Source organism: Phyllostomus discolor, chromosome 1, assembly GCF_004126475.2.
Source record: "Phyllostomus discolor isolate MPI-MPIP mPhyDis1 chromosome 1, mPhyDis1.pri.v3, whole genome shotgun sequence".
NCBI lineage: Eukaryota > Metazoa > Chordata > Mammalia > Chiroptera > Phyllostomidae > Phyllostomus > Phyllostomus discolor.
This window is the reverse complement of record NC_040903.2, coordinates 116,812,737-116,941,032: the sequence shown is the minus strand read 5'-3', so window position 1 is coordinate 116,941,032 and position 128,296 is coordinate 116,812,737. Positions and strand designations below refer to the sequence as shown.

Below are 128,296 nucleotides of genomic sequence, written 5' to 3'. Positions count from 1 at the left end.
ACTATTCACAAGATCTATTTCAGGTAAAGACCAAATTTGAAAAAGGTTAAAACTTAAACACTCTTAGAAAATAATGTAGAAGAACATCTCTTTACTTCAGTCTAGGAAAGGCTTTCTTTAAAAAGATTCAGAAAACTACATTAAAAATGAGATATTCTGTTGGTCAACAGGCACCATAGAAAGTGAAATAATCCTAAAACAAGATACTTGTAACAGGTGTAACTGAAGGACCAATATCCAAAACACATACAGAATTTCTAAAAATCAGTAAAAAAGCACAGACTACCTCAAAGAAAAAAAACTGGACAACCAACTTAAACAGAGTATAAGAAAAAATTCAATGACTGTGAAAAGATGCAGAACTTCACTAGCTATTATGGAAATGCAAATTAAAATCATGGGATACTACATACCTTCAGATTGGCAGCAACTAGAGTCTGACAATACCCAATATTGAGAAAGTAAAGCAATAGGAACTGTAATACATTGTGTTGGTGGAAGTGTAAATTGAAATGATTTTGATAAACACTTTGCTATTATCAAATTTAATATATGCATACCTTGCAACCCAGCAATTCCATTCCTAGGAATCCTAGAGAAACATTTGCATACTTGCAAACATGAAACGAGTACAAGAGCACTCACCACCAAATTGTTTGTTTAACAACAAGAAGTTGAAATCAATTCAAATGTCCATCAAAACTAGAATGAGTAAACTGTCATATAATCACGCAATGAAATACTTTACCAAAATGAAATCTAATGAACTATTATGGCTAACTACAACAATCTGGAAGTATTTTAACAAATGCTGAACTAAATTTTTGAAATCACATAAAATGCTCATATGAAGCTTAAAAAACAGGGAAAACTAAACTATATTGTTTAAAAATATATAGCCTGGAATTTTAAGTTATGAAGCAAAGAAAATGATAGTCACAAGGGTCAGGATAATAGCTACCTCCACAGTGGAGGATATGCTGACAAGGGCAAGGGGATAGTCAGGTAAGGGGGAGGCAATTCTGGTTTGTTGGCCTAGAGAACACAAATAATCATAATTTTCTTTAAACTGCAGATTTTATTCACTATCCTGTATATATGAGTAAAAAAGAAAAGTAAAACTGCATATGATTGTTATGATAATTTAATGCAATAAAGTAACATATGTAGCCTGGTACATAGTGTGCATTTTTTTTAAAAAAGCTACTATTATTACATAAATGTTTTGTATTTTCCAAAGTGTCCACCACAACATGTTGCTCATGATAAATGACCAAATATTTTGTTCAATAAATGAAACAAATTCCTTTCAATCACTGGAGTCAAAGGCAATTTAGATCTGAATGGTTAGGTTCCCAACCTCCAGTTTCCATTTCACAAGCCCAGAGCTTGAATTCCTTATATCCTAACAGGTAACCTTCCTTCTCCCATTAGTATTCCTGATTTATTACTCCTAACACTCATACTATACATCTTATCTGCCTTACTAGATTGTAAGTAGCCGTCCAATGAATGCTTGGAATCCTATATAATCTGAGCCAGTTAAGGTAGTAAAGATGAAAAAGAAAAGCTACAGTTAAGGAGAGAGGAAGCTGTGGGGCAAGGGGTGGGGGGAAGCAGTGAGAACAGAATTTGAGATACCCTTGCATGAAAACACCCAAGTCATTAAGTTTTTATTTCCAATAATTCTAGGATCCAGGAAGCCCAGGGAGAGACTATAGGTAAATCATGTGCTGATGCTCTGACACTGGTACATAAAATAATTAAAATAGATTAACATTCACTGATATCAATCACCTAATATTTAGGGGCAAAAAAAGTGTGCCTATGTCCCAAAATACATCTACTTCTCCTGAGATTCTCTTACCAAAAAAAAACAACATCAAAAAACACAACAACTAAGTTCCTTCAGACTATAATATAAGTCTCTCTGGCACAAATCAACTCATTCTCAATTACTTGAAGAAGAAATTTTATTTTTTAATTAATTTATTCAATATGTATTACTTATTCATAGTTCAAAAGATTAAACACAAATATATATCAGATCCAAACCATTAGTGAAATCATAGCATATCAACACAACAGAATATCATGCCTCCATAAAAAAGAATGAGAAAAATATGTATGTACCAAGATCTCCATGTACCAATATGGAGTACTACCCAGAATACAGTTAAGTGAAAAAGAAAAAAGAGTGAGAGAGAGGAGGCACAAAAAAGCATATACAGTATGTTACCTTTGGTGAATGAAAGGAGTATACACACATAAATATACATCTTATTTTTAAAAGAAAAATACTGGAGTGACTGATCAGAAACTTACAAAAATCCTCATATATAGGGAAGTAAGGAGGAAACAGGGTAGAAGGGATGGGGATGAAAATGAGATTTTTACATATACCTTTTCATTTGGTTTGTTCTTTTGAACACTATTTTATATATTTAATGGGTAACATTAAATCAAAAAACAGGGGAAGCAAACCCTAAAATGAAAATGAATGGACCTACCTATGTATCAAATTGCTAAAAATCACACTGAAAAAATTATTAACTTTTTTTAAACGACTGTATTTATTTATGTTTAGACAGAGAGGAAAGGAGGGAGAAAGAGAGAGAGAGAAACATGGATGTGCGAGACAAACATCAATTGGTTACCTCTCACACAGGCACGTGCCCTGACAATGAATCAAACCAGCAACCTTTTTCTTTGTAGGAGGACACTCAACCAACTGAGCCAGGCCGGTCAGAGTTATTAAATAACTTTTGAATACAGGAATAACAATAAGTATATCTTTAGTGGCATACATTCTAAATGCAAAAAAAATCTCAAATTCCACTGAGTAGTTTTATTTATTTTGAAACTACTTTAGGTAAACCAAAAAAAATAGCAATATTAATAAAAACTAAGATTTTCAATGTAAAGGAGAGTAAACTAAAGTAACTAAAAAAAAGATAATGAGACCTGCAATGTTAAATTTGATTTAAAATTATCAATATGATCTCATGCTTTCTTCCCCCTCCTAAAAGGCATAAAAGCCAATGACAGCTCCTTAACAAGGAACACACTTAGCATCCAGATATTAATTTCTAAATATCATCTTCTACTATAAGGAAGCAGAACTCAGTGGTGAAATCACTGATTCCTCTAAAGTTGCAAATGTCATGGTGAGCCAAGATATCTTGTATGCAAAAGTAAGGAAATCACTTAAATACTAATAATGGGTTTGTGCAGAAAGAACTTAGGAGACAGCTTGACGGGGCTCCCAATGCCCTAATTTGAGACAATTTAAGCATCAAAAGGAGCAATGTCTATAACTACTTGTAATATTATACAACATAAAAATCTGAGACCATAAAAAACTCAATTGTCATCACTGTAGATGACTATTAGACCAACTCCTCACTATGAAAATTAGACAGAAAAGAATTAAGCATTTACTATCTGCCCCTTTCGGAGAAACTGCAAGTTCACTCCCAGCTGATAAAGGCTGTAAAGCTCTTATTAATTGAAAAATTATAGCTAATAAATGTAAATGAATTATAGAGTTAGGAAAATCACCATTTTTTCTACCTACGGTTAAACAAATGATTTGCCTAAGGCTTAATAAAGGATGTTACAATTATTAGGTAAAAAATACTGAAGAATAGAACGGTACCAAAGTATGGTAACAAAGTACCACCTCCACAGATTACTGTACTTGATGAATATAGGAAGAAAAAAAGTATGCTTTTACAATGTAAGATATAACAAACACCACCTTAAACCTCATAAAAAATCACTACTAGTGACATTATATGCCTCCCATAGTATGTAACATGAAATATAACATCACCTATGAAGTATTCTTGCCAAAACTTTTTAACATGGATCTAATCAAGCCTTTAAAACAGGGGTGTCAAACTCATTTTCAGTGAGGGCCACATCAGCCTCGTGGGTGCCTTCGAAGGCCGAAATAATTTCAGGACTGTATAAATGTAACTACTCCTTAACCGTTAAGGAGTTAAAATTACATTCAGTCCTTTGAAGGCAACCGTGAGGCTGATGTGGCCCCCGGTGAAAATGAGATTGACACCCCTGCTTTAAAATATAACTTCCAAGCCCTGGCTGGCGTAGCTCAGTGGATTGAGCATCGGCTGCAAACCAAGTGTCACAGGTTCGATTCCCAGTCAGGGCACATGCCTAGGTTGCAGGCCACGCCCCCCAGCAACTGCACATTGATGTTTCTCTCTCTCTCTCTCTCTCTCTCTCTCTCTATCTCCCTCCCTTCCCTCTCTAAAAATAAATAAATAAAATCTTTAAAAATATATATATATATAACTTCCAGTTTACAGGACATACAGAGAACAGAGGAACAAGTTAAACAAAAGCACAAAGAAACAGGTAACTCTTAGAAAACTCGTATTGTACAAGATCTGGCCTTGCAAACTAAATTTCAATATCCTAAGAAAGGGGGGGTAGAGAAAGGAACTTTTGTTTGATTAAAAGAAACTAAAATCATAATCAAATGCCATGCCAAATCTTGACTGAATCCTGGTTTTAAAAAATCATTTTATGGTACAATTAGGAATATTTAAATATAGAATATATATGAAATGTTATTAGGAAATTATTGTTATTTTTCTTAGATATTAATAATGGCACTGCAGTGCTATATAGAATATCTATTTTCTTAGGCATCACATGCTAAAGTATTTTGAGGTAAATATCAGAATATTTGAAACTTTCCAAAAAAAGGCTCATGGGAGGCTGGGTGAAAAAAGTGAAGGGATTTTAAAAAAAGTTTCCTCCTGGCCAGTGTGGCTGAGTTGGCTGGGCATACCCACAAAGCGAAAAGCGGCTAGTTTGATTCCTAACCAGGGCAACGTGCCTGGATTGCAGGCCAGATCCCCAGTTGGGGACATTCAAGAAGCAACCAATAGACATTTCTCTCTCACACAGATGTTTCTCTCCCTTGCTTTCTCCCTCCTTTCCCCTCTCTCTAAAAATAAAGAAATACAATTTTTAAAAAATAATAAATTTTTTTAAAAGACTCAGTAAAAGTATATCACACACATACCTAGAGACCCATAAAGATACGGATAGCATACTGTTAACTTTTTTTTTTAAAGATTTTATTTATTTATTTTTAGAGAGGGAAGGGAGGGAGGGAGGGAGAAGAGGGAAAGAGAGAGAAACATCAATGTGTGGTTGCTGAGGGTTATGGCCTGCAACCCAGGAATGTACCCTGGCTGGGAATCGAACCTGGGACACTTTGGTTCCCAGCCCGCGCTCAATCCACTGAGCTACGCCAGCCAGGGCTCATACTGTTAACTTTTGAACCCAGGGAGCAAATATAGCAATATTCTTTGGGCTATTCAATGAACCTTTTAACATTTTCTAAGTTTTTTAATTATAAAACAGCAGGGGGTTGGCAGAAAGAGAATTAAAAGAAAGTAGATCTGCAAAAGTATGTAAGAAAAAAAAATATGGGCTAAAAATCATTTATAAACACATATCCACACAGACATCTGAAGACCTTTCAACCTTGTATTTAAAAAAAGGGGGGGGGGGTTACTCAGCCAACTATCACCTGATCAATATAAGTAAACAGATTTCAAACAAATACTTAACACACTACAAACAGCAATAGCACTACAATCTATCAATGATTTAAGGAATGTTTGTCATTAGCAAACAGAACACTTTGTTAGGATATCTCACACTGAATCAAAATACATTCTGACATCCATTCATATTATATACTAAGGCATTAAAAAAAGTATTTCTTTGAAATTTTTTATATTGAAAAATGTCTTTACACTTGAAAGAGAGCTAGCAGATGATCCATCTAAAATTTACTTTTGTTTGCAACAAACCTTGATTAGCCATTTATTCTAAATGTCATACAATGAAATTCTTTAAATTCTTTTAAGAGTTTTATTTTTATTTATTTTTTGAGAGCAGGGAAGGGAGGGAGAAAGAGAGAGAGAGAAACATCAATGTGTGGTTGCCTCTCACATGCCCCCTACTGGGGACTTGGCCTACAACCCAGGCATGTGCCCTGACTGGGAATGGAACCAGCAATCCTTTGGTTCACAGGCCAGTGCTCAATCCACTAAGCCACACCAGCAAGGGCAAATTTTTGAAATTCATGATCTCATATTTACACATACCAAGAAATACATATATTCAAGGAGAAAAAAGGAGACATGTTGAATAACAACTATGTGCTTGGTACTTTACATAAAGTGCTTTAATCATTATCTTGCAAGGTAAATATTCTCATTTGAGAGATGAACATTCTTGACATTAGAAATGTTAAGTGACTTGCCCACAAATGACAACTCATAAACGAGGCTGGAAATTAAATCAAGGTCTATTGGAAATCCAGGTGTGAAAGTCCGTATGATTTCCAATTAACTGGCCTTAATAATTTTAATATTTATAGACAGAAAACCCCATCTAAGGAAAAAGTATATTCAAAAGAATACATTCACAGTCAAAAAGCTATAAAATCTTAAAGTTTAAGAAAAACCAGAAGAGTAAAGTACAGCATAGGGAAAAGAGTCAATAATACTGTCATAACTATGTAGGGTGCCAGGTGGGAACACTTTGTGAAGTATAAGACTGTTTAACCAGTATGCTGTACATCTGATACTAATACAAAATAATATTGAAAGTAAACTATAACCGAAAATTTTTAATTTAAATTAAAAAAATTAAAACAGAAAAAGAAAAAGTACATGCTAAAATTATTGCTAGTTGCAAAAAGAACAATTCTTAGCAGGCCAGCTGTCTGTCTACGACATAGGATAGTTAGTCTTTTCCTCACCGTACATGTAAAATTACACTCCAGTTGCCCGCTGGATGACCCCACTGCCAAAATATGCTACCAACATAATTCATATTAAAACCCAGAAGCCAACCACCATTTGGAAAGTGCTTTACTTGTTTTCTATATTCATCTCATGCATATTCTCCAGTCAAAATTAATAAGCTATTTTCAGCAAATATCCTTTGATCATATTCTTTTCTGACACTTGAAAATATTAAAATAAGAAAATCTACTTAAATAACAGGCATTTACTGAATATTAGAATGTCAGTATTACATCATTTTAAATTTGTCTATTGCATAAAAATATACCAAAATTACATTTCTATAACATAATATAAATTATGTAGATTCTTTTTTTTAAGGTTTATTTATTTATTTTTAGAGAGAGGAAGGGAGAAAGAAAGAGGAGAGAAACATCAACGTGTGGTTGCCTCTCACGCACCCCCTACTGGGGACTTGGCGTGCAACCCAGGCAGGTGCCCTGACTGGGAATTGAACTGACAACCCTTTGGTTTGCAGGCTGGCCAGCCAGGGCATGTAGGTTCTTTCCATAAGATCAAAATTACAATACCTATGTCTTTTGTATGTCTAAAAATACATACAAAATATGTAGAGAAATCTTTATTAGTTTTCTCAATTAAAATTAAATCCTCTTTGAACTGGATTAATGACTAAAAGAGGGCATGAGGTGGCTTATACAGTTGTAATACTCGTCTTTTCTTTTAATTTTAATATTTCATTTTAGAGAACAGGAAAGGGAGGGAGAAAGAGAGGGAGAGAAATATCAATGGAGAGACAAACATCAACTGGTTGCCTGCCATATGCACCCAGAGAGGGGACTGACCTGCAACCCAGGCATGTGTCCCAACTAGGAATGGAATCAGCAGGACTGACCCCACAACCCAAGCATGTGCCCTTACTGGGAATCAAACCAGGGACCTTTGGTTTGCAGGATGATGCCCAATCCAGTGAGCCACACTGATCAGGGCTATTCTGTATCTTGAGGTGGCTGTTGGTTACACTGGTGTGTTCGTTCGCTTGGTAAAAATTCACTGAGCTGTACATTTATGATCTGTATACTTTTACGTGTAATTATAAAAAGCTTATATGTATTTTAAACCTTCCGTCTAAAAATCTGCTTAATTATATTGCACTGATACCAAAGAAGTTAAAGATGGTGAAGAAAATCAAGTAATTAGGAATTTCATTAGAGAGCTATGACAGAAGCAAGCACTGTGTACAGGAGCCCACAGGAATGGCACCTAACTTAACATGGTAGTGGTAAAAAAAAGCTTCCTAAAGAAACACTTGAACTGAGGCCTAAAGTTCAGACAGGAGTTAAGCAAACAAAGAAAGAGGGAAAAGAAAGACAGGAAAGAGAACAGAGAGTGAAAAGAAAGGAGAGAAGAAGCCTACATTCGTTAAGAGTGAACAAAGTATTTAAGGAAGACAGCCAAAGAAGGAAAGTCCTGGGAATTAAGAGTCAGATCGTTAAGGTTGTTATATACATGCCATGCTACAGTTTAAGCTTCATCCTGAAAGCAATAAAAAAACATTGACAACCTTTCAACTGGACAGGACATAATTAAATTTGTTTTTCTACTATAAATTCAATTATGGTGCCTGCGTGCTTGCAACCCCATTTTGTGAGAAATTAGCCTGTACACTGCCCCATGCTTTTCCTCATTATCATCCTGCTCCACTCCCATATGTGCAAATAAACACACAGCCAACACTAAATGGCCAGGAGTAGTCACATGACAAAGTATACACACTTGGTAGCAGTCCATGAGAAAAGAAGCTAAGCCAGAGACTGTTTCTTGGGAATTCAGACCAGATAATCCTAGGGAGAAGAAAGAAGTTAACAACAGGAGCTCAAGTTTAAAAAAAAAAATAGCAACCAGGACGCAAGATGCTAGCATGGAAGAGACACAGTAGTTATAAGGAGGTAGGAATTAGGAATAAATGGGAGTTATGGGATTGGGGGGGGGGGGGCAGCACTGGAATAGAGAGAAAAATATAGTCCAAAAAGAAATAGGAAGGATAGCGAAGATAAATTAACAGTAAATAGAGCAAAGAGTCAAATCTGTTTCTAGTTTTATTTATTAAGCTCCTATTCATCTTGAGACCAAGTTCTTTAACTTACCCTGGGTTCCCTCGTTTCCTGGGCTTCATTTCAATAAGCACTCCACTACTTAAAGTAACCTGAGTCTCTTCTTTGCAACTGAAAGAGCCTAAAAAAGCATTTTAGAATACTTTGGTAGCAATGCAGAGAATGAACTGCAGAAGAGAGAAGGCAAGACAACCACTTAGAAAGCTTTACAGAAGTCCAACAGATATTTTGGGTTAAATAAAATAGAGACAAGTATAGCAATTAGGAATTGATATGAAATATCACCTGGGAGAATGTGCAGGACTTAGTGACATTGGTAGTGAAAGACAATTCCCAGGTTCCTGAAGGCTTCATAAGGAAAGAGTGATACTGTTCATAAAGACAGGAAATCAAAAAGAAAAAATTTGTAGCACTTTGTCTCCCTCTTGCCCACTTTTTTGGGGGAGAAAAGAGGCAGAGAACAGTTTTATACTGTACATGTGCAAAGTGCTGTGAACTGTGGATCCAAGTGGAGATGTCCATTAGCAGTGATTTACAGGGGTCTAGAGTAGAGGCAAGAGCTCTAAACCACAGTTCTAGACTTAGGAATAATGCATTAAGTTGGTGTTACGATTTTGAAACATGACGGAAAACTCTTTGACTAATATTTAAATTAAATTAACATAACTAAAAATCATGCAAACTAAAAACTTAATCATCTTGACAAATGACATCTCAAACCTCCTGCACTTCTCTGAAAGCCAAACAAACTTCTGTAACAGTATAATCCTAATGATCAGGAAAGATGGAGTTTATAATACTAATTCCTAGTGAGGTTTTCTTTTTCTAAAAATCTAGTTTCACCCTGGCTGGCATAGCTCAGTGGATTGAGCGCAGGCTGGGAACCAAAGTATCCCAGGTTTGATTCCCAGCCAGGGTACATGCCTGGGTTGCAGGCCATAACCCCCAGGAACCGCACATTGATGTCTCGATGTCTCTCTGTCTCTGTCTCTCTCTCTCTCTCTCTCTCTCTCTCTCTCTCTCTCTCTCTCCCTCCCTTCCCTCCCTAAAAATAAATAAATAAAATCTTTAAAAAAAGAAAAACTTCTCAAAACAATTTAAAAAAAATCTAGTTTCATGAAAAGATGCTCAATGTCACTAATCTTCAGAGAAATGCAAATTAAAACTACAATAAGATATCACCTCACACCTATCAGAATGGCTATCAGCAATAAATCAGCAGACAACAGTTGGTGAGAAAGTGGATAAAAGGGAACCCTCCTGCACTGTTGGTAGAGATACAGACTGGCACAGCCACAAGGTAAAACAATATGGAGGGCCCTCAGAAAAATGTAAATGGAACTGCCTTATGACCCAGCAATTCCACTTCTGGGTACATATATCCGAAGAAACCCAAAACACTCGTTTGAAAAGCTCTATACCCCACTATGTTCAATGCAGTGTTATTTACCATAGCCAAGATGTGGATAATATGTGGCAGTACATATACACAATGGAATATTACTTCACCATAAAAAAGAATGAAATCTTACCATTGTAACAGGATGGATAGACCTAGAAAGTACTATGCTAAGTGAAATGCGTCAGAGAAAGACAAACACCATATGATGTCACTTATATGTGGAATCTAAATAGCAAAATAAACAAACAAAACAAAAACAGACTCATAGATACAGAGAACAAACTGATGGTTGCCAGCGGGGAGAGAGGTTGGGAGGATGACTGAAAAGGGTGAAGGGATTAAGAAGTTCAAATAGGTAATTACAAAACAGTCAAGGAGATGTGAAACACAGCATAGGGAATAAAGTCAGTAATATTGTAATAACTATGTATGGTGCCAGATGGGTACTTGACTTATCGGGGGATCACTTTGTAAATGATAAGATTGTCTGAATGTCAACTTAAATTGAAAAATAAAATTTTAAAAATAAATTAAATGTAAAAAGTCTACTTAAAAATAAATTTATAAATTAAGAGAAAGAAATCTAAGCTTACTCCATTTTCCTCATGAATTGTATACCGCTAATGTTAGTGAAAGGGGAAAAAGCATTAGTAAGTCACATGTTAGGCAGTGAACTTCACTACTGATATTTAAACTATAACAAGACTTCTTTAAAAAAACTTAATCACATAATTTACTACTTAGATATTCAACTTTACCTGTACTGTAAATATTGGGTTTCCATCCTACAATCTTTTCTCCTCTCATTTATACCCTTTGCCCCCAAAACCTATTACTGTGCACTCAGAACTTGATAAAATAAAATGCTTAACCCACAAATCCAGCTAACCTACCGGCCATCTACATCTGACTAAAGTATAATCACTCAAACCCAACATGACACAAATTGAATTCCTCTTTCTTGACAAAAATAAAACTTCTACTCCTTCATATTGATCTCCTCCACCCCAGTGTAAAGCACAAGCTAGAACCTAGATCTTATCTTCAAGGAACCCTCTCCCTAATCCCAAACCCACTGAAATCATCAAGTCTTGTCTACTCTTAATACCCTAATCCAGACCCACTATCATCATTTGTCTGGACTGCCCTCCTGATATTCCTGACTTCAGCCTTGATCTACACTTCAATCCACCCTCTTCACTGCAGCCAGTGACCTCTTAAAAGTACAATTCTGATCATTTCAGTCCCCAACTTTAAACCTTTTAATGACTTATTTGATAAATATTGTAATCACTATCAAAGCTAGTCACTCCATGGAAGTTCAGCAGATCAATGACATTTACTTTAGTTACATCTTTTTTGTAGGTTCAGCACAAAGAAACATCAGAAAATGTTTTCAAATCCTGAAATAGACTTAAAGCATACATATCACAGCTGATACGTTTAAAAGTAAAGCGTGCAGCACTGTTTGTAAAAGCAAAAAACAGAAACTACCTCAAGACCACCAAAATGGAACACTACCCTCCAGCCAGTAAATAAGGCACTACCATATGTAATGTTGAATGACCAATAGGATCTATTATTAACTAGGGATAAAAAGCTATAATCAGAGTGTACAGTATGTTTTAGTGTTTTAAGAATAAAAACATGTAGGCTTATATATGCTAGAAATATCACAGGAAGGGCACACACCAATATGGAAGTAGTGATTGTCTCTAAAGGGTGAAAGTGGGTGGCTGGAGGATAAAAAGAAACTTTTTACTGCATAGTCTTTTGACCCCTTTGACATTTATATTATGTCTAGTTATTACCTATAGTTTTAAATATAATTTTTCCTCTCTTCAGTTCCACACAAAATAAAAATTTTAAATGTACTGACTACTAAAACCTCTTTATACTTCATTCTTGTAACAATGTTAAAATTACGCACTGTTCATTTGGTGTAACATTACCTTTCCCTATTGACAGCTCAGGAGTTCAACAACCATTTTATTCAATATTTTACTGCTGAGAAGGCTATTGGTGAACACCGGTGAACACTGCATGATAATCGTACTTGCTCCTTGGAAAAGCAAGACAGCAGCACCAAGTAGCATAAATTTACTAAACTGACAGTAAATCTTTAGGAATTAAAGAAAGCTACAAACTTATTTTTCCAGCAAATTCAAAAACAACAAATCAAAAAAAATAGTCTCCAGCCTCCTTCAAAAGCAGTGCAAAAGACCTGTAAAATTTGCAAGAGGAAGCTACTACATGGAGACACAGTTACATCCACTTCGTGGTATGTGATTTAATCCTTATAGAGGTCCCTAAAATATCAGACCTGGACAATATCGCACGTTCTACAGAAGACACAGGATGAGAAGCAGGCTGTGTGACCTTATAACAGCACACACCCTCTGCCCTGGACTTCCACATTCTTCCCTCTGCCTGCCTTCCATAGCCACCAGACTAAACCCTTCAAACGTGGGTGTCAGTTGGTCCCCTTAAAGCCAACTGGGGAGAATACACCAGTAGGATAAGCAAACATCCCCTCACCATTTCACGGCAAAGAAAGAAGACACCTTTCAACCGAAGAATCACGACCAAGAAAAAAGATTTCAAGATCTGCCTAAGCAGAGGGCTGTGGGAGAGGAGTGGGGAAGGGGAGTGTGTAAAGTGCCTAAGGAGAGGCTGACACCAGATCTGCTGGGAGGTAAGAGCATCACGAAAGAGACCATCTGAAAGCACAGTTGGCTAGGTAAAGAGCTAGTTGGCTTGGGAGTGAGCTACCTCGGAAGGGGAGATCCTCTGCGAAAGAGAGGGGACAGCAATGGATCTGCCTTGGAGATAAAGGGTCGCAATGGGTTAGGGGCAGCCGTTACTGGGTCTCAGAGGAACTGTGATCCAGTAAGCTCACGGGAGAATGTAACGTAGTCTGGAGGCTCCATTAACAGTCCTAAAAGTCGGAGGAGGGTTCTAAGGGGGTGTGCTGGGGTGGGGAGGGGGGGGTCCATGACAACGGCCCCGGAGGCTGGAAGGCCGAAATGGTGTCTGGCCAATGGAGATACGATGGGTGGGGTCTACTGGGGACCCGGAGAAGTGATCCGGAGTCTGGGAGGCTCCAGGGCAGCCCCGTTCGCGGGGCGTCTCCGCTTGGGCGGAGCCGGGCGGCCGGGCAAGAGCCCGAAAGCGAGACTGAGACGTGGGCCGGGCCGGACGGCGGGGCCGCTGGGCGGCTAGGGCGGGTCTTACCTCGGGCTTCGCCGCGGTGGCCACCACAGCCCCTACTCTCTGGCGGAAGCCGCCTCCCACCGTCAGCCCCAGGGTGAGACCGGAGGAGAGAGTAGAGGCCAAGGCCAGCGAGGGTCGGACTGTTCCGCGAGGGTGGGCCCAGCTGCCTCAGGGTCCGGGAGAGCGGACGCCGCGCATCCCCCGCCCTGTCAGAGAGACTCCGCCCGGCCCGAACAGGCACATCCCCCGCCGCACCCCGCCCAGAAAGCACGCGTTGGACCTCTGCCTCCACCGCTGCAGCCGCCTCTGCCGGTGTCGCAGATGCCTACACCACCAACCCTCAAGGTCCCGGTTGGACTCTGAGCAGCTATCATCTACCGTCGCTGGGTCCTTAGTCTGCTCCCGGCCCGCGCGCCCCCGACCCCGCGCACGCGGCCCCGCCCCGCGCGACTCTGGCGGCAGAGGAGCAGGCGCGCGCGCACTTACCTCCCACGCCCCCTACCGCCAGCGGGAGTCCGCCCGCCTGCACGTGATGCTCCCAGAGAGTAGAGTATGCGCTTGCGCGGACACACCCCATTCCGTCCGCCCCAAGAGCCCCGCCCAAACTTTTTTCCTCACCTTACGGCAGAGCTGGGAGCTCTGCCTTAGATTCTCCCTTTACTGAGCAGTAATGTCGCAAGGTTGGGATCGAAAACTCAAGGTTTGCGACCATAGCTCTCGCTTTCCGGCCGATACAGAGGTTCCTGAAGGCTGGTGGAGGTGGTGGGGCACCACGCAGGTAAGAAACTGTCCCCCTGCGGACTTCGGTTTGTAGGTCAGTGTATCCCGACAGAGAACCGTTTCGCTGCCCACTCAGAGCTAGGGTATCCATGCCCCCTTCCCAATTCTGACGCACGGTTCTCAGCGCGGCCCTTCTTAGTCCCCGCCCCTTTCCACAACACGCCCCTTCTCCCCTCCTCTCCCCGCCCCCGATCTGCATTTCTTAGTCCTCTTTTGCATTGATTCTTCCGAGTTTTCACTGAGCATTTTCCATGTCTTGTATTGCAGAAAGTCAGAAACGAATGAAATAGCCTCAGCTTCCTGAAATGCTGTGTAATGTGGAAGACGATGAGAGAATCCGCAGTGGTAGTAAAGTAAAATTATAATAGAAAAAAAAGCACAGGATACTCATAGAAAGGAGGCCATCAATAGTGTAGAAGGACACGAGGAAACCCTTTCCAGGGCGACTTTTAACGTGTTCGAGCCACTCCTAACGTGTTAGAAAGATAGTGAGCAATAGCTGGTCAAAGAAATAGAAGAGAAAAGGAGAAAAAGTGACAGGCACAAAAGCATATGATAGTACTGGTCCGGAACAGTAAAAAGAGGAATAGCTCGTGGAAGATATACTGGTGCAGCCTACACTTTAAGGAAGTATCGTTGTAAAGGGTGAAAAGGATGAAGACTGAGCATATGGGCTGCAAGTATATTTTCTTTAAAGATAGGAGACTTAGTGTACCATGAAACCAGGAAGTGGAGAGTTCATGAGTTGAGGGTGTCTTAATTTAGAGGATCAAGAACACTAATGGAACTCAGCCTTGTAGCGTATTACAATCACCTAGGAAGCTTTAAAAAATAAAATCAGGCCTTCGCCAAGTAACTCAGTGGATTAGAGCATTGTCCCCATTCTCCAGGGTTGTGAATTCGATCCCAGGAAGCAACCAGTGAATGCATGAGTAAGTGGAACAGCAAACTGATGTTTCACTGTCTCTTAAATCAATTTTTTAAATAAAATAAAAAATAAAATAAATGTTGTTACTCCACCCAAAACCAATTAAACAAATTCGGGGGTCCATTCATCAGTGTTCTCTCCTGAGGTGACTAATGCCGAGGGTTGAGAACCACTAAGCTAGAGAAAAGGAAAGGATGGGGAGTAGGGAAGAACAGGAAGTGATGGAATTGGCCCTGTGACATTAGAATGGGAGTCATTTGATGAGAGAGAGTTGAGGATACAGTCAGAAGCTTCAATAGTAATGAAAGTGTAGAATAACTGCTCTAGGAATGGAAGAAGCAGCACTTCCTGCCTTTCCCTTCAGCACAGTTCCATAGCTTAATTTTAATCAGGTCCTCTTGGTTACAACTTTCCTCTCCCTTTCCCTTCTATTCAGGATGTATTAGCTGGGGATCCAGCCTTAGAGCTCAAGAACATCCTCATTTTTATCCCTAAAAAAGTCAGAGCTGAGCCAGTTTATGAAGTGCAAAGGCTAACTTGGCTCCCCTGGAGACAACTACACACAGTGCCTTGCTAATTTTACATTTCACCAATTGTTAAAGTTAGGAATGAGATATAAAGATAGTGAAGGCCCTGGCCAGTACGGCTCAATTGGTTGGAGCATATTCCTGTAAACCAAAAGGTTACAGGTTGGATCCCTGGTCAGAGCACATACCTAGGTTGCAATTCAGTTCCCCATCAGAGCACATTTGGGGGGAGGGGGGCAACCAACTGATGTTTCTCTCTCACATCAGTGTTTTTCTCCCTCTTTCTCTCCCTTCTACTAAAATCAATAAACATATTTTTTATATTTTTAAAAGATATTTCAGATACAGCCCCACTAGGATTTTATAGTAATAGGGAAAACAAACCTTTAAAAGAAGAATTCACTTGACTGGCAGAGAAAGGATGTAAAGGCAAAGCCCAAGCCAGTGCAGGGCTACTGTCTACTAACTAGGGTTAATCCAAAAACCTGTCTTTCAGCCTGCAGATAAGAGAGTCACTGTCATATGGTGTGACTAGAGCATAGTATGGTGAAAAGGGGTGGGGCAGAGATAAAAATGATAAAGTGTAGCCTTGAGTCCCATGCTGAAACATTTACTTTATATACTATAATTAATTAATAGGTATAAATAACAAAGATAAGAAGAAAATAACCTCTTTCATGCCATGGACCCTTTGACAGCCTGACCTGTGGCCCCTATCTCTGAATGTTTTTAATGTATAAAATAAAATACATGGAAATGAATGAAACCAATTTTTTCAAAATTTCAAAAATATTAAAACAAGCACGTGATAAGGTTACATATGTTCCTCCTTTGTGCAATAAATACCATCTGGCAGCAGGTTTAATTGTGTAATTCCAAAATAATGATGAGTATCAATTATATTTTGAGGTACCTGCAATAACTTTAATATGATATGAAAATATCCTATTTTCTATTGGTGACAGAAGACAAAAGGACTAATGATATTCTGGATTATTGCCTATATTTATTGAGGAAAATGCCAAATTGCAGCTAGAGATTATTGAAAATAAGAATAAAATTTCATTTCCCAATCTAAGTCCGTGGACCTCTTAAATTCTAGCCACATCCTGACCCATGGATCCTAGATTTATAAAAAGCTCATTCTACCTGGCTGGCGTAGCTCAGTGGATTAAGCATGGGCTGCAAACCAAAGCATCACAGGTTCGATTCCCAGTCAGGGCACATGCCTGGGTTGCAGGCCATGGCCCCCAGCAACCGCACATTGATGTTTCTCTCTCTCTTTCTCCCTCCCTCCCTTCCCTCTCTAGAAATAAATACATATTTTTTTTAAAAAGCTCACTCTAATGATTTTAAGCAAGAGCGTAATAGATCAAATCATTGTTTCAGAGAGGTACTAGAGCAGTGTTCATTTCCCAACCTCTCTGTTAGAGCTGAAGTTGGAAACGGGCTATTTTCTTCTCCTCCAATACTTTAGGGTCCACAATTGCCTAATCAGTTAGGCCTGCTGGAAGACTGAGCTTGTAGCTATCTATGTATTGATAGGAGCACTACTAGGAAGTAAATTGGGAAAAGTATGTTGGCGCTATTTTGGGGGAAATCATTGAATGCCAAGCTATACTCTGTACTTGCTTTGGCAGATAATGGATAGGTGTGAAAATTTCAGGAGTAGATTAATGTAATTAAATGTCTGTGTGAAAAGTTAATCTAGCAGTAATGTGTATACAGCTTAAATCATCAGAAGATAGGTATGAAGAGACTATACCGCTAAATAAATAATTAAGTGATTTTTGAGGCTAAATTTTATTATAAAGAGATCTCAAGAGTCTGCTAAATTACTTTATTTCCTCTGAGTGACTAGCTAGTCTAAAGAAACATAGATTGAAATGAATAGCATACTGTTCAACAGGAATGTGTACCAGTGTGAAGGTCAGTTAACATTTTACATGATCAAGAAGCTGTTCTATTCTTTTGAGTTATAAAATGACAATGTTGGCACTTCTGATAAGCAGGGGCTTTAGTACATATATCGGTTCCCAGATGTTGCTAAGGCTTCCTTGATTAAGTTTAATCTATACCTGCAGATCCTACATTTCTAACTTGTTAAGGTCAAGACTTCTTTCCTTGACAATCCCTTAAACCTCCTAGATGAATACTAGCAAACAAAAAAGAAATTCCTCAAGGCCCAGATAACCTATCTCTTTGGAAACTGATGAATACCAGATTATATATATATAAAACGTACTGCCCAAATCCCAGCTAGTCCCCAAATTGTGCACTTTTTAAAACATTAATCAACAAATTCAATTTGGAATCCAAGTATTATTAAACCATATGAGTAATGTAAAGTTACTTAACTTTCTGAACCAGACTCTCTGAGAGACTACTTTCTTCAGCATTACTGGCCTATACTTTCTTTCTGTCCATCTTACTACTAGAGATCATGTGAGTAGTGTTATGGTTCAATATAGGGGTGTGGTCATTTATCTGTTCCCTTTTGTGGGGGAAGGGGAAGAATGGGTCTATCCTAAAACAGAATGCTTGAAATTTATGAGGGTTATAAGAATTTTTATTACAGGAAATCTCTAAAAGTCTCTCTTGCTTCCGATTAAGTAGCTATCCCTTCACACATTCATCTGCTATGAAAGCACTAGAACACAGTCCTGATACTAAAAATTGTCCTGGTTATAGTTATTATCTTTGAACATCTGTAAGTTGAAAAACCTTAGACCTGCCTTCCCTAAGAGCCAACTAATAAATACTCTCTCAGGGTAGTGTGATAGGCTAAATTCCATCAAAACAATAGCTTGGGGATTTCTGACATTTGGCTCTAATTTTCTCACTACTGCTTATTGCAACAACTTGACACTTTAGCAGCTAAAATAAGTAGTTGCTGGAAATTTATAGCCTGACTTAATGTATAGTATAATTCAGACTTGGTCAGATAACTCACAAGTGTTCATGTTAATTAACATTTAAAGAAATATTGCAAGATAGAAAATTCTATATATCATAAGTGGGTCCCTGTTTTTCTATCAGCACACTACAGTAAAACAAATTCATTATTTCTTTAATTCATTCACTAAATATTTATTGAGCCCCACTGTGTTCCAAGCACATTTTTAAAATTCTTTAATTAGGACTTTGTAATAATTTACCTCTTAACTATCTGAAAAAGTAATATACCAGGCTTTGAAATCTACAAGACAAAAAAATATTAAAAGATGATGGCTTTTTCATATTCTTTAAATCTGTGTTTGCCTGTAGCTAATATATGCTGAATACAGTGATTGTTTATGCAATCTGGCACTTTATAACTTCAGCTCATCCACAACTTGTCAGCTTTTACTTCTTACTATATATACTAAAACACAATTCTGGTAACTTTATTAAATATTATCTTAGACCTGTCATTAAATTGAATGGCCTCCACATATACTGCCTTTACAACCCCGGTCATTTCAATTTTGCAATTGTGTGAAATCATTTCTCAGAAACTTTTAAGCAAACAAGTTCAGTTTAAGAAAAGGCTGGTGTTAACACCAAGTTTCCAGTAGGCAAAAAGAGAAAATGTCACACGATTATACATAGAACCCTTGAAATCGCATTGGTAGACTGAAAATAAAGTTGTCTTTATGGTCAATGACACCTTAGCCATTGATAGCTATGCCTAGTAACAGAGCAATAAATGAAGTCTTGGGACTAGAAGAAATCCTAAAAGTTTACCTAGTGTGTCTCTCAAGGCCCAGGCAAGACAAAATGGAATCTAGGGCAATAGAGTTACCAGGCATCATCATCATACCAAGTAGTTTTTTTACTTTGAGAGCCGAATTCCTCTATTTGTAAAAGATTGATGATAAAGGAATACTGTTCAAATTTATAAATAACTTACAAAATTAAGAAATCTGTATAACAATTTCATGTTTTTAGGAGTGTTTCGAAATGTATTTCAATTCTGTATTTTTTTTCTAGAAAAAATTCATTAAAACTTCTCCATTTTGTCAAGCACTGAAGATAAAAAAATAAGTAATATCTAACCTCTGCCTTCTCTTAAAGGGATTTATAATATAAATTGAGGTAATTTTCACATGTCTGTTCATACAAATCACTGAATGAATGACTTAGGGTACATTAAAAGGAAATTTTTAATCGGAGAAAATTAAAACAAACAACAGGATTGAACTTCCTGAAAATGTTCCTGTTTATGCTGCTATGAAAGCAAATTTGGTCTCCATTGTAAGTGATGCTTTTTGTGAAATTGCAGATAAAATCATACTTAAAAGTAGGACATAATTTAATTTTAGTAAACATCAGATTATTTTTAGACCTTTGTGTTGAAGATTTATAGAAGAGAGGTTAGAACAGAAGTGAGACCAATGAACTGAAGAAACAGACATTTTAGGACAGTGTAAGAGTGGAAGGCGACTATTTCTGTCCAATTTTCCCAACACCATTTATTGTATAGACTGTCTTTACCCCATTGTATATTTTTGCCTCCTTTGTCAGATTTTAATTGATCATGTAGACAAGAGTTTCTACATGATCAATTATTCTAGGCTCATTATTCTGTTCTATTGATCGATATGTTGGTTTTTTTATGCCATGCTGTTTTAATTACTATAGCCTTGTAGCATAGTTTGATATCAGGTAGCATGATACCTCCAACTTTATTCTTCTTTCTTAAGATTTCTGGAGCTATTCAAGGTCTTTTGTGGGTCCGTATAAATTTTTGGATTATTCTAGTTCTGTGAAATATGCCATTGGTGTTTTGACAGGAATTGCATTGAATGTGTAGATTGATTTGGGTAGTTTGGACATTTTGATGATGTTAATTCTTTCTGTCCATAAACAAGGTATATGCTTCTATTTATTTGTATCTTCAATTTCTTTCTTCAGCATCTTATAATTTTCCAGTACAAGAATAAAATTTTTATCATTTGTCACAGCATAAACAGATCTAGAAGGTATTATGCTAAGTGAAATAAGTCAGTCAGAGAAAGGCAAATACTATAAGATTTTACTTATATGCAGAATCCAAAGAACAAAATAAATGAACAAACAAAATTGAAACAGACACAGAGAGTGAACTGGTGCTTGTCAGTGGGAAAAGGGGGTTGGGGGACTGGGTTAAAGAGGTAAAGGGATTAAAAAATACACATTGATAGTTACAAAATAGTCATGGGGATGCAAAGTACAGCATAGGAAATATAGTTAATAACATTGCAATAACTATGTGTAGTACCAGGTGGATACTGGAAATACTGGGAGGAACACTTTGTAAAGTATATGATTGTCTAACCACTATGCCATACACCTGAAACTAATAAAAAATTATACTGAAGGTAAACTGTAAAAAAAAAAGTGGGAGGTGGTATATCTAATTTTTTTCTAACTAGAAATACCTATTTATTAGATATGTGCTCATTATTAAAAGAAGGGCGAGGAAGCAGACAGTATCAAAACAGAACAAAAAAGTTAAGTTTAAATAATCCTTTTAAAGAAAACTCTAAACATTGGATTGCTATCGTTGATTATTTTTATGTATATTTTCCTTATACAAAGGTTATGGTATAACCTTTTTATAACATATTATGAGCATTTCCTATGTCAATAAAATTACATTGTGGGCTGCGATAGGAGTAAAAGATAGAAAATTGTACTTCAACATCAATTAAAACAAAATTTTAAAAAATAAAATAAATAAAATTATATCTACAACATTGTTTTTTTTTAATCCTCACCCAAGGATATATTAATTGATTCCAAAGTGAGAGGGAGAAACATAAATGGGAGAGAAATATCAATCAGTTGCCTCCCAGTTTGTTGCCTTTCATAAGCACCCCAACTGGGAACTAAACCCACAGCCTGGGTATGTGCCCCTACCAGGAATGGAGCAAATGTCCTTTCAGTTTATAAGATGATGCTCCAGCCAACTGAGCCACGCTGGCCAGGGCTACAACATTATTTTTAATGGTTAAAAAATATTCCATTGTATAGGAACCCTATTTTTCAAATTTACCAGCCCCCTTATGAACTTCCAGATCATTTTCAGTTTTTCTATTATAAATATTGTAGTGAACATTCTTGTTAAATTTTTGCACACATCTTTAACATTTCTTTTAATATGAATTCTTAAAGTGTAATACCTACATATACACATTTCCTAAGAATTAAAATATAATAGAAAATTACTCTTCCAAAAGCTCCCATTTGTTTACACTCCTTTCAACAATGAGAATGCCCATTTTCCCACAGTCTGTCAGTAATGCTGGTTATTATCAGTTTTCCTCATCTTTGCTAATTTGATAGGTGAAAATCGAAATCTTACTTTAACTTGCATTTCTTTGATTCCTAGTTACGTGTTGAGTATCTTTCCATCTGTCTATTGGTCAGTTGTATAAGTGTATTAAGCTTTATTTTCTTTTAATAATATTGTTTCATTTTTTTACATTTAAATTTTACTATAGGTAAAACATAGTAATTTGATAAAAGGTATGAGATAGACTTCTTTTATTTTTAAATCAAATGATTAACAAGTTACTCCACTTCCATCAAATGACACAGCAAGTATATCTCGAACTTCACACAGACAGTAAGGTGCTGATGGATATTCTACAAAAAAACAAAAGCAAAAAGTGTTTCATGGTCAAATGAGTTTGGGGGGAAAATTAGACCATAAAAAGTTAAATTTCTTTATTGCAGAACTTCTTCCAGTTTTTAATATGATTGTATGCATTAAGGATCTCCAATAAGGGGGACTTCCAGCCAAGATGGAGGCATAGGTAGACACACTGTGCCTCCTCGCACAACCAAAAGAAGGACAACAACAATTTAGAAACAAAAAACAACCAGAACTGACAGAAAATCAAACTGTATGGAAGTCTGACAACCAAGGAGTTAAAAAAGAAACATTCATCCAGATAAGTATGAGCGGCGGAGTCGGGCAGCCAGGTAGAGAGGACTCACGGCAAAGTGGCGGCTGGCAGACCCCAGGCACACAGGCGGCAGCGGGCAGAGCCAGCGAGGCAATGGATTGTGGAGGGGCATGGCACACAAGGCAGCTGGCGGACTGAGTGGTCCCATATTCGCGAGCAGGTAAAACTGGGGAGTGAGATAGACCACATACAACCCAGAGTCCCAGCATGGGGAATAAAAGCCTCAAAACACCAATTGAAAACATCTGTGGGGGTTGAGGTCCCAGGAGAGACTCCCAGCCTCACTGGAGTGTTGGTTGGAGAGACCCACAGAGTCCTAGAATGTACACAAACCCACCCACCCAGGAATTAGCAACAGAAGGGCCCAGCTTGCTTGGGGGAAGCAGGGGAAGGAACTGAAATCCAGCAGAGAGCGGAGCAAGTGCCCTTGTTCCTTCTCAGACCCCTGCCCCATATACAGCATTACAACGCAGTGACATAGGACGGTTCCCCGCCCTAGTGAACACCTAAGGCTCTGCCCCTCACTACGTAACAGGTGAATCAAGACAAAAAAAAAATGGCCCAAATGAAAGAATAGATCAAAGCTCCAGAAAAAAATACAACTAAGTGACCAAGAGAGAGCCAACCTATCAGATGCACAGTTCAAAGCACTGGTGATCAGGATGCTCACAGAATTGGTGAGTTTGTTCGCAAATTAGATGAAAAAAATGAAGACTACACTAAGTGAAATAAAGGAAAATGTACAGGGAACCAATAGTGATGGGAAGGAAACTGGGACTCAAATCAATGGAGTGGACCAGAAGGAAGAAAGAGAACCAAACAGAAAAAGAAGAAACAAACAAGAATTCCAAAAAATGAGGAGAGGCTTAGCAACCTCCAGGACATCTTTAAATGTTCCAACATCCAAATTATAGGGGTACCAAAAAAGAGAAGAGGAAGAACAACAAGTGGAAAAGTTATCTGAACAAATAATAAAGGAGAACTTCCCCATTCTGGCAAAGGAAATAGACTACAGGAAGTCCAGGAAGCTCAGAGAGTCCCAAAGAAGTTGGACCCAAGGAGGAACACACCAAGGCACATCATAATTACTTTAGCCAAGATTAAAATGAAGGAGAGAATCCTAGAAGCAGCAAGAGATAAGGAGGCAGTTACCTACAAAGCAGGTCCCACCAGACTGTCAGCTGATTTCTCAAAAGAGACCTTGCAGGCAAGAAGGGGCTGGAAAGAAGTATTCAAAGTCATGAAAGGCAAGGACCTACATCCAAGATTACTCTATCCAGCAAAGCTTTCATTTAGAATGGAAGGGCAGATAAAGTGCTTCTCAGATAAGGTCAAGTTAAAGGAGTTCATCATGACCAAGCTCTTATTATATGAAATGTTAAAGGGACTTATCTAAGAAAAAGAAGATAAAAAACATGTACAGTAAAATGACAGCAACCACATGTAAATCAAAAACAAAAACAAACTAAGCATACAACTAGAACAGGAACAGACCACAGAAGTGGAGATCACATGGAAGGTTAGCAACAGGGGAGTGGGAGGAGGAAAGAGGGGAAAAGATACAGAGAATAAGTAGCATAGATGATAAGTAGAAAATAGGGGGAGGGTAAGAATAGTATGGGAAATGTAGAAGCTAAAGAACTTATAAGTATGACATACGGACATGAACTAAAGGGGGAAATGTGGGTGTGAGGGGGTGTGTAGGGTGAAGGAGGGAAAATGGGACAACTAACAGTGTAATCAATAAACTATATTAAAAAAAGAAAATAAAATTAGCATGTTAAAAAAAAAATCCAATAAGGAGTTTTAAGATATAGCATTTCCCTAACTTACTTAACCATGTAATCTTTTTATTCCTTTCAAGTCATACCTATGAAATCCTGTGGAACTATGCTTTTCAGAATAGTAGGCACTAGCCACATATGGCTATTTAAATTTAAGTTTAATTCAAATTAAATTAAATATTCAGCTCCTCAGTCAAACTAGCCACATTCCGCATGCTCAATAGTCTCATGTGGCTAATGGCTACTGCTTCAACGTTGCAGTTGAAAAACACGTCCATCATTGCAGAAAGTTCTGTTGGACAGCACTGCTATAGAACATAGTATTCATTGAAAACATGGAATAATCCATAATTTCCTCCCTTGATTTGTAATGTCTCCATCATCATATTTAAAATTTCTAATAATGCATGGGTTTTTCTGCTCTAGTATCACATGGCTAGTTGTGAGTTAAGCTTTAGCATCTTTATTTTGAGAGCAGAATGAATTCTGCATGAAGTAGGAAGCTAAACTAGAAGTGGATAGTTAAAGGCCCGTACACTTTTGAGTCTCTGTAAATATAAATATTTTCCTGTGGAATTTGATTTATATCATGTTGATATCCATACTCCATTACTCTCATTCATTTATTCTACAATTATTATTGAGTATCTGCCCATCCACCTCTGTTTTGGATCCAGAGACTAGAATAGTAAACAGAGGTAAGTGGTGGCATCTTATTTTGGCTGGTCACAAGAGATCTCTGGATAAGTAGCATTTAAACTAAAATCTACCCAACAGAAAGAACCAGCCACTCCAAATGTTGCCAGCCGAAGTAATATACCAGCTCTCAGGAGGTGTTGCTGGTGGAAGTAGGTAGGGTTCTTCCACAGAGTCAGAAGAAAAACATTTCAGGGTCCCACGAATAGCAGGATGAGGTGTAGCAATGAGATTTATTGGAGCAAAAACAAAGGACTGCCCCCAGGTGCCCATGTCTCATCCACTACTAAGTGGCTTAGTTCTGTCTTGCTTCAAGAAGAAGTCCTAGGCCTGGTGAGCGTAAGTGCCTATTAGCAGGGTCAGGATCCAGAGCTGTGATGCCATCACCCTTGGGCACTAGTAGTCCACATAGTCTCTGCTCCTGGCTGTGCTCTGGCCAGTTCTGCACTGCTGCACCCAGGCCCAAGCTTAGACCTGCTCTGCTGCTGACCCACATGACTGCGAGCCCACATGGCTGCTTCAGAGAGAGACTGCACGAACAATGAACAAATGCACAAACAAACCCATGCTACTAAAATGGGCCTTTGTTAACTTTATATCTCCTTAGGTTTGGGAAAAGACGGCTTTCTTTCTTTCAAACTAACCACTCCCCCAATCCTTTGCAGTGTTGTGCTGGGTCCTCCCACTATCAAATCTGGTCTTTTTCAGGTGTTCCAGGCTAGACTCTGCCTCTTTAGGTTGTCATTTTGGGCTCCTACTATGCACTCCTCAAAGTTTTGCCTCTATCATCATGGTTTCTGTTGCACATGCGCCCAGCAGATGAATTTCCCTTTACTGTTTATTCCCTCCCCCACCCACCTCCAGTAATCCTGCTACTGGCAGTTGTCTCCTGGGGAGATTAGAAGGCTGATTTTCTTCTGCTCACTCAGGGATTGCTTGGGAATTAAGTCCTTTGGCCAAAGATGCAGTGGTTCCTTGAGGAGTCTGTGAATGGTGCAACTTCCTAGTGTATTAGACTTAATGTTTGAATCCATTTGCTCTCTTCTCTGATTAAATAACTAGCTGGCTACCTATGTTAACATTTTCCCCAGTAAGAATCCTGAGCCCTTGTAATCTTATAAGGGTAAATGATGGAGTTCTCATTTTCTGTAACTTTTTTCTCCTGTCAAAGGCTGTAGTCTTATCTACACCCAGGCCCTGAGATTATTGCTATCTAACCAAAGGAAGAAAGGAGAAAAGTGAAGGGGAACCTACCACAAGGGAGAGGGTTCTGTAAAGTCTGGGGCAGTCTGCTGTTGTCCTTGGAAGGCAGCATGAATGATGTCTAGAGAATGGCACTGTTGGACCAAGTTGGCATCCTTATTGTGTCCTAGAGGTGACAGATTTGACAAGGTTAAAAAGGCGTAGTCCACAATGGAGAAAGAGAATTATAGCAAGTAAAGGTCTGATGAAAGGTAAGAACCAGGTAATAGAGGGAGAGACCAACTTTATAGTATTCAAAATTAAGTTGGGGGGGTGGGCATCCATGAACAAATGTGTATCACACCTGTATAAAGCCCTTTTGTTTACCATACTTCATTCAATTAGGCTAAGGGGAACATTCTGATATCTTTCTGAATGCTCTCCTTTCTGTCTGAATCTGTGGGTAAGGAAAGAGGGTCAGAGATTCCTCTGAGTCATTTGTTTCCCAAAAGACAATTTATTTTTTAATATATTTTATTAATTATGCTATTACAGTTTTACCATTTTTTTTCTCCTCTTTATTCCTATCTACTCTGAAAATCCCTTCTGCCAGCATTCCCCCTCTTGGTTCATGTCCATGGGTCATACATATAACGTTTCTTTGGCTTCTACATTTCCAATACTATTCTTCACCTTCCCCTGTCCTTTTTTCTACCTATCATTTATGTTTCTTGTTCCCTGTACCTTTTCCACCATTCCTCCCAGCTCCACACTCCCTGCTGATAACCTATATGTGATATCCATTTGTGATTCCGTTCTAGTTGTTGCTTAGTTCGTTTTGTTTTGTTTTTTCAGGTTTAGTTGTTAATAGTTGTGAGTTTATTGTCATTTTACTGTTCCATCACTTTTGAATCATCTTCTTTTTCTTCGATAGTCCCTTTAATGTTTCATATAATAAGGGCTTGGTGATGATGCAAATCCTTTAACTTGACCTTATCTAGAAGCACTTTATCTGCCTTTTCCATTCTAATAGAACTTTGCTGGATAGTCATCTTGGGTGTACATACTTGCCTTTCATGAGTTGGAATATTTCTTTCCAGCCCCTTTTACCTCAAAGGTTCTTCTTTTGAAAGAAATCAGCTGACTGATCTTACAGGCATTCCTTTGTAGGTTACCTCTCCTTTTCCTCTTGCTGCTTTTTAGATTCTCCTTATCTTTAATCTTGGGTAATGTAACTATGATGTGCCTTGATGTGTGCTTCCTTGGGTCCAATTTCTTTGGGACTCTCTGAGCTTCTGGGACTTCCGGGAAGTCTATCCTTTGCCACATTAGGGAAGTTCTCCTTCATTGTTTTCAAAATAAGTTTTCAATTTTTCACTCTACCTCTTCTGGCTGCCCCCCCGCCCTCCATGATTTGGATGTTGGAATGTTTACAAGGTGTCCTGAAGTTCCTAAGCCTCTCCTCATTTTTTTGAATTCTTGTTTCTTCATTCTGGTCTGGTTGAATGTTATTTCTTCCTTCTGGTCCAAACCGTTTGATTGGAGTTCCACTTTCCTTCTCGGCTCAACTGTGTGTTCCCTGTACATTTCCTGTATTCACTTTTCATAGACTGCACTTTTTCCTCTATTTTGTGACCATACTTAAACATTTCTGTAAGCATCCTGATTACCATTGTTTTGAACTCTCCATCTGATAGATTGGCTATCTCTTCATCACTTCATTGTATTTTTTCTGGAGCTTTAATCTGTTCTTTCATTTCGGCCACTTTTTTGTGTCAGCACACCTGTTACATTGTAAGGGACGGAGCCTTAAGTATTTGCCAGGGTGGGGCAACCCACTTGGCTGCATGGTGGCACTGTATGTAGGGGAAGGGTCCAAGGAGGAGCAGCTGTTTGCTCAGCTCTCAGCTAGGTTTCAGTCACTCTTCTGCTACCCATAAGCGAATTGGGCCCTTTTGGCGCTGATTCCTGGGTGGGTGGGTTTGTGACATTCCAGCACCCTCTGGGTTTCTTCAGGGGACTCTCCTGTGAGGCTGGGAATTTCTCCCACTGCTGCCTCATTGCCTGTAGGTTCTTTCAGTCAGAGGTTTTGAGGCTTTCTTTCCCATGCTGGGACCCTGGGTTGTGTGGTCTGTCTCACTCCCCAGTTGTTCTTCCCAGTCTATCGGCACACAAATGTAGGACCAACCACTCCTCCAGCTGCCTCCTTGCAACTCCTTGGTTGTCAGACTTCCATAGAGTTCAATTTTCTGGTAGTTCTGGTTGTTTTTTGTTTCTAAACTTGTTGTCCTTCATTTGGTTGTGCAAGGAGGCATGGTGTATCTACCTATGCCTCCATCTTGGCCAGAAGTTCCCAATAGACAATTTAAAATCTATATCCCCAAAGCAGTTTCAATGTGGCAGAACTTTGGTCCCTTCAGTCCCGCCTTTTAAATAATAATATTTTATATTCCAGGATTAAAACCAATAGACCACTCCCTGCTTTATCAACTTATCAGTGTAGTCCTGACAAGAAGTCAGTTTAGCCAAAACACTGAGTCTCATTTCAGGAGGGAGCAATGCAGATTGGCTTCCGAAGTGAGGCCTATACTGTGTAAACAAGCAATCAAGTATTTAATAAGGGGTACGCCTATGAAAACAGAAGAAACAAAAACAAAGGTTAATGAACACAGCAAATCACAGACCAGTTTCTCCGTCTGTAAGACTGTCAGTCAAGGAGACTTCCAGATTAAGGCATTTACTGGGTTGAAAGCAAGCAGTGACAGTCTGATCCTCCTTGTCTGCAGTTTGAACATCTCTGGTGATGACATCAGTTGCTCAAGTAAATTCTGTATGGCATAAAACTTAGGGGGGAAAAAGTTTTAATTCTTAATGATTCTAAGTCAAAGGATGGGAGAAAAATGAAAGTTTGGAGATTTGAAGAAACTAGGAGAATTCAGATTCCAGTTCAGGAAAACCCAGCACTTTGAAGACAATTAACTAGAGGCTAATATCCACAACTGTATTACAAATTCTAGGGAAGCACAATTTCATTCCCCTCAGATCACCCTCACTTTTATAAAGAGCAAATTAAAACCAATTTATTTACTGCAATAAGTCCAGTTTTAATTTGGCCTGATTATTTGCATAAACACAACAAGATAACAATCATATAGGTTCTTGTAAATATGCTTTGCTGGAATCTCATAAGGAGTCTTCAGATTGGACCTTAATTAGCCCCTCAGGGCAAGAAGCGAGCCTTGTAGTTGCCATCAAACTTTGCCTACAAAGCCTACAGGTTTGGATAAATCCTCAGGTTCTTGAGGTCCCCAAAAATGTCTTCAGGTTTCTTTCTTGTCATGTCTCAGGAAGCAGTTTGTTTCTTACTGGAAAAAGTGCCATCAACTGCATGAATAATCAAGGTACCATGGCTATTTCTCCAAGGGCTTTATCAGCTTTCAGTGGTCACTCTTAATTCATTAAAGCTTATGGTGACATCCAGAGTCCAGGCATGTCTCTCAGACATGTCATTTCAGTCACAGTCTTGGTTAATAAAACCACAATTGGAAGATGGGTTTAGGTGTCCTATTATAAAAGAACAAATTTTATTGAATTCATGCAAACACATATATTGCTGTGACTCACCCATTAGAATTTGCCAAATTCTGGTGGGATCAGGTAGGGAGAAAAATATAAGGCAAAGGAAATCTGTGTTCTCCTTAAAAACAGTGGAAAAGAATCAAACTCCAACTCTGTATTAGGACAACCAAAAAGTAGGCAATTATCATTCATTAGATTGGCAAACATACCTACATTTTTAAGCAACATGCTTCTAATAAGGTATAAGACATTTTATTACAGCTTCAAATTATTTTCTATTAGGTTGGCTAAAAAATCTGTTAAGTTTTATCCATAAAAAGACACATTTTTCATTTTCACCATAACTTTTTTTCTTTTTTAAAAATTTTATTTATTGAGCCCTGGCTGGTGTGGTTCAGTGGACTGAGCGCTGGCCTGCAAACCAAAGGGTCACAGGTTTCAATTCCCAGTCAGGGCACATGCCTGGGTTGTGGACAAGGTCCCCATGATGGGGCACACGAGACGGCAACCCACACATTATTTCTCTCCCATCTCTTCTCCATCCTTTCCCCTCTGTGTAAAATAAAATGAATAAAATCTTTTTAAAAAATTAGTGATTGATTTGGCAGTGGTGGGGGAGAGAGAGAAAGAAACATTGATTAGTTCCACTTATTTATGCATTCATTGGCTGCTTCCTTCCGATTATGCTCTAAGGTCAAACATACAAACTTACTACCGGATCACTACTTCATTTAACAAAACATCTTTTCAGAAACTATGAGACTTGCTTCATACCTTGTGGATGAAAAAGTGACACTTACTGAACCTGACAATCTCAAAGGAGGCCTGCATAGTGGGCCTTACAAAGGTCTGTCTTTACCTTATCTGAGCCTGTTGTCTTCTTGCATCTATAACAACACACCTTGGAAAATCAGGGGTAATTTTCTTTTTCCAGACCTCTGGGGGCACAGTCGCTGCACTAGAGCAGAGACCACAAAATCCCTCATGTTATTATCTCATCCTGTTACTTCTGTTAACTGTCCTATTGGCACCAATATAAAAGAAGTATGTGTCTATCATTTACTTTTTATCCATTCCCAGAGATCCCCCACCCTGCTTTGCTTTCTCTCACCTCCCTAATCACCAGTGGATTTCCTGTAACTCTAAAGTCTTCTCCTTTGGTTTTAATGTATAAAAATAAGATGCAAAATTGCCGTTCTCCAGAGCATTTTCTCAATCCCTTGAGATTTTGGTTCCTGGCAATTGTCAGTTTGGCTCAAACAAACTCGTAAAAATTCTCTACAGGTTTGGACGTTTCTTACATTGACACCTTATGAAATACTTGTTAATTAATATTCCTCATGTATATATTAAGATTTTATTTATTTTAGAGAGGTGCAAAGAGAAGGAGGAAGAGAGGGAGAGAAATAGCAATATGTGGTTGCCTCTTGAGCATCCCCTACTGGGGACCTGACCCAAAACTCAGGCATGTGTCCTGACTGGGAATCGAACCTTTGGTTCGCAGGCTGGCACTCAATCCACTGAGCTACACCAGCCAGGGCCTCATGTATATTTTTGATCTTATAAATATTTAGTTATACATCTATAAACTAGACAATTATTATTTATACCCTCTGTAATTAGTATTTTTAAACATTTTCTCATCAAAATCCAGATTTAAATAGCCAACAGTAACACCTCTAGTTAAAGATGAGTTATTCTACCTGAAAAATGTCTTTAAGATATTTGATAAATAGCCCCAATGCTTTATTAGACCTTTAAAATCTTAAAATCAATTCAACCTAGAAGTTTACAATAGATTACATGTGAGTGGTCTATAGTAAGGGATTAGCACAGTTTTTCTTTAAGAGGCCCAACAGTAAATATTTTACATTTTGCAAGTTTAAACAGTTCTTGTAGCTCAAAGCAAGCCGTGGCCAATATGTGAAAGAATAAGCATGACTTTGTTTCCAGTAGAGCTTCATTTACAAAAAGGGGCAGTGGGTCAGATTTAGTCTGGTGGGCTATAGTTTTATTGAGCCTTGGGACAAGAAAACTAGGATTATTTTTAAGATTTGTTAAAGAGGATGACAAACTTTGAAATTTGGCAGATCACTTGGAAACATGTTAAAATACAGGTACCCAGACCCTACCCCAGAAATAGATCATATATGCTCTCTAAAATTCCGTATATGATGCTGATGTGTACCCTCAGCTGCAGTCACTATTCATCTGCTCCAAACCCCAGGTGATAAACCAGAAACCCAGAAGTTTAATGACTTATCCAGAGTCAAACAACAGGTAAATTGAGATCTGAGCCAATATCAAGTTTTCCAACTCCCAACCTAGTTTTTTTCCTGCTGAAACAGCAGGAAATCACAGCAGCTCGTATGGAATTATAAGTTTTCCCTTTAAGTTAGTTTTTATCACTTCTTATTTAGTTCTGCTGTTTTTATACAAATATTCAAGTATTATGCATTTTAAAGATTTTAAGATTAATATGAAAAAAGTCTCTTGTTAAACTTTTGTTTAGGAAGTGTTCTACAGTATGGATTTAATATTGGTTTCATTTCACAACAGAAGTAGGAAGGTATAAATTAAGCCCAGGAATCGCAGGGTTGTGCACACTGACAATACTTTAATGTCACTGCTTAACTCTGAAGTGGAGAGAACCATTTTCTCTGCAGTTTAGCATTCCCTCTTTTTACGCCAGCGGTAAAGCACAAGGGCATGGAGTTGTGCGCTGGCCAGGTCTATCCTTGATATGACTTTGTGGCTTTATGGAAACAAACAAAAAAAAGCTTTATTTTCAAGGAATTTTTAAGATCTATATTACCCCAAATATAGGGAACAAGAAGGAAACTAACTTTTTTTTTGAGAGCCTGGTACATACTAGACATTGTGCAGACTGTTTTCCCTCATTTTTTAGTTCACTTAATCCTGTGAGGAAGGTTTTATTACTACCTCATTTTACAGATGGGGAGAACAAGGCCCAGAAAGAGGATGAATAACTTGCTCAAGGTCATATAGATAGCAAGTGGCAAAGTTTAGAGCCTGGATCCAAAGCCTCCCTGCCCCAAAACACAGAACTCTAATGTATCTTGTAGGATTTTACAAATAGAACTCAGGAGTCATTGCCCCCCCAGTTCACTCTCCCAATATTCCTTACCATCTACCAAAACCAAGTACACAGGTCTTTTAATTCAGAAGGAGCTTACTATTAATCAATGGAGGGAACAGACAAAAAGAAACAAAAATGGAGTGTTACAGACAATATAAAAATCTTAATGGGCTTATTTCTCTTTTTTACTCTATTTTCTGATTCCCTTTTTAAAACATTTCACTCTGGGAAAACATTTATTCTACCTCAGATATTCCAAGCACGGTGCTCACTTTATAGAAAGGAAGTATCCCTGGGATGGTTCTAGATGGTCGATTCTCAGTTCTTTTGCTAGATCTTCCATCTCCTTTTCCCTCCCTCATTAACAATGAGATCATCGCCCTGGTGGAGTGGCTAGGTTGTTTGGAGAATTGTCCTGTGTAGCAAAAGGTGCCAGGTTCGATCCATGGTTGGGAGCCTCTGGGAGGCAACCAGTGATGTTTCTCACAACAATGTTTTTATTTCTCTCCTTCTCCCTCTTCTCCTTACCCTCTTCCTCTAAAAATCAATTATTTTCAAAAGGGGTCTGGTGTGTTTGCCTTCTTTGGGGGGAGAGGGTGTGGGATGAGATCATCGTCCTCTCAGTCACCACAACTAGAACCCTTAGAATGATCATTTCTTAATTTTTTTCTCCTACCCGGTCTGCCTTTCCCTGATTGCTTATTGATTCTCTGTCTACAATATCTTTTCTTCCTTGTTTCTCCATTCCTACTACCATTTCCCCAGATTTAGGTCATGCCTTCCTATTTTTACTTTTAATAAAAATCTAATTGATCTCTACCTCCAATTTCTTCTCTCCCAAACACTTAATCCTATTTGTTGTAGCTAAATCATTAATCTTCTAAAGCACTGGCCTAGTCATTCATGGCTTACCTTTTCCTCCAGTATAAATTCCAAATTCACCTAGAATTCAGTCTATCACCACTTAGCTTCTAGTAATCTTCCTTTAACCCCCGCCTTCACTCATACCCACACTTTATTCTAGACAGACCGTACTACACAGTTAAAGACGCTTTCCATGCATCTCTGCCTTCTTAATGCCAATCTTCATGCATCTAACCATACCTGCCTTTCAGGAGCCCACTTTTATGCCACTTTCTCCTTGAAGTCTTTCCTGATCTGAGCTCTCCTTCCCTTTCACCCTCTTTGCCAGGAATGATTGCTCCTTATGGATTCCCATATGTTTTATTTGTGCCTTCAGGGTTTCTTCTCCTCATTGTGTGTAAGCCACCTTATACATCTTTGTGTTTCCCACAATACCTAATATTAGGTACACAGGAGGTGTTTATAGACTAAAAGAGGTACATATATATCAATTATGTGTTCATAATAAGCTTAAACTCATAAAGGTAGGACCTATTACTATTTCAATCTCATTCTGATTTTCCAGCCCCTAGGCACAAAGGAAACATTCAGTAACCATGCATTAAATTAAATTCATTACAGTTATCAGTTATTGTGATAGGAATTTCCTGATGGCACAATAGATATCTGGAAATAATACATTTTTTTTATTTTACTTACCTGTGTTTCTTCATTTTACATTGACAACTAACCTATGTATTGTATTCATAGTCTCACTTTTCAGAAGAGGAAACTGAGGTTTAAAGAAATTAAATAGTTTATGATCACACAGAACTGTATGAGTAGCAGAACTGAGTCTAAAATTCAGGTCTTCACTTGTGAAGTTTAGAGTACTTTTTCTTGGCCAAGGGTGGTTTTCCAAAGGCTAGTATAGTCCTGTTTGCTTTAGAATTGTTGGGGTTAAACTATTGCAGCCATACAGTATGGAATAGAGTTAGGTCCTTGATCGAACCATTGTCTGTGTGTTGATGTTTTCAAAATTAACAGGGTAAAATACAACAACGATTTCTTGAAGAAAATCATGACTCTGACTCTGGATACTCCCTCCAAAATAAGGTGCCTCTCTATTCAGGCATTCTTCTCCTTGTAGGCTCCTATCCCTGGTTGGGTTGGCTGTTAAGACGTGGATCTAATTTCAGCTGGCAACACAGAGAAGAGGTCTTGGTATTCGCTAGGCAGTACAACCTGGCACTGCCACTACACAGTGTCCATTGATGGCATAGGAGAGTGACTGAGGGAGCCTTGCTTGGTACACATGCAGTCATTCCCTTTTCATGTTCAAGTACTCTTAAGTCAATCAGCAGCAAGCTGAGCAGCTGCTGTCCATACAGATTGCTCTTTGCTCATTTGCCATCATGCTAGTATTAAGGATCATTAGAAAAAACAATCCTCTGAAACAATTTCATCTATTACAAGGATATTGGAGGACATTATTCATTATAATACACCATGTCTTCTATGAAAATTTCTTGAGAGAAAACTGACCTAAAGCTTTTAGCTCTCCTGAGCAATTGCTTTGTTTTTACCCTATGGTCACTGTGAATATTTAACTTAATGCTCTCTGGTTCACTGCCAAACACCATAGAGCCAAATTCGTGGCCCACCAATCACAAAATGGGCTCCGTGCCTCATTAACTTTGTTCCTGGCTCCAGGTTACATCTCTGTTGAAATTATTCTTTCTTCTTGAGAAAATCGTAGTTCATGCCATCTCAGTTTATAGACAGATACACACTCATAAACAACCTTGTATTGCTTCTGAAGTACTTCACATTATGACATACTGTGTGCACATAAAACCCTCTTTGGTCCTTCTTAGTTCATTTACCTTATTTACTGTATGTTTATTTTTATATAGGTATTTGTAGGGTTTTGGTTACATGAAAATGGTTGTGCCACAGAATTTTATTGTTTTAATAGTGTAAGCAAGTGGTAAAATAACTGACCTAATAGCCAAAGTTGATTAATTGATGTCATAATTTTAACTCAGTCTTTCACAGCAGTATTATTTTATAGCAATATGCATTGCTCTGTAGTCTCAATCTGCATGTGACAATTTATTGCTTTGTGATTTTTAGAAATATTGTTATGCTGCCAAATCAATGCACAGCAATGAGCTTTCTGTTAGGCTCAAATATTGTTATCTTATCACCTACCAGACTTACTGTCTTTGTTAGCACCTTACCTCAGGTGATCATGAGCATATTGATCTTATCATATGACTTGTCTTGCACTTACTCTAAATCATGCTTTTGTTTGAACAAGATAACACAGGGTGGGCAAAAGTAGGTTTACATTTGTTCATATGGAAATATATAATATAATAATTAACAATAAACCTACTGTAAACAACTATAAACCTACTTTGCCCACCCTTGTATGAATACATATTTGTTTCTAAACTTCATTTGCTTTTATTAGTTTGGAGCTCTATCCAAATTGTCTGATCATCTTACTGATAAAAACAATAACATAAATATTATTTGAACAACATTTTGTGTTCTTTTAATATCTTCAAACAAAATTATTTGGCCTTTTCTACAAACACTCTGAAACATGCAAAGCAGACAGATGCCCTTTTACAGATAACAAAAACAAAGACAAATCACTTAAAAGACTGGCTTAAATGATACCAGCAAATCAGTGGTAGAAACAGGGCTAAATCCAGGTCTGCTGACTCCTGTGCCACAGTGTCTATCAACAGCAAAAGAAGCTGTAACTTCCATTATAAGCATTACACAGGCATTGTCTTACCCCTTGAGGTTAAAGATGGGAAATGGGCAAAGATATATCACTCATGCACTTGGCTGGGCAGAATCAGGAATTAATTGCATTTCTGTTACTCTCATGATTTTTCTCTTCTTGAAATTACAGTTCCTTTTAACTACAACTCTAATCACTGTCACTTTACATTATGGAATGAGGAAGCAATATTTATCTTATCTCTTGAAATTAATGTTGAAATGGAAACTATTTCCCTTGGTAATTAGTAACATTTTTTAGACTCTTTGAAAATTCATCATTAATATAAAAGTAATTTGCCATTTTTATGCATATTCATTAAAGGGCCAAATATATGGTTAATGCCACGGAGTTTGGTGAAACATTAGTTGTAATTTAACCAGTCTCTATACTTAAAAAGAAAATTAAAAATCCATGCTCACTGTTTCAGCATGGAAAATTTCCAAAGTTTTTATTCTACCTAATTGTTAACATAAAGCACTTATCCTAGTTTCCTAAAAGGTTACTCTTAGCCAAGCATTGTTGTCAAACAGTTTACAATTATATTTAATCTTACCAAAACCCCATGAGGGTAGGTATTACATATCATCCCCATTTGATAGCCAGGTATCATATTCAACAGTAATGTTGTCTTCTGCCTCTCTTTCAGCTTCTGGAATTTCTGAGCAGTCCTGGTCAGTACACGATGGACCCTGTAGTCTTGAGTTACATGGACAGTCTACTGCGGCAATCAGATGTCTCACTATTAGATCCTCCAAGCTGGCTCAATGACCATATTATTGGATTTGCCTTCGAGTACTTTGCCAACAGTCAGTTTCATGACTGCTCTGACAGAGTCTGCTTCATCAGTCCTGAAGTCACCCAGTTCATCAGTGCACTAGCAACCCAGCAGAGATCGCCATGTTCCTTGAACCCCTGGGTCTCCCGCATAAGCAAGTTGTATTTTTAGCCATCAATGATAATTCCAACGAAGCTGCTGGGGGAACCCACTGGAGTTTGCTGGTTTATCTCCAAGATAAAAATAGCTTTTTTCATTATGATTCCCATAGCAGGAGCAACTCAGTCCATGCAAAGCAGGTAGCTGAGAAATTGGAGGCTTTCTTAGGCAGAAAAGGGGACAAACTGGCCTTTGTGGAAGAGAAAGCCCCTGCTCAACAAAACAGCTATGACTGTGGGATGTACGTGATATGTAACACTGAGGCCTTGTGTCAGAACTTGTTTAGACAACAGCCAGAATCACTATTACAACTACTCACTCCTACATACATCACAAAGAAGAGGGGAGAATGGAAAGATCTCATTGCCAGACTTGCTAAAATTAGCTATCATATATTTGTGTCTTTTGAAGTCTCTTTCTGCCCATCCCTGTTTGTTGGATGGTTGACATCTCAGTGCCTGAGAGAAGATGCCTGGTAGAGGCAAGCTTAGGGTTTTTTCTTTTTCCTGAAAGAATGTCCTTCTCTGCATTATCCTAGTGAAAAGTTTCATTTTAACCCTAATTTAAAAAACACTATGTTCTGTGAAAATGTCCTGAAGTTAAACACCAAAACCTTAAACCAAGCTATTTTAACATTTATTAATTCCCTTTTAGTCTCCCTTTGCTTATTCCATTGCTTATTCCAAAGGAAAAACAGTAACCTGTAAAACAAGAATATGTGAAATCTAGAGGAATGCAAGAAAAAAATGATAGAAGAACCAAAAAATTATTGTACAGTCCACTGGCTGGAAGTGGATCAAGCCCTAACTTAATTCAAGATCTAAGTATTATAAGAATCAGTTATTCACTTCCGTGATATCTCTTCCATTCACCATGCAAAGCTTTCCTATCAGCATACCCTTTGCAAAGATTTGATAAAGATGATGTTGACCCATCTTCCTCCATCTGATTCCTAGATGCTTTAAGAAAGGGGGCATCTTGAGTAATTTCATTAAATTAAATCGCTCTGATAGACCTCTGTGCTCTGTGAGCAGTCAATTTGCTACTCTGAATTGATAAATGCTTTCCTTAACCTTGTGTGTTAGCCATGCACACTCTCCTTCCTTATATCCAAAGTCCTATGGTGTTAAAACTCATAGCTTATATCTTCCCAAGGTTATCTGTTATTTCAGATAAGTATTTCTGCTTTCTGATAATCATAGTTGTTTTTTTTTCCTCTCCTCTCTACCCTTAATCTGGCAGAAGTGTTTTCAGTTATAACATGATGATTTCAGGACTATATATAATATCTGAAATTTACAGACTGAAAAATTGGTTTGTTTTTGAGAAACAAAGGAGAAAATGTGGCCTTTCTCAACCTTTTTGCTTAATTCAAAATGCAGACAATTTAATTTTTAAAATGTGGAGCCAAGGGCGAAAAGAAATCCTGTCCCTTCTAAATCATTGATTTTTTCTTAGAGTTATTTCAAATAATTAACAACCAGATGATACTTTGGGTATACATATTAATTCTATTCCTAATGAGAATTGGAGTTCAATGATTACGACACTTGAAAACCAAAGATTTGCTTCAGACATGAAACTGACTTCGGCTACCTCCCCAGCCTAACCCTGCCCCCAGCCCTCATGGCCCAAAATAACCTCACTACCCAGTGACCACAGAGGCAGTAACTCAGTTCCTTTTAATTAGGGAGGGAAAACACAGTGTAAATAAGTACTGGTTACATAGCAGGCCTGAGTGAACACAAGCTGAAACTAAAAGAGAAAGCTATAAAAGTTTCCATTTCAAGTCGATATGTTTTGGATAAAAAAGACTTAATGGAAGACGGGGCAGAAAAAAAAGAGTAGGAACTGGCAGTCAGCCATAGAGGTGAAGTAGGGAGGCAGGGACAGCAAGAGAAGTGGCATAAGTTGTTGAGGCCATGAGTATAGCTAATGATAAGAGCAATATTTCAATAACTTGAGTAAAATCCTCTCTGGGGAAGATTGTCTTCTTGCTGATAATGCAAAGTGTTTGTAGACCCTGAAAAGAAGGTACCTACTGAGAAGGACCCCTGGTGACTTAACTGGGCTCAAAATAAACTAAAATAAAAACAGCCTGGCAGCTTTTTCTACACGGGCCTCTCACACAAACTTCACCTCCGGGAGAAGCCTGCACTGTGTTTCTGCCATCTCAGCCAGCCGTTATAAAGGAGTTCCTGGAGTCCTATTTCAACCAATAGGACTGACACTTTCTCCATCTGATCACAGCTGTGCAGCTATATCCCCTATCAGCTTCCCAGGCCAGTCAAAGTGGGACCATTCTGATCAGTTAGGACAGTGCCTTTTAGACCAATCAAACTGTGGGGATTTGGAGTCCTTATTTGCATGAGAACGGAGCACTTAGGAACCAGGGACAGGAATTTATGTCTATGAATCAGCTTCCCTCTGACTCAGAGCTCCCTTTCCAGCCAAGAATGCGTTTTCCTGGTTGGAGCTAAAATGTGAAGATGTCTTGCTGGAGCAGAGCAGAACTGTCTAGCCAGAGAGGGGCCTCACCCCAGGGTCCCCCTCAAGCTGTGTTTTTTGTTACAGCCATGCTGTATCACAATTGAGCTATTTTGCACCGAATAAAGTTTTATTCTTTTTTTTAGATTTTGTTTATTTTTAGAGAGGGGGAAGGGAGGAGAGAGAGAGAGAGAGAGAAACATCCAGTGGTTGCCTCTCACACACCCCCAACTAACAAGACTTGGCCCTCAACCCAGGCATGTACCCTGACGAGGAGGAATCAAATGGTAACCTTTCAGTTCTCAGGCCAGCACTGGATAAACTGAGCCATACCAACCAGAGCTGTCTTTTTTTTCTCTTTAATTATATTTTATTGTTTGTGCTATTACAGTTGTCCCAAATTTTCTCTTGTTTCCCACCAACCAGCCTTCCTGCCCTGTCCCTCAGGCCATCCCCACACCATTATATGTGTCCATGGGTCATATATATTTGTTCTTTGGCTACTCTCTCCCCTATGCTGTACTTATATCCCATGGCTATTCTATAACAACCAATTTGTACTTAAACCCTTCACCTCTTTCACCCATGCTCCCAACCTCCCCTCCCATCTGGCACCATCAAAATTGTTCTCCGTATCTATGATTCTGTTTTGGTTCAACTTGTTATTTTGCTTTTTAGGTTCAGTTGTTGATAGCTATGTATGAGTATTGCCATTCATATTTTGATCTTAATGAAGGCCTTTTAACTTATATAATACTAGTTTGGTGATGATGAACTACTTTAGATTTTTCTTGTCTGGAAAGCTCTTTAAATGTCCTCCAATTCTAAATGATAGCTTTGCCTGGTAGAGCAATCTTAGTCGTAGGTCCTTGCTTTTCATCACTTTGAATATTTCTTATCAACCCCTTCTAGCCTGCAAAGTTTCTTTTGAGAAATCAGGTCACAGTTTTATGGGGGCACCCTTGTAGGTAACTAACAGCTTTTCTCTTGTGCTTTTAACATTCTCTCTTTATCTTTAATCTTTGGTGTTTTAATTTTAATGTGTCTCAGAGTGGGCCTCTTTGCATCCACCCTTTTTGGGACTTTGCTTCCTGGACTTGCATATCTATTTCCTTCACCAAAATAGGTCAGTTTTCTTTCATTATTTTTCTTTTTTATGTATTCTAAATATGTTATTTATTTTAATTATTTTATTGTTCAGTTACAGTTGTCTGCATTTACCCACCACCACTCCCCACCACCTCAACCAAACCCACCTCCCTCCCTTGCTTCCACCCCCCCCCCCTTGGTTTTGTCCATGTGTCCTTTACAGTTGTTCCTGAAAACCTTTCCCCCCATTATCTCCTCCTAACTCCCCTCTGGTTATTGTCAGTTTGTTCTTAATTTCAATGTCTCTGGTTATATTTAGCTTGCTTTTTTTCTTTTGGTGATTACATTCCAGTTAAAGGTGAGATCATATGGTATTTGTCCCTCACTGCCTGGCTTGTTTCACTTAGCATAATGCTCTCCAGTTCCATCCATGCCATCACAAAGGGCAAGAGTTCCTTCTTTCTTTCTGCTGCATAGAATTCCATTGTGTAAATGTACCATAGTTTTTTGATCCATTCATTTGCTGATGGGCACTTAGGTTGCTTCCAGCACTTGGTTATTGTAAATTGTGCTGCTATGAACATTGGGGTGCATAGGTTCTTCTGAATTGGTGATTCAGGATTCTTAGGATATAATCCCAGCAGTGGAATTGCCAGGTCTAAAGGTAGATCCATTTTTAGTTTTCCAAGGAAATTCCATACTGTTTTCCACAGTGGCTGCACCAGTCTGCATTTCCCACCAACAGTGCACTAGGGTTCCCTTTTCTCCACATCCTCTCCAACACTTGTGTGTTGATTTGTTTATGATGGCCATTCTGACCAGTGTGAGGTGGTATCTCATTGTGGTTTTAATTTGCATCTCTCTGATGGCTAGCGGTGCTGAGCATCTTTTCATATGTCTCTGGGCCCTCTGTATGTCCTCCTTGGAGAAGTGTCTGTTCAAGTCCTTTGCCCATTTTTAAAATTTCTTTTTTATTTTAATCATTGTTCAAGTACAGTTTTCTCCCTTTTACACCCATTCCAGCCCGCCCACCCACCCAACCCTCCCCGCTTCCCTCCCATTATTTTCCCATTTTTTAATGGGGTGGTTTGTCTTCCTGGAGTGGAGTCATGTGAGTTCTTTATACATTTTGGAGATCAAACCCTTGTCCAAGGTATCATTGACAAATATGTTTTCCCATATAGTTGGTTCACTTTTCATTTTAATGCTGTTTTCTTTAGCCATGCAGAAGCTTTTTAACTTGATGAGGTCCCATTTGTTTATTCTTTCCTTTATGTTCATTGCTTTAAGGGACATAACAGTGAAGATGTTGCTGAGTAGACTAGCTGAGAATTTCCTGCTGATGTTTTCCTCTAGGACTTTTATGGTGTCATGACTTACATTTAAGTCTTTTACCTACCTTGAATTTATTTTTTTTGTATGGTGTAAGGTGGTGATTGAGTTTCATTTTTTGCATGTAGCTGTCCAGATCTCCCAATACCATTTGTTGAAGAGGCTATTTTTACTCAATGTTATGCTTCTTTCCCCTTTGTCAAATATTAATTGACCACAGAGACTTGGGTTTATTTTTGGGTTCTGTTCTGTTCCATTGGTCTGTGTCTGTTTTTATGCCAGTCCAGGTTGTTTTGATTACAGTGGCTTTGTAATATGGTTTCATATCAGGTATTGTGATCACTCCTGCCTTGTTCTTCTTTCTCAGAATTGCTGCATCTATTCATGGTCATTTATTTCTTTTATTATTTTTCAAAGTTCCAATTTCTTGCTCTTTCTCTTCTCCTCCTGGCACCCCTATGATGCGAATGTTGGTGTGCTTGAAATTGTCCCAAAGGCAGCTTATACTATCCTCATTTTTTTTCTCCTTGTTCTGATTGGTTGATTTTTGCTTCCTTATGTTCCATATCATTGATTTGATTCTCAGCTTCATCCACTCTACTGTTGTTTCTTTGTAAATTGTTCTTTATTTCAGTTAGTGTATCCTTCATTTGTGACTAGATCGTTTTTATGCTGTTGAGGTCCTCACTGAATTCTTTGAGCATCCTTAGAACCAGTGTTTTGGACTCTGCAACTGAATAGATTGCTTATCTCCATTTCATTTTGCTCTTTTTCTGGAATGTTGATGAATAATTTTATTAGGGACATATTTCTTTATCTCCTCCTTTTGGCAGTCTCTCTGTGATTGTTTCTATGTATTAGGTAAAGCTGCTTTGGCTCTGTCTTGGTAGTGTGGAAATATAGTAAGTGTCCCGTAGGATCCAGTGGCACAGCCACCTCCATCACCCAAGCTGGGTACTTAAGGTGTGCACTTCATGTGGGCTGACTAGATCCTCCTCTTGTAGTTGAGCCTTGGTTGCTGTGGCAGGTCAATGGGAGGGATTTATCCAGGCCAGTCAGCTGCAGGGATTGGCTGTGACCAATGACCACCAACCTCCACCCTCCATGGAGGATCAGCTGTCCAGGGGCAGAGTTGTGGTGCTCTGATATGGTCTGCAGCTGTCCACTGGGTGTGCTAGCCCTGGTATTCCCTGGGTTTTGAAACCAAGATCAGCCCCCACTTGTGCTTTGCTCAGGGCCACCCTGCCTGAGCTATAAAGCATTCTGAGATAGCTGCTACTTGTGCTGGACTTGGAGACTCCCAGGCAAAGCCAAGTTGTGAATCTAAGCTGGCTACTGCTAGTGCCTGGTGTGGGGCTCACTGAGACCAGCTGTTGCTTATTTAAGAGGATTTAGGAAATTGTGAAGCATGAGCCAAGACGAGCCATTCATATGGAAAAGCAGCTTGGATGGGCCCATAAATTGGGTGGGTCAGAGTGTGGGGATCTCCAAGGCAGGTCACACAGTATTAGCCAAGTTGAGGGAGTCTCAGATGTGACACCAGCCACTGGCTCAGTGGCTCTGGTGGGGGAGGATTTAGCAAAGAGACAATGGCCTCTGCTCACCTTGATGCCAGACATTTCAGTTTCTCCCTCTAAGCCTCTCATGTCTTTCAAGCTGCTACCTTAGTGCCAGAGCTCAGATGGAGCAAGTCTGAGTAGGTGAGTCCATGTGTGGGTTCTTTAAGAGGAACTGCTTAAGACTCCAGCAGTTTTCTTCCAACCACTCAATCCCTGATGGTTTTTGCAACCAGAAGTTGTGGGGACCTATCTTTCTGGCACTGGAACCCTGGGCTGGGAGGCCTGGTGTGAGGCTAGGACTCCATGCTCCCAAGATATCCCTCCCAAATTTTTATCCACCACATGTAGGTGTGGGACCAGCCTATTCCCCATTTGCACCCCTCCTACCAGTCCGTATGGATGTGGTTTCTTTAATTCTGTAGATGTCAGACTTCCATTCAACTCAATTTCTGACATTTCCAAGTGATGGTTATACTGTATTTTGTAATTTTGATGTGGTTGTGCAAAGAGGTGAGCCATGTCTGCCTATGCTGCCAACTTGACCGGAAGTCCTAATCTTTGGCATTTTAATTATGATGTGTCTTGGTGTGGGCCTCTTTGGGTCCATTTATTTGGGACTCTGTGCTTCCTGGACTTGTATGTCTGTTTTCTCACCAAGTTAGGGAAGTTTTCTGTCATTATTTTTTCAAATAGATTTCCAATTTCTCGCTCTTTCTCTTCTCCATCCAGCACCCCTATGATACAAATGTTGGTATACCTGAAGTTGTCCCAGGGCTCCTTACACTATTCTCATTTTTTTTTTTATCTTTTTTTTCTTGCTGTTCTGATTGGTTGTTTTGTTTCTACTCTACTGTCAATACCCTGCAAATTGTTCTTTATTTCAATATGTGTCCTTCGTTTCTGACCGAATGTTTTTTATGCTGTTGCAGTCATCCCTCAATTCCTTCAGCAACCTTATAACCAATGTTTTGGACACTGCTTCTGATAGATTGCTTTTCCCCATTTTTTTTAGGTCGTTTTTTGGAGTTTTATTTTGTTCTTTCATTTGGGCCATGTTTCTTTGTCTCAACACTTTGGCCACCTCCCTGTGTTTGTTTTATGTATTAGGTAGAGCTACTATGTCTCTCAGACTTGATAGAGTGGCTTTATGTAGTAAATGTCCTGTAGGGTCCAGTGGCACAGCCTCCCCTATTACCTAAGCTGTGTACTCAGAGTGCACCCAATGTATGGGCTGTGTACACCCTCCTCTTTTAGTTGAGCCTAGATTGCTCTTGGCATGTACAAGGTCAGCCACCACCTGTGTTCTGTCCTGGGTCACACAGCATTAGCTACATAGCCATCTGCAGATAGTTAGTTGTGCTGGGCTTGGAGGTGCCCAGGTCAGGCCAAGCTGTGAACCAAGGCCAGCTGCTGCTAGTGCCAGGCCTGGGGCAACTTAGCAAGAGGTATAGGGCACACTAAGCCAGATGCTACTTGTTTGAGAGAATTTAGGAAAATCTGAAGCATGGGCCAAGACAAGCCGTATGTGTGGAAAAACCACTGGAATCAGCCTGGGTGGGCCTGAAATTTGGGTTGGGAGGGGCCTCAGGTAACCACCAGGGTGGGGCAAACAATGTGAGCCAGGTTGGAGTCTCAGATATGACACCCACATGCTGGTTCTGTGTGGGAAAGGCTCAGAAATGATCGATGGCCTCCAGCACCTGTGCCTGGGAGAAAGCTGCCCCCCTGCTCTTGCCCTGATGCCGGACAATTAAGGTCCTCCCCATACATTCCTGATGCCTTTCAGTCTTCTGAACCCACACTAGAGCTCAGAGGGAGCAAGTCCAAGTCTCTGTGTGTGCCCTTTAAGAGGAACTGCCTGGGATTCCAGCAGTTTCTGTCTTCCATAGCCTCAATGCTTACTGGTTTTTATAGCTAGAAGTTATGGAAACTTATCTTCCTGGGACTGGAACCACAGGCTGGGGGGCTTATATGGGTCTGGGACCTCTCACTCCTGAGCTATTCCCATTTTTGTCTGCCACACGAGGCTGTGGGACCAGCCCATTTTGCATCTCTGCCAGTCTCAATGTGGTTTCCTCTTTCATTCTGTAGTTGTAGGACTTTCATTCAGCTCTATTTCTGGCAGTTCTGAGTGATGGTTGTTCTGTAGTTCAGTTGTATTCTTGTTGTGGTTGTGTGAGGAGGCAAGCTGTGTTTACCTATGCCAACCATTTTGTCTGGAAGTCCTAAAGTTTTCTTCCTCACTGCCACAAACTGATGGGTTTTCTTGGCATCAGTTGACACATTTGTTTAGATGTTATATTGTCTCTCCCAAGAGTTAATACATATCAAAGCAATATCTAAACTCCCTGAGATTTGTCCCAGAATTATATAATTTTTTAACTGAACTAGTGAAGTTTTCTTTTAAAGATAAAGGTTTCTTTTTCCAAATTCATAACACAATTGAGCGGTACCACAGGCTAGTCTCCTACAAAACTTTGAGTATGCCATTTGTAAGTGTTTAAGAGTTTGCTTGTAATATTTCACTAGATACTATAAAAGCCTATAGTTATGCACCTGCTTGGTTGACATTGCATGCTACAAAGTAGAAAAAAGATCTTTTGATGGTATTGTGTTCCCTTTTCTCTTAAAGTCAAAAGGATTCAGTGTGCAAAATTCAACTTCAAAATATGCAAAAGGAAAGTGGGTTATTCAAAATTGGATTGAGCACTGGACCACCCTGCTGTCAAAATCCTGTTACATCGACCCACAAGTATTCTCATGTTTGTCCAGCCTTTCTGAACATGGAATTCAGAAAGGCTGCAATTAAATCTAGCTGTAGACGGTAGTCAAAAAGTACCAGTGACTTTTTTATTTAATATTTTCTAAATTATTCAATATAAATATATCTGCCCTTTGGTGAGATAGCTGTTGAAGTTTGTAAGCACTAGTCCTAAATGGATCAAAACAGCTATAAAAATCACAAGTGGATTATATTTCTGCATGTACCTTATTTTTACTACACTATAATTTTCGCTATCTTCATTTGACCATATGTCCTAACAATAGGTATTCCATTAAAATGGCAAAGTAGGATTTCTCAGTCACATTATTGTTTACTTTTAATGAAAGTTTTTTCCTTTCATCATTTAAAATAGAAAAGGGGAAAATATTTGCAGAAATTTACATGCTGTGGTGTGAGAAGGAGCATGAATGTTTTAATCAAATCAAAGCCCTGTGAGTTACAAAATTATTGCCTCAGGCAGAATTGAGATTCAGTAGCCTTTATCAGCAAGGAAAGATAGTCTTTAACCAAGTAAATACCATTATGTAAAGCACATGATAGATAGTAAAATATACCTATTCCTCACCTGTACTACTTCCAGTAACATTTTAAGACTAGCAGCAAGTTTGAAACCTTAGTTTTGTATAGCAGCTAAACAGCTGCGTAAATAAAGCCTGATAAATGCTGTTATATGTACAAAAGAGAGAACATTCAGCAATGGTAAATGACAAGTAATCTTTGTATTATTTTATATGTGCAAGATACTTCATATATTATATATAATTATAATACTTTTTTCTTGAAAACAAAATAATTTAAAAATCAAATCATTTCTCTTTTTTTTTCGCTGAATTTAGTGGAGTGACACTAGCTAACAAAATTATACAGGCTTCAGGTGCACAACTCCATAACACGTCATCCATACACTATTGTGTGTTCACCATCCTAATTATAATATTACATGCACAGTCAACCCTTGAACAATACAACAGGGGTTTGAACTGCATGCATAGGTCCACTTATACATGGATTTTTTTTTTCAGTAAATATACTTGGTCCTCCGTATCCCTGGGTTTTGCATCCACAGACTCAACCAACCACCAATCACAAACAGTATTTTCCATCTGCAGATTTGTATCTGCCAGGGGGTCCTAGAATCAATCCCCTGTGTATGGGTGATGAGGGACAACTGTCGTTAAGTCTGGAGTGGGGTCAAAAGTTATACTCAGATTTTCAACTGAAGGTGGAAGGGGGATCTGGACCCCTAAGCCAGTGCAAGGGTCAACTATAGTCTCTAACTGTCATGTTTTTCAGGTATTCTAACTTTATGAATAGAAACAAACTCAGAGAAGCTGGATCACTTGAGTAAAAGCACCAAGGCCAAGATCCAAATGCAGGGCCTCAGTGTCCTCTTCTCATACTCTCTCCACCCATTCCTTTCTCCCTCTCCCAGAAAGTGCTGGCAGGAAGCTCCTTGCTTGAACATTTTAAGTGTAATCTCACCTCACTTCATAAATTTCATAAATTCAGCTGGTATATTACAGAAATCAATAGTGAAAAATTGTCATCTTAATCAACTGCTAGATAACAGAACCTATATAAAAACTGGCTTTGTGTTATATGTTAGGTCATATTTGGATCAGCTCCTGACATCCATCTATTGACCTAAGGCATTTTAAAAGCCCTACGTTGTACTTCCTTTCAGTTGCCATGTGTATTGTATGAAAGATGGTAAGTAGAACCAGAGCAGTGACCTGGGGAATCTCATTAAAAACAAAATAGAGAGGGCCTACAGGGATTGGGTTAAATCAATAGAACTAAGCAAAGATGAGGCATTCTCAACAGGAGTGGGAAGATTAATCACTGAATTCCAAAATAAGGGCAATGAAATTCCACTAAGGAAAAATCAAGTGCCAGATGCATTTAAATGAAGTTTTCTAAATTCATTTTTTCCTTGATTTGAGAGAGAGAGAGAGGAAGGGAGAGAGAAACAGTGATTGGTTTCTCTACTTATGTATGCATTCACTGGTTGATTCTTGTATAAGTCTGACTGGGGATAGGACCCACAACCTTGGTGTATTGCGACAATGTTCTAACCAACTGAGCTACCTGGCCAGGGCTTGAATTTGTCTTATGTCGGGAAAAACTAACATGTTACAGTGTCAAAGGAAATAATAGCCGACTTCACTGTCAGTGGTAGGAAGTTATCATTACTCTGGACAAACTTTAATCTTATGCCTTGCAGTTTGTATTCAAAGAGAAAAAAAAATTACTTCTTGGCTCCTTTCCTTCCTTGTACCCAGACAAAGCAACGTGTGCTTGGAAGAAAGCCGTTTCCCCACAACACAGACTGGGACAAATTTTCCTTCGCTAGACTCTGCTTCCCTAGCCAGCTTACACTCCAGCTCTCGACATGTTTCCTTGTCTTCATTCAAAAACTGGCAAAGCCCTCATCTCCTCCTGCACTTTCTGACTTTAGAGAGATTAAAATAGGAAGTACCATGAACTTTTTCAATTGTCCTGACACCAAATCTACAATCCTCCCCGTACCGGTGCCCAGCTTTGAGCCTTCCGCACTCCTACTGCAGTGATGCTCAAAGCCAAAGCTAATCTCTTCAACTGTGCACAGGGATGTCGTGCAAACAATTTCTTCACATCCTCCTCCTCATCATCATCCCCGGTCTACTGGCTCCTTTCCATCAGCATCTAGTTGTACAGATGTGTTTAACCTCCCCGTCTTTAACAATAGAAAAGCAGGACTGCTTTCCTCCTCTTTTCAGACAGACCTGGAGTGGCACAATTCCTCACTCCCTTACATTTCAACCCTCTTTAATCCGTATGCTACTCTCACCATTCTACAAAAAATTCTCTGATCACTAATGATTCTTATTTTATTAGTCCTCCTAGCAACAATAAAGCCTCCTTTTTAACCCCCTCTTCCTTTATTCCTAGTTTTCCTAGTACTTCTCTGACCACTCTTTCTTATTTGCCAGTTTCTTCCCCACTTGCTATGGATTCTCAGGGTTTTGTCCCAAAAGCCCTCTTCTTGTTGTGTACAAACTTCCTAGTTTCTCCCATCGGTTTCCTAGCCAATGATAGATTTGTGCACTTAAGACCTGTACTTCCTCTCCTGAACTCTCTCAAATTACCTCAATATCATTTACCAGCCTTCTAGACATCTTCCCTAATATATTTCGTAGGCAACTCAAACCTAACAAATACTAAAGCTCACATCATCTACCCATCAGAACTGCTCTAGCAGCACTTCCCGCCACAGGAAGTGGCTCTACTGCCTCACCCAGTTCTAGCTAGAAATCCAGGAGCCATCCTTGAATTGTCTCTCCCACACTCACATCTGTTAATCTGCAAATCATGTTATTCTACATCTTAAATGTCCTTTAAATCCAGGAGGAATTCTATTGCTAATGCCACCACACTAGTTCAAACTACCAGCGTCTCTCACCTGGACCACTACAAGAGCTTCTCAAGTAGTCTCCCAGAATTCACACATACACTGCACCCTCAAATCCATTTCACACACTACTAACACCACATCACAGCTCTACTTAATGTGGGCCCTTCCTGCTTCTCCTGCCTCTTTACAAGCTAGACCACTCTTACCCTAGTTTTCTGTACTGCAGCTCTGCAGACCCTCTTCCAGTTCCTCCAGCACCACGTTCTTTTCTCCCTGTTATGCCTTCCTCTTGCCGTTTCCCGCTCTGACCTTCCCGCTGTGCTCATCAGGGAAACTCCTATGTAATTTCTCCCTCAAGGAAATAGTCCCTGATGCCCCGGACTAGTTTGTTTTCCTTGTTTAAACAATTACCTAGAATCATGAATCATTTCCATGTGCCCAAATCACCTCAGTTTTGGTGGTGAATCTCTCCTACCTCTAAACTATAAAAGCTTTGGAGACCAGGCACCATATCTGATTTGTTCACCATTGAATCCCTGCTGCTTATTATAGTACCTGGCACATAGACACAGGTTATTTGTTGAATGAATAATTGCAAATGTAGAAGTAATTTATTTTTTTAAATACAGTCCATCATCCTTCCAAGGCATTGCAGCAGAAGTCAAAATACCATGTTAATCAGCATAGTATTTCATGCTTGCATAAGAGCAAGCTATGTAGGGGAGGGTTTGATGAACTTAAGCAACCTGACAAAAAATAAGGAACTCACTCAACATGTAAACTCAAATCATGGACATCTCTTCAAATTATCTGCTGATTTCTTAGAGATTTTTTGTACATTTTACATAGCTGTAATCCATGTGTAAGCACTATTTTAATTCTGCTTTTTATGAATTCCCACACTTAACCATTGCTTGTTATATTTGAAGATAATGCGGGGTTACATCAAGTTAATAGATCATGATTTTCTTTAGCCATTTTCCAATTATTAGACTTTTTGGTTAGTTCTCATGTTGTTATGAATAATAATGCTGCAGAAACTCTTTTTTAAAAAGTTGATTTGAGAGAGAGAGAGAGAAACACTGATTCGTTTTTCCACTTACTTATGCATTCATTAGTTGATTCTTGTATGTGTCCTGACAGGATCAAACCCCCAATCTTGGCGTAGCAGGACAGTGCTCCAACCAACTGAGCTACCTGGCCAGGGCAAAAAACTCTTCATAAGTAACTTTTCATTTCAAAGTATCTCCTTGAGGAATATAAAAGTGGAATTGAGACATCAAAGCATATGACCAATGTATATCTCTTCATATAGATAGCCAGAGAGTTCTCAGAGGAAACAATCAATGTGTAATATCATTGAAAATATATAATATAGGTCTATATCTAATTCCATGGAGCCCTATCAATATTGGGTTTTATACTAGTTTAAATTTATTTCTTGAAGTTTAGTAGAGAGTAACTAATATTTATTGAGCTCTTTCTATGTGCCAGGGATTTCTAAAGATTTGACATTTAATAATCACCATAAGCCTGTGAAATAGATACTATTATCATCCCCCTTTTAGAGATGAGGACACTGAAGCTTTGAGTTGCCCAAGTTAAGTAAATTGACGAGGTTTAAATATAGATGAATTCAGAACCTGTACTCTTCCCCACCATAAGGTACTGCCCCTGGTTGTCGGTGGTAGTGGTTTTTTTTTTTTTTTTTCTGTTTTATTTTCCCAAAAGGAAAAAATTACTGTTAAAAACAAAAGCTGAATGTAGCCTTTGTGATGTCAGGAGTGTGGGATAATTTATTGCTGTAAAGGTGGCTGTTTTGTTGAGGTAAGTATCTAGATGGACCTTTTGGCTGGGAAAGGTCAACCCCCTGGGTTTAGCCTGAGAGGGCCAGGGCGATACAAGGAAAGATCAGTTACTCCACAAAATAAAATTACAGAAATATAAATTTTCACTGGATGCCCTAGAAAAGAATGAGCCTAGGAAAGAAAGAAATGGAGAGAGGCTGGTGAAAAGAACTGAGGTGGGATGCATGCCAGAACCACGGCAGGAGGCAGGTGCTTCCCGGAGGGCATGGCTGATGAGAAATGTCCTGAGATACAAGAGAATGGCTGTTAAATTTCTATAAGCAGCCATGTATGCTTTGAATTTGAAGTTGTTTTCTGCTTTGTGCTATAGCCTTCCATTAACTCTGAATCTTCCATGCAATTTGGGTACATCCAGCCGTCTTGGTGGTGGGCCATTTGGAGGGATGAAGAATGAGGAGTAGCACAGCATGAGCAAGAAAGTAACGGCCAAAAGGAGGAGGAGATAGAAGACAAGCAGGCTGTGTCACAGCCTGACCCAGTCAGACCCAGGATACACAGAAGCAACCTTGGAAACCCTTGGAGAAATTGAGGTCTCAGGACTTCCCACAATGGTTTGAAATGGGGCTCAGGTCATTTTGTGTTGGAGGAATGGCCTTTAGCCCTGGCCAGGTAGTTCAGTTGGTTAGAGCGTTGTCCCGATAACACCAAGGTTGTGGGTTCAGTCTGGGTCAGGGCACATACAAGAATCAACCAATGAATGCATCAGTAAGTGGAAAAACAAATCAATGTTTCTCTCTCACTCTCTCCCCCTTCTTCTCTCTCTCTAAAATCAATAAATTTTTTTAAAAATTTCAGCCATATTAGAAGAAGAAGAGGAAGAAGGAAGAAGAGGAAGAAACAATGACCCTTAAACTTGAATTGTTTGGAGTTGTTCCAGTGGGAAACTTCTAGGTTACAGTCAAGTAAGAAAGAACTTTTGCTGAGTCGTGATAAAAGAAATGTGATTTATTAGCAGAATTTGTCAGTATCCTCTTTGATACACGGTAATTAGCTTCCAGAATCCCAGACTCTTCTGTTTTTCCTCCCACCTCATCAGGCGCTCCCCGGTGTCCTTGGCAAGGACCTCGTTTCCTTGCGGGTCTTTTGTCAGCAGGTGTCACAGGGCTCAGGCCCCCGTCCACCGCTCTGTCGACACTCAGTTCCCCTAGTGACCTAATTGAGTCTCATGTTTTTAATACCATTCATATGTCAACAGGTTCCCAAGTTTATATCTCTCAGACTTCTCTCCTGAACACCAAACCCACACAGTCTATTGTTCATTTGACAATCCCCACTTAGAGGTCTAAAACGCATCTCAAACTGAACATATCCAATACTGCATTTCTGATCTTCCTTCCAAAAACGGCACCACTCATGGCTTTCTTCTTTTCAGTCAGTGGCAACTGTATCCATTCTTTCAAGCCAAAAAACATGGAGTTACCGTATATGACTCTCTGTTATACTCCATCTTTAATTTGACAGGAGATTCTATTGTGTTTACATTTAGAATATATCCAGAATGTTTCCATTTCCACCATCTCTGCTTCTACCACCCTAGTCAGAGCCGCCATCCACCCTCACCCAGATTGCCACAGGACTCTTCTAAAACCGATCTTCCTGCTTCCTCCCTTCCCTCCCTTGCAGCCAAGGGTGAACCTTAAAAAACCTGTATAATTTTAAGTTCATTGTTCGCTCCCCTGCTTTCCATTTTATTCAGAGTAAAACCCAAAATTCTTAGAGTGGTCTTACACTATTTTTCCCTCCCCACAACCCTGTGCTGCCCACTGCTGCCTCTGTGACCTCATTTCCTAGTTCTGCCCCTTCGTTCTCTGTCTTCAGCTGCACCTGCGTCTTGGCTGTTCTCAAATAAGCCAGGCACCCTCCCGCCTTAGATCTCTGGTGTCGGCTACTCACTCTGCCTGGAATGCCCCACAAAGTTATTCTCTCACTTTGTAAAATATTAACTTTTCAATCAGACCTTCCCTGACCATCCTCTTTTAACTGTGATTCCTCATCAGTATTTCTAATTCCCCCCTTTTTTGCTCTACATTTTTCTTTTACCCTTAGTACTTATCACCTTCTAACATACTACATAATTTATCTTTATTGCTTATCATCTTATTTCACTCCCCTCACCACTAGAACATATAACCCCCATGAGGACAAAGATCTTTACCTGCTTTGTTCATTAATGTATCCTACATATGTATTTCAGTATCTAGTCCACAGTAGGCACAGTAGGAAATCTGTCATCCCTAGCAACAGAATGAAATTCTGAGTCCACAATGTTGTACACCACAGGCATTTTTCCTTTAGACCAGGGATTGGCAAACTTTTCCTTAACAGGCTAGACAGTAAATGGTGCAGGTTTGAGGACTGGGTGGTGGTCTCTGTTGTTCCCACTGAATGCTGCCTTTGGACCTCCAGGACAGCCAGAGGCTGCACAGAAACAAGTGTGAGTGGCTGTGCTCTGGTAAAACTGTTTACAAAAACAAGAAGGCTGCCAGCAGGCAATACTTCACCAATTTAGATAAACATACATCCAGGGAGAAACAAGATTTTAGATAGGTGAATGCAAACCTAGCAGAATTACAGTTCAGTAGCTTCTCTGCCCAAGACAGATTGGGCATTCCTTATTCAAAGTGGCCACTGAGTAAGATGTGACTTGGGGATGGGGTGGGGAGAGAGAAAATCCTGCTACCAGCTGCCTTCTTGCTATTGAGCAATCTACAGCACATTATCTGTAGCTTTGGAGTATCCTCCAGAGGTTTCTAATACACAGAATGATCTGCTTCTAAAGCCTCTTACCTCCATGCCATTAAGTTCTTTGGCACTGATGATGGATTTCCTGTGGCAAAGGAACCATTTTTACTTTTGTCAGCTATTCTAAAAGTCAATAGGTTGATGCAGTTGGTTATGGAAAATACTTGCTAATATTCTGAGGCCCAGGCCCTGATCTCTTGCCATCTAAACTAGTAATTCTCAGTCAGGGACATTTTCCCCCTCCAGGGACGTTTGGCAATGTCTGGAGATGGCTTGGGTTGCCACAACAGGGGTGGAAGGTGCTGTTGGCATCAGGTGAGCAGAGGCCTAAGATGTGGCTAAGTGCCCTACGAGGCAGAGGGTGATCGCCCATAACAAAGAATGTGGGCCAGGAAGTCAGGTGCTGCTGAGGTCGAGAGACGTATCTAGACTATTCTGCTGGCTTTGAATCTACCTTGTACTCCACTGCCAGACCAATATTCTTAAACCATGGAATTTATCCATCACTCCTGAGCTCTAGTAGCTCCTCATTGCCTGAAAAAGCAAGTCTCTTCTTCTCATCTTGGCATTTAGACCCTGAGAGATTTTGCCCACTTACACATTTGTTCCCCAGCAGAACTCTGCTTCTCCCAAGCTTTCATCTGCACCGTCCTCCGCACCACCACCCTTTTACCAATGTTCCCCTCAAGACACATCATGTGAGGATCCTTCCCACAGCTCTCCTCCTACCCAAATCTTACTCACTCTCTGAAACCCACATGCTCTGCACACCCCTCTGCTACTGAGTCAGTCTGTACCTCTCTCTTTTGTACTTAGCATGACCTCACGTGTCTTACACTGTTCTATAGCTATTCCTTTTATCTCGTCCCTTTGATAAACTCCTTGCAAGGGTCCATATTGTATTTGGTCTCAATCACTACAACCGAAGGTGTGCAAACTATATTGTCGTATTAATAGTTTCTTGTATTGAGAGTCAAATGAGATGAGTATAAAAAGCACTTTGTATATGGTCTGGTACTCGGTGAAATGCTCAGAAAATTATAGTGTCATGATATCTATAGATGCATACATTCCAGAGCCCATAGAAAGTGCTTAATAAGTCTCTTAAATGTAGTCACATACTGGAGAGAGTGTGCATTCAGACTAGCCTGGTATTTGGTATTTGCAACTGAGAGCAAAGAAAGACTTCCATCAGAAACCCTGTGCCAGTGAACACACCTTCATGCTAGAGTGAATCCAGGAGCAGCGGGTGTCACATTTTCCCAAAGTGGTGCTGGAGCCAACATTTTTGCATGTAACAAGTTAATGAACAGCTTGTGAGTGACACTTTGCCCACTCTGACCCAGTCTCCCTATAGAGGAGGCTCCCTATATAGTAAGATGTGAATATGCCATGCTCAGCTGTGCTGGGGTCCCAGCTGTGTCCTCCCTGAGTGCTTTCACTCTTGACCACTGGAGGGTCTGACGGTGGGATGAGGTGGCCGTCGAGGGCCTGGCCTTTCTCTACGCGGAAGAGGCAGCCTTGTTTCAGATCCTGGGAGAGAAGAGAGTGGGGCATGGTATTCCGAGCAGCCCAGGTTTGGCTTTGGGCCAGGCAGTGAGTGGCAAACAAGAAGGAACACATTCCAGGAAGGCAAGGATCCCTGCCAACTCGAAGGCAGCCCAGCAAGAAGGGCCTGCCGGGCGCCAGGTGCTCCCGCGCTCTGTGGAGGTCAGGCACACGGGGGTGGATTTGGGTTTCTCTGGACTGTCGTCTCAGAGGCTTAACTGTCTCCCTCCCTTTCTGTGGTCAGAGGACAGCATATGTAACTGTTAAATTCGAATCTTCTCTGCTCTGGGGTCCAGCCCTTTATAGCTAAATGAAGGAGGAGGGGAAAGGGTGTTGTTGCCTCCTGAAATGACACCACAAGAACCAGGTTTCTGTCAGTCTGTGCTCTGAGTGAAAGGAGATGCTCCTGACAAGGAGAGTGAAAGCCCAAGATTTCTGTGCCCTTGTTGGAAGAGAAGCTGAGCTCTCAGCCGCCCCTGTGGACTTCACGTCCTCAGGCACAAACACACACGTTTGTTCCTCGACACCTCCATTCTTCCTTCCCACCAGCCTGACCTTCAGCAGGTCTGGAGGGTCCTTGGCAATGTGTTCCTTTCAGAATCACCTGGGGCCTTTCTCCAGGCTGTGTGAAAGAAGAGAGAAGCGGAGAAGAGAAAGCCCCAAAAGGGAAGAAATGGCAGTGTGGTGGCCCTGGACCAGGCCTGGGCACATTTTCACCCCAAAAGAGGACAGAGGGGGCATTTCTTTGAAAAAGAAGAATGAGGTCTGTTCCTCCTCACCTGGGCTCCAGTTCCTGTTGGACTTTTCTGCCACCTAGTGGCCTGGTTGGCATTTCCTATCTGGGAGACCAGCCTAGGGATCTGGTCTCTTTCCTGGCCTAGGCAAACCAGGGAGCCTTTTCTGAGAAGCTTCTCTGCCCTAGCACGCCCTGATTCTGCAGCCCATCAGCTAGGACAGAGGAGCAGCACAGATTCACACCCTCACCCGACTCCATAGTGTCCTAGTGCCATGGCCAGCAAGTAGGAGGGCCAGGGCTGGTGTGGCTGGGCGCCTGCCTGGGCAGAGCAGTGTGTTGCTCCCAGGGCACTGTTTTCCCAGCTGCCCTCATTCCTGAACACCCGTCTCACTGGAATGCCTGCGCCTCCTCACATCTGCCTACAGCCCTTGTTGCAAGACTGAAGCTCCTGCAGTGTATAGGTTATGAATTCTTTCTCTCCCTTTCTCCAAATTTAAGGCAGTTGTTTCTCCCTTATAGTTAGCCCATTTCAACTTAAAAATACAAACATAAAATTGAATGTCCTCTCTGTGACGCTGCTACTATAAACCAGTCCCTGGGGACAGTGAAAAGGGGGTATGTGTAGATTATCAGCTATGTTTTCCTGCACTTTACACCCACAGGTTTGTCTCCTTTAGCAAAAGGAAGCACTTGGTTTCTGCATCCACTGCTCCCACCAGCTCCAAACTTTCAGATCTGAGCTGCAGTACCCAGGGATTACATAAAACCCAAACTCCCTCCTGTCAACCCTCCAACCTATTTTTTTAATTGTAAAATACACATGAAATTTTCTGTCTTAGCCATTTAAATGTATAGTTTCATAGTTCAAAGTACATTCACATTACTATGCAACAATCTCCAGAGCTTTTCTCATCTTGCAAAACTGAAACTCTGTGCCCATGAAACAGCAACTCTCCACACCCCTCCCTGCAGCCCTGGGCAACCACCACTCTACTTTCTGTTTCTATGGATTTGCCCACCCCAGGTACCTCATGTAAGTAGAATCACGCAGTATTTGTTTTTGTGTCTGGCTTATTTCACTGAGCACGATGTCCTCAGTGTTCATCCATGTTGTAGCTTGTGTCAGAATGCCCTTCCATTTTAAGGCTGAATAACACTGTATGCACACACCATATTTTGCTCATCCACTTGTGTTGATGGACCTTGGGTTGCTTCTGTCTTTTGACTATTGTGGGAATGCTGCTAAGTACATTTATGTACAGATAGCTGTTTGAGACCCTGTTTTCAGTTCTTTTGGGTATATACCTAGAAGTAGTATTACTAGGTCACAGAATAGCTTATTTTTAATTTTTTAAAGAACTGCTATATCTTTTTCACAGTGGCTACATCATTTTACATTCCTACCCACAGAATATGTGTTGCAGTCTCCCCACATCCTCACTGACATCTTTTGTTTTCTGTTTCTTCAACAATGGCTATCCTAACAGATGTGAAGTGGTACCCGATCATGGTTCTGGTTTGCATTTCCCTAATGATTAGTGATGCTGAGCATCTTTTCATGTGCTGGTTTGCCATTTGTGTGTCTTCTTTGGAAAAATGTCTATTCAAGTCCTTTACCGATTTTTTTAAAGATTTTATTTATTTGCAGGGAGTAGGGGGATGGAGGGAAAAAGAGGGAGAGAAACATCAATATGAGAGAGAAACATTGATCAATTGCTTCTGGTATGCTCCCCGAATGGGGGCTGAATCTGCAACCCAGGCATGTGCCCTGACCAGGAACTGGTGATCTTTCACTTTGTGGAAAGATGCTAAACTAATTGAGCCACACAGGTCAGGGCCCTTTACTCATTTTTTTAAAGATTTTATTTATTTTTAGAGATGGGGGAAGAGAGGGAGAGAAACATCAATGTGTGGTTGTCTCTCACATGCCCCCTACTGGGGACCTGGCCTACAACCCAGGCATGTGCCCTGTCTGGGAATCGAACCAATGACCCTTTGGTTCGCAGACCGACACTCAATCCACTCAGCCACACCAGCCGGGGCCCTTTACCCATTTTTAAATTGGGTTGTTGGTTGTGGTCATTGAGTTGACCTCTTCAACCTCTTTTCATGTCACTGTTCCACTTAATTAGTATCCTAGAGACAAGTAGATGGTCTCTTTCTCAAAGGCATAGACGCTCTTTCCTACCTTTTGTAGTTGCTGATCCATTTGCCAGGAATGCTTGTGTTTCGGCTCTACCCATGGCTGGCTCCTCATTCTTTAAGAACCAGCTTAAATGTCACTTCAGAGAGTCTTTCCTGACCACCTATCTAAAGCCATCTTGCTAATTTAACCTCATATCACTGTTTCTTTCCTTCCTGGAACTTAATCATAACCTGCAATTACCTCATTTGTTTGCATATTTACTTGGAACTTACATTTACATGGAACACAAGTGCCAAGGAGGTGCAGAGACACTGCCTAACTGGGTCATGGCGACAGTCTGGGGCTCCGTGTAGTAGCTGGCCCATGGTCTGGGCTCCATATTTACAGAATAAATTAATTCCTACTAGAGGGGGCATCCAGGGAGAAAACAAAGTGATGTGTGGCCCCAGCTGGAGTGTAACCTGCCAAAGCTAGGCTGGATATAAACCATGGACATTGCTTTAGAGTTGCCCCAGAGAAATGGGGTGTCGTCCTCCATGTCCCCCCAACAGAGAAAGACGGGTGGTTCACTGTGGCCACCCTTACCCTTTGCCATGTGCCTGAAGTATGAGTTAGCTCAGCTAAAGTCCTGTGAGGTTTGCAGAGTATTTGGGATTCTAGGAATGACTTGAGCTTTTTCACTCTCCTTGGTGCCAGATATGTCAGTGACAGCACCTTTAGTGAGCAGTCAAAAGGTAAAAATGAACTTTCCATATTACAGGCACTAGCAAAATCAGAATTTTTTTATTTAAAACTATTTTCAAAGGCTAATGCCATAGTGAAACAATCCAAGAACAGCTGAACCAAACTCTCAGGGAATTAGAGGAACACCAGCCAATACAAGCAGGTCTGGGTAAATACACGTGATTTATAAATGAGCACAAGAGAGGTACTCTGGCCTCAGAGAACCAGGCTGGGGGACAAAAGGGAGAAACAGGGAAAGGACCCTCCAGAGGCGCAGGCACAGCCATACCACTCAGAGCCCTGGACCTTAGAGGGCCTTTCAAGCCGTCTACCCTACTGCGTGCCTCTTGCCCTTTCTGAGCCCGGGGCACAGCTGTGTTCATCAGCATCACAGCCACCTATGATTTGGCACCTCTCGGGGCCTCTGGGTCAACTTAGCAAGGCTCAGAGAATGGGTCTGCTCTCCCCACCCTTCAGCAAGGACCAGGGAGGGGAGGCTCTAGGGAACGTACTATTAAGTCCCTGAAACAGGAGAAAAGGAATGATGAAGGGGGCTGGTTTCCAAAAAAGGGTGAGTATTCACCCAGTGTGGCACAGTAGAACTTCACCTGAGACATACAGATTTGGTGCAAGCAACCCACAAGGCCAGGCCTAAAACTTAATCCTAGACCCTAGACCCTAGAGACCTGCAGACTGAGCTTAGGGAGTCATACTGTCAGCCTCTCCAGTCCCCATTGGGGTTTGTCATAAGCAGGGTAGATGACCACAGCTCTGTAGTAAATAATTTCCACTTGGATTTCTCCCCAGTTAACCTCTCAGGTGTCTGAAAATGGGAAACAGCAGCCATCTCTGATACCACTCACCTCATCACCAGTGACATTTCCTGATCCCACTGGCCTCACCGCAGCCCTTACAGAACTTCCCAAGTCACTGTGGTAGCGGATGGGGCCCCTGGAGGGAGCAGGCCAGAGTTCTGAGATACAGAGCAGCTTTTCAGACTAGAGGAGACCTTGACGGACAAGGAGAAATCTCTAAATCAGAGCCACAACTGTTTACACTTTCCATCCCCTCCCTCTCTTTCCCTCAAAGGTATCAGACTGACTGCCTTGGTCCCTGCACTGTACCAGAACCACTTTGGACACCTCCGCCTTTTGCCCAGAGAACAGAGGCTATGGAGTGGCTACAGGTAATGCAGGCACCATGCCCAGGCCCCAGCCATGCCTCCCCGACAGGCTGCTCTTGGCCATGCCAAAGATGCAGGCAGTGGGGCAGAGAGAACAAAGCAATACCTCGGATCAAAGCCACCACCCTTGTCATACCTACTTTCCACCCGCGGCACTTTGGAAATGTGTGTGCACACCAGGGGGAGATCTGGTGCCGGTCTGAGATCAAAGGCCCTGCTCCCCTGTCCCACAAGGAAGTGGCAGCTAAGGAATGGAATGCCAGCCCTCTGTTCTCCTTCACAGCCCCTGCCACTGCCCCTGCCCCAGCAGTGTCCTCCTCGCAGGGTCAGCCAGCCTCCTCATGAGGGGCCAGGACAGAGCCTCAGCACACTTTTTATTTTAAACTTCAACCAAGGACATGCTTATTGATTTTAGTGTGAGGGGAATGATGGGGGAGAGAGAGGGAGAGATGTATTGATGTGAGAGAGAAACATGGATCGGTTGCCTCCCACATGTGCCCTGACTAGGGACTGAACCTGCAACCCAGGTGTGTGCCCTGACCTGGAATAGAACTCGCAACTTTTTGGTTTCCAAGATGATGCTCCAACCAACTGAGCTATACCAGCCAGGGCAAATATTCCTTTCTTGATGGAATCCTGGCCACAGGCCCTTCCCTCTCCCCTTCATAATTTGCCCACACCTCCCTCCAGTCTGCCCTAGTCCTGAAAGGTGGGTACCTGGACCCCTGCAGAGAAGTTCTGTGGGCCAAAGAGCAGGGACTCTTTGTATGTGGAGAGAGAACAGAGCCCACACTCGTGGTCTGAGTGCTGGCGTTGCTCCCAGCACTGGACTGAGCCATGTGACAAAGAGCTGCCTCTCACATGTCAAAACATGGCCTCTGTCCCTTGGTGTGGCCCCTAGTGCTCTGCCTGTGTGCCAGAACTGTTTCTGAGGAACAAAGTAAATTTTTTTTTCACTGAACTGGTTGCTGAAGCTTAGTGTACAGGATTCCTCCATTGGTTCTAAAAATCTGGCTTTTTGTCTGAGTTCAAAAATTGTAGGAGCTTTTTAAACAGATACTTCAGTTCACTCAGAGGAAGCATAAGAGTCGGGGGAAGAGGAGGGATTCTGGGCTATTTTCCTTCATAGTCAGTCCCACCACAGCAGCAGCGTCATGGACCCAAGGGGGGCGCTGATGGACCCTGAGCACCCAAGCCATTCTTCTGGGCGGAGTGAGGACAGAGGCCGAGAGGCTGTTACCTGCACACAGGAGAGATGCCCGGATCAGAGAAAGGGCCTGGACGGTAGAAACGTCAACGAAGCCTCCCCTCCTGCCCTCGTAAAGTGGGTGGGGTGGGGTCTGCGCACTCCGCACACTCTGCCCAGCCTTGCTTGGGGCCAGCCAGCCAGATTGTGGAGGGCAGGGCCAGCCCAGCGAGGGTCACGAGCAGCCCGGCTGTAGGTTTTAGTCCCTGTCCTTAGCCCTGAATCCCAGAGACACTGGGAAGAGAAAGGGGCGTCACCTGTGCCCAGGGACTGGGCTGTCCCAGTTCAGGGAGCACAGCTGCTGTTCCAGCCGGGAGATGCGGAATGCCAGATAGGATGAGGACACGACCAGGAAGCAGATCCTGGAGGGAAAGGGGCAGGGGGGCTGAATCTCTCTTCTAGAAGAGGGGCATTTTTAGAGGCTCACCAAAAGTAGGAGCGGGACTGAGCTACTCTGGCAACTGGAAGAATTACAGAACCCCTCACCCTGTAGCCGCAGTCGAGCCTGCGACCACATGGGCGTGCTGAGACTCCTGTCCCTGGAGGTGTCCTCAAGGCCCAGCAGGAGTTCGGGTTCTTCAGCTGGTCCCGCCTTCCCTCTAACCAGCCACCTTGGTCCAGCACCTCCTCTGGGAGAGTAAAATCTCCCTCTAAGGAGGTAGGCCCCAGACAGCTGAGCTAGGGGAAGGCAATGAGACTAGATGAGAGGAAGCCCGGGGCTGGCTGTTCACGACACAGCCCACCCAGCTCACTGCCCGCTGGTCCTTAGGCAGTCACAGACAAGTCCAGCGTATCAGAAATTGCCCTAATGGCGGCTTTCCCCTAGTCTGTCTGATGCCGGCCCTCCCCAGTTCTGTGTAACTTGTCCTTTTCCCAACAGTTTCGTATCCTGCCCTCCCCTAACCCTAAATTACAGGGTTGTAAAAATAAAAACTACAGATACTCTGTCTCACCACGGAAGGGCCTGCCAGGTGACCTCCAGACACCACCCAGGAGCTTCTAGTTGACTCAGAATCTTCCCCTTGCTCTTGACAGTGACCTCCCCACACACCAGGGCCCCTGTTCCAAACACCCAGACAGCCAGATGGGTCTACCCCCTTCCCTAATACAGTCACCTACAACACAAAGAAGACCTTGAGGAGCCGGTAATTCCAGAGCCTCAGTTCCTCGTTGCTCCTTGGCTCCTCCTCCAGTGCGTCCTGCTCACAGGAGGCATTTTCTGCAGTGAGAGAGCAGTTAGTCACCTTCCTGGGACTGGCAGGGCCCCAGCTCAGCATGGGCATGCCCACGTTCTGCCATCCTCTGAAGCAGCTGGGACTCTTGGCTTGCCCTATGGACTTGGAGGAAGAAAGGAACAGCTCTCAGAAGCCCTGCTGGCCGTGATGATCCCTTTTCACAGAAGTGAGAGGAGGAGAAGCCTGGTTTTTGCCTGCCGCTACTGTGTACAAGCCCCCTGAACTCACCAGACCGCGGGGGTTTCCTGGAGAGGAACAGGCTATCCGAGGAGTCCACGGATGCCCGAGGGACACAGGGGATGCTGTCTGGGTGGGACAGGGACCTCGAGGCAGGGCACACTTTTCTCCACTTCATCTCAGGGATGAGGACTTCCTGCAGGGAAAGCAGGAGAAGCTGTCCCATCATGGCCCTTGGGATCTTACTTGCCCTAAGGGGCCCATACCAGCTTTATCAAAGCTTTCTTGACATATTACCAACACAGATGCGCAGCATAGCATGGAAGCCGGTGCCCAGGAGGGGAACCACTGCCAGGGCAACCATGGCCTCGCCTATCTGTTTCCTTGCTGTGACCAGCTGCTCTTCCAGGGAACAATGTCTTTGCAGACCGCTAGTGTAGAGCCACAGCAGGATCCAAGATGTGAGACCACCCAAGTACGTGCTTGGGCCAGCTGAGTCCAAGAAGGCTCAGCACAACCTGTCTCAGGTGGGATAAGTCATGACTCCTAAAATGGACTCTTGGCCTAAGCACATCACTGGTCTTGGCAGTGGGTACTTAAGGTCCCCGTCAACAAAAATGGGAACATCACCTTCTGTCTCCCTACATGGCATTGTGCATACTGCATGCTTGGCTGACTGCTTAATAGTTACTGAAGGAGGCTTCAAACACCGTGGGGCCACTTCCACCTCCCATCCCTGCTCTAAAAACTCAACTCTGCCTACCCAGAACCCCAGCTGACAAAAGAAACTGCTGGGATCTCAGCAGGTCTAAACGAGTCTCAGTTCTGCAGTAATAGCCTTCGAAGTTCTTCTCCAGGGATATCTCTATCCTCTAAAAGGCCCCCCTGACTTTGATAAAAGAAAAAGGATGGGTCACTGGTTCTGTCCCTATAAAGGTGTGGGATCCGATCTGGACTGTTCTGAGGGCTAAATATCTGTTCTGCTCACAAGGCCAGCAGATCTGCCCAGGACCTGGTGCCTCTGCATGGTATGGGGTGTGGTGGGTCTAGGAGACCCCTGACACAGCACGGCTGCTGGGTCTTGAGCTTGGTGCCTCAGTTGTGTGTCATGGCCCCTCCCTGCCTGGAAGGCCTGAGCCTCAAGCCACAGGCAACCCCAGCCGGCAATGGTCACTCCCGACCTCAGCTCTCACCAGGGACTCGCACTCAGGCTCCTCTGGAAATTCTCTTACACTCAGACTCTTCTTGCTGGAAGGCTGAGGAGGAAAGGGAATAGGGGTGACTTGTCCATTTGGAACAGCCATGGTCAGGCATGGCAAGGCATTAGCTTGCCTTAAGAGAGCTCTACCTCCCTTTTGGATCAGATGGAGCCTAGCTCCCAGCATTTGCAGGGGGGCTTGATTTAATGCTAGAGCAGAGGGGCAAGTCCAAGGCAACTCCTCTCCCGAGCTGCTGCCACCCCTCCCCTTCCACACCTTAGGCTCCAGGGAGCTACAGGCATCCAGGGAAGCAGCCCATACTGCCGTCTGCCTGTACACTGAGGAAGCAAGCCCGGGGAGGGCATACATGTGGGAACACACCAGGTCCGGCTGGCCTCACAGAGGCATGCTCACAAATACACACAGTCCAAGGATGGCCTCTGACACAGAGGCTGAGTCCGTTACTCTCCTCTCCCTGCCCCTGTTCCCTGTGCTGAAGAAATGGGCTGATCTCCCCAGCAGTCTCCTTCCCAAGACCTCAGTCCAGGCCTGAGCAGCCTCCCCGCCTCACTCCTGCTTCTGAGCTCCATACCTGTAGGTGAGTGCAGACCCTCCTCAGCATGTCATACACACTGTCCCGGGAGAGCAGTGACACAAAAACATACTGGGACAAGGGAAGAAAACAAAGGGGTGGGGTGAGTAAAGACTTGGGAGTGTGCACAGCCCGGCTGCAGGGGTGGGAGACTGGCGGGAGTGCAGCTTGGAGACACAGACCTTCTGGCTCGTGTTGGTGGTGATGGCCAGGCCATTGGGAAGGAGCCGTGCCATCTTGTGTTTCTTGATCATTTGCACAGACACCACGGGAATGACCACCTTCGGGGGGAGAAACACGCTGCTCTCAGGACTCATTCCCAAGGACGTTGTCCCTTTGCTTCTGGCACAGGGCCCCAGCCCCAGCCGGCAGTGAGCCAAGCACAGGTACCAAGGAGAAGCCTGGCCACACATGGCAGAGAGTACCTGGAGCTTCCCCTTCCCGTGCAGGCTTCCCTTCCAGCTGTCCCCCGCCGCGCCCAGCCCTGGCAGCACACCACTCCAGGCTTTCACCCTCTTACCCAAGAGGCCAAGGATGTGGCTCTGTTGAACCTATACCCTAGTGATGGACTTCCCTGAGCTACTTCCTGACCACAGTTATGGCTCCCCCTAAGTGTGACATCCCACTCTGACTCTGAAGGCATTTCAGAGGCAGAACAATTTGGCTGAGAACTATTCAGGCCAACTCAGGCCAGATGTAGAGCTGAGGCCCCTGTTTTGGAAGGGGCAACACTGACACCAGGCAGGACGCTGCACCACCGCTCATCCAACCAGCAAGCGGCGAGACAGGCGTGAGAAAAGGCATGCCCACGGGGTGGGGGCTATCTCCTCCCTGGGCTGGGGCTGGACCCTCACTGGGCTCTAACAGACCTTGCCACTCTTTACTACCTTGATATCCTTGCCAAAGAGGCTGGCATGGAAGCAGAGCCAGTTGGGGGAGATATAGAGCCGGCCCTGGAGAAGGAGGTCCCTCTGGAGAGCGCAGGAGCACACTGGGAAGTCACAGGAGAAAAGACCACCATGAGGGAGGTCAATCAGGAAGCCCCAGGGCCTGGGTCCTCACCCTCAAGAGTCCAGAATCCAGCCTCAGGAATGGTCTTCCTCAGACCCCCACCTCCCAAACAACCTGTCCCCAGTACCCCAAGAGTCCTGACTGCCCCCACCCCATGCCAGCAGACTGCTAGATGTTTCCTCTCTCTCCTTTCACACTCCGAAGGGCCTGGGCAGGTTTCTGCCCTGGTGCCCCGAGCCTGGATTCTCACTGCCTCAGGGAGAATCCCTTGCCCTGCCCGCCCTGCCCACTCTGCCTGCAGAGAGGACTCCCACAGGCTCAAGGAGAGGCCCCGGGCAGGAAAGAATAGTCACTGATAAGAGCAGAACAGATATAAGATTTGGAAGCCCTGACATTTCCTCAAGAAAACTTTCATAAATTCAACTTCATAACCCAAACCAGCCTAGTCTTCTCACACTTTTGAAGAAAAATGGGCCAACCACATTCAAAGGGCAGCCAGTTCCCATTTCTAAAGTGTGAGGCCAGTACCTGGGCCTCGGGCACTGCAGGCACCTGCCCGGGCATGCAGGGGAGATAGCTCACCTTTGAGAACCACCTCCTCTAAGGGGATGTCCTTGAACAGCTTATGGTATTGCTGGTTGTATTTACTCAGCAGTGTCTGCAAACACACAGGCTAGGGCTGAGATGTCCTGGGAGATCACACACCAAAGGGGCCCTGCTCCAGGCACCAGGTCATGCCGCAGGCCCCCCAGGGACTAAGCATGAAGAGGCCGGTAAGTAGCCAGCGGGTGCAGAGGGCTGAGTTCTGAGCACAGTTTGTTCCCTGGTCACGCTGGGTGCTGACAGGCAGCCTATTCCTGGAAGGGAACTGCACCACTCCCACCCAGGAGGGCACACCATTCAGGTGCACTGGTGGCCAAGGAGCCAGCAGTCACTGAATTCAGGTTGTCCAGGGCCCCTCCCTTGCTGGGCAGCGAGAAGTCAGCCTTCACACACTTACCCCTTCTCTACTGTATTTCTTGATCTCTTCATTCTTCAGGCCTTCTGGCCAGTGCAGACTGCAAAGGAGACATTCCATTCCAGGGGCAAGGAAACTTCGAGCCCTACCCATGCATCCTCAGTGCCAATTCTGTCCTGGCTTCAAGCCAGAAGCTTGGGGCAGAGATTGGAGAAGGGCCCTTCTCAAGGGGCTACAGCACAGCGATAAGCACAGCGATAAGCACAGCAGCTGAGTAACTCGACCCTGGGGAAGGACGCTCCTGTCTGCACAGAGGGGCCGCACAAAGGAGCCCCAGTGACCCCTCCCTCCAGACAGCTGTGAGCAGTGCCCCCCCCCCCCCAAAGATTTGCTCAGCCTGAGCTTAGATCTCCCAGAGATGCTTAGGAGCCATCCAGCTTGGGGTGTTAAAAACCCTTCCCTATTTCTCTGGCCAAGGGGTAAGCAGAGGAACAGAGTCAAGAATAAAGGAGTAGGAGGCACAGGGAGGGAAGAGAACCAGTCTGGGGAGTGGGTGAGATGGTGGTGTCAGACTCACAGCTCCGGGGCCTGACTGTGAGCCATGATCCCAGCTGGGCTGCCCTCCCAGCAGCCTCCTCCTGGTGGCCTGGAGCTCTGCAGTGAGGTGTTCCGCAGACTCACCTGACCTCACAGAGGCTACCAAGGTTGGGGGAGAATGGGGAGGTGCTGAAACGCAAACCTTTGTCCTAGCCAAGTTGGCCTGAGGACAGGTGGGCAGGGGAGGAGGCTGGTAACCTGAGAAGCCGGGACTGTGCTAGGTCCCAGTGCACTGGGTCAGGCCTGGGAGTGGGAGGAAGAGGCCCTGGGCAACCTAGGCTCCACCTAACATCCTCACTCAGCCTTAAGGTCCCATTTCCAACAGGTCACCTCCCGAGGGCTTCCCACTCCCAGTCCATATGCCTATCTGACTTAGCAGGGCCTTACCTGGAGTCCTGGGGTGTCGGAACCCCATCCAGTTTCTCTGAGCAGAACACAGGGCTCTTCAGAGAAGTCGTCTTCCCGAGCATCTGTTGGTTGCTAAGAAGAAATAGGTCCACGTTGGGAAGGGGGGCTTCATGGGAACCCCTTTCCCTACCAGCTCCACCATACTCAGGGCAGCTGCCTCTGCTTGCCACCCCAGACTAGCCCCACTATTCGGGGTGAGACTGAAGACACTGCAGCCCTCAGGTAGCAGCTCAGACAGGTGTTCTGGAACAGCCAACAGAGGAAGGAGTCTCACTAGTTGTCTTTCCTAGAAGTCTGAGTTCAGTTTATCAGTGGGCTGGAAGAAAATCAATCCACCTCATGCAGATGCCAGGCAGAATTAGGCCTCTGGTCCCACCCTTAACGCACACTGGGAGGGAGGACTCTGAGACTCACTCAAGGCTGAAAGCCAGATCTGAGCTTTACTGTGAATCGTCAGTTTCTGGGAAAGGACGTTGGACACAGGAGCCTCTTCAAAGCTGAGGAACTGAGGTGGCCTAGGGTGTGGGGGTGGATTCCAGAGAGCCCACAGGGAAATGTGGGCCAGGAGGGGAGGGGCTGCCCCACACCGGGAAGTCACCACTGGCTGCCTTTGGACAATCAGGGTAGTGCAGCCTGAGAGCCAGTCCGTCTCAAAAATGTCCCAGACTGAAGGCCTTGGAAGGAGGAGCCTCCTCTCCCTGGGAAGAAGGAGCTCTTCAATTGCCTTCGAGTTCATGTCTCCACTAAATGGCTCCAAATAATAGGGTTCCCCGCTTTCTGCCCCTCCAGGAAGACAGGCTTGAAATAATAAAGCCTGAGCAGTCAAATCGGGCCCAGGGCTGATGGGAAGAGAGGGTGGCCAACACGCAGAGCTGAGGCAGGACAGTGCGGTGGCCGGAATAGGTAACAGGCCCTGTGCAGTGGTCTCTCCCAGGTGAGGAGCTGGAACCCGGAGCCTGCTGATCACAGCCCTCAGTTGCTCTCAGCTCGGTGACTCAGGCAAGTCCAAGTTCTCTCCTTTAAGAACAGAGTTACAGACTCAGCAGAGATCTGCCAGGACTCTCCGAGATTATTTAGTTTGATTCCCGCCCCCACTCCCCTGCCACCAGACCCTTGTACAGATTAGGAAACTGAGGCCAAGCAGGGCACAGGCTGTATACATATCACAACCAAGTGACCTCACCTGCAAAATCAGCCCAGCCACAGCTCTGTGACCTGGTGGCCTCCACCCCAGACTTACGGAGGGTTTTAATATACACATCAACATACATTTCTTAAATCTTGCAAAGTGACAGATTGTAGTGATTTGACACTTTGACTCCCAAAGTTAATTTCAGAATTTATTTTGTTCCATCATTTCACATTTCACAGAGGCTTTTTCCCCCTTGATTTAAATTTTTTTTCTTTCATTGATTCTAGAGAGAGGGGTAGGGCAGGAGAAAAAGAGGGAGAGAAGCATCAGTGTGAGAGACCCACAACCCAGGCATGTGCCCAAAATCAAGCCCATGACCTTTGGTTTGCAGGATGATACCCAACTAAGGGTGCCATACCAGCCAGGACCCCCTTGTTTTTTTAATGCTAATTATAGAAAAAATATAAATATAATGATCAAAATCACCCATAAGAAAAATATCCCCCCCAAATCACCCAAAGATACATTGTGCATAAATTTATAATTTATGTGAGTGGGATTATATATCATATAATTTGTATGCCCTATTTTTCTTTCTTAACATAATTTCATGAGAAATTCTCCATATCACTGTCACTGTTCTAAGATAGAGTCTCAGAAGGGAAATTAGTGGATTGAGAGTGAACATTTCTCAGGTTCATTAGACTCACTTCCAAAATGCTTTCCAGACACTTTACCAGTGGACACGGTCTTAGCACTGACTCAGGGTGCCCTCGTCCTTACATCCAAGCCCTACACTGGGCATTATCTTTTTCTCACCTTTTGCAAATTTGATAGGTGAGAATGTAGTTTTTATTTCCATTTCTACTTACTGGTAGGTTGAACATTTTTTCCCAAATATTTATTAACCACTAAAATGTGAATTCTCTGTAAGGATCTTCCTATTTTTCTTACTGATTTGTACAAACTCTTTATTGAGAATATTAATCCTTGGCTTATCATTTTTGCAAATATTTCCCCCAGTTAGTCATTTGTCTTTTAGTTTTGTCCGGTATTGTTGCTATACTGTGTTTAATTTTTGTGTGGTAGATTCTATCCGTCTCATCTGTCTGTCCCTTCCTTGCTTTGAGTGCTTTGACAAGAGCAGCCCCTAAGGTGGCACACATCCAGGTCAAACCACTGAGCCCTCAGAGAGAATCAGCTGGGCAGCCCTTGACCCCACTGGGCCACCAGGGACGAGGAGGGCATGGGCTCCACCCTAAGGAACAAGCACTTTAGCCTGAAGACCAGGGAATAAAACAGGACCCGGAGGAGAAGGAGATGGAGCCTGGCTCGTGGTTTCAGAGGCAGGAAGACTGTTCCTCAGGCACTGGAGAGTGTGATTTGAGCTGGAGGGGCTGCTGGAACTCAGAGACACATACATTGTTGGGTGAAAGAATTACAGGAGGGTTCTGAGAGAAAAGGAAGCTGAGCCTTACCCATGGGGTAGGACTATGACCTTGCATAATCTCACTGTGCATGGATAATCATGCCTTGGCATGAATGGATTCTAAACCCCTCACCTTTAGGTCTAAATGTGACTTTCTCGGGGAGGGGAGGCTTCCCTCGGCCCTCCACAGCCCAGGGTGGAGGCCCTGCTGGGGCCCTCCCAGCACCCAGATCACACCTGTCCTGCTACTGGCATGCTCTCGCTGTTCTCCTCCAGAGCTCTAGACCTGAGGGACTCTGCCTGCTCCACACTGACCCCCTGAGCCTGAACCCCAGGCTACATGCAGGCACACGTTTGAGGAACAACTGGGAGAAGACAGTGTAAGCAAGGTAAAGAGCAGAAGCTGGAGGAGCTACAGACCATGAGGACAACAAAAGAGGGCTGTGCACATTCCCACGGCATCTCCATGAAGAAAATCACAGTAATAAATGGTGTCATTTGGGAACACACAACTTCCAAATATCTTTAAACTAAAAGCGACCCCTTTACTTGTGGTCAGTAGGATGGTTACAAGTCTTTCCTTCATGTCCATTCATGAGCCAGCTCTCCTGGCTGTCCCGGCGGGGAGACCGCCCTGTGGCCGAAATGCATGGCTTTCAAAATTGCCTTCAACTCAGATGTTCTGCTAATCAGTCTTCACCCCTACAGTATTTGTTCAGATGAGTTAAAATAAAGAAAGGAGAGTAAAGATCTAGGGTGGAGTGGCCACTGAGCATTCACCAGCAGAACCAGGCAGGAGGGTGGGCACCCAGAGGCTAACTGGGTTCCACCCAGAGGACTAGGAAGGAGGCTTCAAGAGCAGGGAGCAGGGGGTGGGGTGGGTGTGGAACAACTGTGGACCCCCCACACTGCTGACAGCCTCCATCCATTCCTGCATAGACGTCTTCACGTGAGTTGCTCTTACTCTGTGTGCTGTGAATTACACCCCCTGCCCATCCATGTCCATCCCACCTCCACGTGCACACTGTGGAGTTAATAATATTACAGGTTCTCCAAGAAGGCAAAAGACCTACACTCAGAGAATTATAAGATACTGAAGAAACTGAAGAAGATTCATATAAATGGAAGCATATACTGTGTTCACAGATAGGAAGAATTAACATCATTAAAATGCCCATACTACCCAAAGCAATGTATAGATTCAACCCAATTCCTATCAAAATACCAATAATATTTTTATTTAAATACCAATAATATATTTTTAAAGATTTTATTTATTTTTAGAGAGAAGGAAAGGGAGGGAGAGAAACATTGATGTGACAGAGATACATTGATCGATTGCCCCTCATGCACCCCCTTCTGGGGACCTGGCCCGCAACCCAGGTATGCACCCTGAGTGGGAACCGAACCGGTAGCCTTTAGGTTTGCAGGCTGGAACTCAATTCCCTGAGCCACACCAGCCCCGGCTACCAATAATATTTTATTTTTATTGATCTTGGGAAGAGAGAGAGGTAGGGGGAGAGAGAGAGACACATTGACCCATTTCTCCACTTGTCCATGCATTCATTGATTGACCTTTGTATGTACCCTCGCTGGGGATCAAACCCGCAACCTTGGACAAGACTCTTGCCAACTGAGCTACTCAACCAGGGCCCAATGGCACATTTCACAGTACTAGAACAAGAAATCCAAAAATTTATATGGAACCACAAAGAACAAATAGCCTCAGGAATACTGAGAAAGAAGGGAAAATTAGAGGTATATACTACCTGATAATCAAACTATACTACAAGGCTATAGTAATCAAAATAGAATAGTACTGGCATAAAAACAGACATATAGCTCAATGGAATAGAACAGAGAGCCCAGAAACAAACCCATGTCTATATGGTCAATTAATATTTGACAAAGGGGGCTAGAACATATGATGAGGTAAAGACAGTCTATTAAATACATGGTGCAGGGAAAATTGAATAGATATACACACAAAAAAATGAAACTAGATTACCTTCTTACACCATATTCAAGAATAAACTCAAAATGGATTAAAGACTTAAATGTAAGACTCAAAACCATAAAACTCCTAGAAGAAAACAAACAGTAAAATCTCTGACATTTTTTGCCCTGGCTGGTATGGCTCATTTGGTTGAAGAGTCAACCTGTAGACCAAAAGTTGTTGAGGGTTCGATTCTTGGTCTGGGTGCATACCCAGGTTGTGGGTCCAATCCCTGGTTGGGGCATGTATGGGAAACAACCAATCAATGTACATCTGCCTGTCTGTCTGTCTCTCTCTTTCTCTCAAAGCAATGAAAACAATGCCCTTGGGTGAGGATAAAAAAAAAATGAGTAAATAAAAAATCTCTGACTCTTCTTTTAGCAATTTTCTTCTGATATACCTCCTTGGGAAGGAACATAAAAAAAATAAATAAATGGGATCACATCAAACTAAAAAGTTTTTGCACAGCAAAGGAAACCATCAACAAAACAAAAGACAACCTGCTGAATTAGATTTGTCAATGATACATCCAACAAGGGGGTAATATCCAAAATTTATAAAGAACTCATACTACTTAAAGTAAACAATCCAATTAAGAAATGGGCAGAGGACCTGAATAGACACTTCTCCAAAGAGGACATACAGATGGCCAATAGACATAAAAAATACTCAATGTCACTAATCAGAGAAATACCACAATGAGATATCATCTCACACCTGTCAGAGGGGTTATCATCAATAAATTAACAAACAAGTGTTGACAAGGATGTGGCAAAAAGGGAACCCTCGTACGCTGTTGATGGAATGTAGATTGATGCAGCCACTGTGGAAACAGGATAGAGGCTCCTTAAAAGATTAAAAGTGAGCCTGTCCTATGACCCAGCAGTTCTACTTCTGGGTCTATATCCAAAGAAACCCAAAACACTAATTTGAAGGAATATGTGCACCCCTGTGTTCATTGCAGTGTTATTTACAATATATGGAAGCAACCGAAGTGCCCATCAATAGATGATTACATATAGAAAAGGTGGTACATATATACAATGAAATATTATTTGGCCATAAAAAAGAATGGAATCCTTTTCCTTCTGATCAAGATGGTGGCATAGGTAAACATAGCTCATCTCATTGCACAATAACATCAAAATTACAACTAAATTATAGAACAATCATCACTCAGAACTGTCAGAAATTGAGTTGAATGGAAGTCTGACATCTATGGATTTAAAGAAACCACATCATTCCAGACTGAGCCACAGAGAAAGTAGGTGGGTACCATATATGACACTCCAATAACCTTGCTAACACTGCTTGCCCTATCCTGGAGACTCCCTGAGACTCTGTCCCACCCAACTTATGGGCCCACCCAAGCTGCTTTTCCATAAATATGGCTGGTCTTGGCTCATACTTCACAACTTCCTAAATCTTCTCGTAAGCAACAGCCAATCTCAGTGAGCCCTGAGCCCCCATACCCTTTTCTAAGTGGCCCCAGGCATGGCACTGGCAGCAGCCAGCCTAGATTCACAATTTGGCTTTACCTGGGAATCTCTCAGACCAGCACAAGTAGCAACAATCTCAGAGTGCTTTAGAGCCCAGGCAGGGTGGCCCTGGGCAAAGACAGGTGGGGTTGACCCTGACCTGCACCACCTAGGAAACCCCAGAGCCTGTGCACCTAGTGGACAGCTACAGACCATATTGGAGCACCACCACCCTGCCCCTGCCCAGCTGATCCTCCACAGAGGGTGTAGGTTGGTGGTCAGTGTTGAGAGCGAGTCCCTACAACTGACTGGCTTGGGTAAATCCCTCCCATTGACCTGCCAACAGCAACCAATGCTCATCTACAAGAGGAGGGTATACTCAGCCCACACAAAGGACACACCTTAAGTACCCAACTTGGATGATAGGGGAGGCTGTGCCACTGGACCTTACAGGACACCTACTACATTAGGCCACACTACCAGACACAGAGTCAAAGCAGTTCTACCTAATATACAGAAACAAACACAGGGAGGCTGCCAAAAGGAGGAGACAAAGAAACATGGTCCAAATGAAAAAACAGATCAAAACTCCAGAAAAAGAGCTAAACAAAATGGAGACAAGCAATCTGTCAGATTCAGAGTTCAAAACACTGGTTATAAAGATGTGCAAGGAACTTAGTGAGGACCTCAACAGCATAAAAATGATCCAGTCAGAAATGAAGGCTTCACTAATTGAAATAAAGAACAATTTATGGGGAAACAACAGTAGAGTGGATGAAGCCAAGAATAAAAAACATAAAGAAGCAAAAAGTAATGAATCAGAACAACAGGAAGTAAAAAGAATCCAAAAACAATGAGGATAGTATAAGCAACCTCTGGGACAACTTCAAGGGGCCCAACATTCACATCACAGAGATGCCAGAAGGAAAAGCAAAAGAGCAAAAAAATGGAAATCTTTTTGAAAGGATAATGAAAGAAAATTCCCCAATTTGGTGAAGGAAATAGACATGCAAGTCCAAGAAGCACAAAGACTCCCAAACAAGATGGATGCAAAGAGGCCCACTTCAAGACATATCATAATTAAAATGCCAAATGTTAAAGATAAAGAGAGAATCTTAAAAGCAGCAAGAGAAAAGCACTTAGTTACCTACAGGGGAGTTCCCATAAGACTGTCAGCTGATTCCTCAAAAGAAACTGTGCAAGCCAGAAGGGATTAGTAAGAAACATTCAAAGTCATGAAAAGCAGGAACCTACAGCCAAGATTGCCCTACCCACCAAAGATACCATTTAGAGTTGAAGGTAAAGAGCTTACCAGAAGAAAAAACTAAAGGAGTTCATCATCACTGAACCACTACTATGTGAAATTTTAAAAGAACTTATTTAAGAAAAAGAAGATCAAAACTATGAATAATAAAATGGCAATAAATACATATCTATGAACAATTAAATCTAAAAAGCAAACTAAGCAAACAAGAAGAATACAGACAGAATCACAGATACGGAGAGCATTTTGATGGTTGCCAGATGGAAGGAGGATGTGGGGGGAAGGATGAAGAGGTGAGAGGATTAAAAGTACAAATAGTTACAGAATAGCCAGGGGGATGTAAGGTACAGTACAGGAAATCAAGTAGCCAAAGAATTTATACATATGACCCATGGACATGAACAATGGTGTGGGGATTGCTTGAGGGAATGGGGGTTGTTGGGTGGAGGTTGGAAAAGGGGGAAATTGGGACAACTGTGACAGCATAATCGACAAAATATAACTAAAAAAAAAGAATGAAATCTTACCATTTGTGACAGCATGGATAGACCTTGAGGGTATTGTGCTCAGTTAAATAAGTTAGAGAGAGAAAGACAAATTATATATCACTTATATATGGAACCTAAAGAACAAAATAAACAAATAGAATTAAAACAGACTCAAAGATGCAGAGAGCACCAAGGAAAGAGAGGAGAGGGATTGGGGGGCTGGGTGAATAAGGTGAGGGGATTAAGTACAAATTGGCAGTTATGAAACCATCATGGGGATGTAAACTAGAGCATAGGAAATGCAGTCAATAATATTGTAATAACTGTGTATGGTGCCGGGTCAGTTTTGGAAATATCAGGGGGAACATTTTACAAAGTATATGATTGTCTAACAACTATGCTGTATGCCTGAAACCAATACCAAATAACGTTGAAAGTAAACTATAATTGAAAAAAAAATCAGAGTTTCTCAAATCCATATTTATTTTTTCAATCAAAGCCACAAACAATATTATTGTCATGAGGGTAATGGAGCAGGGGAGGCCCAGTATTTTGTACACTGAAGGGGTAGAAGAGTTTGGGAAAATCCTCAGACGAGGTCCTTTTACCCCGCTGAGCCTGCTTGGAAGGCAGGACACTTGTGCAGAAGACACAGCAGGTGCCTGCTCTGCCCTCCAGCCTCATTGGCTAGAGTGGGAACTGAGGTCACCTGCCCATTCCTTCATTCTTTCTGCAAATACTTACTGAGCTTATCATTCCAGGAGGCTGGTATGTGGCCTGCCAAGATGGCAGGGATGGGCAGCTAGCACCAGATGTCAGTTGGGGAGCCAGGCCCATCAAGAAAGGGGAGACACTAAGAAGGTAGGAGAGGGAGAGAGGCAAAGAGTAGGGAACCCAGAGATGGCGAGTGAAGCTGCTTCCCACAGACCTCACGGACTTGGCCTCACAAGACACCCGGCCCACACACTCTGCTCTGAATGCCTCCCCCAGGCACTCACTCCCACATTTACACCTCTAACCCTGCACCTCTGCCCCATCATCTAGGCGTATCCATCATTAAAGTGAGCTCAGTGTCATGCCCCAGCCCTGCTCACTTCTGAGCACCCAGTGTCCCTGAAAGGCTCCATCCTCCACAGTGACCAGAGCCAGAGTCCTCCACTCATTCTTCACCCCACCGCTCAACCAATCAGTCCCCAAGGCCCTGAGAGCCTTACCACTACTTAACCCACAGTATCATCCACTTTCTCTGTTCCTGCTGCACCATGCAAGCCCAGGCCACCATTGTCTTTTTCCTGGATACTGGCAACAGCTCCCTAACTGAACTTGCCCCAGGCTTGCCCTTCCTTACCTGGCCCTCTGCTGCATGCACACTGCCAAATAGCCATCTGGTGCCCAGATCTGATCTGGCCCCTCTCCTGCTGTCTTTCCTTCTTTAGTTCCCTCTTGCCTCCCTAGCTGGTCTTCCTGATTCTCCTGCTTCCCTTTCCAGACTCCCTTGCAGCTCTGTTGAGCCCCTTTACTTCCTCACCACAGCAGCCCTTCACACCTCCATGTTCACTGTGCCTGGAATTCCTTCCTATGCTTATTTACCTGATCATCTTATAAGTTCTGGTTCAAAGATCACCTTCTCTGTGAAGCCTTCCCTGGTTTCCCTACAGCAGAGCTGTGGTCCCTTGTCCTCTGTGGCCCCTTGTCCCTTTTATTCTGCGCCAGCACTTAGTACAATAGGCTGTGCTTGTCCTTGTATATCCATCCCCCCATCAACTATGGGCTCCCCCGGGCGGGTGTGTGAAACATCTCTGATTTCTGGAAGACAGCAGGCACCCAGTGTTTGCTAAATGAATGAGCGAAGGAGAGACAGAGAAAGGAGATGACAACATACCGAGAGGGAGCAGGGGACACAAGACAGCAAGGCAATCAGAGTGAAGGGACAAACAGAATGCCTGATGCCCAGCAGGAGAGGAAGGAGGGGGCTGGACAGGAGCTGGTGGGTCACCCACAAATGGGCCCTTTCCTCTAGGAGCCCTGGCCTGTAGGGTGGGCAGGCAGCCCTGGCCCAGCACAAGTAGGCACTCAATCCACGTGGCTGACTGATCAAAGGAGGCAGACAACACGTGGAAAAGGATAAAGTGGCCCAGACAGGATGGGATGGACTACTTGGTAAAGCACAATCTGGGTCCCTGCTGCCCTGACTGCACTGTTCCCTTGACTACAGCCCCCTGGGCTGTGGCTTGTCTGGGCAACACTCCTCCAGTGACCCGGCCCCCTTTCCCCAGCCCAGTCCTGTTGGCAGGGCAGGCCCCCCTGCAGAGCTCCCCCACATCTCCACAGAAGCAGTGCCACAGCCAATGCTGAGGCAAAAAGCATGGCCAGCCCTCACTGCCTGACCCTTCGTGGTCAGCTGGGCCTTCGTGGTCACAAGTCGGTCCCGTTTGGTGTCTCCTGCTCCAGAGAGAAGCCCACACTCTCCCCGGAACATCTTGTGGATGTGGGAAATACCAGAGCATCCCCGTGGATCTTGCCAGCTCTTCTCAAAGCCAGGCCCAGGGACAGCTGCACCCTCTCCTGCAGCCAGGCAGGGACCTGCGCCTCAGGGAGCTACAAGGAGAGACCTTCCCTTCCAAACAACAAAGCCACCTTAGCAGCAGGCATCTGCGATCACAAACCTGAGGACCACGGAAATAGCCATCTAGGGACAGGGCGCTGAGTGGACATCTGTCCTAGAAGGAATGTTGACCACTGGGGCTCATTTGCTTCTTGGGGATGTTCTTTGAATGGAATCATATCTTATGTGTTCTTTTATGTGGCTCCTTTTACTTGGCAATGCACTAGTGACATTCACCCAGTGTTCCACGTAGTTTTGAACTGTGCGTTTTTGCTAGTGTTTAGAATTCTGTTCTATGGACCTACTACAATTGATTTATTCATTTTTCTACTGATAGGCATCTGGGTGGTTTCTGTTTTTGCCTGTTTCAAAAGTGCTGCTGTGAACATTCCAGCACCTGCCTTAGGGACACAAGTATTCATTTGTATGGGTAGATGCTTGGCATTGGAATTGCTGGGTTATAAAGTAGATGTATGTTCAGCCTCAAAAGGTTCTCAGGTGATGTCCAACTCATGGCCAGGTTTCTGAAACCACTGGACGAATCTTGCCTCACTCCTACTTCCTTTGCGGTTTCTGGACTTGAGGGTCAATCCTTCTACACGGCCTCTGGACCCAGGGCCCTGACCTTCCGGTGCCTTCACCCTGCCCCTCTGGAGTTCCAGGAACATCCTTGGCAAGACAGGGAATCGCACTGTTAATAGAGATCTCCTCCACCCGTTAAGGTCATAGAGCACATTTACTAAGTTATGCCAAGAAGCAAGTGAGAAGGCCAGCAGCCTCCCCGTGTGGCCAAGGCCAGCTCCGAACCACACTGTGCCCTTCTGGAAGGGCCGCGGCCCTGGCGTGCAGCCCAGACCTCTCCCAGAGGGACAGTGGAACTGTGGATAGAGTCAGGCTCATCATGAGTGCGCCAAAATGTGAAGATAAAAGGTAATGTCCTCCTTCTGCAAAAAATAATTCTAACATTTCTAACACAGAAGCTGCACTTACACACTTGCCCAGAAGCTGCCCCTCACTTTTTGTTTTCTAAGCTGCTATTTTATATCTAGGACAACTAACTGCTTTGCCCTCTCTGCTGAGTAGAAAAGGGGAGGAACTCCATAATGGAATTCCCTACTGTGTGTAAGGGGTGGGGCTCAGGGAGTTGGGATCACAAGGTGGATCCCAGTCCAGTTGTCCTGCTCAGCAATGCTGGCAAAGGACTCAGGGTGGGAGGCGCTCACCACAGGCACAGACATCCTTCTCAGGAGCTGACCTGAGAACACCCGGGCCAGGAGGGTGCTTGGTTTCCCTCCACTACCTGTGGCATCTTTGAAATGAGGGAGATGTGAAGTGACAGAGGCTCTGCTTCCCGACATCACAGTCTGTCCTGAAGGACCCTGGCCACAGCCAGCAGAGCCACAGGTGTACTCTGGCCCCAAGCACAGACCTCACAAGCTGACCAGCAACCTCTTTAGAGTGATGAGAGGAGCAGGCCCACCAGATTCCCTTTCTGAGCCCTACGAGGTGTGCAGTCAGAGGCAGCAAGCAGGCAATGCTGAAGCAGAACCTCTCCGTGCACCTAAGACTAGGTCAGGAATGAGGCAAGTGGGTGCAGAGAGGAGCAGGGGTCATGGGCCAAGCCCCCAGTCTGGGAACAGCAAAGACAGCCTGCTCCCCATGGCTGCCCATTAACTTTGAACTCTGCTTCTGGTGTCCCAGCACTTGCAGCCAGGCAAGAAGCCCCATACTCAGCATGCCCAAAGACCACACACCAGGGCACACATGCACCGCCTCTTAGGCAGGGGACACCACTTCTTTTTCCCAGGTGGAGATCGGAGGCTTGGGGGGGTTCAGTGATGGCGCACACAGGCGTCGGCGGAGCTGGGACCCCATGGAGGTGCGTCTGACACTCAAGCCTGGGTTATGCGATGCGCCCCACAAAGACATCAGGGCCAGGAAGGGAGAGGCCTTGCAGCATGCTCAAATGAAGTCAAAACCTATTAGCTGAGGGGGCCCCTGGGGAGAAGGGAGGTGACCAGATCTGGCTCTTTTTTTAAAATTATTTTCTATCTTTTTCAATATAGTTTATTGATTATACTATTACAGTTGTCCCATTTTCCTCCCTTCACTCCCCTCCACCATGCACGCCCTCTCCAACCCACATTCCCTTGCTTTAATTCATGTCCATGGGTCATACTTATAAGTTCTTTAGCTTCTACATTTCCCATGCTATTCTTGCCCTCCCCCTGTCTATTTTCAACCTACCATCTATGCTACTTATTTTCTGTACCTTTTCCCCCTCTCTCCTCTTCCCACTCCCCTGTTGATAACCCTCCATGTGATCTCCATTTCTGTGGTTCTGTTCCTGTTCTAGTTGTTTGCTTAGTTCATTTTTGTTTTTGTTTTAGGTGTAGTTGTTAATAATTGTGAGTTTGCTGTCATTTTACTGTACATGTTTTTTATCTTCTTTTTCTTAGATAAGTCCCTTTAACATTTCATGTAATAACAGCTTGGTGATGATGAACTCCTTTAACTTGACCTTATCTGAGAAGCACTTCATCTGCCCTTCCATTCTAAATGAAAGCTTTGCTGGATAGAGTAATCTTGGATGTAGGTCCTTGTCTTTCATGACTTGGAATACTTCTTTCCAGCCCTTCTTGCCTGTAAAGTCTCTTTTGAGAAATCAGCTGACAGTCTCATGGGAATTGCAGGTTACTGTCTCCTTATCTCTTGCTGCTTCTAGGATTCTCTCCTTCATTTTTACCTTGGCTAATGTAATTATGATGTGCCTTGGTGTATTCCTCCTTGGGTCCAACTTCTTTGGGACTCTCTGAGCTTCCTGGACTTCCTGGAAGTCTATTTCCTTTGCCAGAATGGGGAAGTTCTCCTTTATTATTTGTTCAGATAACTTTTCCACTTGTTGCTCTTCCTCTTCTCCTTCTGGTACTCCTGTAATTTGGATGTTGGAACGTTTCAAGATGCCCTGGACATTCCTAAGCCTCTCCTCATTTTTTTTGAATTCTTATTTCTCCATTCTTTTCTGTTTGATTGTTTCTTTCTTCCTTCTGGTCCACTCTATTGATTTGAGTCCCAGTTTCCTTCCTATCACTATTTATGTCTCTTTATTTCATTTAGTGTAGCCTTCATTTGTTCATCTAATTTGCAACCAAATTCAACCAATTCTGTGAGCATCCTGATCACCAGTGTTTTGAACTGTGCATCTGATAGGTTGGCTCTCTCTTAGTCACTTAGTTGTATTTTTTCTGGAGCTTTGATCTGTTCTTTCATTTGGGCCATTTTTTTTGTCTTGACGCACCTGTTACATATGAATGGTGGAGCTTTAGGTGTTCACCAGGGCAGGGCAACCCACATCACTGGGTTGTGACACTGTAAGTGGGTCAGGGTCCAAGAGGGAACAATAGCAGTTGCTCCACTCTCTGCCAGATTTCAGTCACTTCCCCTGCTTCTCACAAGCAAAGTGGGCCCTTCTGGTGCTGATTCCCGGGTGGGTGGGCTTGTGCACACTCCAGGGCCCTGTGGGTCTCTCCAACAAAGTCTTCTGTGAGGCTGGAAGTCTCTCCTGGAAGTCAACCCCCCACAGATGTTTTCAATCAGTGTTTTGAGGTTGTATTTCCTGGCGCTGGGACCCTGGGTTGCCTGATCTGTCTCACTCCTAGTTTCACCTGGTTTACCTGTATGTGAATGTGGGACCCCCGGTCAGCCAGCCACCTCGTATGCCACACCCCTCCACAAAATGCCACCTCCCTGTGTCCCCCTGCTGCCACCTTGCCGAGAGTCCTCTCCCCGCAGCTGCCCAACTTCGCTCCTCCTTCCAGTCTGGATAAATGTTTCTTCTTTAACTCCTTGGTTGTCAGACTTCCATACAGTTCAATTTTCTGTCAGTTCTGGTTGTTTTTTGTTTCTAAATTATTGTTTCCCTTCTGTTGGTTGTGTGAGGAGACACAGTGTGTCTACCTACACCTCCATCTTGGCCAGAAGTCCCAGATCTGGCTCTTGATCTCCTCTCATCCTCAGTTCAGCTCTAGTGTCACAAGGGAGACAGCACCATCCCCATTGTACAAATGAGGAAACTGAGGCCCAGAGAGGCAAAGCATCTTGCTCCTGACTACATAACTGGAAAGTAGTGGAGCTTGAATTTAAACTCCAGTCTGGCTGAAAGTGTGTACTCTTTCTAACATGGCACAGGGCTGGGGGAGCTCACAGGCCTTGGTCTCCTGTGGCTTCCCCGGCTGCAGGGCCAGGCCGTGGCTCTCCCCAAGAGCCCTAGTGCAAGGTGATTGGAGGACACAGGAGGGTGGTCTATTAGGCTGAGATGACTATGCAGGTGCCCTCTGGGGAGTCAGATTCCTTAGATCACACCCTCCCCCTAGCCTTTATCTCCTCTATTCAGAGAACCATACAAACAGAGTTACTCGTTCAGGAGGACATGTGGGCTGTCCCAGCCCTCTGGGGGTAGCCAGATCCACCTAGATCAAGGACCCATCTGGTGCTAACAAGAACTCCTTCTACCTACAGAGCTCTCAGAAACCCTGGATTTTCCATCCAGTGGGAGGTGGGAGGGCCAAGATCAATGTTGGCTCCATCACCCATTCTCAGCAGCCAAGATACTGCCTCCTTCCCAGGTTGCCCTTAGATGCTTGGCTGACTGGACCAGCCCTGGTTAAAGGACCCCAATTGCCCTTTCCTCTGATCTCTGACCTCCCACCTGGGCCTGAGCTCTCTCAACACACCAGAAAGGCCTAGGTCCTCATGAAGATGAAATTCAGGAGCAAATGCTCAGGCTGATGCCTCCCCTGCACTTGGGAAGTGGGGTAATGAGGTGCCCCTCCCAGCTCTGCCTGGGCCCCGCTTCACTAACCCGACCCTGTCCAAGGTGGAGTCTTGTTCTCATCCCACAGTACCTATTTTTCCTGAAACCTGGCTGGCTTGTACCTGCAGGGAGAGTAGATCTCTTCCCGCCTGTGTCCACATCCAGTCCACTCAGCTACCTTCCTTTGCTGCACTGCTTGTTTACATGGCTGTCTCCCCACTAGACTGTGTATTCCTCTCTTGCCCCAGGACCTCACATGACTTCAGGCATATAGTAAGTGTTCAATAACTGTTTATTGAGTAAACGAATGCTTCCCCATGGAAAGCCGCTCTGTGTTTGTTCAGTGGCAGTAGGGTTTTAGAACACAAATATAAGACCTGGAGCAAGAGCAACCCACTCAAGTTTGCTTCTGGTTTCCTCTGACCCTCTGGGTGGCTCCCAGTGTCCTCCCTCTGAATTTGCTCCTCCTTGACCTGCAGATCTTCAGGGCCGCAGTGAGAATCCGTGAGATCACGGCCCAGTCCTGGGGAAGGGGACAGTTCTCACAGCCTTACTCATTGAGCCTCACTCCTGCCAGCACCACTGAGAGCTGAGTTGGCTCTGAGTCCATCATGTTGCCTGAAGGATCCCTAGAGGTACAGCTCTCCATGGAAAGCAGAGATTGAGGCACCACGAGGCCCCAAACAGTACCCACAAACTTTATACCTATCCTGAACAACTAAGTCTTTCCCCTAGACTACAGCCAGGAAGAGCAGCTGGGACCAGGGCCTTCTCCACACCTGGACTGCACTGAGTAACTGCCTCCCACACCTCTTGAGCCCAGAGGTGCTCCCGGTCCTCTGCCCAGAGCACAGGCCGGGCCCTGCTCAGGAGGCAGCCCTCTCTTCTCCTCCCTCCACCAGAAGTTTGAGGCCAGTGATTGCTGCCCCCTTCCTGGCCTGCAGAGTGAAAACAGTTCCCAGGGAGACAGGTAGGATAAACAGCTGCAATGTCGAAAACCAGGAGCTTTGCTCATAGGAATATCCAGGATTTCCTAGGAAGCCCAGGCCACATCATGAGCAGGCAGCTGGTTCTGCAGAGAGATATCTGCTTGTTCCTGAGGCAGTCTCTCTTTGAGCTGGCACCCCTGGACCTGGTCACAGACCACTTTTTCTTGGCAGGCCATTTGGGGCCTGGCCGTTCTCAGACAAGAAGCTGGTCATTCAGGTCTAAAAACAGACTTGCATTCATTAAGAAACAGAGCACCCCTGTGCTCCAGTGGCCATCCTCTGGCGGACCTGCTGGGGGGAGGGCTCACAGGCAGTCTCTGAGGCTTAGACACCCCCACTCGAGGCTGCCAGGCAGTGGGCTACTCTTGGGATAAGTCAGCTCTGTCCATTCATGGATACCATCCAGCACACCCCACTCTACCTACCATATGCCCTTAGAACCATCCTGACCTTGTGGACCCGCCAGGCTCTTCACGGGGCTCAGGAAGATGGGAGGGGCCTCAGGGTCCTGAAGAGCCCCAGTGTGGTGAGTGTGGCGGCAAGAAGACAGGAGGTGGGCCTGGAAGGACCTCCCACTGCTGAGGGGCCTCGGGGAAGCTACTCTCTCTTTCTGGGCCACAGTTACTCCTCTGCAACAAGGCAAGAAACTCTCAGCCCGGGAGGGAAAGTAAATGCCCAAGGGAAAAACAAACCAGAGACCAGTACTGGGAGCACTGCAGATGGCCACTGGACCACTGTGGTCAGAAAAAGCCCTATCCTGCAAGGGACTGGCAGGAGCACAGTCCTCCAGGGCTGCCAGCCTCTCTGCCTTCCTCCTGCAAACACCACCTGAAGGCCTGCTGTTTGCTCAGCTCTGTGTGAGTGTTGTGTGCACTAAGAGGGATAAGGCAAGCTACTATCCCCAAAATGCCTGGTGGGAGAGGCAGACATGAAACAAATATTTATATAAAGCAATACATAATTACAGCTGTGAAATATATTCTATGAAGGAAAAGCACAGCGTCCTAGGAGGACCTCCATCAGGGAGTCCTAACTCAGCCATGGAGAGCTGGGAAGACTTGTTGAAGCAACAGCAGCATTTGAGCTGCTAGCCAATGGAGGTTAATCAGATGGGGTTGGGGGTTGCTGGAGAAAGTTGGAGAAGGGGCATTGTAGACAGGCTGTGACATGCAAAGGGCCTGTGGCCAGAGGTGTGTGGCATTTATGAGGAACACAAACAGAGCCTTTGTGTCTGGAGGGTAGAAACGAACAGTGAAGCGGTGAGCAATGAGGCTGGAACGGTTGGCAGGGTTAAATCATGCAGGGTCCTGGCACCAGTAAGGGTTTTCATCATTCTCTTAAAAGCAATGGGGAACCGATGAAGGGGTTTAAACAAGGAAATACACTATCAACTTTGCACGTCAAAGAGATGTCTCTGAGGGCTCGCTTTGGCAGCACGCTTGCTAAAGTTGGAACAGTACAGAGAAGGTTTGCATGGCCCCTGTGCTAAGGTGACATGCATATTCATGAAGCATTCCACATTTCTTTGTTCTTAATCTTTTGCGATGTATTTTTTATCTTAGACATTTTGGTTTTTATCTGTAAATATTTCATTAAAAAATCTTTCATACACTTTTGGTGGGATTGCAAATTGGTGCAGCCATTATGGAAAGCGGTATGGAGGTTCTTCAAAAAATTAAAAACAGAATTACTATATGACCCAGAATTTCCATTTCTGGCTATCCACCTGAGGAAAATAAGAAATACTAATTCCAAAGGGCTTATGTATCCATATGTTCATCGCAGCATTGTTTACAATAGTTAAGATTTGGAAGCAGCCTAAATGTTTATTGATGGATGAATGTGTAAATTAGATGAGGTATATATACACACAATAGAATATTACTCAGCCATAAAAAGAATAGGCTTGCATTTTTGACAACATGCATGGACCTTTAGAAGGTATTATGCTAAGTGAAGTAACTCACACAGAGAAGGACAAATACCATATGATTTCACTTACGTGTGGAGTCTAAAAACCTAAACAAGTGAACAACAAAACAGAAACGGACTTACAGATGCAGAGAAAAAAACTGACAGTTGCCAGACGGGAAAGAGGTGAGTGAGAAGGGTGAAAAAAGTGAAGGGGTGTTAAGAGGTACACATATGCAGCCATAATATAAATAAGTCACAGAGATATGCTGTACAGAATAGAAAATATAATCAGTGATATTATAATAACCTTGTGTAGTGGCAGATGGTTACTAGGTTTATTGTGATCACTTTGTTAGGTATGTAAGTGTTGAATAACTATATTATACACCTGAAACTAATATAACATTGTATGTTAAATGTATTTTAATAATAAAGATGAAAAGACATTAAAATTTTAAAAAAGAGAGATGACTGATGCATAGATGTGCTTCAAAGTAGATCAAAGGAGGTGGAGCAGAGGGAGTAGAGGGTGAATATTGACGAAGCAGGAACAACCTTATGTCAGTGGTTATTAGACCTGGCTGATGGACACATCGGGGTCCACCCTACTACTGGCCCCTCTTCTACATGTTTAAAATTTTCCATGAGGACAGATCGGTTAGGAGACTATATTCTAGCCAAGAAATAATGTCCCAGACTTGGTGGCAGTGATTATGGAGGGCCAGAGATGGGTTCAGGATATATATTTCCAAATGGAACCAACCTGACTTGGTGACCAATTATATATGGAGTGTAAGGGAAAAAAATTAAATGTGACAGTTGATTTTTGGTTCAATCAAGTATAATACTGCTCTGTATTGCTGAGACAAAAACAGGGGAAAATGTTTTTGTATTGGAAAAAGAACATCTTTGAAGGCAACAATCGTGAGTTCAGTCTTGAACATGTGTGAGAAATATTTAAGGGGAGGTGCTAGGCCATAGGTGGCTAAAAATCTCAGGAGAAAGGTCCAGGTTGGAGGGATAACTTTCTGAGTTACTTGACCTGTGGTGGGACAGAAGCTAGAAAGACACCCCAGGGAAAGTGCATCCATAAAGAAGAGAAGCTATCAACAAAGGTGCCAAGACTGATTCGATGAGGGGAAAAATCATTTTTCAGCAAATGCACTGGAACACCTGGATATGCACAGGCAAAATAACTCAGTTGGACCCTATCTGGCACCACATAAAAATTTTAACTAAAAAATGTCAGAGCTAAAACTATTAAACTCTTAGAAGAAAACATAGATGTAAATCTTTGTGACCTTCGATTAGACAATGGTCTCTTAAGATATAACATCAAAACCACAAAATAAACAGAAGAAAAAGTAGACAAGTTAAACTTCATCAAAATTAGAAACTTTTGTGCTGCTGCTGCTGTCATCAAGAAAGCGAAAAGAAAACCCAATGACGAGAAAACAACTGCAAATCAAATATCTAATACGAGATTAGTGTCCAGATATACAAAGCACTCTCACAACCTTGAGGATAAGTATGCTAAGTGAAATAAGCCTGCCACAAAAAGACAAACACTGTGTGATCCCACCGATATGAAGTATCTAGAGAAGTCACATTCACAGAGACAGAAAGTAGAATGGTGGTTGCCAGGGGCTGGGGGAGGGGAACATGAAGAATTATTTAAAGAGTATACAGTTTCAGTTTTGCAAGATGAAGAAGTTCTGGAAATGGAGTGCACAACAATATAAATACACTTGACACTACTGAAACAGAACCAGTGAACATGGAGATGGTTAAGATGGTAGTTTTTATGTTATGCATTTTTCTTAACCACAATTTAAAACTTTTTTTAAAAGAGGACTCTTAACACTGAACAATAAAAAGACAAATAATCCAACTAAGATGGACAAATGTTTGAATAAACATTTTTCTAAAGAAGATATCAAAGACCAGTTAGTACATGAAAAGATGCTCAACATCATTAGTCATGGGAAAAATGCAAATCAAAACCACGATGAGCTATCACTTCACACCCCCCAGGAGACTATGATCAATACCAGGGGCTGGTGAGTATATGGAAAAATTGGAACCTTCATTAATTGCTGGTGCAAGTGCTTTGGAGAACAGTTCAGTGGTTCCTCAAATGGTTAAATGCAGAGTTCCTGTATGACCCTGCAATTCCACTCCCAGGCTTATACCCAAGAGGACTGAATACATGGCCACATAAAATTTTATAGAAGAATACTCACAGCGACTTCCAGCTAAGATGGAGGTGTAGGAGGACACACTGTGCCTCTTCACACAACTAAAAGAAGGACAACAACAATTTAGAAAGAAAACAACCAGTGCCATCAGAAAATTGAACTGTACGGAAGTCCAACAACCAAAGAGTTAAACAAGAAACATTTATCCAGACCAGTAGGAGGGGTGGAGTTGGGCAGCTGGGTGGAGAGGACTCTCGGCAAGGCAGCAGCAGGAGGACCCAGCAAGGCAGCATTTTGTGGAGGGGCATGGTGTACAAGGCGGCTGGCAGACCAGGCGGTTCCACATTCGTATGCAGATAAACCAGGCAAAACTAGGGAGTGAGACAGACCGCACAACCCAGGGCTCAGCTCAGGGAAATAAAGCCTCAAAACACTGATTAAAAACACCTGTGGGGGTTGACTTCCAGGAGAGACTCCCAGCCTCACAGGAGAGTTTGTTGGAGAGACCCACAGGGTCCTAGAATGTGCACAAGCCCACCCACCTGGGAATCAGCACCAGAGGGACCCAGTTTGCTTGGGAGGAATTGGTGGAAGGGACTGAAATCTGGCAGAGAGAGGAGTGAGTGCCACTATTCCCTCTCAGACCCCTCCCCCAACTGGGTTGTCCCACCCTGGTGAACACCTAAGGCTCTGCCCCTCACTACATAACAGGTGCGTCAAGACAAAAAAAAAATGGCCCAAATGAAAGAACAGATCAAAGCTCCAGAAAAAATACAACTAAGTGACTAAGAGAGAGCCAGCCTATCAGATGCACAGTTCAAAGCACTGGTGATCAGGATGCTCACAGAAATGGTTGAATTTGGTCGCAAATTAGATGAACAGATGAAGGCTACACTAAATGAAATAAAGGAAAATTACAGGGAACCAATAGTGATGGGAAGGAAACTGGGACTCAAATCAGTGGAGTGGACCAGAAACAATCAAACAGAAAAGAATGAAGAAATAAGAATTCAAAAAAAAAAATGAGGAGAGGCTTAGGAACCTCCAGGACATCTTTAAACGTTCCAACATCCAAATTATAGGGGTCCAGAAGGAGAAAAGGAAGAGCAACAGATTGAAAACTTATTTGAACAAATAATAAAGGAGAACTTCCCCATTCTGGCAAAGGAAATAGACTTCCGGGAAATCCAGGAAGCTCAGAGAGCCCCAAAGAAGTTGGACCCAAGGAGGAACACACCAAGGCACATCATAATTACATTAGCCAAGATAAAAATGAAGGAGTGAATCCTAGAAGCAGCAAGAGATAAGGAGACAGTTACCCACAAAGCAGTTCCCATCAGGCTGTCAGCTAATTTCTCAAAAGAGACCTTGAGAATATACCTATGCCAACAGGTTTCTGAGGAGGCAGGTAGGGAGAGAAGTCTGGGACCTCAGGAAGCTCAACACTCACAGGCTTTGTGGGGAAGGAAGAGGAGTCCCTCAAGGAGCTTAGGAGAGAGGGGCATAAGAGGTAGAAAGAAAATCAAATGTATAAACTGTTGTGAATCCCAAGGAGTGTTTCAAAAAGGAGGAGTGGGAAGGCAGTGCACTTTGCCTAGAGGCCCAGGACGAGGAGACCGAAAGGCAGTCATAATCAGGACTAGGTGCTAAAGGCCCACCCCACTACCCGCTTCCCCACCCGCGACTGCATCCCAGGGGTGCACAGTGAGGCCAAGCCTGTGACCACAGGTGACCATGCTGCTGAGCACAGCTGAAAACTCGGGTCACCAGCTCAGCACCACACCAGCCCTGCATTCGGCTTTCCTCCCAGTGAAACCATGGAGACCCCTCCCCTGGAGCAGAAGGAGAAGCAATTGTCTGTGCCCTCCTGATTCCCTGAGGGGCATGTTTGAGGTCCGAAGGGAGAAGGTGCTGTTCTGGCCCTCAGCCCCACTGCCGGGCCCACCCTTCCCCAGCCATCCGCCCAGCACTAAACCACCCCGAGCCGCCTGGCCCTCAAACCACAAGTCCGTTTTCTGCGCCAAGAGGGCAGCCGCGCCCAGAATTCCAGCACGGCACTTCGCCAGACCGACGCCAGAGATCCTTCCCGCTCCGGGGCTCAGGCTCCGGGCTCCTCAGGCGTGAGAGTAAGCAAAAGCTGGGGCAGCCTGGAGGCGCTGTAGGGGGTGCATCCGCTCGCCGGTACCTCTTGGCCTCCCTGCAAAGTGAGCCCGCGCCCCATCCGGGAACCCCTCTTGGGTGCGTGCCCAGCACCGAACCGGCAGCGGGCCCGGATTTGAGGCGCCCCACGCAGGCCCGGCTCCGTGCCCCGCAGCAGGCTCCGGCCAGCTCTGCTGCCCCAAGCAGTGCTCTGGCTATGGGTTCAGATTCCTGACTAATGACCTATACTAGTTTTAAGGAGCTTGCTGAGACCTTTTCCTCCACGAAGAACCCCAGATTGTCTACATGATGAAACCCCCTTAGGAATGCCTGCTCTTGTCACCATTATTCAACATTGTTCTGGAGGTTCTAGCCTTTGCAGAAGGACAAGAAAAAGAAATAAAAGGTTTATATACTTAAAAGACGCTTATTATTTGAACAAAAGATGGTATGATAAACTACCTGGAGGACATATAATCAATCAATTGAAAAACCATAAGAACGGGGTCCAGATAGGCAGTGCACTTTGCCTAGAGGCCCAGGACGAGGAAACGGAAAGGCAGTCATAATCAGGACTAGGTGCTAAAGGCCCGCCCCACTACCCGCAGTGGGGCTGAGGGCCAGAACAGCACCATCTCCCTTATATTTGGGCACTGGTCTCGGCAAAGCTATGATTGGAACAGAAACATAATGAACTCTTGTGAAATTAATTATTACTTGGTACAAGGTCAATATAAAAATCAGTAGTTTCTCTGTAAACCTTCAATAAACAGTTGTAAAATATATTTTGGGGAATGACACATTTGAGGTACCCAAGAATAAACATTAAAAATGTCAAAAAATATGAGAAGAAAACCACAGACATTTTTAAAATGACATAAAAGGTGACTTGAATAAATGGAGAGATAAACTCAGTTCTTGAGTGGGAAGATTCAAAATTTTAAAGAAGCAAATTTATTCCCAATACTTTTAATCTTCACCTGAGGACATACTTACTGATTTTAGAGAGAGGGGAACAGCGGGAGAAAGAGCGGGAGAGAAAGGTCCATGTGAGAGACAACCATGCCTTTCACAGGCGCCCCACAGGGAGCCAAACCGCCGCCTAGCCATGTGCCCCCACCCGGGAATTCAACCTGCTACCTTTCAGTTTGCTCTGCGGGAAGACGCCCCACCAACTGGGCCACACCAGCCATGGCACATTTATTCCAAATTAAATGCAAGAGCTTTGCCCTACCAGATGTCAGAACAAACGACAAAGCTAGGTCAATTAAAATAACACAGTATTCACGGATTTAGGAAAGATTTGTAGAGCCATAGCCCTGGCCAGTGTGGCTCACTTGGTTGTAGCTGAAGGAATGGGAGTGGATTCCAGTCAGGGCACACACCTAGGTTGTGGGTTTGGTTCCCTCTCAGGTGCCTATGATCCCTGGGACCATTCAGTGCTTGGGCGAGGATAAAAAAATTACACACACACACACACACACACACACACACACACACACATATGTATAAAATAAGTTATGTATATAACATATATATATTATATGTGAAATTTATATAAATTATAAAGCAGGGAAGAGAGAGAGAATGTAAGTCCAGGATAAGATCAATAGGTATCTGAGAATTTTGTATATAATTAAGAAAATATTTCAAATAAGTAGGAAAAGAATCGATTGTCCAATACAAGGTATTGGCTACCTCACATCATTCATAAAAATAAATTTTAGGTAGGGTAAATATCCAAATATTTTCTAAATCAATAAAAATATAAAATAAAATGGAGGACATTATTAAAATACCAGGAAAGGTCTAAGCAAAATGTAAAACCCAGAACACAGGAAAAAATTAATCACAGAAAAATTAAAAACCTTTGTGCATCAAAATTTAAACTGATTAAGAATTGGTATTTTTTAACATATAATGAGCTCATCCAAGTCAATAAGAAAAAGGTATACAATCTAATAGAAAAGTGAATAAAGAATACTAACAATCCGCCCTGGCTGGCGTAGCTCAGTGGATTGAGCGCGGGCTGGGAACCAAAGTGTCCCAGGTTCGATTCCCAGCCAGGGTACATTCCTGGGTTGCAGGCCATAACCCCCAGCAACCGCACATTGTTGTTTCTCTCTCTCTCTCTCTCTCTCTCTCTCCCTTCCATCCCTAAAAATAAATAAATAAAATCTTAAAAAAAAAGAATACTAACAATCCAGTCACAAAAGAAGAAATCCCTTACCTACCTTGTTCATAAACCTTTTAAAAAATTATAGTACTCAACATTACTAAAAATGTGGAAATAAGCATTTTTTATACCCCATGATGAAATTGAAAACTGAGTTAACTAGTCTGACATAATCAAATGTCTTAAGAAATACAAATCTTTTGATTCAACAACTCCATTTCACAGAACTTGATATTAAAAAATGAATGGAGAAGTAGACAAATACGTATGTTCATATGGTTAACAATTATGGGAGAAGTGGAAACAACAAAGTAGTATTTTATCAACATAGTGGATTCCTATGCAATTGACTCAAAGAATAGAGTATAGCTGCATGTGCTATTATGGAAAAAAGTCCAAAATGTGTTCTTTAGTGAAAAGGAGGTACAAATTAGTAAGATATAATCTACTGATAAGATTAAAAAATCTTTACTTAAAGGTGTATATCAAATAGTGATTATATATTAGAAAGAATTATGGGGTGATTTTCACTCTATAATTTTTGTTTTGTTGGAACTTACATAATAGGCATACAATCCTAAAAACAGCAAAAAAAGATACTTAAGTTAACATGAAATAAACAATATCTTTTTTTACTTATTAAATTCCAAAGGCTTAAAAGTTTAATGATATCTGCTGCTAGCCAGCATGTTGCTGAACGGCAGTCTCACACTGCTGTGTGCGGGGCAGCGTGAGAAGGGTAGGCACATTCTACATGCAGATGCCCATCAGACTCATAAGTTCCACTTCTGACAATTTACTCTTAGAAATTAATTGGACCCAAGTTTAAATGCATAAGAATGTTCACTGAAGTGTAGTTAGAAGAGAAAAAACAAATAGAGCATGAACAAATTATGGTTTATTCATTGGATGAAAGGCCATGCAACTATTAAAATATTTATCTACAGAGGGGAGAGAAGAGGGACTTTCAGGGGAGAATGGGAAGGGTTTACAGGAACAAATTTAAAGGACACATGGACAAAAACTAGAGGGAGGGTGGTAATGGAAGGGAAGTGGGGAGGGTTAGGTGGGTGGGCTGGATTGGGAGTAAAAGGGAGAAAACTGTACTTGAACAATGATTAAAATAAAAATATATATTTATCTAGTTATTTATTAAAACTTATTTTTAAAAGTCTGTTAACATGGAAAGATAGCATTATATAACATTGGAAAAAGCATTATATAGAACAGCATGCATAATAAAATATATATGGAAAGGATCCTCACCAAAATTCTAATAATATTTTTCTCCGAGTTGGGATTTTAGGTGTTTTTTATTTTCTTCTTTATACTTTTTCATATACTTTGCTTTAATTTTATGACTACAACAAACAATTTTCATTTGGAGAAAAGAATTCAAAGGAAGAAGAAGGATATAGCAAGAAAAAAAACCAACCCAAACTAACACCTTGTCCCTGGGGAACAGCAATATTCATGAACCTCTGAAGTTCCAAATTCCTAACACCCATTCTTCTTACATAGAAACCCTCAGAATCCAACAGAAAAAGAAACCTTGATTTTAAAAGTGAACTTTGCCAAATACTCACATGTAATAAAAACTGCACAAAACTAAACACACACACACACACACACACACCAGTGCATGGAAACCTGGTGAAATCTGAATAATGTTGATGAATTATGTCAATGTCACTTTTTTGGTTGTGCTAATTGTATACATTAAGGATGCTACCACTGGGAGAAACTGTGTGAAATGTACATGGGATCTCTGTATTATTTTATACAATTGCATGTGAATCCACCATTATCTCCAAATAAAGAGTGTATTTTTAAAAAAATGAACTTTGCACCTTGAAAAGGAAACCAGATCAAGCCCTTCTTAGAGCCAGGGCTAAATTATCAGAGTCCTGGTCTCAGATTCTCAAAGCTGGAGGCACTACAGGGAACCTAACTTTTGGTGGCCAGACCATTACACAGCCTGAGAACCTTTAAGAGGGCCAGATGTGACTGTGGAGATGAAGAAAGGGAGGCTCAGACCTGCAGTAGCTCAGCATTAATTTGTGGAGCAAGGATGTGTGACCAGATCCTTGTGATGCCCAGGCTTTTCCTATATGATATCACAATGACTACATTTGAGAATGAATAAAGGAAAAGAAAAAAGAATTTGTCCACTGTTATCCATACCAAGGAACTTGGTATAAAGATACAAATATTCAAGTGGGTGGGAAAAAGGTAGACTTGTAATTGGGCACACGTAATTTCAAAGTATGTGCCTACATGTGAATATCACCCACCACCATATATCACTGCAGCCCTGATAATTACAAAATTCTTTCCAACACCCAGATAGACTGCACTCTATCTACTGATCTTTCACCAAGGGACAAATGTTTGTCATCATGTTCCTTCCTTAATAAAATTGGATCCCCACTGTTGCTGTGACCAGTACAGAGTCTGGGCTGTGGCTACTCAGAGCCTCTCTTCTCCTGGGTCTGATACTGGAAGACCCCGTAGCCTCATCTTCCCAAGTCCTCCTCTACTTGTATGCACCACAGCTGACAGTCTAACAGACCCCAGAGTTCAGGCAAAGGCTCAGGGTGGGTCAGTGAACTCCTGAAATGTTGGGCAAAACTGTCTGTCTGAACAAAGAGGCATGCTTCTGGAAAGAGAACTTCACTTGTATTAGATTTTTAATGTAGCCTATGACTCCCAAAATGATAGGAAATACAACTTTAATTTGATCAGCAACAAAATGGATTTAGAATATAAACTGCAAAACTGATTACTGTAAAAAATAAGTATCAGCTAGTAATAAACATCCCTGGTGCTTAGATTGTGGTCTCTAAATACCACTTCCTACTAAGAGGAACCTGCACTCCTTGGAGAAATGGCTGATTCCACATTTGGGGGAGGAAATGCACAAATGAGCACGAAATAGCAAATCATGCAAGGAAGCCAGCAAAGACTTGGTCTGGACACAAGGACTCAGGAGCCTTTGAAGATGGCAGAAGCTGGGGCAATTTGCATATGAATAAGAATAATGTCTATGACAGACTGAGACACCTCAAATCTGTTTAAATCCATGAAGATATAATAATTAAAAAATGACTCATTGGTCACCTTTGGTAAGTACTAGGGACTCATTTCATTATTTTGAAAAATTGTAAATAAAAATAGAGTTAAATTTTGCCTTTCTAGTACTAGCTATACCTCAGGGTAACCAAATAAAGAGGAAACATTTCTTTTTATGTATAGATTCAAGCTAATAAATGCAGAAAGAGTGACAGAATTAAAGCAATACCATTTTACAACCCTGATGAATAATGGTCTAAATGAAATAATTATCAATGGCTGCTAACATCATCCAAATAGAAATAGCCAGGTGCGCTTCCTCAAGAGCTTAATACCTCTTGCATCTGGGCAACTTCTAGACCCAACTCTCAATTTATAGGAACTACAGGAGTCAGAGGAATATTTTAAACAACACCAACAAACTTGGAAATGGTATAGGACAAATAATACTGTTTCTTCAACAAAGAAATTGTAACAACAACCAAGAAATGGAAGGGAAACCTATGGCTTACAAAAGATGACAGAGAAATAGATATATAGACTTGATGTGTCAACCAATTATAAAACCTCATTAGTATCCTTATTAATAAATAAGTGGTACAAAAACATTTATGAGATGTTGGGGGGACTTTAAATGATGACTAGATATGTGATGATTTTAAGGAGTTACTGTTATTTTTTAGGTGTGAAAATGGTATTGTAGTTATTTTTTAAATAATATGAGCTTTTTTCAACATGTAATCAAGGAAGCCCTGTATGAATATTAATTCTGAGGTATTGTGACTAGGTTATTTTAAAATAAAATTTTGAGCAGTCTTTCAAAATTCAAAACTTATTTTAAAATAGCATTTTGTGTGGCCCTGGTGATTATGGGCAAAGTTCAGGTAATTTGATTGATGTTAAAGCATATCACCAATATTTAATTTTTTCTATAGAAGAGAGAGAAAACCATTCTTATAACCTGTCACAGTTGTGTGCTCAGGCTTACCATCCACACTACTGCTCTGACTGTAAGTCAGATAAAATAAAGGGATGCCAACAAGATGAAATACCAGTAGGATTCTGACAGTTATTTAATACCACTGATGTGTCATGTCAACACATTAGGAGGAAAAGCAATTCACGTTTGATTAGAACTAATTCTTTACCTGCTTTTTATTTCATACTAAAAAAAAAAAACAAAACAGTGCCAGCCAAAAGCAAATGTCTATTTAAAAAATTAACGATGTGATTTTGTAGTGGATTTTCAACCTGAGAAAACACTGATTTAGGACAAGGACTTGGATTAACCTTCACAAGTTACTAAAACACTCCAGTCCCCAAATTATGACCGAGCATTTCTAGACCAATGAGAAGGCGCGGCTGTGGGGTGAGCGGGGAGAGAAAGGAGGAACTCGTTTGCCCTGCAGGGCTCAGCTTCCTCCTCCTGGCATCTGTGTGCTAACAGGCCGCTCCTCCTTGGGGAGGCCATTCCTTCTGAATTACACAGAAAGCTCCATGCCCAGGGGCTTCTGCTCCCCCATTTCTTCTTCTTTTCCTGCCTCAGTAAACAGCTGCAGAATTAATCAAAGCTTCAAAGGTTGGTGATAACAGGTGGTGACAGATCGATGCCCTGCAGCCCAGGTGAATAGCAGCAGAGCAGCCAAGATGGACCTCACACCAAAGAATGATTTTCACTTCTCCAAAAAGAGAAAAACAAATGATTTTCTGGTGTTCAGATGCAGACACTGGACACTAAAGTGGAGTGCTGAACTGTTCTCAAATTCATGGGCTTTCCATAGGTAGTCATAGCAGAGAAGAAATGATGTGAAGAAATGAAATACCTTCAGAAACTGAGGAGAAACATGCTAGGTAGCAGAATCACTAAATGACTGCATGGAGAAGGGCTGTAGGGGGTCTACTGTCCAACTGCCTCACCTGGTAGGTAGAGGGACACCCTTTACACCCTCTCCCTGCAACTCTGTGCTCTGAAAGGAGCTGGACTTCAGAGCTAGCTGGAGGTGTATGTGGGGCAAAGCAGGCCCAGAGAGAAGACCTGCCTTGTCTTCAAGTCACAGCAAAATAGGAACAGCATTTGGCTGAGAACCCCTGATTCCCTGAACAAGGCTCTTCACATTGGTCTGATAAATATAGTATGTGGCATTCAAGGACCAAAGCCATAGCTTAACCAGGTTAAGAACTGGGTGGAACCACCAGAGCAGGTGGGTAGAAAAGCTGCAGGGAGGCTGGCTGCCATAAAGCCATATTGAGTACTGCATACCTCAACCTCAGGGGGCATCCTAGGTGGATGAATTGGCACACAGGTCTCTGGCCTGCTTTGAGACTTTAAGGACTTGCCTAAGCTATTTTTTTTTTTTATTTGAAAGTAACTCGTAGCAACTAGTAACATCAAGACACAGATAGGGCCTGGGTTTTCCCCTCTAGGATATTCAGAACATTCTCTCAAAGGTAGGTCAGGAAGGAGAGCTTTGATTTGTCACCAGCAGAAACTCTCCTGGAAGCTCAGCGCCAGCCTCTGTCAGCTGCACCCTGCGGACTGCCCATTTGCTCCAGAGATGCTCACTGCTCTACTGGCCTGGTCAAACTGCAGCCTCACAGCTGAGTGTGTCTGCCAGCATGGACTGGACTGGACTCCAGCCAGTGTGCTCAGAGGACTGTGGAGGGGGCATATTGACCCTCACCCCTACTGCAGAGAGGGAGGAGCACCCTCTATCCCCCTCTCCTGGCAACTCCAGAAGTCTTTACTCCGAAAAGAGCTGAATCTCAGAGCCAGCTAGAGGTGTATGTGGTGCAAAGATATCACAGATAGTCAGGGTCCTCTTTCTCTAGGAGCCCAGTCCCTACAACAATGGCCTCTTTAAACAATCATGGGGTGGGAGCAGCTGGGTAGGGCCCCACCAGCCTCTTTGAGGACAGGACAGAGGGAGCCCTGAAGCATTCCCACAGCTCCAAATACCTGCATGGCATGGGCACAGAACTCACATTCGTGCCTTCCGTCTCAGTGCTAGAGGACTAGGGGTTCCAGGCCACCCTCCAGAGCTCAGGCTATGGCGCCAGGGACCTGAACAAGGGCAGGAACTCACAGCCTCATCCACTGGCTCTGTCTTCACCCCAATAATCCCATCCCTCAAAGGGCAGAGGCCACAATTCTTAATATCACCTGAAAGACCACCTCCTGCCTGCCCCTGCCTCTTTGCCCCTTCCCCAGCGGCAAGAACTTTTCTTCCTCCCAGGAGACTTTGGATTAGGACTCGAGGCTGAGAGACCAGCCCCAGCCCGCCCGACCAGGATGGGCCTGACACATGGGTGCGGCCCAGTCATGCCAGGACAGCTCCAGTTTGCCTCCTGGGCATCCGCAGGGCGCTACAATTGCAGACCTGGCTGGGAAGGCAGACAGGCTGACACCCCCACCGAGGGGCCAGCAGGGAAGCGCCAGCCTTCGGGTGGGGAGCAGTCAGGGCTGGGGGTCGGCATGGCTGGGGATTGAGTGCATGAATGAATACATGTATGAATGAATAGCGATGGCAGAGGATGGTGGTGGTGGACTACGGGGGGGGGGGGGGCGTCCCAAAGAAGGTGCCCTCCGCCACCCTGATGCTGCCCAGAAGTCTCTCGTCCCAACGTCCTGACTCCTCTCGCTGAACACAGACAGGCCGGACATCGCGCGCACTGGCGTGAATACCCTGCAGCCCGAGAAGCACCAAGGCGGGCGCGGGGCAGCTCTGGATTCAAGCCCGCATTCTGGCGGCGGGAAGTGCCTGCCCTCCGGGTAGAAGGCACCCAGGCGCAGTGGGTCCCGCCCTGCCCCTCGCAGCAGCCTGGGCCCCCCCCCCCCCCCCCCCCGAGCCCGATGTGAGGGTTGCAGCCCCTTACCTGCTGGCCTCCGCAGCCTCAACCCTGCTCAGAGCGGTCATCGCAGAGCCTCCAGCAAGAGACCCAAGGACCGAGCTGCCAGAACGCGCTGGCCGACCCCCGCCCGCCAGAGGGCCTGCCTCCTCCCGCCCATTGGCTGTCATTACAGGACGAGCCCGGCCCATTGGCTGGTCCTTCTCTCGACTCCAGCTCCGCACAGATCCTACTACTTACTCCTTGGGTTTGCACCTCACCCTTCACAGTGAGGGCCTTGGGATGCCTTCAAGTTCTTCCTCTTCAGCCCTCCGTCTCGGAGCTCGGTGCTCTCTGCAGCAACTGATTCCAGCCCTCCTCCAAACCCTCCCAACACTGAACTCCAGGGTAGCTTTCAACTTCTTTCCACACCAGAGGCATGATGAACGTGACAGTTGACAAACAGGGAGCTAGAATGCTTTTCCCAGAATTGGAAACTTTTCCCAGAATTGGAAACTTGTGTTGCCCAGGTAAAAAGCTTTTAAAGGAACCTGGGAAAGAATGAAGATGGCCAGACCGAGAGGGAAAAGCCTGCAGAAGCAGGACTGATTGGTGGTGCTGGTGGGGTGACAATGAACTGAGCCACGAAAATGGGCTCACACTCAGATCTCCCCAACTCTTCCGGCCTACGGGCCCCTTCCCTTCTATCCCCACCCCCCCACCAATCAGGAAGGGCAGGCGAGGGTGATGGTACATGCCAGATTCAGTTTCATTCCCCAAACTCTCCCACCTCCTTGACCCAGCTGCGCCATGGAGGGAGGGCACTGGCAAAACCAAAGCGGCACAAACCAGGTCTGAAATTGTTCTGGGAATTGGGAGCAGAAGCCAGTCTCAGGAGCAGGTCTCATTCTGCAGCTCCCACCTGGGGCCTCTACTGCCTGAAGGCCTAAGAGGAGGGCAGGGCAAGGGCCACTTCACTCCCAGTCTACCCACCAGAGCAGGAGGGCCCCTTGTCACCGTCCTCTCATCTTTGGTTCAAATAAGCCATTAAAATTTCAAGCTGCAAGGTTTTTTTTTTAGGGAAGGAAAGAAACATCAGTGTGTGGTTGGCTCTTACGTGCTGCCCCCACTGGGGACCTGGCCTGCAACCCAGGCATGTGCCCTGAGTGGGAATCAAACCAGCGACCCTTTGGTTTGCAGGCAGGTACTCAGTCCACTGAGCTAAACCAACCAGGGCATCAGCTGCAGCTTTTATGCAGCCAGCATACCTTCCCAGAGTCCTGAAGGGAGTAATCTATGCAAGAGAGTCAGCTGCTGCTTCCCTGAACTTCTGCACTGTGGAGATAGGATAACAGGTGGCCTGAGCTGTTTGGGAGCCTCCAACAGGAGCCTTGAGGCCCATGCCATTTTCACCCTACTCAGAGGGCAGGGACCAGCCCCCACCCCCATCAGAAAAGAGAGGCAACACAGGTGCTTCAGCTGCTGTTTATTGACATACAGGTAGGCTCTATAGCAACAGGCCTAGAGGCAGCTGGAGTGGGAAAAATGAAGGTGGAGGGTGGAGTGTTTGTCTGCAGTGACAGCTGAGTCGAGGGCAGGAACAGAAGTGCACAAGAAGGTGGGAGTGGGGAAGGCTGACAGGGTTGGAGAAGCAAGTGAAGGCCAGAGTCGGCTGACACTGGAACCAGTGCCTTCTCTAGCTGGCTGTCACCTGGCCCCAGACGAGGCTTGTGGGTTCTGAGGGTTCTCTGAGTGTACATTTCTACAGGAACTGGATGGACTGCACAAAGGAGAAGCAGGAGCTGTTGCCCTCTATGTTAAGCTCTGGAGCCTCCAGTCCTGCACCCCTGCCTCTCTTGCTTGGGTGGGGCCATAAGATGAGTAGCCTAGCTCCGGGCTACCTCACCTGAGCAGGGTCTTAAAAGTAGCCATGTTTTACAGGGGCATTAGTCTTCCTCCCTGGTGTCCCAGCCCACCAGTGCCACACCACAGCCCTAAGTGAGCACTCACTATAAGCATTGCTGGCCTAATGGATGGGTTGGGGGAAAGGGATAGGATAGGGGCCGGAGGAGCTTTCGGGGCCCATCACGGCACAGGCACTACACGCATGGTGTTAGTGAAGCCAGAGCCAGGACGCCACCCAGTCAGCACAATGACCACATCTCCCTTCTTGAAGAAGCCTCGGGCCTTGCCTGAAGGAAGAAAAGAGAAGCGTTGAGTCAATGCTAAGAGAGGCAGGTATGAACCTGGAACACTGCCCCACAACCAGGAAATAGGAAGCAGGGCTGGCTATTACTTTTTTACACCACAAGGTGGCACCAGCCTCAGAGCCCAGGCAAAGGGCACGAGGGCAGTCCTGAGATTTCCTTATCATTCCAATGGCAGGCAGAGTTGGCAGGGACCTAGGACATCATTCATTTTATACTCTAGGCGTGGAGAGCCTTGCCTAAGGTCAGAGCTAGCTGCTTCCTCTCACCCCATGGCATCCTATACTCACACAGGGACAAAGTCCGTATCAGTACACAATCTGTGTGCCAACCAACAGTGCAAGTGCAGGAGCTCTGACCAATTTTATTAAAAAACCTCAGTAATAAGATGCCAAAGAACAAACAATCCTGATTATCTGGATCCTTTGGCTTGGGGGCCTAGACTGAAGAGTGAGGAGACAAACTGGGTTGCTCAGCCCCATAGCGCAAAGTCCTCTCTCCCCTCCTGGGCTCAGCCCAAGACATCAAGGAAGGGGATGGAGGAATCAAAGAGAACATTCCCAGTGAGAGCAGCCAGGGCTCTTGCAGCCTAACGTCTCATGTGTCCCCTTCCATAGTGCCCCAGGGAGCCCGTGTGCAAGCAGCCCCACCCCAAGCTCGAGCCCTTGTTCCCAGCCACGTACCAACATTCATGGCCAAGTTCACCCGGAGGTCCACATCCTCAGCCCAAGCCTCCTGCACTGGGTCCTTACACAGCACAGGGAAGATGCCACGGTACAGGTGGGCCTGGCGAGCCGTCTGGTGATTACGGGTCACAGCAATAATGGGGGCACGGGGGCGGTACCTAGCCACCTGGTGAGCAGACCTAAGATGGGATAAAGACAGGTGGAAGAGATCTTTAAACAGTGTCTCAGAAGCCTCCCAGGAAGCCCCTCAGGGGCTTCGACAACATACCCTCTAATCCAACTCACTATGCCAGCCTGAGGCTCTCTGGCCATTTCAACATCTGCTCCCTGGGCCCCGCTGCGGGAGCCAGGAACTGCCTCCCATGGCTAGGGCAGGCTCCCTTCCTGTATCCCCTACAGAGTACCACTTTTCTCCATAGCTGTGTGATTCATCTGCCCTCCACCCCTCCCCGGACCAGGGCCCCAGGATCCTACTGACCCAGCATGGTCAGTCTCGCCCACTTTCCCCACATGACTCGTAGCTGGCAGAACGCCCCCTCCAAACTTTTCCATTCTGGCACAGGGAGGCAGCCCTGGCTCAGCCTCACCAGCACCCACTTCTCTTGATGCCAGTAACTGCTATAAGCCAAGCAGCGTGTGAATAGCACCTGACTCTTGACATCTGCAAAGAACAGGAACAGAGCCTACCACCCCCTGGGAATCTACAACACAAGCCACCTTTCCTACTGGTGGGCCCTGTCCCCACCCTACACATCCTCCAGGTCCCTGAAACAGTTCCAGCAACAAGAGTTCTAGCGATTGAGTCAAACCTGAGTATCTAAATGAGGCTGAGAAATCTGGGTGCTACCCAGAGGGCAAGACCAGGAGCTGGAAGTGCTGGTGTGGGAGGCTCTGCCCATGCAGGTTCCTTTGGAAGGCAGGCGTCCCTCTGAAGCCCTGGTGCCAGGTACTTCCTGTATACTTGCACTTACAGATGTGTCTCAGGAGTCGGGGAAGAATATGGAGGAGGGACTGGGCCCCAGAAGGCAAGCTATGAGAGCACTCAACAGGTGTCAAGGAAACTTAAGCCATGTTACAGCAGAAACCGCCCTGCTTAGAGCCTGGCCTCCGCGCAAGACTCTCAGAAGGAAGTAATTGCTGAAGTCAGGATGGGCTAAGCGTGAAATCCCAGGAGACTGAAGCTAAAAATAGTCAGATAGTGAAGGCTGGACCTTTTCATAAAGGTCAACCCCAATCTGTGGAGCTGCCTATCCTAAGCGCTGTGCTGAGGGGATTGGCACAGATCGGAAGTCTGCAGGCAGCTCCCCTGCCGCCGCTCGGTGCACAGGGACTGCCTGTCTGGCTCGTCTCCCAAGGAACCCCAGCTGCCTGCAGGGAGGGACGAGGAGTACGCCCCAAGACTGGGGGTGTGAAGGGTGATAACTCAATGTCCAGGACTAGGAAGGGGTCCCAAGTCAGTGGTCAAACATAGGCCTCAGCCTGGCTGCATGACAACACGGTGACCTTTCCTGAGCCAGAAATGTCTTCTGAGTTCAAAGACAGAGATGGACATGCACTGACCAAATGGCATGTCAGTGAATAGCACTGTTTTTTCCAAAATGAACTTTTAAAGAGCACACAGTAACTGAAAGAATCAAAGTTGGTGGTCTGCTACTACTTTACGACCAGCTTTTAAATACCAAGTAATCAGTTGTCTATCTGCAGTTACGCAGTGAAGTCTCTAGGTTCATCTTAATGTGTAGACTTGCTTTGGGTCCAAATGGTCCCCCATACTTTACAAGTGCTGCTTGGAGTCCTCTGAGCCCAGGGGATGGGTGCTGCTTGTTTCTGGACCCCGGAGGAAGGCCAAAGGAGCTCCTTTCTTGCAGGGTCCAGGTGGCAGGCAGCAGGGTCTTACCTTGGCTCGGTGCTATCTGAGCATTGTTCAATGGGCTGCTCCCAGGACCCCCATGGAAATGTGCCACCGAGCAGGGCATTTCCAGGAGCCGCTGCCACGTCCTACCTGCCAGACTTGGTGAGGACGATTATGGCCCCACTGCAGCACTTGAAGGAGGCCTCCACGGCACCCACGGCGGCAGCTTCTGTGGGGTCACTGGTAATGGGCGCCAGGCGGCGGAGTTCCTCAAATAATTGCAAGTGGTAGATGGCGGCCTCTGCCTCACGGGCAATCTAGGGGAGCAACATCCGTCCAGAGGGACGAGAGGGGGACAGAGCTTTGTCAGAGCTGTGTTGCAATGGGAGAGGGAGGGGAAAGAGTCCCACAGACAGCTGATGAGGAACATGTCCCTGGGTGCAAAGGCTAAGAGAAGCCCAATCACTATAGGTTCTGAGCTGAGCAAGATCAAGACTCACAGGAACCAGTCCTTCACCAGGTGCCTGTGACACCACCTGTGCCTACCGAGCTGAAAGACCCTTTGGCTCTGCCCTGCCCTGAGCTCCCTGCAGATGAGAAAAGAGGCTCTGAGCCCAGGGCCCTGGCTGTCTTCTAGAGCAGCTGGAGCAATACGCTGGTTATCCTACAGGGTTACCTGCCTTGAAGGCCCTACCTGCCAGACTCCGTCAGAACTATCAAAGCTGCCGCTAAACACTTATAAGAAGCCTCCACGCTGCCCATGGCCATGGCTTCCATGAGGTCTGTGGAGTGACTTGAGGCTCGCACAAGTTCTTCAAACAGCTTGCGGTGGAACATGGCTGCCTCAGCCTCCCGAGCTATCTGTAAGGTTTAGAGGGAAGGGCAGGCAAGGAAGAGGGAAGGAGGAGGGGGGTGGGGGAAGAGACAACAACATGGAAAGACAGAAGGGGGAATTAATCAGAGAAAAAGGTAACCTTAGGTTAATTGGCTAAATCTATCCTTCAGGCAGATGCAGAGGCAGGGTGGTACAAACCTGCTCAGGGGTAGGTGAAGAATTCCCAGCTCAACTGCTGGGGCTTCCCTCCATTAGAGGGGGCATTGGTCCTTCCATTCTGAAGGAACTTTTGAAGGGGGCGGGGAGTGGAGGAAGACAGTATGGCGGCAGGCTGTAGCACCTTAGCATGGAAACATGCCCAGCCTGGGCCCAGGCCGCACCCTGGCAGGACTTGACCACACTGCCTTATGACACAGTTTATAGGAAGGAACAGGCAGGCCTGCTCCTCACATGGCTGTCTGGTTCCCCAGGGATTTCCACCCAGCTTCCAAGCACGCATGGAGCACTGGACTGGGCTCCAGGCACAGGGGTGCTGTGGAGCTTTCCAAATGGCCCGCCACAGAAACACACGAAGCAGTGCCGAGACGCTGGGCTCGAGCACAGCCAGAACCATGCAGCCCAGCTGCACTCTAAGCAGGAGGGTGGAAAACTGGTGAACTTGGGAGGGTACACAGAACAGCCACGTGGAGACAGATGCCTGTGGAAGCACGCGGGCAAGTGTAACAAGACATCTGATTAAAATCTTATGATTAAAAGTCATGAGAAAGCCACTGAGTTATTTACAGACCACCTGCTCAGATAATACCCAGAATTAGGAAGAAAATTTGAGTTTTAGAGGATTACAATGCAATCACCAGCATCTTAAGATAATGTATAACAGGTTAGGGAAGAATCAGCAACATCATCTCATTAATTTGACAGTGTGAGGAGACGAGTGGCAGGGTTCATCACTGGGTTAAAGGTTTTCTCTCTGCAAGAATGGAAGGCATGCAGGCCGAAAGACAGGACAGAACAGGGGCGGGAACTGAACCATACCTGGTACTGCCCAGCCCTTAGTTACAGGTCATTAACTGCATCAGGTGGACAGAGGAGAAAGCAGTGGACAGTTAAGAGAAGCTGTCAGCCAGTGTTAACTAGGGACATGGAAAGGAGAGGCTGGTCCCACCTGGCCTGGACGCCATAACTTATCTTTCGAGCAGGGCCATGTAATCCAAGCCCTGTGGTTCTAAGATGTCCATCTATTATAAGAAAAGACTGGAGTCTGGAAAACATGGGCACGGAAGTCAGAGCACAGAGCCTGATTCTTAGACTCTGACCCCAGATCTGGCCTGGTCTCTGTGAGATAAAGTACTGTGTTGCAGGACACAGCACTGGCTTTAAAGCCAGATCTGGGTCCAAACTCAGGCTTTATTATCACGTAACCCTCATCTATAAATTGGGGTGACATCTGTTTCTCACAGGGGTTATAAAGATCACCTCAATCTACATAGGTACTTATCAGACATTTAATAACTGCAGTGAATATTTAACGCAAAGTGTATAATTAAACACATCCCAACTAATTCATTTTACAGATAAGGTGCTGAAGCCTTTATGATTTGCCCACAGACACACGAAGTCCTAGCACAGTCCCATAGCTCAGAAATTAGATCCCTCTTCTACCTCTGAGGCCATGCATCTAAGCAAGGTAATTAGAGAGAGGGGATCTGTGGAGAAACCCATAAATATACCAGCAGGCACTCTAGATGTGACTGGGTCAAGGCTCACCATCTCCTGGGAGAGAGAAGCACTCTCCCAGCACTGGGGCACACCTGTGAAGGAGCTCAGGGATCCTGGGGACATCCGCAAAGACAGCCCAGGAGAAAACTTTAGTCAAGATGTCTTGGTTCACCACTGAAAAGGTGTTAAATTGTAAATGACAAGTCTTCTCCAGAAGGCAGTTATACATAATAATTGGACACACAGAAAATAGAGGAGGAAAGGGAGCTATCTAGTCCAGATGTTCTTTCTTGGGAGCTGTTTTTAAAACAAATTTGGGGGAAAGCAGGAGAGGGAGTGTCATGCAAAGGGCGTGGGGTCCTTGGTTGACCAAAGGGGAATAGGAAGGTTAAAGAAAAACCATTTCAGGATAACAGACAAGATTACTGGCCCTGGCTAGCGTAGCTCAGTGGATTGAACTCGGACTGGGAACCAAAGTGTCCCAGGTTCGATTCCCAGCCAGGGTACATTCCTGGGTTACAGGCCAGAACCCCCAGCAACCGCACATTGATCTCTCTCTCTCTCCCCCTTCTCTCTCTAAAAATAAATATTTTTAAAAAATTAAAAAAAAAAAAAAGATTACTGAGCTACACCTTATAAACACTGACCCAGGACTATTGTGAGAAAGTTAATTTGTAGCACTCATTTTCCCAGGCATGAGTAGCCCTGATAGTGGATCCCTATGTTAACTCTTCAGTAAGCTCTAGAGCTGCAGCAAATGGCGGGGGGATCTGAGCACCGAGCCTCAAGAAGGAGCCAGGCAGTGGCAGAGCAGAACAGCCTGCCTGGTTTCCTGGGAGAAAAAGGAAAGTCACCTCCAGGACACCTCCACATGCTCTCACTACAAGGCCAGCCAGGATCAGCCATCCTTCTACCTGTCTCTATTTGTGGACCCGTCACCTGTCACTTAAAGCCCACTTTTCAGTCTGGATGAGTGCAACAGCTCAGCACAGCAGGTCCAGCTGCAGGCACCATGCAAAGCCAGCTCACAGTGAACTTAGCGTGGACAGCGGCCTCCAGAGCAGGCCCAGAGGCCCCTGTGGGGGAGGCACCTGTCGGGGAGGCACCTGTCTATGGGACAGGTGGGGAGTCAAAACAGAAGCCAAATGAAGAAGATGGCTAGGAGTGGGAGTCCTTGGCCTTTTCCAGAGTAGGGCAGAGGAACTCAGGTCCTCTGGGCTTCCAGAGGAAGAGGCATAATTATCCCAGTATGTGAGCCAAGGGAAGGAACCAGAGTGACTGGGCTATGTCTAATGAGAGAGAAGCCTCCAAAACAAAAGGAAATGAAGGGAGCTGTGGGTAGGGAAGGTAGAAAAAAAAACAAATACACATGCCCCCAGCACACACCTCCTCACTCTTACTGCGATTTGAAAGGTAACAGAGATGTGGGTGCAGAAGCCTAAAAGGCTGTGTATCAAGCTGCCTCCACCCCAGCCCGAGCCCGAGCCCAGGAGGTGGGCAGGCTCTACCAGCTCACCAGGTGCTGCATGCGCACAGCCTCCAGGGGGTAGTCCCCTTTGGCTGTCTCCCCAGATAGCATGATGCAGTCGGCTCCATCCAGGACAGCATTGGCCACATCGCTGCCCTCCGCCCGGGTGGGGCGGGGCTTCTTGATCATACTCTCCAGCATCTGAGAGAGGACAGAGCATTAGTGAGACATGGCCCAGGCCATCTTCAGAGATGAAAGACTGCAAGCTGAACCCCTGGATAGCGTGGGTGTACAGAGGACAGCTTTATATAGGTGCATGGGGGAGGGGATATGCGTGTATGTGCCTGTGACATAGGGAAGGGTCTGTGGAAGAGACTAGGGTGAGCATGCATAGTGAGGAGCGGAACATACCTGCGTGGCACAGATGACAGGCTTCCCAGCTCGGTTGCACCTCCCAATCATCATCTTTTGAGCAAGAAACACCTTCTCTGCAGGAATCTCAATGCCCAGATCACCACGAGCCACCATGATCCCATCACTGGCTTCCAAGATCTCATCAAATCTGATGGGGAAAGGTGGAAAGAGACAGATCATGTGAACAGGAGCCACCAATATGGTGAGGCAAAGAATTTTTTCCCAGGCTTCTCTGATTCAGGTATCCTTGCAGAATGACCATCCATGATGTCACTATGGATGTGTGAAGGTGAAGGTGGTGGCGTGTGTCAGCTACCTTAGTACCCCAAAGGGACCCAACAGTCTGCTGAGTCTTTCTTCAACACCAGCATGGATACTTCACTGGGGACAGGGGATGGGGCAAGGTTCCATTCTGAAGCCCCACGGGCTCACTTCTTCCTTATCTATATCTTATGAGGCCCCTCCCAAGGTCTCTCTGCCATCTCCACACCAATCAACATTTCCAAGCCAGAAAGGAGAACTACGGCCCGTCTGTGTATAGCTCCCAATACAAGGATCTAATGGCCTCTTTCCAGCCAAGGACACCCGAGGACAGCTCTGTGAGGCTGCCCCCCTCCAACTTGCTGAAGGGAAGTGGACATATAGGTCTGCCTAGCCTAAGGCCCAGGTCAGCTGGCTTATCAGGATGGCAGAGGGAGGACCCCAAACTGCCTGTTACAAAGGACAGATACACAAAACAAGGTCATAACAGTGAGTAGGGCTGCTCCTTCCACTCTCTACAAGCACACATCTAATCCACAGGAGAAAGTCTCAGGTCTGCACTGCACGCAGCCCAGGATGGCTATGAATGTGGCCCAACACAAAATCATAAATTTACTTAAAACCTCCTTTTTGCTCATCATTTTTCGTTAGTGGTTGTATTGGCCCAAGACAACTGTTCTTCCAGTGTGGCTCAGAGACGCCAAAAGGCTGAATGCCCCTTAGCTGCACTGACTTGTGTTTCTAGTAGGGAGCCAAAGAAGAACAGATGTCACCAAGCTGGCCATAGTCATTTGGCTCTAGCTGGTGAGCACTGGGGAGATGGTGGGCTGAGTTGGGACAATGTAAGCCTAAAAGAGAACCACATGTGCTCTCTGGGAAGCTGATACCAGGACAGAACTAGCCTGGTCATGGAGCCAGCTGCTTTCTCAGTGAAGATTCCCAGGCTGTAACCTTTAGCATCAAACACCAGGCCCCAAGCTTCCTTCCACACAGTCCCTTCCTAAGAGCTTGCTGCCTTCCCTCTGGGTCCCCACATTCCAGCAGACACAGCAGTGCTCCTGAGCAGGAGTACAGCACGATGGCTCCTGACCCTGCCAGCAGTGACCCTGTCCCTCCAAGACCAGTGCCTGGGCCTCTGGAACGATCTCAAGATGCTGGCATCCTAATCTCCTGGAAAACATTTTTTGTTTTGTTTTGTTTTGTTTTGAAATGCCAATGCTTTCCATTTCTCCTCTTCAGATAGTATAGTTCAGTGGGTCCGGAACAAGCTCAGCAACCTGCATTCTGAGGCACAGGCAGCCAGGTAACTCACAGGGTGCCTCTGGCTGGTAGAGAGCTGGTCTGGGGCTAAAGCACAGGGGACAGGCAGTGGGGCACTTACCTCCGAACCCCCTCATGATTCTCGATTTTGCTGATTATCTTGATGTTCTTTCCTTTTTCTCCCAGGACCTTCCTGACTTCATGGACATCAGATGCTTTGCGGATGAAGGATGCGAACACCATATCTACATCCTGCTCTACCCCGAACTTCAGATCCTGGATGTCCTTTGCTGACACGGCAGGCAGGTCCACAGCAGCCCCAGGGAGGTTCACACCCTTCTTACTGCCCAAAGAGCCACCATTCTCTACCTCTGTTACCAGGAAGTTAGCGCCTATGTGAAATGGAGTGGGTGGAGAGGCAGATCAATGAGGGTACAGCCTCAACAGGAAGGGAAGAAGCAAAAAGCTGCTGCCTCGTCCCCAGGACAGTGAACTGGGAAGCAGCACCTTGTGGGCCGTGCAGCCATAATGCCAGAGTTCAAATTCCAATTCCACTAACTGTGCAACCTCGGGCAAGTCAATTAACCACTCTGTGCCTCAGTTTCCTCACCTGTTAAATATGAATAATATCCACTTGTAAATTTAAAGAAACTATTATTTAAAACGCTTAGAATAGTGCCTGAAAATTACAATATGAGCTGTCATTCCCATACACAGGAGTCCTGCATATATCACACTGAAGGGTGGAAGAAGGAAGCAAAAATCCCAGAGTAGTGACGACACATAAAGCATGACTAACCAGAATGGAAGTCAGTTTTTGAGGATAAGAAATTATAAAGGAATTCCTGAGAATATACACTATCTTGCTATGAGTCAAACAAGCTTCCTCTCTTCCTGGTATCCAGAAAATTTAGAGATTAGAGTTGGTTTTAAACATACCTTTCTCCTTCACCTGCAGAGAAATGAGACCATCATCCACGTAGATCTTGCTGCCCACTTCCACCACCTTGCAGATGTTCTTGTAGTCCAGCCATAGGGTGTTTTCGTCACACTTTTCCATGTAGGCGTCGTCCAGAGTGATCTTGAGAGTGGCCCCTTTCTTCAGCTCCACCTCTGCGGTGCCGCTCTGCAGACAGGAGAACAAGCCATGGGTCCAAACTTGAGAGGCCAGGCCCTCCTGGCAGGTAAAGGAACACTTTCCTCCAGGGAACAATGCTCAAATCTCAAGTAGAAGTTTAACAATAAAGGCTTTTCCCTTGGGAACAAATAATCACATTGTCAAACTTAGCATATTTCAAGGAAATAAATCCAGAAAAACCTATAATATTTAATTATGGTATTTAATGACAGGGGAAAAGAGAAAAATTACTCCTCATGGGTAGTAAGTTTGGAAGCAGTGTTTTCAAGTAAAAAAGGTTCCTTTTTGGTATTGTTTCTTAGGCAAGTAGATTAAATCAACATTTTTTTACAGTGATAAATAAAACCCTCATTTATAGACCTAAACTCTGAGGAATGTGGCCATCAGCAGGGCACAGATGGCTAATGACATCTCTGGCTTCCCAACTTCTGCACCTTCCTTCTCATCTCCACCCAGGATACTCACGCCCTTGATGAGCCCCGTTCGGATCTCAGGTCCTTTAGTGTCCAGGGCCACCGCAACTGGCCGGTAGAGAATGGGATCAGAGGCAAAGCTTTCTGTGGCTGCGCGCACATTCTTGATGGTCTCTGCATGGTACTGGGGAAGGAAGAGAAAGGATAAGCATGCTCCCACACACTGGCATCCAGCACTGGGCTGGAGCTCACTGCTCAGGAAAGACCTATGGATGCTCAGACCTTCTCCACCACCGCCCAGTGTCCGCTCCATCTATGCGTCAGGTCCCCTCTCCCTGCCAAGTGCAGCCTTCTGGGCTTCCACCCACTTCTACCACGGTGCGTGCACTCACTCGAGGGCAAATCTCAGAAACCCATTAAAGGCATGGGTGTAAACATATCTTAACATACGGGAAGCCAGTGTCCCCTCAGCAATCCTCTTTTCCTCAGAACTCCAAAAAAAAAAAAAAAAAAAAAAAAAAAAAGGCAGACAACAGGAGTAAAAGGCCCAGGCTTATGTTTGGATAGTACTGGCCTATCAGTCAATGTTAGACAAATAGATTTGGTAATTCTGAGCTTTTTCTCTATTGATTCCATCTACAACTCAAACTCAAAAGTTATTTAAGTAAGCTAGCAGTAACCCAAGCTAAACAAACAGTGGCCTATTGCTAAGGTCAGGCAGGCCTGTTTTCACAATTACTTTCTAAAGTCTGATTAGAGGCAAAGTGAACGGGGAGAGGTGGGAAGGTGCCCTTCTCTGGATTGCCCTTTGCTACTTCTGTTTCTCATTTGCAACAAATCCTGACTTTAATCTCCTCTCTTAAACCCTCTTTTTCCATTTGCCATTACTGTTCGACTCGAAGCTCAAGTGTCAAACTAAAACTTGTTTACATTATGTCATGTAATATCAGAACAATTTCAGACCAGCTTCCAAAACCCAGATCCCAGAGACAACCTCATCCTGGCCAAAAATCTATAATAAACTCACAAGAGGGGCTTGTCTTAAAAAAAATCCTAACTTTAATCTGTAAATAAGAGTTTACAGCACATATTATCTCCAAATGCCCCTTGCAGTTAAAAACAAAACCCAAATCCCTGAGCAGCTGCAGCTGCAGCAGACAGCACTTGCCCTTGCCATTTCAGGGCGCACGGTGTTATTTTACTGGATGGAAGAGGCTATGAACTATGAAGCCTAGTTAAAGGTCAACTTCTTCAAATCTATTTCTGCTCCTTCCCCTGAACACAGGAGCCCCGGATCCCTGATCCAGCAGTAGGCATCAATAGTGAACTCACCTTCACTGATGTCTTTAGCTCTCTCTCTTTGGGCTAACTCTTGTGGTAATTTCTGCTGACTCCTGCTAAGGACCCACACCTTTGGAAAATTACATAATGCCATCGCAGATGTGTCTTAACCTGCCTGGGGTGCCCGCCGAGCAGTTCCTCTGAACTTGGTCAGGCCCCCATGACATTTGGAGGCCAGCTACCTGCCAGGCCATAGGCTTCATGCTCCCACACACTGTTAGACGAATAGATTCGTCTAATGGGCCATAGGCTGTTTATGGAACATGGGTTAGGGAACCTATGATGCAGAGTCTCATGTTTCCAGAAAGAAGAAATTCACTTCTTGAATTGCTCTTCCTGAGGCTTTATTTTTAGTCTAAACTTAATACCAACTTCCAAATGCCAGAGGGCAACACCTCACTGCCTGCCCTTGTAGGGCAGCATTTCATTCTGAAGAGGAAGTACAGAAGTCAAGAGTGGGAAAAATTTGCCTCATCCATTACTCCTCTATCAATGCCAGTGTGAAATCCCAGGGCCTATAGTTGAGCATGAAGGTTTTTAAAAGGCACTGTCCCTCATGGAGCCCCTGTAGTCCTCAACGAGTTTGTTATGGACTTGGGGACAGAAGCAGGAATGAGGACTTCCCGATACCTGCCACTTTGTCTTTAGGAAAGGTCTCTGTCCACAGGTCAAGTCAGCTCGTCAACAGCCCAAGCACTAATACACTCCTACCAGGCTCTTGGGGAAGTGTTATGACTTAGTTTTATCTTAATGCACCAGAACCCCTGGGAAGGGAGAGGCTGGGGACACAATGCTGATGAGTGTATGAAATGTCAGACAGTATTAGTGCATTAGACTCAGGCCTTAACTTTCCTAAGTAAAAACCCTTCTCCTGGACCCACCCAGTGATCTTGGGTCTAAGCTAGGCCAGAATCAATCTGCATGGTGACCTTTTGGTTTATCACTGCAACAGGAGCTATTACAGAAATCCTGGGGTGGGAGTGTCAAGCCCTGTGGCCCAGAACCTAATGGCTCAAAGAGGTTTCCAGCAGAACCCTCTACTTTCCTTTGTGAGGTCTAATGGCAGCATAGGTGTATGGGAGAACCATGGCTAATGACAAAGGAGGTCATCTTTGTTTAAGGACACATGGCCACTTGAGATGGCAAGAGAAGGGGAAAGGAGAGTAGGGACAGGCTAGTGAAGGCAATTTTTCCATTGGCTGTTAACTCCCAGTCTTGTTCTTGCCTGGACCACTGTGGCTAAATAAACGCTGCATCCCCACCCTATTTCCACAAGCCATCCCAGTGGCCCAACTGCCCAGCTGAGGCTCACCTCATGAGTTCCATGAGAGAAGTTCAGACGAGCTACATTCATTCCAGACTTGATCATCTCCTTCAACATCTCCACTGATCGGGAAGCTGGGCCTAGTAAAAATGTTTTCAAGACATAAGTCTTAATATTAAACTTGCTTAGGTTTAAAGAACTCTAGATATTTTTCCCCGATATACTTTTCCTCCCCCAAACAGCTCAGAATTCTTTTAAAAAAGCCACATTCATGGGTATTACTATGTTAGTCCACATTCTTGATTTAGGGGAACACTTCTACCTCCTCCAAATTCTGCAGGCTCCCATCTATCAGCAGGAAAGCCTAGAAGAAAGACCAGCAGGACCAGCAAGAAAGCTGGGCAGCCAGCTCTCTTTTTGCTCTCCCTGAAGCCCAGCCAGATGTCCAACCACAGCATCTTGGTTGCACAGAGAATGGCAAAAAGACCTTTCCTAGGTCTTCACGATGAAACTCCTTTCCTAGGAGCACGATGCTCCTATGCAGACATGCTAAGGAAGACGCCCTCTAAATTTTTCTGCTAATTTTACCTTTAGCAGAAAAGGTAAAGCATACTAATTCTTTACTGTAACTTTCTATGATCTGAGTTCCCACAGAATTCTATGTAGAGAATCCTGCTCAGCACCCAGGTTTGCTACATTTAATCTTTTCAGGAGAGAAAAGTTCACTGTCTCACGAAGGCTTGCTTGGAGGGAGGGGCACACCCACTCACCGATGGTACAGATAATGCCAGTGTTCCGGGCCGTGATGGGCGGGGAGTCAATGTCCAGGCGGCACATGTGCTCCAGGAACGTGTCCGCCATGGCTGCGTGCAGTTGCTGGGTCTGAATGAAGGCAGTCCCAACGTCGCTGTGGGGCTTCGACATGGCTTCTGAAGTCCTGGGCCCAGGGGAATTGAAGAAGGTGATCAGTCCCAGCAGCCTGGATCTCTAATACACGGCTTGGCACAGGAGACTGTTTCCCGTTTACACATTAACTCAATAAGCACGGTTGGTGCACAAACCACAGGAAAGCCTGCATGCGCTGGCTACGTGGGTGCTCCTCTGATTAGGCTAAGGGCTCACGGGACCATGAGCAAGTTAAAGCCTCATACTCAATGCATGTACTTAGTAGCCAGGCACCCAGTGGAAGAAGACCTCCCTCACACTGGACTAGTTTCTACCTTGATAGCTTTCCTGCTTAATTCTATAAATAACATCATGTTACATGCATTGAAAGAGCTTCCTAAAAAGAACATTATAACCATCTTTCAGTGATATAAAGAACTGACTCCTAGTTTAGAACCTAAGTAACTCTAGATCTTTGTATGAAGAGTTGTCTCAAAGCTACAAACATCTGCTATGAGTTGGGGCACCCCCACTGCCTCATAACAATGATGACCCAAACCCAAAGTGGTGTTCCTGGTTGTGAAGACAACCACCACTCAGGCAGTCCTCTTAAGCTCTGGAGTCCTAGCTTTTCACTAACCCAAAGCACACATAAATTCATTCTCCCATTCACTCTAGGCCTGAGTAGGTCCTAGCCTACTGACAAGCAATAAAAACCAGTCCCTGGACATAAAGCCAAGTCCCACTGGAACCCTGAATGCAAATTTTTTCATACCAGGAGTTTGTACCTAAAAACCACATCTACTTTTGATCAGAAGGACTTTCCAATGTACAAAGCAATTTGCATAAAACCAAGATAGCCCTGGCTAGTGAGGGCTGGACTGTGTGAACCTAAAGGTCACCAGTTCAATTCCCAGTCAGGGCACATGCATGGGTTGAAGGCCAGGTTCCTAGTTGTGGATGTGTGAGAGGGAACTGATCTCATTTCTCTCTAAAAATAAATTTTAAAAAATCTTAAAAAAGAAAATAAAACCTCCTAAAACAAAGCCTCAAATCACTCTTTAAAAACAAAAACAAAAAACAAAACCAAAGATACTTACAATGGCCCTGGTCTAGTTCTAAAATTATTACAACTACATCTGCAACACGAGGAGACTAAAGCTGCGTGTCAAATCTTTCCCCAACTGATTTCTGATGCACCAACCCGATTCCCTTGTTAAGTCCAATAAGCGCACCACTCCCAGTAATAAAGACCATCTGTTCCAGGTAATTAACCAGCCCAGGTTAAAATCCTGACAACTTTCCTGACCTTTGCTTTTCTTCATTACAGACTTACAACTAAACCCAGCCAGTTAGTTAGCTGATTTGAGTCAAAGAAGTCAGAAGCTTCTGGCCAGTGCTTTGAAGAGCTGTGAGGTCTAGGGTATGAGCAGAAGATTGACGACACTCATCAGAAGGCTGTCCCTTTTCTCAAGTTCTTGGACCAAGGGCTACTGCTTCCCAAACCCTCAAGCCTCAATGCTTTAGCCCAGGCTCAGACACAAATCCCTCTTTAGCCCTGTCCCACACCCTCCTACAACTCAGGGCTCCAAATGAAAGCCTCCTGTCCCCCCATACATACAACCCTTACTCCTTTCTCCTTCTCTGACTTGGCTGGCTTCTTTGGGTGGCTCTGGCAGAGCATGCCATCTACACTCATCTCGTCCGTTCTCAAGAGTTTTTTGTGACCAGTTGAGGGCAAACCTTCTATCAGCTTTGGAAACTGATGGCTACAAGTCCACAACTATAGAATCTAAAACTTTTAAAATAGGAAAATAAAATACCAGTTAACTATTCCACACGGCATTCCCCAACTCCATAATACATACATACCAGGCCCCAGAATCAAAATCAACCCTCTCCTTGATAACCTATTTGGTTCTATACCTCTAGCACTTGGATGTATCCCAGTGTTGGCTAAAAACCTTTTCATGTATCTTAATGCCTCTTTGTCAAAATCAAAGTTGCATTTCTATTTTCCCATGGGCAAATCTGAGGAACTTCTGAATTCCAGGCAGGATGGCCTGGGCAGCCAGGTCCCTGTACTTGCACTCTCGGTTGAAGCAGGGCTATGAAGCCTTCAGAACACTCAGCTAGGCTTAGGTAAGTCTGGCTGTTAGGGAACATTACTGAGGAGGTGGTACCAGGTGTCACATGGAGCCAACTGGAACATAGGGGCCTTGCTGGGGCCTCCCTCCAAGGGGAGAGAGCCATCCAGTCTTTACACTGTGCTGTAAATAAAACACAATCTGAATGACTGGGTTGGAGTAACTAACCCCACTCTTCTTAAAAAGCATCAGCTGGCTCTTCACTAGACTTGAGACATTACCATCTCCTTTCTAAGACCCGGCTGGGGCCACTGATTATCAGGTCATACCTTGTGTTCTCTGGGCTTGGGCTTCCGGTGACATAATGCTTTTTTGGCTCAGGGTGGCTCCTTGGCCCCACTTGCAAAGACTGCTCGGAGCTGAGTAAGGTTTTCCCTGCGGAGCTGTACAAGGATTAAGGTAAAGCTGAGTGTAACTAAAGCTCTTTTGGGTAACAGAAAAATTACCTTAATAACCAGGTATCCAGGTGGTGGCTGCTCCTAGAGATCCAGCTACGTTACAAAGGAAAACACAAGCCTCCCAATAAAATACCAAGAAGCTGATAACAGAAAATTCACAGGTAGAAGTGAGCTCTTCCTGGCTCCTCTATGATGCTTTATCCCCTCCCCTTATACCCAAAGATCTCTTCCCCTGTAGTCTCTCTGTGTGGTTTACTAACATTTCACTATTCTATTTGAGAACCTGGTCCCCCCTCCCTGTTCAGATGGAAGGGACACTAAATTAAACACATAGGAAAGGACAGGCAGAGTGACTACCAAAATGTTAACATGCCATCTGGGTGATAGGAGTCCAGCGAAATTTCATCTTTATTAATACATTTACTGATATGAAATACTCTTAAAATAAGAAAAATTACAATATACCTCTTCCAAAAACAAAATATTTACAAGGATCCTGGTAAAAGTGTTGGAATGAAAACAAATGGGAAGCCCCCAGTTCTATTAAGCAACTGCTGCTTTACGCACTTCAGAAATACTGTTTAAATGTGGAAGTAAGGCCCCAACTGGACAGCGTCACTGACTTAAGATCAACCTTGATGCATTCAGAACCTCAAAGCAAAAAAAGAAAAGTCAATATAGTTCATGGGAAAACAACACCAAAAACCTGTTAAGTTACATGCCCAAACCCAGCAAACGTCTTTTCCTGTTTCGTCTGTCCTCAGGCCCCACAGCACAACTTCGTGCCAAGGGTGCTCTGGTACAAGAAGCCTGCCTTCAGGGCCAGGGAATGGATGCCTTTCGCAGAAACAATTGTACTGGGCTCAAATGCCAGCCTATTTTGCTATCTTGAATTAAATCTGAGGTTTACAAGCTCTGATCTTTTGTTCACCCAGGCTACCGGGTACAAAAATAACAAATAAAAACTGTTTGGTATCTGAGTGGAAATACACACCTGCAATAAAAAAAAACCCCAAAAACTTGCTTCTCAGCAAGTGGATCCAGACTCCCACAGGGTCTCAGCATGTCCTTAAGGCCCTCTACCAAACCAGAGACCTCATGTCTCATCCCTGGGTCACCAATTAGTCTCTCCTTCCTGCCTCTTCTCTGGTGCACAAGCTGCCAATCCCACCAACAATCTAGAGTTCTCCTAAAACACTCTCTGGACTCTCCCAGCCCTAGGACAGCAGCCCCAGTCCCAGTTTCTCTGGGCCAGCCTCAGGGAAGAGCTCCCGTTCCTCATGCTACTGTCTGGACAGTGCTTGCCAGGACATGCAGCCCAGCCTGCACCAGTCTTGACTCACTAGAGTGCATCCTCCTCCTTGGGAGGCACAGACATGCAGAGCCAACCTCCAGCCAGCAGCAGAAGCCCGGCATAGCCACTGATGGAGGGAAATGCTGTGCCCAGGTACAGCAGTCTCATTCTTGAGCCTGAGCCCCTGCAGTAGGATCTTCCTCAGAGCCATTTCTCCTCTGTGAGAAACAAGACACCATCAGAGGCCTTAGTGTGGGCTGACAGGATGGAGCAGGCAGCCACAGCTCAAGTCCAGGTGCCCCTACTCCCACCTTTCCTTTCTCATCTCAGGCTGCTTTCTGGTTCTCTAAAACTATAGTTTCATCTGTGCTACTCTTCGGAAACCAGCAGGGGGTAGGGAGACTCATAAAAAAACAACAACAACAAAAAAACCAACATGCCACTTCTTAGAACCAGTACTGTTGGCAAAGCTGTTCTGGGAGATTCATACTTCATTCCACCAATTCTTTCACAAAGACTTGAATCATTCTGCCCTAGTAAACTGGCCTGGCCTATGAACCTGTATATGCATAAGCCAATCTTTAACCAGATAGGAATCTCTCAATCAATTTTGCTTTGATGCCAACCTCACCACACAGACTAACCCAATAATGATGTAATGATGGCACCAGATGCCTGCCAATTGTCTTCCTTGCTCTGACATCACGTTTTAAAATTTATTCATTGATTTTTAGAAAGACAGGAAGGGGGGAGGGTAGGAGAGAGGGGGAGAGAGGGGTAGGGGGGAGAGAGGAGGAGGGGGGAGAGAGGGGGGGGGAGAGGGGGGAGAGGGGGGAGAGAGGGGGGGAGGGAGAGAGAGAGAGAGAAACATGGCTTTGTTGTTCCACTTGTTGACACACTCATTAGTTGATTCCTGTTACATACCAGGGGGAAGTACCCCACAACCTTGGCATATCGGGATGATGCTCTAATCAACAGAGCTCCCTGGCCAGGGCACAAGTTTGTTCTTCAGTTCCCAAATCTTCAGAAGGTCAGCACCCACACGAAAGTTTGCATCACAATATACTGGACAAGGTGTTCACACCAGCCTGCTCCCTAGAAGCTCCCTTCCCAGATGATGCAGCAGGGAAATAGAATTCCCAGGACTAGCCCTCATCTGACTGTGGCCGCAAGAATATCCAAACAGGTGCTGCACCAGCCACAGAACCTGGCGGGGTCTGGAGTGAATGGGCACAAATCCCGATAAACAGTTAGAATCATGACAACAGTGTATTTGCATAAGGAGTGGGTTCTGGAAGTTAAGCAATTTTTAGCTGACAGATGTGAATCTGAAGTCCATTCTACACTCAGTAGGCTCCATAACAGAAAGCAGTCTAGTTTACCTAGTTACACAAAACAAACCTGCCTGTGGACTCAAGTAAAATGCCCTTGCTTTTATTTATTCAGGGCTAGAACTACAGATGACAAGGATTTCCTTGTTTGATGGCAGATGCTCAGAGAGAACTGTTTCAGCCTAAAGGAGGAAGTCTCGGTGAAGCTTTCACTGTGCTGTGTTATGGTGTCTTTTTAGGAGGCCTAAGACAATGAGGCAGTGCTCCTAGGCATGGTATTCACATTTTGGTTTAGGGACCTTCCAAGGCAGGCACAGCCAGGCTGGGCTGCGCCCTCGGCATTTACAGGGGGAGCCACCCTGCATCACAGCTGGTGGGAGAGAAAGGAGGCATGAGAGGAGGGCGATGCCAGCTCACAAGGAGCACTGACCCCAATAGTGTAACTGGTCTTCCCACAGTGACTTCACAGGTTTGCTTCTGTTTTGTTTTGAACTAAAGAAATATTAACATCTGTATTTCTACTACCCAGAACTGACCATTAACATTTAACCAGATTTTTTTAGACTTAAAAGAAAATTACAACTTTATGGTTATTTTTTTCCATCTCCAGGCCCCATCAGCCCCTCCACACCCCATCAAAAACACTGACACCCACCACTGTCACGCATCTCATATCCTTCCAGTTCATTTAAGTGCCCATGTCTATACTGAGCCCCTTTAATACTGCTGTCCTGGAAAATGCCCTAAGTAGTATACTGTACAAATACCATTAAACTTGCTTTTTCATTCAGTGCATTTAACACCTATCCAGTTGAGATATAGATCTAGTTAATTCATACGAACTCCTATAGTGTTCTACCACAGTGCTAGATGCTTTTTTTAGGTATTCCCTCACTGGTTGGCTATTCCCCCTCATTAAACCAATCCCCCCCTCCACCAATTTTCAATATTGTTACAACTCTCCTATTACCTGTCTTGTGTGAGCGTCTAAATATCCAGAGATAAAAATTCTGGGCCACAAGCTGTGCTTATATTCTATTTTACTAAACATTGCTGAATTGCTCCCCAAAGTGGTTAAACCCACTTACAACTAATCAGTAATGTCAGTTCTTGCCTTATCACCCTGTTGAAAACACTTTATACTGTTATATTTTAAAAAATGTTTGCCTATCTGATGGTAACTTTTGTTGAGTCCGCTGTCTAAAAAAGAAGTTTGGACTGCATCGCTGAAGCTGCCCCATACTCTGCGACGCTGTGACCAGTAACCTCACTGCCCCGTCACAGTGGTCTAGCCCTCACCCCACTCGGCCTGGCCAGCCTTCCAAACACAGCTCGGAGCTGACGTCAGGACACGGAGGCTTAGAGCTCCCCAGGGGCTTTGCCTATGGTCAGGATTGGGGGAGGCTAGTCTCAGAGGCCACCAGCAGTACTGCAGCCCGGCTCTCCTACGTGCAGACTGGCACAAACCACGGCAGGGGCGGGGCAGCACTGCTTGGTGGCCCAGCCAACTTCTTTGAGCTGAGCAGTCGAATCAGAAGGCCACATGGCCTGGCAGAGGTTACACACCACTACCCACCACCCACTTCGGCTCACCTTTCCCCAAAACAGCTTCTTTGACAAAGCTCTGAAGAATAAGATTATTCATTTATCTAGTCTAAAGCTGGCTCTTGGAGAAAAATGCAAGTTCCCAGAAAGTACAGTGGCATTAAGAATGGTTTTCATTAAGCTCCATCCCTATCTATACCAGACTTTCATGCTTTCAGTAATGACTCAAGGTGCTATAAGACCTTTTACCAACTAAATCTCACTTACACATCTCACAAGATCCTCCACAAGTTTGCAAGAAAACTCTGTTCAAAGGGGTGACTCATTCTTGTGGTGTGCCAGTTAACTGAGATTTGAATATGGATTCTTGCCAGTTAATTGGGATTTGAATATGGATCCTTGGAATGGTTCAGAAATAACAATGTCAATAAACCACCTTGAGCTCAGTTCATGGTCAAAACAATAACTTTTGGTATGCCTTCATAAAAGCTGAAGCAAAATCCATTAAAACCTAAGTAGTGTGAATTTATAATACAAGAGTTACATTTTTCTACCTTCCTGCTTACAGTCATTTCCTTCTTTCTTCCATTGCATAACATTAAGAAATAAACAGCTTTAAGAAACGAAATGGCTTTTCCTGTAACCCCACACTGATGTCACAACATTCAACGCACAAAATTAACTCCAGTAAAGTGCTCACTGTTTAATCACAGCTACCAAATTTACCACATCACGGGGGGGGGGGGGGGGGCGGGGGCGGGGGGCAGTGCATTTCTTAAAGATCCACTAATGCCCTTGGTTAAACTACAAATTTAACACTAACTTTATTTAATTCTAATGCAGTGCTTAAAATAAAAGCAGCTGTAATCAACAGGATGAGACTATAATGTCCATATATTTTGGCTCAAGTCCAATAACTCAGAAATGAGTTCAAGGACATTCTTTCAGGTATTATTCATGTCCACTAACAGCCCTGATCCCCAAAGGCTGCCATGCCCACTGCAGAAGGCTTGGGAATACAGGTGCACAGACTGGGTGTAGGACTCTGCCTGCACTTCTGCTCTTTAAGCAGCAGAGAGAGCCTGGGGACCTGAACCAACCACTTTTCACTTAGTTGAGACATTTTTTAACTGAGGGAAATGCATGCTTCATTGTTTGACTCACAGGGGGTGAAGGGACTTTTTAAATCCGCAAAGATCACAATGCAGTTTTCCACTCACCCAATGAAGAGAAATTTCTCAAAAGCAGATAAGTTGAAAGGTTGAGTCATCTTCCCCACAGAGCCTCCCCTGCCCCCACACAGACTTGGCGACGGCTTAAAAACCCAGCCCCTCCCAACAGCCCCACTGTATTCCCAGCAGCACCTGCAAGCAACCAGAGGGCAAATTATTTGCTAACAATGCTGCAGGGCGGGAGTCCTGACTTAAGCCCTCCAGTTATCCTAGGGAGTGGCCACACCCCCAGTACAGCCAGGAGGGGCCTACTGTCCTCTGCTTCTGATCCTAATTTCACACTTACCAGCAGGTTGAGCAAATCCCAGAAAGAACTCAGACAGGCGAAATGGAATGTAAAGATTTCAGTCTTGGGGTTGCAAGTTTGTTTCTTTCTACTCCTACAGCCAAACACTAAAGATTGAAATACTCCCTTGCCTTCCCAGGTCCAACCTTTTGGCATCTCTGGGCCACAATGGAAGAAAAGTTGCTTTGGACCACACATTAAATACACTGTGACACGTAATCACACACACACACACACACACACACACACACACAGAAACCTCACAATATCCTAAGTAAATTTCCGATTTTGTTTTGGGCAGAATTCATAGCCACCCTAGGCTTCAAGCTGTGCAGAGACCACAGGTTGGACATCTCTGGCAGAGGTTTACCCTTTCTCAGGGGACCAAAGAAACCCTGTTGCAAGTGGAGAGTTTCAAAGTAACATTATTAGTTACTTTGTAAACAATGTACCAGATCCCTCAGGGAACTGGTTTCCAGGAGATACTTAGTATTTAGACTCCCAAAGATTAGCTATGGGTATGTGTATAGGGATGGCATGAAGATAAGCCCTCAAGCTCAATTATGTATTAATTTGCTCAGTGATTAGTAACAAATTTGGAGTCATTTCTTAACATCTCACCAGAGATTAGACACTGCACTGCCTATTCAACATATATACATGTAGGTGCATATATAGAAACCAATCCTTTCGACAATCATGAGAAAAATTACTGTTTGCACTTAGGAAACTGAGGTCCTGAGGCTCAATTCCCTCCTTATCAGTGTATTAACGAATTAAACCTGATCTTAAAAGCCTGTTGACAACTTTCCAACGCCTCTATCCATCACACCTGGTCGTCGTCACCTATCAGGATCCCTTGAACAGGAGAGGATCGATGTTCCGGGTTTGAGCAGCAGGGATGAGAAGCCAAGGGTGTGCCTTTCCATGACCTGGTCTTTAAGTAACCTTCAGACCGAGAAGTGATTTCCTGCACCTTCAGGACCCAGTGTGATGCAACCTTGTGAGGCCTGCTGCCACCCCTCTTCCCAAGCAGAAAGCGTGTACCTTCCTCACCACACTAACCAGTGATAACTTCTCTGTTCGTTCTGTAGTGAGACTGTGAGCCCTGTGGGCTATGGTCGATCTAGTTATCCCGGTCTCTATCCCTCTCCCTTCAAAGCTCCTACCATATAGTTTTACTGAATGAATGCGGTCTTGGCACTAAATCCACACCTGCTCTATTCCATTCAGCGCTCTACAACCCGAGCTCATCTGTTGAGCAACTTGAAGCAGAGGCGACGCCTCGGGGCCCCAGGTACAGATGGTCGAGCCTCACCAGCGGCTCGGCGGTAGCCGGCCGCAGACCAATCGTCCCGCGGGGCGGGTCCTAGCCGCCGGCCGCTACGTGCGGGCCCACCACGGCGGGATGGAGTCCGGCGACGTTCTAGGGGCAGGCGCAGCGCCGCGGCCACCGCATCGAATCTGGGGCGCCCCAGGAGCACCCACCCTTTCTCCCGCTGCTGCGGGGAAGGCCAAGGGTTACGTAACCCGGGCCGCCGCTGCACCCTAGCCGCACCTGGTCCAGCCCTGCCCGTTGCAGACCGCTGCACTTAAGACCACGGACCCCTCGGCTCCAGGAGAACCCCAGTCTGGACGGCGTGATGGAAAAGGAACAGGACGGAGATGGGGGCGGGGGAGCAGGCGGACGTGACCAGAACGGAGTGGGAGGGGCGAGGACCGCGCGGCGCGGAGGGCGAGGATGCAGAGCAGCGAACGTGACCGGGATGGAGGGGAGGGGCGCCAGCCGGAGCCTAAATGGGGTAGGGGAGTGCAGGCGGAGGGCGCCGGGACCTGAAAGCGGTGAGACGGGAGACGGTGGGCGGGAGGGGCTGAGAGCTGGAGGAGTGCCATGGAGAGATTACACGCAAAGCACCTGAACACGGGGACGCGGGCAGGTTGAAGGCGAGGGCTAGAATGGAAAAGGGTTCAGGGGCAAGAGAGGGAGGCGGGCGGGGAGAAAGGAGGAAGGGAGCAGATCAGGAGGGAATGCAGGGAGGCGAGGATGGGACCAGAATGGGGGTAGGGATTAGGGCAGTAGAGGGGCTGGCTGACCCATCTGACTTCGGAAAAAAACAGGCCCAGGGCGCGAGCAGCTCCTTTTCTCTCCCGACCCGACCAGGTCCAAGATGCCCAGGATGCGGCGCCGCCGCGGAGTGGGCGCCGGGGCGCCCCTTTAGCCCGGGCGCTGGAGCCCAGGAGGGCGCGGACAGCCAGCCAGCCAGCCTCTGCTCCCCGCTCACCTCCGGCGTGGTCCGGCTGGAGCTACTGCAGAGAGGTTCAGAGGCTGCGGGGACGTCGCTCCAGTGCCGAGGCGGCCGTCTCAGCCTCAAGGTTATCTCCGCTGCAGGGGAGCCGCAATCCCTCCGCCGCCCCGCCCTCCACCCAATCCTCGCTCCCCGCTCGCCGGGCCCGCCCTTCTGCGTGCTCGCGGGGAGCAGTCAATTCTCTAGGCTGGAACGGGCCGGCAAGTTGCCCTTGTTCGAGGAGGACTACATTCTGTGGCGGAAGGACACTGTGCCTAAAATTTCAGACCACGCTCAGTGGAGGCCAATGGGGAAGCGGCGAGGCGGCCGGACCCGCCCTTGGAGCCGCGTCGACCTTCCTCCCAGGCCCCCGGGCCACCTGTTGCCGCCAATTGGCACGCTGGAGAAGAACTCTGCTCTTGACCCTCGGCCCAAGCCACCCCAGGTGCCTTGGCCTATTGGGGCGGTGCCCAGATTTATGGGTCCCCGGCAGCATGTCCCCCTGCGCACACCTCGGTGACTGAGCTGAAAAGGAGGATGGAGAAAGATGCAGATTCGTGGGATGGTTAGAATTCGGGCCGGTCTTTGGGGCACGCGGGTTTGGGAGTCGGGGTAGGGAGAACTAGGGAGGGCGGAAAGTACAAGGACCGGGAGGGCGAGGCTCTTGTGTTCTCAGAACTAGAGCAAGGAAGGGCAAATTGGGGCATGTGAATACTTGAGTAGGGGCTGTAGTCCCTGAGAGCAGAAAACATAAAAGGAATTAATATTAGCACAGAACTGACCATCAGGAAATACCAAGTCAGAATGTGAGAGCCGATGATCTTTGCAGGAGTCAGCACTTCTGTTTTCAACCTTGTGTATTTACATCAATATTGTTTTTCTTATATTTTCTCCAAGGCATTTCCAATTTCTCAGTAATTAGGCAAGAACCAGTGATAAAAGGAGTTAGCAATGAAACACCTGGTAGCCCTTGCCTTTATTCAGCCAAGTTGTAAGAGCAGATACATTGTTGCTTCATTAAAAATCATGAAGGCTGTTTTAGGTTCTTTGCTTTTCCTGGAAAATGAGACCAATGGGTGTGACCCGTTCAAGCAGACACCCTGCGGCAGCTGAATCACAGGCCTTCATTATGCTTTCCTTTAGCTTAGATAAGCTGGCGAGAGAAAGCGAGTCTGAAAGTAAATTTCTGTTTGAGATAAAATATCTTTTAATTTCTTCTGTGAGCCTATTCAGGTCCCTTAAGTAAAGATAGGAAGTAAATGCTTATTTATTGAAGTGAGAGCACATGAAGTTGCTAGAGGAAAAAAGGCCATGCTCTACCAAGGAGAATCATATTTCTTCCTATCCAGAGAAAGAGGAATGGCATAAAATGGCCCTCTCTGGCCACTGAGCTAAGGATAAACTAAGTACATTGGTGGACAATACTTGAAGAATGGTGGTCAGATAGGGGCAGTGATCTGGTCAATGCTGTACTATGTTGCATTTCAAAGCTCTAAATCTAGATATATTTCCAAGATTGAAATGTGCACCTATTAAACTGGAGAGTTAGTGGCAAACTATTGCCTTTTGGTTACAGATATTCATTATCCAACAGTTACAAAAATGCTGTCCAGGAAACTCGGGCAGAGACAAATCCAGCATATCCTAGCTCACATTAGACGCATAATGAAAATTTGTTATATTGAGTTTAAGGTGACTGTCATTTTGCTGGAAAGCAGTGTAGTGTAGAAGAAAGCTTAGGTTCCACCGTATCTTAGTTCCAATTCCATTCACTAGCTGTGTGACTCTATCCTCTGATTTAATGTGTGAGGAGTCCATTTCCTTAAAAGTAAACTGACGATAATTCCCACTTTGTAGGGTGGGG

At 44.3% G+C, this 128,296-nt stretch overlaps 3 protein-coding genes, 2 long non-coding RNA genes and 1 other non-coding gene across 22 annotated transcripts; 3 read left to right on the top strand and 3 right to left on the bottom strand.

The window, feature by feature from the left end:
- Positions 1–14,039: 14,039 nt before the first annotated feature.
- SENP8 (SUMO peptidase family member, NEDD8 specific) lies at positions 14,040–39,480 on the top strand. The gene is given in 3 exon segments (XM_036028517.1): positions 14,040–14,325; positions 37,351–37,570; positions 37,573–39,480. Coding segments are annotated over 3 exon segments (873 nt in total). The 5' UTR covers positions 14,040–14,217; the 3' UTR covers positions 38,118–39,480.
- Positions 39,481–59,068: 19,588 nt separating this feature from the next.
- LOC118501187 lies at positions 59,069–72,677 on the top strand. The gene is made up of 3 exons (XR_004903796.1): positions 59,069–59,148; positions 66,004–66,006; positions 72,612–72,677. It is a non-coding gene; the product is annotated as an uncharacterized LOC118501187 (long non-coding RNA).
- On the bottom strand, positions 62,176–100,398 carry GRAMD2A (GRAM domain containing 2A). Of its 12 annotated transcripts, none has more exons than XM_036028376.1 (12): positions 100,220–100,398; positions 68,633–68,725; positions 67,691–67,748; positions 67,273–67,348; positions 66,567–66,670; positions 65,862–65,960; positions 65,680–65,751; positions 65,082–65,144; positions 63,940–64,084; positions 63,596–63,806; positions 62,734–62,838; positions 62,176–62,470 (listed from the first exon to the last, which is right to left on the bottom strand). In XM_036028376.1, the coding sequence occupies exons 1-12, from the start codon at positions 100,381–100,383 to the stop codon at positions 62,467–62,469; spliced, it is 1,194 nt and encodes a 397-aa protein (XP_035884269.1). In that variant the 5' UTR covers positions 100,384–100,398; the 3' UTR covers positions 62,176–62,466. The 12 variants fall into 12 exon arrangements, with proteins under 12 accessions (XP_035884269.1, XP_035884292.1, XP_035884298.1 ...); XM_036028399.1 differs by having other exon boundaries at positions 63,596–63,695; XM_036028405.1 differs by lacking the exon at positions 100,220–100,398 and adding an exon at positions 69,837–70,080.
- LOC114493597 lies at positions 86,266–86,372 on the top strand. Its single transcript, XR_003684231.1, has one exon. It is a non-coding gene; the product is annotated as a U6 spliceosomal RNA (small nuclear RNA).
- A 1,241-nt stretch (positions 100,399–101,639) lies between the features above and the next one.
- Positions 101,640–126,845, bottom strand: PKM (pyruvate kinase M1/2). Of its 6 annotated transcripts, XM_028505765.1 has the most exons (12): positions 126,430–126,533; positions 118,331–118,444; positions 115,800–115,966; positions 115,078–115,169; positions 112,477–112,608; positions 111,813–111,999; positions 110,995–111,265; positions 109,350–109,500; positions 108,987–109,139; positions 105,611–105,777; positions 103,062–103,243; positions 101,640–102,363 (listed from the first exon to the last, which is right to left on the bottom strand). In XM_028505765.1, exons 3-12 carry the CDS (start codon positions 115,951–115,953, stop codon positions 102,257–102,259), a joined length of 1,596 nt encoding a protein of 531 aa, XP_028361566.1. In that variant the 5' UTR covers positions 115,954–115,966; positions 118,331–118,444; positions 126,430–126,533; the 3' UTR covers positions 101,640–102,256. The 6 variants fall into 6 exon arrangements, 5 of the variants coding, with proteins under 5 accessions (XP_028361566.1, XP_028361565.1, XP_028361563.1 ...); XR_003684089.2 differs by lacking the exon at positions 126,430–126,533 and adding an exon at positions 123,850–123,969 and having other exon boundaries at positions 103,062–105,777; XM_028505764.2 differs by lacking the exon at positions 118,331–118,444 and having other exon boundaries at positions 126,430–126,845.
- LOC118501188 lies at positions 107,214–108,957 on the bottom strand. Its single transcript, XR_004903797.1, has 2 exons — positions 108,103–108,957; positions 107,214–107,901 (listed from the first exon to the last, which is right to left on the bottom strand). It is a non-coding gene; the product is annotated as an uncharacterized LOC118501188 (long non-coding RNA).
- Positions 126,846–128,296: the final 1,451 nt, after the last annotated feature.

Bases quoted from the DNA above. Each gene is read 5' to 3' on its own strand.
- GRAMD2A (XM_036028376.1), bottom strand. From the start codon at position 100,383: ATGGGCCGGGCTCGTCCTGTAATGACAGCCAATGGGCGGGAGGAGGCA. The intron at 68,726-100,219 runs GTAAGGGGCTGC...ATTTCTTCTTAG, and splicing joins GAGGCTGCGGAGGCCAGCAG to CAACCAACAGATGCTCGGGA. The intron at 65,752-65,861 runs GTCTGTGTCTCC...CCCTTGTCCCAG, and splicing joins CCACCAACACGAGCCAGAAG to TATGTTTTTGTGTCACTGCT.
- PKM (XM_028505761.2), bottom strand. From the start codon at position 123,899: ATGACTCAACCTTTCAACTTATCTGCTTTTGAGAAATTTCTCTTCATT. The intron at 112,000-112,476 runs GTGAGTATCCTG...TCCTGTCTGCAG, and splicing joins GAACGGGGCTCATCAAGGGC to AGCGGCACCGCAGAGGTGGA. The intron at 102,364-103,061 runs GTACGTGGCTGG...TTCTTCCTTCAG, and splicing joins GAACTTGGCCATGAATGTTG to GCAAGGCCCGAGGCTTCTTC.